The 122,472-nt window shown below is 41.8% G+C and overlaps 3 protein-coding genes across 10 annotated transcripts; 1 reads left to right on the forward strand and 2 right to left on the reverse strand.

Moving 5' to 3' along the window:
* Positions 1–12,855: 12,855 nt before the first annotated feature.
* LCMT1 (leucine carboxyl methyltransferase 1) lies at positions 12,856–37,905 on the reverse strand. Of its 2 annotated transcripts, none has more exons than XM_034783526.1 (11): positions 37,713–37,905; positions 36,007–36,098; positions 35,322–35,443; positions 33,741–33,817; positions 32,199–32,260; positions 22,353–22,455; positions 20,382–20,502; positions 19,235–19,336; positions 18,661–18,752; positions 15,832–15,929; positions 12,856–13,696 (listed from the first exon to the last, which is right to left on the reverse strand). In XM_034783526.1, exons 1-11 carry the CDS (start codon positions 37,808–37,810, stop codon positions 13,674–13,676), a joined length of 990 nt encoding a protein of 329 aa, XP_034639417.1. In that variant the 5' UTR covers positions 37,811–37,905; the 3' UTR covers positions 12,856–13,673. The 2 variants fall into 2 exon arrangements, with proteins under 2 accessions (XP_034639417.1, XP_034639416.1); XM_034783525.1 differs by having other exon boundaries at positions 37,751–37,901.
* Positions 37,906–40,268: 2,363 nt separating this feature from the next.
* Positions 40,269–111,836, forward strand: ARHGAP17 (Rho GTPase activating protein 17). Of its 7 annotated transcripts, none has more exons than XR_004647496.1 (22): positions 40,269–40,470; positions 79,003–79,042; positions 83,127–83,231; positions 84,956–85,032; positions 87,021–87,132; positions 87,352–87,428; positions 88,495–88,606; positions 90,764–90,832; positions 90,992–91,073; positions 93,585–93,712; positions 95,151–95,262; positions 95,857–95,938; positions 96,693–96,773; positions 97,688–97,801; positions 98,223–98,314; positions 98,461–98,617; positions 99,939–100,181; positions 103,359–103,528; positions 103,997–104,614; positions 105,815–105,862; positions 108,329–108,377; positions 110,915–111,053. XR_004647496.1 is itself a non-coding variant. In XM_034784241.1 (21 exons), exons 1-20 carry the CDS (start codon positions 40,418–40,420, stop codon positions 108,334–108,336), a joined length of 2,532 nt encoding a protein of 843 aa, XP_034640132.1. In that variant the 5' UTR covers positions 40,269–40,417; the 3' UTR covers positions 108,337–108,377; positions 110,915–111,053. The 7 variants fall into 7 exon arrangements, 5 of the variants coding, with proteins under 5 accessions (XP_034640132.1, XP_034640129.1, XP_034640130.1 ...); XR_004647497.1 differs by having other exon boundaries at positions 105,839–105,862; XM_034784241.1 differs by lacking the exon at positions 105,815–105,862.
* A 1,385-nt stretch (positions 111,837–113,221) lies between these two features.
* Positions 113,222–121,198, reverse strand: TEX47 (testis expressed 47; the record flags this gene model as incomplete). The annotated part of the gene is given in 6 exon segments (XM_034784252.1): positions 113,222–113,558; positions 114,536–114,695; positions 115,173–115,374; positions 116,875–116,939; positions 118,131–118,234; positions 121,129–121,198. Coding segments are annotated over 6 exon segments (639 nt in total), but the record flags the coding sequence as incomplete, so codon positions are not given.
* Between the last annotated feature and the right edge of the window lie 1,274 nt (positions 121,199–122,472).

Consider the following 122,472-nt stretch of genomic DNA (forward strand, 5'->3'; position numbering starts at 1 on the left):
CAGAGAACTAGATACAGCCCCTGATGGAAGCAGAAATATTGGGGCCTTTCACCCGGGCAGAGGCTCTTGGTGCTACTCTGATGTGCAGGCAAAGAGACAGCTGTCCTGACAGGGGCGTTACCAGGCCACAGCCCTTGCGCCTGAGAGAGGAGCAGGCTCTGAGCAGTGCAGCTGGCGTGGCTACCAGGAAGAGTGCCTCTCCCCTGAGCCAGGGCATTGAACGCCAGCCCAGAAACGTGAGCGCCTCAGCATGTCACCACCTTGAGCAAGAGTAGGTGAGGTTTTATTTTTGTCGTGGGTAATTAAGGAGTCTGGTTTATGGGGATTGTTTCTCTATTAACTAAAGGCAAAGAATCCTGGGGATGTTTTTATGATGTTTTCCCAAGGCTTTGGGAAGGGAAGGAAATTTCCATTTGCCTGTCTCAGCAAGGACGGTCCCAGGCTGCATGCCACAGGGGGGCCAGCACAGCAATGACGGAGGGAATCCAACTTGCCCGCTTTTAAAGAAGAATCTGACTGTCCAGGCCCTCTCTCCACAGACTCCATTCTAAAGACCGGGGATAAAAGTCTTCTCAGCGCTGGGCTATCAAACCCTGATTCAGCCAATTAATCTCCAGGACCTTAGCTCTCCAGCAGTGCCCTGCACAGACCAATTCAAACCAATTCACCTAGAAAAACACCCACTTGGTCTCATCTTATAAACCACCACAATGCAGCGCATATAACCGGGACTAGAACCTCCTGGGGTTCCTGAGCTATCAACTCCTCCCGGATTGTCGTGACTCCCCAGGGACGGCCCTGCTACTCCTTCATTATTGATTAATTAAGCAACCCTAGATAAGCCTTGCCAGCTGCGAGAGCCCTCCTCTTAAAGGAATCCAACCCTGATTTCTTTGTTAGGGTCATTATTGTAAGGGACAGGAGCAGTTAAGGTGCAAAACAAAACAGCGATGCCCTGAGTCAGCTGGCACTTGCATGGGTCGTCCAGGAATAACTCCACTGAATCAATGCAGTTGCACCAACATGGGGCCGGAGCGAGCAAGAGAAGGATCAGACTCTCGGAATTTTTTCCAAGGAAGCAATGGCTTCAGACCACGGAATGGCCACAATTCAAACTGTAGCATTAGCCCAGAGTCCGCGGCTTTTTAAATATTTACCATACTTGTTTGGGGAAGAGTGAGGTTCTTTTAATAAATAATACATGGAGATATGCCTATCTCCTAGAACTGGCAGGGACCCCAAAAAGTCATCAAGTCCAGCCCCCTGCCTTCACTAGCAGGACCAAGTACTGATTTTGCCCCAGATCCCTAAATGGCCCCCTCAAGGATTGAACTGACAACCAAGGGTTTAGCAGGCGAATGCTCAAACCACTGAGCTATCCCTGCTGCAAGAGACCCTCTATCTTCCAACAATGTAGAGGTTAGTTATTGCTAAGCAGAGGCCTGGAAATGAAGCTTCAACAAACAAGACAGGTGCAGGAGAGAGGAGTCTCTTGTAGTGATGGGGAACCACACACCGTTTGCAGCCAGGTCATGTAAGCAGCTTGGCTCCAAATGTTTCTCTGAGCTATCCAGACCCTGATTCCACCACACTGGGCTGAATTGGCCTGAGAACAGGTTCTCTTGTGAAATTTCAGCACTGTTGGTTCTAGTCCCAACCCAGAGATGGATCTACTACGGCCTTGCTGACCCAGAAAAATAAGAAAGCAATCAGTGTATAACGAATCAGTGCCATCATATGGTAGTGTCTAGAGTCCCCAGCTGAGATCAGATCAGAGCAGAGCTCCATTGTGCTAGGGGCTGTACGTATGCATAATGAGAGACAGCTCTTGCTCTGAAGACCTTACCATCCAAATAGACAAGGGGACAGATTTTTAAAGGTATTTAGATGCCTAACTCCCAAAACCTTTAAAAACCTGGCCCTAGATGGATAAAGGAGTGGGAAGGGAAACCAAGGCACAGAATGGGAATTGATTTGCCTGAGAATAGATCAGTGGCAGAACCAGGACTAGAAGCGAGGGCTCCTGATTCCCAGTCCAGCGCTTCTCTCTGAGTTTTGAAAAGGTAGTTCTTATTGTCATCCCCATTTTTAAATTGGGAACACTGAGCCCCAGATACAAATCTGCTCTGAATGGTGACTCAGCAGGCACTCGGGAGTTCCACACCTGTCACTGTTAATTTAAAAGACATGCTCTTCCAAACAGAGGATGCATATGGGACAGCTGCTCCAGGACACCAGCCTTTTAGTGCACATGTGCAAGATTCCAGGAACAGTTCCTAGCAGCAGCACTTCCTACCATGCCCAGCAGTGACAGCAAAGCACTAAGGATCTCTTTCAGAAGTTCCCTTATCTAACGAGGACATAGAGATGGACCCAGATGGCAAAGTACATTCCACCATTAATGTCCATGGAAGTTGCACCTGCTTATTCCAGAGCTGAATTTGGTCCCTTGCATCTAATTCAACAGCCTTCCTCCACTTAGTAACTAATGTGGAATGGATTTGGAAACCTCTGATGTGGGATCTGCACAGACATCAAATAATACTGGTAGGAATTATACAATTATGTGACAAACACATTGAAGACCCCAATGCAACCAGATCCCCAAAGAGCACTTAACATGCCCAAGAAAATCTTATTTCAAACGATAAAACCAATAAAACAGGAAAAGGACTCAAAAAAAGCAAAATCTTTGGAGAGCAACACCCAGGATGGCCTATAACTACCCCGTGGTCATTAACAGACTATAGTGCTTCAGTAAAATGGGTCAGTTATCGGCCACCCGTCTCAACAATAATCTCTCACTGTCTTGCTCCCCTGGTAGAGTATTTTCCCAAGGTCCTACAGGAGATTGCTCTGCATGTTGGTGTCGGCCCCTTTGCTTTTCCGACTGGCCGTGCATCTAGTATGATACAGTTTTGTTTCGTTTTTTAATTTACTTTTTTTTTTTTAAATTCAGTGTGACGTTCAGCATGGCAGCTGCCCTGGCATTTGCTCACCACAATGATGCACTCTGTGGGTGGAGCACAGTCTGTTTCATTAGAGGGGTTATTAGGTCTCCTTTCTCTTGTCATAGAAAAACGAGAGTCTAGCAAGTGCCATAACAGGGGTAGACCATGGGGCCATCTACTCCAGCATTCCATCTTCTGCCACAGCGAACGCACAGGTGATCCAGGCAGTTAGATTTTCCACCTCCTGCTAGACCTGAACAGATGAATGATCCATCTGATCTGCTATCTAGCACCCTGGCAGAACAGACCAATACTCAGTTCAGCCAGATTTCCTTGAACTAATAGTAACCACTGCCTAATGCTGTAGACTAGAGGAAGGCAATGATCTATAAAGGCAATAGATAAACATTACCAAGGTGGCAGGTGCTTCAGATATGCTGTGCATAGATTAAACTGGTTGATATCCATACTTCAGCTACCACTTCAGCACTGTAAACTAAGGGATTTTCTGCTGATTTCTTTATGCCCTGAGGCAGGCAGATTGGGAGCCCCTATAATTCCAATGTAAGGAAGTGTAAATGCCACTGCTATTCTTATTCACAGAACTGTCGCATCTCTTCCCCATTTCCTAAGGCAACAGCTTTGGCAGCCTCGTGAGTGACTCTGCAGCCAGCCAGCGGTTATCAGCCAGAGCACGGTTTCGCTTGCTTGCAAGTTTCCTGCCCTTCTGCTCAGATGCTGAGCAGACTTGCTGCTCTTGTTCCATGCCACCTAGAGCCACACATTGTATTTTCCAAAGGTAAAGAATGCAACAAACTCCTGAACAGCAGAGGGAAGTGAAGCTACCCCACGAGACAAGTGGTCATGTCAAAAGAAGGGACAGTACAGAGCATATGATAAACAACAATGACCGCACTCAGCGACTGGATATCAACGGAAGGGCATTTCGCGCGGGGTCCCGGAAGGATCTGTCTTGGGTCCGGTTCTGTTCAATATCTTCATAAGTGATTTGGACAATGGCATAGAAAGGACACTCGTAAAGCTTCCAGACAATACAAAGCTGGGAGGGGTTGCAAGCGTTTCAGAGAACAAGACTGAAAAAACTGGGTGGTTTAGTCTGGAGTAGAGGAGACTGAGGGGGGACATGATAACAGTCTTCAAGTAGGTAAAACAATGTTATAAAGAGGAGGATAAACTGTTCTCCATATCCACTGAGGACAGGACAGGATGTAATTGGCTTAAATTGCAGCAAGGGAGATTTAGGTTAAACATTAGGCAAAGCTCCCTGTCAGGGTAGTTAAGCAAAAGAACAAATTGCCTAGGGAGGCTGTAGAATCTCCATCATTGGAGATTTTTAAGAGCAGGTTAGATAAACACCTTTCAGGGATGGTCTCTAGATAATACTTAGTCCTGCCTCAGTGCAGGGGTCTGCGCTAGATGACCTATCAAGGTCCCATCCAGTCCCACATTTCTACTTTGCTCTACTTTAGCACCTCTCAGCTGAGGATCTCAAAGGGCTTTACACACGTGGACCAATTAACCCTCCTTGCCCTCCCCAAGCAACGGTTAGGGATTACTTCATCCACCACTGAAATGCAATTGACCCTACGGGGGCTACACCCAGGATAGGAAATGGAGAACAAATTGCAGGGGAATGAATATAGGGAGGCAGAATGCAATTAGCCAAACTGGAATTCAGCCAGAACACTTAACAGCTCCACTCTAATGAGAAGTGCCAGGGGACCGTATAGACTGGAAACAATCAGCACCTTGGCACCTCCAGCAGGGCCCTAACTCGGGCGGCTAGGAGTTGATTCTATGCTCAGACCTGGGCACCGGATCTATACAGACTTCAGGAGAATAACGCCACCCCCTACTCTTTCTGCACCATTTGCATTCCTTAGAGGTGACCAATCCACGTAATAATCAATAGCCTACATATTTGTTCTCTATTTATAATGAGTAGAATAAATCAGTGTACAGTTCCATTAGACCTTTAATGGTATTTGCGGTGTTGGAGACAACAGTTGCAACTCCATCGTTAGTGCAGCTTTGCACTTAAAGCAGGGATCCAACCATGTTGTTCTGTACGAAAAACCCCGTGACTCCTCCCCACACTTGCAGCACTCACGCTTTGAGTACAGAATTCATCTTCTAATCAATTAAGTCATTTGAGTTAAAAATAATTTTAAAAATTGGTCATACTGTCTATAGTGTGCCTTTAGAAGGTAGTTTAATCTAATTTGGGACAATCATTAATATGCATTAATCATGTAATTAATGTATGGTGTCACAACAGGGCAGAGTTAAGGTTGGTTGGGTGCCCTAGTTGTGCATTTCCAGACCTTAACATGTTTAGTTTTCTTTAAAGTTTAACCTTCACTGTGATTTTCCTGGATTTATAGTGATTGTTTTTAAGATAATTACAACCTCCTTATGATGCATTTTATCCTAAATGCCTGATATACACTCACACTCTCAACCTAAACTCCATCTTAACAGTTTTTTCTGGGACTCAAGCTAGGTGTAGAAGCAGTATCATTCCTATCTTTCATTTAGGGAGTCACTCGTACACAAGGAAACTCAAGTAATTCCTTTACTGACACCCCCTTCCCCAGATGAAATCAATCAAAAACCTGGCAGCCACTCTCATTTAGTATAAGCTTATAGAATCGGATGTGTACGAACTGCCACAGCTAGGCAAAGGCATGGGGATAATAACAGAAAAAATCTGTTCACCTCAGCAAGCATTTATTTTTGGCTTGTTTGCGCTTGAGCTGATAATGTGGGTTTGTTAAATAAGTGACAACAGCAACTGTGTATTTTACAAAGGAAACATTAGTATGAAACTGAACGAACAGGAGCCTACCAAAACAATGCGGGTCAGGAGCAATGGAGCAAAGAGTCCCTGCATCCATCCATCAGCAACAGCAGAAGCAGAGGCTGGAATACTTACCCATACGAAGGCTGTACTGCAATCCAACAAGAGACGCCTGTACTAAAGAGATACAAATGGCACCAAATCAGCACTGTGTGTGAATGTTAAACTGCCCTCATCCCCGAAAGTCAGATTTTCCAAAGGCATCTAAAGCTGCAAAGGCACCTAGGGGCATTTTCAAACATGCCTCGCTCGGGGCCAGATGGACCAAAGTGTTTTAACCTGGATTTTTTTTTTAATTGTATGAAATGTTAATGCTATTCCAGGGAAGGGTTTGTGCTTCATGTAGCTTTCTTGGGGGGTTTCCATGTGATGGGATTATTTGGAAGGTAAAATCTTCCATACAATAAAGGTCCATAGAGACGACTGTTCCTTATACACCCACCACCAAAAAACACCAACCCATTTCTTAATTCAGTCAGCATATGTTGCTAGTATAACAGTGAACATGTTTTCTTTAAAGAGCAATAACGATAACAATGCACAGGCAACACATTTGACGTTGCCTTATCTTCATAGACAGTTGTCAAAATTATTTGGTTTTACAGACTAGTAATCCCAATGTTACACATGTTTACTGAGAACTCACAGAAACAGCTGTGCCTACATAGGTTTTATTAGCCTATGAACATTTAAAGATCTTATTTGTCCTTCTTTTACTTTAAGACGCTACCACAATGCTCAAAAAGAGATGGAAATTTCCAGAAGAGTTTCTGTAGAGACTGACCATTTTACTGACAAAAACGTGGCTGGAAGAGGGCCACTGCCCCCAGAGAAATTCTAGATTAGTTTGGTTTCTGTGGAATCCCACAGGAAACCAAGGGAAAGAACCACACTTAGATCTCAGCTCTGGTACGCACAGCTAATCGCCTCCGCTTTCCGAGCAGTGAATGGTGGCACCAGGCCACTCATTTTCATGTGTGCAGCCTCCCAGGAATTATACAACTCTTGGCTCAAAGAAAATGTCTTGATAAAAAGATAACTACAGTGGAGTGTATTTTCAGTTCCTGATAAATAAGGAAAAAGAACATGAAGTACTTGTGGCACCTTAGAGACTCACAAATTTATTTGGGCATAAGCTTGCAGTGGAAAATACAGTAGGAAGATATAAAATATAAAAGATATATCTTCCTACTGTATTTCCCACTGCATGTATCCGATGAAGTGGGTTTTAGCCCACGAAAGCTTATGCCCAAATAAATGTGTTAGTCTCCCAGGTGCCACAAGGACTCCTTGTTCTTTTCGCTGCTACTCTGATAAATATGGGTTTCCCTGTCTCACAGCAGCCCAGAGACTGAGCGTGACGGTAAATAAAAGGTACGAAAAGATGCAAGTACAACATCTAGAGCTACATGAAGCTGCCAGATAAAAACAGCTGGTTAGTCCCCAGAGGAATGAATGGATGATTTACTAGAACCAGAGTCCCCTCGAAAGGTTCTTGAGGGCTGTGGAGACAGACGCATGTGGAGAAGGATGACCACTCTTCCCCACCCTCTCATCCAGCCGTTCCACTACCAGTTCCTTTTGCATACAATTTCAGATATTTAAATGAACCCTAATAGAAACCAATAGAGACAGCCTGGACACCATTACTAGGAAATGCAATTTGCAGCTTGCAGGCTAGACTCCGAGAACCGGCATAAATAAGTGCAGCTTCACGGAAGCCAGGGGAGCTGTGCTGAGTTACAGGCGCCATCAATTTGGCCTGGCTCCCATTCTCTGTCACTAACATTATCCTTTATAGAGTGCCGGGAGTGTGCATAGCACAAATGAAAACAGCCACCAGTGCCCTGAGGAGCTACAGATCAGAGACATGAGCTGACAACAGGCGTGGAGGGATATGAGCAAGGCAGCCGTACCGAGAGGCGGGAGATGCAGCCATCGGCCATAGCTTGCCGCAGCAAGAGAAGGACAGCGCTGCTTCCAACTCGGACTCCACGTTAATTACTTCCTCGCCAACCCCCCTTCACATATCATCTGTGGGCCTGAGTTGTGCAGCAAAGGCCAGTTTGGTTCCAGCGCCCCGACCAAGGAGTGGGCTCTGGAGAGGAGATCAGAGAGGTTTGCCCCACAAGGAGAGGGAAGCAGGTTCAGGCGTATGGGAGTCATGCAGAAGGCAACATGAAGAAATAGTGAGAGACTATTCCCATTGCCTAGACAGACCAAGTTTCCCTAAGAAAAGGTGACAGAAGGGAGAGACCAGACTGCATTAGTCTGCAGACTACCTAGACCCGACTGCATTAGTCTAATGATCCAGTGCGGACGTAACAGCCGGACTTTCTCCCTCATCACATCTTCCTCCCTTCAAACGCCCCTAAAGCTCCAATGTAGTACACGCTCCTTTGATCGTTATTGTAACCCTAGAGCAAATCTGACCTACTTTCAAGCTTCATTGCAGCTGGACCATTTAACTAAAAACTCTAGAGGAATGCTTACACTCAATACAACAATTCTATTCTTTCTACCCCCTGGCTGCTGCATCTTTCCGCTGTTTTTCCACCTTGCTCCAAACAAATGTTTGCAAGCTGGAAGAGGTTAGAACGGGGGTAGCTTTCATAGATTCCACTGGACCATGTAACAAACAACTATCCCCATCCTTCCGGCTAGGGCACTATTTCCCCTTACATTGTATTCTTCAATGCTTTATCCGAGAGAGTTGATTACTCAAGAGATAAGGGAAGAAGAAGAGCTGACAGGAAGAAATTCCCCCTAAATGACCTGCCTTATCTCACCCATCAGCAGAGACAACTGGTAATACTACAGGGAAGACAACATTTCCAGAGGCAGAGGAAGACCCAGATCACCACCAATGAGAAAGTAACAAAGGAGATTGTGTGTATGTAGGAGTGGAGGGGAAAAACACAAGGTGCAATCTCTAGTCTTTCAGCTTTAGTAAACTAGATTCAAAGCAGGCTTGCATCAGAAGCCCTGTAACAGCTTGGTGCTTCATCGTTGAACTGGTCATGGATACCTACGGCACATCCAAGGCTTTAGCCTGGGCACTTAGGTCATGCCCACATTACAATTTTAATAGGCTCAAGGGACACATCAAGCCCCTGCCGTGTTAATAGCGGCTATGTCGTCATCAGCGATCCCTCGAGGTCGAGGGTGATGTCTTTCACAGGTTTTATTTTTCATGGGTCCGTTGGTGGCTGAGGAGTGCAATCCTTAAGCCGCAGGCTCATTGCAGGTGGTGCTGGAAGAGACGGTTGGGCTGTGTGACTCCATTGCTTCATGACTGTTTTTCTTTACTGGCGTTTTTCTGTGACCAGGGCAAGGCGGTTTTCCTCAAAAGTGGACGTTCCCTCCCTAACAAGTCTTGGCCAGTTATCCCTATCCTCGGCTGCTGTCTCCCAGTGTGTGGTGTCGATGCCACATCTCTTGATGTTGATCCTGAGAGTGTCTTTCAAGCGTTTCTTTTGGCCTCACCATTTCCCTTCTCCTTTGGTGAGTTGGGCATACAGCAGTTTTGGTACGCGTATATCAGACATGCGCACACAGTGCCCGCTCCATCTCACCTGGGGCTGGATAATCAGGGCCTCAACATTGAAGATGGCTACTGTGAGGACGCTGACATTAGTGCGACGATCCTCCCACTTTAGGTTGAGGATCTTCCGAAGAAAGTGCTGGTGCTCCAGGTTTTTCAGGTGTTCTCTATAGATCACCCAAGCTGCTATGTAGACAGGGATTCCCATGCTGCTAGACACTTGCATATTTCAGCTAACACCATCCTCCTTCCCCACCCACATTTGACACAGCTTGCCATCTTTTCAAGCCATGAGCAGTACTAGGGCAGAGGGGGCACTCCCGTTCAGCAAGGATTGCTGATGCCATAAATCTTTTCTAGGATATAAACAGGCAGGCTTGTAACCTTCAAGTTATGCTCACAGCTAGTCTATGTAGCCACACGCTCCTGGCACGCTTTCCCCTCTTCCCATCCCAACTCCTACCTTTAGTTTCTTCCAGGGACATTATCTTGATTCAGATTGTAAATCCTTCAGGGAAGTCACCATCTCTCCCTTTGTTTATACAGCCCCTAGCACAACAGCTCGGATCCTGAGTGAGGCCTCTAGGCTCTCCTAAGTGCACTGACAGAGCTGAGCACGGATCCAGGATGGACTAGCAGGAATGCTGCAGGCCCAACAGAGCTACTTTTCTCAGAGCTCATGGGGGGAATCTTGTACAGTGCTCACTGTGTATGTGCTTTAAGATTATTAATCAGACACTTCAATAAGCTGCTGTTCAAACAGCAGATCAGGGCAGAAATGACAAGAATTTAACTATAGCCAGCAGTGATCAATGGCTGTTATTGGATAGCTGTTTGGTGTCCTCGAAAAGGAGTTGGGACGGGCATCTCAAAAGATATTGACACAACATAAGCCATCACTACATTTTGTTCTAACTGGCTCTCCTGCAGGCAGCCCAGAGAGAGCCACCAGGGAATGAACAGATGATAGGGACTGAACTCCTGTTTTATTTCTAAGCGAGAATCCCTCCAAACCAGGGTTCAAGTCCATTGCAGGGAGGAGCATTGTGAAAGCTTGCCCTGACGCTGCCCATGGTGCCCCTGTTCGGTAGCTAGAGGACATCAGGTTCTGGAACGGTTGATACAGCACTTGTCATTGGTGCTACATTTACTTGAAGTGGAAGAATTCAAGATGAAAGACACACTGGCCAACTACTTGATCTTGGAGATATCAGCAGACAGCCCTGTGACGTTGCACTCTATATGATTTTATAAAAATATGCTAATAAGTGAATATAATGTAACTGGGATATGCTTCATGCAAAAGGTCTCTTGTAAGGTATCATTACAAAGCTTATAATCTACTGAGTGTGATCATCCTATTTCTATAAATGAATCACTTGTATCTAAAAGTAGAAATATGAAATACAACTCTGAGGGCCTACTGTAATTATGCAACGTGTGGGCAATTAATGGTGGTTTGGAATCTTGATGACTCCCATCAACCAGGACAATTGACTGTGGATGGCTCTGTTTGCAGGCAAGCCTCCCAGTGAGTCAGGCTGGGAGGAATGAAGGCTCGGGGTCTTACAGTGACATGTGATCATGTCACCTGAACTGGAATCCATCTTTAACCTGCTTTTCCATTGAGGAGGGGGTGGGAACCCAGAGGGACAAAGTATTCCCACCTTATGCAAAGATATATAAAGGGGTGGAACAGAACAAAGAGGGAGAGAGGAGCCATCATGAGGAATCCCCTAGCTACCACCAGAGCTGGAACAAGGGCTGGACCAGGGGTAAGGATTGTGCCCAGACTAGGAAGGCATCCAGTCTGTAAAAGAAACATCTCTCAGGGTGAGATTATACCTGTATTTAGTTGTATTACTATATTAGGTTTAGATTTGCGTGTTTTATTTTATTTTACTTGGTAATTCACTTTGTTCTGCCTGTCACTACTTGGAACCACTTAAATCCTACTTTCTGTAGTTAATAAAATCACTTTTTACTTATTAATTAACCCAGAGTATGTATTAATACCTGGGGAGGCAAACAGCTGTGCATACCTCTCTATCAGTGTTATAGAGGGTGAACAATTTATGAGTTTACCCTGTATAAGCTTTATAGAGAGTAAAACAGATTTATTTGGGTTGACCCCATTGGGTTTGAGTGTTAAAGACAGGAACACTTCTGTAAGCTGCTTTCAGTCAAGCCTGCAGCATTGGGGCAAGTAATTCAGACCCTGAGTCTTTGCTGGAGCAGACAGGCGTGTCTGGCTTAGAAAGACAGGGTGCTGGGGTCCCGAGCTGGCAGGGAAAGTAAAGGCATTCTTGGCACAGCAGGTAGCAGCTCCCAAGGGGTTTCTGTGATCTAACCCATCACAAGCCCATCTGCCACAATCATAAGTGAGCCAAGGTAGGTGAGGTAATATCTTTTATTGGACTGACAGATGAGCTTTGAAGCCACCTAGAGCTCTTCTAGATGTATAATGTACAGAGTGGGTCTAACTTATATATGTTACCCATCTTTGTCAAATTTGGCCCTGTGCTCACGTTAGGATGCACGACATAGTGGAGGTGGGGGAATGTGACCACGGGAAGAATTCAATTCTAAGTAATAGAAGCACAGAGGCTGCAGCCCATTGCTCTTGACTGAACGGCCCCGGTCCCCAGGCAGCAGAAGGGGCCCGTGAGCCAGCAGACAAAAGGGAGGACACTGGATGGCAAAGGACAGAAAGCGTACCAGGCTCTTTGGGGGTAGTCCTCCTGCACAAAAAGAAACTTAGGTGAAGAAGATGGGAAAATGAAGGCTAAATCCTCCCTTTCTAGTCCCCATGCACACGGAGGTCAGCACAAAGGGTCAGGGCTGTTGCAGACACAGCTTGCTCGTGCCTGTTGATAGACAGGCACACTTAAGCCAAAAGCACGTAAAGGGTAGGGGGATAAGCATGCCATGAAGATCAGTATCTAGGGAGCAGACAGAGGCAAGCTCCTCTCGTGTATGCAGGGGGCCCTCCGCCTCGCTTTTTCCTCTCAGGGAAGGGAATGTAAATAATACAGACATTCAGCGAGCAAGGCATTAACGACTTATGGCCTTTATACCTTGCGATTAAAGAAAATAGCTTGACGCAGACAGCAGCAGAGGAAACTGTAGTCGCCAATTACTTCAGCAGCTCTGTACTGGCAGAGTGAAAAGTACAAGCACGGGGACCTATGCAGTGGCTGTTTCCCTGAACCACAATTTTATCTTTCAAGTCACATAATAACTGTAAGATTCTAAAAAGGGATGGGCGGGAGGGGGGGGGGGGAAGGGAACAGTTAATATACCGTGGATAGGGTAACTATTGTGTAGCCAAGTATTATGCATTAGGAAAAAGTTGTGTAGGATATTAAGACAACTGCATCTGTTTGCACCCATTACTAGAGGTAATGCTGAAGTGTCTGGTGAGATGAAAGTCAAAGTGTCTAAATATTGGATATTCCCATTATGAATAAGACATTAGACAGGTTATAATAGACATTTATTACCCTTCTTGAAGGCAAGTTGCAAGACTTAATTTCAGGTAGCTTTTTTTGGAGGGCGGGGGACTAGTGTGAAGACACAGCTGGAGCTCTGCGTCTTCCACTCCATTTCTCACCTTTGCCATCACTGCTGGACTACAAAGCAAGACCTTTCCACTTTCAAAGTCCTGCTGAATACAGCCAGTTTTCCTGAACACAGCTGAGCAAGAGTCAGTGAGAAATTGAGTAAAATGGCAGCCACCTCGCTACAGCCTGAACCTGGAGAAGGCCCAGAGGATACCTTTTCACAAAAATAAATAAACCTGAATGGAAGAAAAACACCCTCCATCATCAGCTGTGAACAACACAACATAACATCCACTACCGCAGCCCACGGCACAGCTTACACATCTTCCCTTCACAAACGCATTTCACATACATCCCGAGAGACACACAGGAGAAGTAAAACGACCAAGGAGACAGTGCTCTCCCCTTTAAACAAAGGGAGTGGATGTTTTAAACAGGAGTTCTTGACATTCAAAAACAGTCTCATACCAAGTCCCTGAAAAAGGGAGAAAAGTCTCATAACGGAACGATTGCTCACAAAGGCAGTAGAGATTTATGAAAACAATTACAAGCCAACAAGAAAGGGTCACAGCATCAGCAACACTGCACTGGTCACTTTCTTTTCACTGGCGCTGTTATGAGGATGAGCAGCCTGGAGTCCTCACATGCACAGTCCCATGGTTTGCGTGAGCTCCCCTCCAGCAGTAGGTGGCAGCTTTGGCTTCTGTGCCCCCGGCTTCTTTGAATTGAACACTTTAAAATGTGATGTTTGAAAGACCTATTTGAAAAGTGAAAGGAGAATATATTTCTATGCCAACCACACTCACTACTATTAGAACAGCTATTGGGAGGAAAGGGATGTTTATAACAAGTGTCTGGGATCTAAGGAGCATAGGGGGCAAGGTAAACGGTCAATATTGCAACCAAAGAGAAATTAAACATCAGTGATTTAAATAATATGTTGAAATGAATTCCCACGTTCTCCAGACACCATAATCTTTTATTCCCTCCAGTACTGCATTTTAAGGGCCATAGAACGTGAAAAGCAAGACACAGCATGGGTGATAGTGGGCAGCAATGGAACAAAGCAGAAAGATTCTAGTCCCTCTCCATATAGCTTCTAGCATAGCTGCCACTCTATTAACAAACAGGAAGAAGCCCAGGAAAAAGGCACAGAACCAATTTATAGGATTAGAAGGATTGATTTGTGAGGAAAAAGTAAAAGAATCCAGTAGCCTCGCTAAGAGAAAGCCACATGGCAAGTCTGCAAATATTTGAAGGGTTTAAACCAATTTGAAGGAAAGTGAGGATTTACCTCGGGTAGAACAAACGTGGAGCTGGGAGGTAAGGACTCAGGGCAAGAACAGGAAAGTACAGGTTCAGGGTAAGAAACAGCCCACTTTCTGACAATGGGAGCGATCAGTCTGCTCCACAAAGGAAAGGGTGGAAGTCTCACTGCTCGAGGCCTTACAATCAGGCAGGACAAAGAACCAGTACATTTATATTAGGATTAGCCAACGGAGATAACAAATAAGTCTGGTCTCTCTGCACTTCTTGGATATGCCGTACCATTCAGTCCCTGCACATACAGCTCCTGCTGATAACAAGAGGCCCTGTGAACGAAGGGCAGCCTATCACTCTAATCAGAGTGAAGCACAGCAGAGAGATAACACTAGCCAATATTACCAGAGAGAGGTGAACTTTTTGTGCTGAGCTCCTCAAGATATAATTCTACATGGTCATCAACTTCTCATCTCCCTATTGTCAATGGGGAACCATGCATCCCTGCTCCTTACACACAAAGGTTGTAGGCTCTGCTTAGCAGACAGCATAGGCCAGCAGCTGTTACGCTGCAGCAAAGGAGAGCTTTAGATCTAGCTTCATCAGTCAGATCAACTATTCCACACCCAGCCTGGCTAGGATATATGAGAAACCCTTTGGAAGAGTTTTCTCCCACTAAGAGTTAATGACGAAGAGCATGAAGGAAGATTACTTTAGAATCTTACTCTTTTGCACCTAATGGACAATTGGGAATAACGGATTCCCTGCCATTTTTTCTTGGGTTACGCAGCTGGAGAAGCTTTTTGGGAATATTCAAACTATCAAGCAGCCTATGAAATTCTGCAGTAGAGTAGTTCTAATTAGAACTAGTCAGAAAACTATTTTCCCATTCTGCAAAAATATGAGCTTTTGACAATGTTTCCCATTCTGCATCAAGACAAACCAGAGACCTTTGGAATTTTTTTTGTAAAAAACTGGAGGACACACACACCCAACCCAGACTAGCCAACAGCCCAGTGGTTAGGATACTCACCTGATTCAGAGCAGGGACATGAACCCAGGTTTCCTACTTTCCAGGCAAGTGCCCTAGTCACTGGGCTATTCAGGGGTGGGTTGGGCTCCCCCTCTCTTTTTGATATATTCCCGCAATAAGTGTTGGTTTCAACATATTGGCATTTTCTGATAAACTATGTCAAAAAGACTAAGCTAATGAAGAGAGAGAGCGCATTTCAGTGCTGTCAAGTCACTATGAAACCAGACTGCTTATTCATTTATACAGCACTCTAAATGCGCAGGACTTTGGAACCCACTTTATTAGCTCTGACACCCATCACAAGCTGGCAATTGCCATAAAGGTCATTTAAGGTCTCTAATTTAAAAACCCGAACCCTGATCTACTTGGATGGATTTCCGGGGGGGGGGGGGGGGCAGGTTGAGTGTCTGTACAAACCCTTGGAGGGTGTGGAGCAAGAGGCACTTGTCTAGTCACCATCAGGTAGGTGCCCACTGCCATACAAGGGTAGAGAAGCTGCCCCCAGGTCCTGCTGCTGGAGACTCCAGTGATAGATCTGATGTATGCAGACAGCCTTGCCAAGCTTTAAACAGACACCCTAAAACTTAAAGAAACATTACCCAGATTACAGCTATCTTTTGTAGCCCAGCAGATGCAGTAATGCTGCATGAGTTGTTCAAGGAGTTCCTTTTCGTCGAGGAATTCGAGTCCCTCTATTCTGCAGGGAAATAGAAATGACGGTTTAAAACTGAATCTTCCTTGTGCATTTTGTAACACGTCTCTTTATTCCCCAGAAGTGAGCAGTTTCAGTAGTAAAAGTTTTCTTTTTGGTATACGAATATGTACAAAAGGGGAAATGCCAGTGCTCCGAGAGCCTTTGCTCAGGACGGAACGTACAGCAGCCAGGGATGCCTGATCTCACTGTTTAAAGGGAAGGTTTCTTAAAGTCCCAAGGAAGTTATGCAATAACTACCAATGTGCATCCCTAAGTGTGATTTTTTTATATACTACGCTTGCCCCCTCCCCTCCCTTCTAACCGCTGGGATTCAGTGTACCAATGCTAAATCATGCATCTTTATAGTACGATACATATTTTTTATTCAACTCTTTTGCTAAAGTACATGTGACATCAGGTTTGTGGCGATGTAATACTATAGACTGATGAAAGGAACCTATATCCTGATGAATGATTCTAGGCTATCATTTCAGACTATACTCCCATCAAAGCCACAATATTTACTCATTGCCATTGTCCAGAAAAAGGGGAAGTTTCATTGCTTTGCAGTAGAGTTTTTCTGAATGCCATCATGGCTCCCAATAACCACCTTTCTGTGTCAGCAAGTGACTGGCCACACTCCCAAATCTTATGGATGAGATGTGTATAATTATTTATATTACCACAGTGCACACACCATGTCAGTAAACACTGTAAAATCATTCAGGATAAAAGATGCTATAGAATAAAAGGCATTATTCTCCTCACTGAAGGTCAGAGAACTGGGGTAGCTTTTTCACGGGCACCTGGGACAGACAAAAGGAACTGAACGGTCAACGTTTTTTACCATGTTAGAAGGTAAGGAAGAAATGTTTTACACTTCAGTAACAGATTGAGAAAACACAACCTGGTCACCCAGACTTGGACCGCATACGATTTACAATCTCATGGTTTGGGAAATCTCCATATGTGAATGTTTATTTTGATCAAAATAATCTAGTTGGCCAGCTCAAACTGCAGCTGACGACCGACGTCTAAATGGCCTGCAACTCTGATTAAACATTGAGCAAGTTACTTAGATAAGTTTTTAAATGTCTCGTTCTTTTTCACATTAAGGACTTAAACGGATCTCTCTGATTGTGGAGATGGCCTCATGCCCAGAAAGCTTATTTCATGAATAATCCATCGGTAGTGAATGGCAATGGCTCACTTTGGGAAGGAAAGTGCAGATGAAAATCTACTTTATAAAAGCAAATGTATAAAATAGATCACTTTGCCACTCGGCAGGGAAATGGCACCGCTGGGTGGGGGCATGGCAGATGTTTAACAGCCAGCAGCAACACTATGTAACAGTTTCTGTCAACCGAAGGATAGATACAACTCTATCAGTTCAAACTGTAGGTAGAATGCAATTGCCCAACTGGAGTTTATCGAGGACGCAAGACACCCGCAGTTTATGCTCCGTGGGTTAGACTCTGCCCTTAGATCTGAGCAAGGCAAAGTGCGTAAGCACCATCAACCCACTGTGACCCAGACACTCCCCTCCACATTGCAAGTCCTCTCCTGCTTCATTACTCATGAGATGCAGCTATGTATTGTTGGCTTATAGCAGCAGTATCCACCCTGCCCTGGCTCAGCTACCTTACCCAGCCAGCAGGGGGAATGGAACAGAGGCTGACCATTCCCCACTCACTTGCTCCAGAGAGGGAGGAAGCAGAAACAAACCCTTGCTTACTCTACAGGTCTGAATCAAAGATCTGGGTCAGGGGAGTTCTGACTCCCTGGTGTGAGCATGTAGAATGAGTCTCAAGCTAGTCCTATGTACTTCTAGCTCATCCATCACTGCAGTGGCTTAGGCCCTTACAAGGAATGCCAAAGGAACTTTAATTCCTGTACTCAGCATTCCTATAGGTCCTACACTTACCATTTAAAGCGCAAAAATTCCCTTTTTTGCACTAAAGCCACAGGAGCGGCTACACTTGTTAATGACTTTTTGCAGTCAAACTCAGAAGTTTCATCGCAAAAAGAAAACCCATCTTCACGAGAGGCATATAGCTCTTACCACTGTTCTTTTTGCACTGCTGTGAAAGTGAAGACACGTTCTACCAGCGTAAACTCCTTTTGGCCTCCAAAGGATATTCCACAGTTCCAAAAGTGACCACTCTGGCCAGCATCTCCGCTACTCTGACGCATAGGACATCCGCCCTTCCCCCTGTAAGCCCCGGGAAGTTTAAAGCTCCCTTTCCCTTTGTTTGTAGATGTGGCGGGGAAAGCAGCCAGACAGCAGGAGGTTTAAAAATAAAAAAAAAAAATATGCCCCAGAAGAAACAAGGAAGTAATGGGGTTCCTGAGACATGAAGCAGGGCAGCACGGGGCACTGAGCAGGGACCCCAAATGCCTTCCGCTCACGCCTCCCTTCCCGCAAGACCTACAGCACTGCTCTCATCAGTGATGGAAGTGCTGGTAGCGTAAACACTCTCCAACGCCTGAGGAATTGAGTGAGCACACAAACCAGTGCTTTACTTTCACTGGTTCCCTATCACCGGTGAAACTTATAGCGCAAAAACTCTAAGTGTAGACATACCCTTAGATAAACCTCGCTTAGCTCAAGAGATACAAGGAGAGCTCAGGAAGGTGGTGCTATGTATTACAGATGCCAAACAAGTGATTGAGATAAGCTATGGTGGAAACATTTAAAGGTGAGTTCTGCCTCCAAGCAAGCAGTTAGCAGTACCTTTTGACATCAGCCTGTGGCAAGTAGCTGTAGACTTTCATCATATCAATGGCATTTGCAGTTTCCCAGCCATTTAACAGTAACCGCTCCCTCTGTAAAACGAAGGGAAAGTGAAGTGCTCAGAGAACTTGAGAAGGAAAGTGAAGGAAAGGCAAGTGCCCAGTCTTTTCCTGAGCATTTGCTAGGAGGGCTATTTGCATTAAGACAGGAGACCTACTCTCTGACATTGCAAGTATCGGATGAAAAAAATCGCTTCTGATGAATGGAAATTAAGATTCCTAATAAGCCTCAAATTGAGGGTAAGATTTTTTGCTTTTCTCAAAAAACAGTCACCTTTTCACTCGCTGGATACAGGAGATGAACGATGTCTATGAAACAGACAGGGGTAATTCCTAATTACGATGATGACCGGGAATAGAAAGTATTTGTATTGGCAGAGGCGGGTTAGGGCACACACAGCGGCTATTCATTGGTCTGGGTCTTATAACTGCCATATCTGGAGAAGATAAAGCTTCCCATTAGATTGATTGTTAAGTATCAACGAGACTCACTGCTCTGTGGGGGCTGGACTCACCTGAGAGTCTAAGGATTTGCAGGCTTCCACTCCAGCCAGGCTGCACTGTCTTCTCTGCAAATTCTCAATCATGATCTGCCCAAATCTATCAGCCATGTTCACCTTGGAAAGGAGGTGACAAAAGGTGTCATTTCTCACTTTGAAAGGGGATTTAGCTACAGTGGAAACTGGTCACTCAGATGAGTCAAAACCCTCCGATTAGCCCCAGAAGTTTCACGGCACATGCAGTGCAAGCTTTTCACGTGTTTTCCTGCCAGCATGCTTCAGCTCTCACTCAGCGTGTCCACGGCCATGTCAAATCCTTGGCCCCTCAATCACGACGGCCATCAAGGGGACCAGTTTAATGTACATGGGGTGGTGGGTTTCCTTCTGTAGGTAACTGAGCATTGACAACTGGACTGGAGGCTTACCAATGCTGTTCACAGATCAATTAAAACTAACAGAGCCATGACTTCTGGTTGCTCCCAACTTGGTTTAGATTCAGATCAATAACTTACAAGGTGGAAGGTTCATTACTACGTCCCAAAAGGCAGCTTTTCACTTTCACACAGAAAGGCTCAGCGAAGGCTGATGCAATGTTTGCTCCATTTTCAATGGTGCCAAAGGAGTGATACTATAAAATGTAATAAGCTTATATAACATCACTCAGTCCCATTTCATTGAATTGTGCCATCTGCAACCCATCATCTTAGTTTCTTTCCAAAAATCGGATAAATCCAGATTTTAAAAAAGTCTCAGTTGTTTTATTTCAGAGAAACTATTTTGGTACAAAATGACACAAATCAGCCATTCACCAGAACATGCATTTGTAGCTATTTGTTACCCAATACCTGAGGTCAGTCCCATAGCCTCCCCTGCATTGGAGGTATTTAAGAATAAGTTAGACCAACACCTGTCAGGGATGGTCTAGGTACACATACTCCTACCTCATGCAGGGGGATAGATGAGACAGACCTTGAGATCCCTTCCAGCCCTACCATTTCTAGAATTCTAACCCAAAAGCCAGCTAAATCCTGAATTTGCAGAGTTCTGATTAGAAAAGTCTACAAAGTTGTAATCTATCATTTTACATGCAAAATTCCCACTGCTCTCAGAGTTTTCTATGCAAATAATGCAGCAGTGAAAAGCTACATCTTTTTCCTTTTACCTGCTCATAGTTTATAACCATAGCCGTCTGAAAAGTGTTCGCTGCCCACTTTAGAAGACTTGCGGACTGCTCAGGGGTCATATAAACCAGCACACACTCTGCTATCAGGAGCGTAGGCAATCTTTAAAAAACAAAGGGGGGGGGGAAGAGAGAGAAAGAAAAGATCAAACTGTTTCTACTATATATCATTCAAGAATGGTGAGCAACAGACAAGTGCTTTCACATGCACATGTGAACCAGTTAGGGACACTCCACATCTCAATGAAACAGATATTCATTGAGGACTGAATCATTTTACCATGCAAAGGCTAGGATTGGGTCTCCAGCCTTTCCAGGTGACACTAGGAATGCAAGGTTACTTGTACAGGAATTGTAAACTTTTCTATTCCAGTGGTTTCCTAATCTTTTCTATACCATGACCCCACATTACAACAGAAAAAGAGGTACAAGGCCCCTTTCCCATCTAGCCATAATGAAAGGGAGGTGTCACGAGCCCGTTCACGACTACTAGGTTCTGTTCTTTACCCTGGCCTGTCCCTTCCCCAGTAGCAAACCAGGTATTGGCAAGAGCTTGTCCCCTCTTCATCCTGCAATTTTGTCTTGATCAGCAAAGGCAATATGGATACTTCACTTTCACTATCACATCTGGAATCTTAATTCTCCTTTGCCATAGGAGGAGCTGGAGGCTGTGTATATTCTGTGGAGATGTGGACTTCAATGGATCTTGAAGTCTGTTTCTGAGGAGCACATGCTCCCTGCTCTACTCCTTTCACGCAGCAAAAGTATCTCTCTGCACGTAATATTTAAGAGGGGAACATTTTAAGGACAGCCACATACAGACGAGTACCAGCAAAAAGGCCTTGATAGTACTAGATCACGATTTGCTAGCTATGATTCAGCTATCGCTTCTCTTTTCCCCTCCATCCACACTGAGAAATGCAAATATCGACATGAGTAATTTTGCCTACAAGTAAGAAGTTTGCTTTTTGATACCGTCATCACTAGAAACAAAAGTAATTTCACAAGGAGTTGTGTAGATAAGCAGGGACAGTGCTTTTAAGATGAACGTGAAAAATCTAAATGAAAGCTTAATACATCCTGACTATCCCACCTGCCTTTTCCCTGCTAGCGATGCTCTGTTTCTCTCTCAGATTTGGAAAGGGCATCTATCACTTTGGAAATGGCATCCATCAAAGCTCTCTGGGCTCGTGCATGGAAACTTAAGTGCATAGTTTATGAGCAACAAAATCCCAGATTCTACCTCCAGGATAGAGTTCTTGACAGATTCTCTCATTCCCCACCTCAGGAAAAAAAATAAAAAAAAGTCTTAGGAAATAGATTGACCTTACAAAGAGGCATAGAAAACAAGCTGCATGAGTAAAAACCCGGAAGAGTAATTCCGTGTATGTTAGAGTCTTTAGTCTATCAAGTACTGTAGTTGGGTTCCAGACTCTCCTGGACAGTGGCCTCTGACAGTTCACCGATATAAGGAGCATATAGTGATTTAGTCACTAATCATTAACCAAACGCAATGAACCCAGCTTCTAAAAGAGGCAATTCAGAATGGCATCAGTTGGGCAATGTGTCAGTGTTCTTATTTTAATCAAGCGATATTTATAATCCCAGGTATTATAAACGAACTACACATACTTACAGAGCTGATCTATGATCTAGTGGATTTTCCTCTAAGAGGTTTGATGTTCTCATGGAGGAAGAGTGTGAATCTTGCAGAAACGGGCTGAAGACGAGGACTATCCTGATTAGGACTTGGAAATATGCAGGCAAGGACTGCAGTAGCAGCCTGCTCAGTGAAGCTACACAGTATCTGCACAATTCCTTCTGCTCAAAGGATTCAGAACAAGGTAACCATGGAAATGGCATAATAAAAACTGGAGGCAGTGACTGTGCTCCCAAAACAGATTTTACTTTCTCCAGTACATTTCCACAAACCTTTGAAACAGATTATCTTACTGTGTATCCATGTTAAATTTCTTCAGTTTTTCCTCCAGCTCTGCTGCGTCTCGAAGATCTGCTGCAAGTATAGCATATCGGCTGGAATCTAGGCTGTGAGCATCTGCAATTTTAAGATTAATGGTTAAGTTCTTGATAAGCAAAAGGGATGTTGCAATTACTGGAGTATTTTTAACAAAGGAAGACACGAGCAACTTGAGATCCAAAGTCTGACCTGTTGTATATTAAAAAGAAATAAACAGAGTCTGAAAAGTCCTCTGTAGTAACGGAATACTGTATATGCAGGGTATTGATATTTACAGATTGCAATGCATTACTATCAGATGTTCTCTTGCTACTATCGCCACTAATGCAGGTAGATGACCCTGATTGTTGCCATTGGTTTAGGGTGCGGAGAAGAGAAGCGAAACAAAAGAGAAGGATAGCACGCTGTCCCTTAAGGAAAAATAAAGCTTTGCCTAAAGGCCTGATTTATTTGTAAGACCTCCTAGCATTTCCCCATACACTCTGATTTATTAATGAATAATTAAATTTTAATTCCATATAAATTAGCAGAGTAACCACCATTATGATGTAATAAGGATTAGCACATTACTGGATAGCAGACAGAGGACAGGAGTTCTGAATGTTTCTGGTTTTAGGTCATAAGAACAGCCACACTGGGTCAGACCAAAAGTCCAACTAGCCCAGTATCCTGTCTTCTGACAGTGGCCAGTGCCAGGTGCCCCAGAGGGAATGAACAGAACAGGTAACCATCAAGTGATCCATCCCCTGTCACCCACTCCCAGCTTCAACCATTTTATCTAGGGATTATGTTAATGACTATGTTAAATTTAGTGTTCAAAGATTAAGTGACTGAAAGGAGAAGGTATTCTGTAAGGGCAGAGATGCTTCATAAAGCTGAGCTCTCAGGAAACAGCTTTTGAACAATACAAAGAGATAAAGCCATGGTAGTCAGAAAGTTAAGATACACATGGATGTTCCTCTATGCTGGCATTAGATAGACAGTATAAGAAAGCCAGTAGTAGCATTATCGTTCGTGACTGGTAGCAAAAGGAATCCCATGTCCAGAGTAGCCAACCGATTTAGATTCTCAGTCTAGTCTCCATATGAAGGACTTCACATTTAAACTGAAAATTTGGTTTGATGAGACTCTTGAAAACTGCCTGAGGGCAAAAGGGCAGAAGTCATATTTTGAAGGACTTCACGCATAAAGTTAGATTGCCCAAGCAACTGGTTTATGCCCTACTTTGAACTCAAGAACTGTGATTATACTGTAAAACCGCTAGGGCGAAATGGCACGTTCATTTCCCCCTCCGAGCACTAGCAGTAAAATAAGTAAACAATGGAAAAACCCCAAGTGAGATTCAAACGGCCTTGCAGCATTCAGTCTATATACATCTGCAATAGCGATCACTAGCTTTGGCATGGTTCCATTTGGAAGCCTGTAACACCACTGCAGACAGACATCATTACTGAATGTTAATGCAAGACCAGGTGTCAAAAGCTAGGTAAAGAGAGTGCAGCCAAGTGAACGAAGAGACAGGAAGAACAGGGTTTTCCATTTCAGAAAAAGTAGTAATTGAGAAGCAATTTATTAAACGCAATAAGTACTTCAGACACTGTAACTGGCATGAACCTGCCTAGCTCTCAAGCGACCAGCGCTCCAAACTGTCACCAGCAAAATAAAACAGCTCTATCTCCAATAGTTTCTGAACAAAGATACAAACACAGAAAGTTCACTCAAAGTTACAGGAGAGAAGATAAAGTTGGGCAGAGTAAATGATTGACCATTTTGAGTCAACTTTTTATGCCCATTTACTCTGTAATAGCAGCTCTATTTCCCTCACCCATTCATTCCTGTTATTATACCAGGCCCACAAAAGTGGTATTCAAGGGCCAGGTGATGCAAGCAGAATTCCAGATGGCCTAGCAAAAACCAGGGAAGGAATACTGAGTTAAACTGTCCTATCCACACAGGATATAGCAAAATACATCATCATCCAATTAGCAACTAAGTTAAATACAACTTCTGTTTCACACTTCAATTGCAATAAAAAATGCAAGGCTTGAGAGGATGTTGTGATGGGCACAGCATCTGGCTTTTAATACTGGCTGTCTAGGTGTCTATAATCTACAAGCAAAGACAACTGAGCTCCCTTAGTTCAAACTATGGCACAAGTGCACGTACATACGGCATGCAAACTGATGCATGTGTCATATCACTAACATGACATTTTCAAGCAATAGCACCTTTAAATATCACAATAATTCTTACATGCACACCCACAAAACTTGTAAGTGGCACTTCTACTTGTTAAGGAATCCTGGAGAAATAAAGTATAAGGGGGTAAGTGAATCTGTTCTGAAAAGCATGAGTAAACAAAAGAGCATTAGGAAAAGTCTCTAAAAAGCAAGCAAAAGTTTTTAAACCGCCATCTCTCTGAAATTCCTTGTAGGATTTTCCCCAAGATCTCTACAAAAATTCTAACTTTGGAAGAGATGTGCCATGTACATTTTAAGAAGAATTAGTCAGGTTTTAGTAAAACTAATAGTGAAGGTATATGATAAAAATCAAGCTTAAACCTTTTTAAATGGACAGATTAACATCCTTCTGTAATTATATACTGGAAACTTACCCAAGGCAAGGTAAGGGGGCTATATTGTTTATATTGCTCTGAGCTCTGAGGCCAAAAGTCAAAGTCAGGCTATAAACAGCTGCGGAAAATATCACAAACTGGCATTGCACTTTGCCACCACATGGCAATGTTATTATATTACTTAACATCCCATTTAGAGAGCTCCAGATTTACAGTTCATACTTGTGAAGCAGAACAAATCTGAACACATTTTAGCATAACACACAGCAACCTGTAGTGCAGCACAAAAAGAAAAAACGAACAGCATCTGGGCACTGCAGTCATGTTGTCTTGACTGGTCTGAGTCCTGGGATTCACGAACAGAAAGTTTAGTCAAGTGAAGTGGATTCCAGCTCTCTTTAATGCAAGGAACTTCCACTGCTTCTGCTTTCACTATCTGCCTTGCTCCTCCAAAGGTCTCACGTCACAATAACCTTCCCCTTGGGAAGAAGAGCTCACAGTTGCCCAGAAGTTTGACAAGCAGGCTCCTTCCACCAGCCAAGGAGTGTGGCTTGAGAGCTTTCTCCCCCGACGCTGGGCTAGAGAGCTGCAACCCTGAATGAATCTCCCCCACGGCACACAGTGGAGAGGTGGGCAAGAACAAAAGGTGACTGAGAAATTGACGGAATAAGGCTTCCTGTTTCAGGCCCTGCTTGTGAATATTTCCAAGTCGGGAAAAGCATGCACTCTTCCCCTCCGAAAGCTGAAATATTTCTTTGGAAGAGGCTTTTATTTTCTGTGGATCACTTTTCAATAGTCCTGCCACATACCGTTATTAGGAAGATTGGGACAGATAACTAAGCACATGGCTCTTTTAGTATCTTACGTTGGCAACCACAACAGATGAAAGAGTTCGCTGTAGGCAACTAGAAGATGAAGCAGTTGGGCTTTAAAGTGAAAAAGTCACCGTCTAAGACTGAGGGGTTTATTTAAGCTTCAGCATTTTCACTGATAGAAATATGCAACTAACTTTGGGCCTTGACCCATCCTGGTCTGTTAGCGGACTACAATAGCTTATGTGCTGTTTCCCCCGTTTTCTCCCACTCCCATTTTCTTTTGCAAGGACATTTATTGATTTGTGCCTCTATGTGTTCAATTTTGAAACAACTGTAACAGTTGTCAGAGTAACAGCCGTGTTAGTCTGTATCCGCAAAAAGAAGAACAGGAGTACTTGCAAAGGCTGAAATTGTGGAAAAGCAACAACACTTGCCACATAACCTCAGCCATGCTGAACACAACGCCATCTACAGCCTCAGAAACAACCCTGACATCATAATCAAAAAGGCTGACAAAGGAGGTGCTGTCGTCATCATGAATAAATTGGAATATGACCAGGAGGCTGCTAGACAGCTCTCTAACACCACATTCTACAGGCCATTATCCTCTGATCCCACTGAGGATTACCTAAAGAAACTACACCATCTGCTAAAAAAACTCCCTGACAAAGCACAGGAACAAATCCGTACAGACACATGCCTAGAACCCCGACCAGGGGTATTCTATTTGCTACCCAAGATCCATAAACCTGGATATCCTGGACGCCCCATCATCTCAGGCATTGGCACCCTAACATCAGGCTTGTCTGGTTATGTAGACTCTGTCCTAAGACCCTACGCTACCAGCACTCCCAGCTATCTTCGAGACACCACTGACTTCCTGAGGAAACTACAATCCATCGGTGATCTTCCAGAAAACACCATCCTGGCCATTATGGACGTAGAAGCCCTCTACACCAATATTCCACACAAAGATGGACTACAAGCTATCAGGAACAGTATCCCTGATAATGTCACAGCTAACCTGGTGGCTGAACTTTGTGATTTTGTCCTCACCCACAACTATTTCACATTTGGGGACAATATATACCTTCAAGTCAGCGGCACTGCTATGGGTACCCGCATGGCCCCACAATATGCCAACATTTTTATGGCTGACTTAGAACAACGCTTCCTTAGCTCTCGTCCCCTAACGCCCCTACTCTACTTGCGCTACATTGATGACATCTTCATCATCTGGACCCATGGAAAAGAAGCCCTTGAGGAATTTCACCATGATTTCAATAATTTCCATCCCACCATCAACCTCAGCCTAGATCAATCCACACAAGCGGTCCATTTCCTGGACACTACTGTGCTAATAAGCGATGGTCACATCAATACCACCCTATACCGGAAACCTACTGACCGCTACACTTACCTACATGCCTCCAGCTTCCATCCAGGACACACCACACGATCCATTGTCTACAGCCAAGCTCTAAGATATAACCGCATTTGCTCCAATCCCTCGGATAGAGACAAGCACCTACAAGATCTCTATCAAGCATTCTTAAAACTACAATACCCACCTGCTGAAGTGAAAAAACAGATTGACAGAGCCAAACGAGTACCCAGAAGTCACCTCCTACAAGACAGGCCCAACAAAGAAAATAACAGAACACCACTAGCTGTCACCTTCAGCCCCCAACTAAAACTTCTCCAGCGCATCAGAGATCTACAACCTATCCTGAAAGATGATCCTTTACTCTCACAGATCTTGGGAGACAGACCTGTCCTCGCTTACAGACAACCCCCCAACCTAAAGCAAATACTCACCAGCAACCACACATCACTGAACAAAACCACTAACCCAGGAACCTATCCTTGTAACAAACCCCGATGCCAACTCTGTCCACATATCTATTCAAGTGACATCATCATAGGACCTAATCACATCAGCCATACCATCAGGGGCTCGTTCACCTGCACATCTACCAATGTGATATATGCCATCATGTGCCAGCAATGCCCCTCTGCCATGTACATTGGCCAAACCGGACAGTCTCTACGCAAAAGAATTAATGGACACAAATCTGACATCAGGAATCAAAATACTCAAAAACCAGTGGGAGAACACTTTAACCTGTCTGGTCATTCAGTGACAGACCTGCGGGTGGCTATATTACAACAGAAAAACTTCAAAAACAGACTCCAAAGAGAGACTGCAGAGCTAGAATTGATATGCAAACTAGACACAATCAACTCCGGTTTGAATAAGGACTGGGAATGGCTGAGCCATTACAAACATTGAATCTATCTCCCCTTGTAAGTACTCTCACACCTATTATCAAACTGTCTGTACTGGCCTAGCTTGATTATCACTTCAAAAGTTTTTTTTTTTTTCTCTTAATTAATTGGCCTCTCAGAGTTGGTAAGACAACTCCCACCTGTTTATGCTCTCTGTATGTGTGTATATATATCTCCTCAATATATGTTCCATTCTATATGCATCCGAAGAAGTGGGCTGTAGTCCACGAAAGCTTATGCTCTAATAAATTTGTTAGTCTCTAAGGTGCCACAAGTACTCCTGTTCTTCTTGTAACAGTTGTGTTTCAGTTCCATGCAATCTGGGTAAGATACACACATTCAACCATAGCAAAGTTTCAGAGTAGTTTGTATTAAATAATTTATATCTTTGAAATGTGTATCCTTCCCCTGAAAGTGGGTTTCTTTTACTCAGTTTCCCCCAGTATGTTTACATATGGGGCGATGGCCGGAGGCTTGAGTTCTGTATAATCATTTAAGAAAAGAAAATAATCAATACTCTAGCCTCTCCGTTTACTGAAGGATGAGAAAATGCAGCACTTTCCAGGACAGCCACAATGAATAGCTTACTCCCATCAGCAATGTGACAAATGAAGAGGAGTACCATCTGAAATACCACAAGGGGAGGGACGGGGAATGAACCATGGAAATCAATACCTACATCACACATTTTTGTGAATTCATGCATCCAGAACACAAACATCTGAGGGGATCAAGAAAGAGCCCCCTGGATAAAGTATAACAAGACTAAGACTTGAAGAATTTGGTCCCAAACATTGGCTACAACTGAAAGAGTGAACAGACTTTAAGAATGAAAAGTAACCAGTTCTCTTGCTGTCATACAATCACAGGACCCTCCCTAATGAAAGATATGCAGATTAGACAGCAAGGATTCAACATCTGAAGACCTCTGCATTTGGTAATGAACAAAACTGGAAATGCATGGGCAAAAAAGCTGCACCCAAGTCTAGACAGGGCACCAGCTAATTAAAGAGCGGGAATCCACACAAGTGGCGCGGTGAGACAGAGCACCGAGAAAGTTCGAGCTAATGCCGACAAAGTGGAAGGTGGAGAACAATCCTCCTAACGTTACTTTAATAACGCCGCCATGTTGATCCTGGACTTCAAGAGAAAACTAACAATGCATTCAAGTGACCAAACATCCAAGTGTCAACACAGTGGCTCCAAAAAGCTGTACAATTCAGCAAGCTATGGAGCTCTTCCCTCAGACATCTATTCTCAGACTGCAACCCCTTCATGGAAGGAAATGACAAGGAAGAAACATGCTGTCCTGGAACCAAGAAAATTCATCTGTTGGCACGTGTCCCAAGAAAGAACTAGAAACATTTAAATGCTTGTGGAATGGAAAGAGGCGACAGGACAAGAGTCAGGTCCGAGGATATTTTTCATCAACTGAAGTAGCAGATGCCAAAGCATACATCATAGGAGTGATTTACGTACAAGGGGCAACAGCATGGAGTTGACCTAAGAGGAAGAAAGTTATCCAGGAGAAATGCTGGATGCCAATACCAGCAAAGTTAAAGTGAAGACCACAATAAGAGTCCAAAATCCCTGGAGAGTATTGTTCCATCAGTCTAACTTCTGTGGTACTGACATCCAGCACTTCTCCTGGATTAGGATCCCTGGGACAGTTTGCATTCCCAGAGGTCAGGCATTTCAGCAAGTGCTAATTTAAACTAGGACTCCATAGGAGAGTTCCTCAATGGCCTAATATTTATATTATGGTAGCCATCAATTATAATCAGGATGTCCAACTTTCTAGGGCTGAACCAACATAGGAGAAAATCCAACATTTAAAAAAAAAAAGTTGAATTTTAATTGCTTTGGAAAAATAACTGAGGAATCAGCACATACAGCAGACACAAACTAACTGCCAATGTCTGGCAATCGCAGAGAAATGATGTTACAGTCACACAGTAATGCTATCTAACAGATCTTGATTACAATATGCTGTTTGTTACTTCATGCGTACAATTAATTTTACTAGTGCATAGCTAAAAACACATTGATACCAAGATAAGAACTACAGATTGATATCATATAACAGATTTTTCTGAGTGACTTCTCATGCAATGTTTCATCGTGTTGCACTCTAATTGGGGTGGATTTCTGACCCAACAAAAAGATTGTCTATATCACAGTAGTCATTTTGGGACTTGGGTTAAAAAGAACCAATAATTTGGATATTTTCATTTCACGACATCAACCATCTCCTAGTGAGAAGAACAAGGGGCAGCTTGTTACCTTCACTGATAAATGGTACTAGGTTTTCACCTCTCAAGAACAGAATTCACAACTGAACAACCTGCCATTCAAATGACATGTAAAATGTTGGCTAGTTAAGGAGATGATAATTTGAGCATATCAACAAACATTACCTATTCCAAATCACTTCATTTCAAGATTATGAACTCAAATTCAGATTAACAGATTATAAAAGCAGAAGGGACCACTGTGATCATCTAGTTTAACACTGGCCATAGGGATTAATTCAAGAAAGTCCTATTTGAACTAGAGCAGATCTTTCAGAAAATACATCCAATCCCGATTTAAAAATTCCCAGCGACGGAGAATCCATCACAACTCTTGATAAATTGTTCCAATGGTTAATTATCCTCAATGGTAAAAAATACGCATTTTATATCCAATCTGAATTTGTCTTGCTTCACCTTCCCACCATTGAATCCTGTTATGCTTTTCTTTGCTAGATTGAAGAGCCCTTTATCTACACCGTAAACTGATAGTTTTAATCAGTCTGTAAGCATCAAATATCCCTTAACCTTCTCTTTGTTATGATAAACCATTTAGACTTAAGGAGCTCATCACTGTCAGGTAGGTTTTCCAAATCTTTTAATTATTCTCCTGGCTCGTCTCTGAACCCGCTCTAATTTATCAACATCCTCTTGATTTAAAGCTCCAGGGATCTCTGGGATACAGCCCACCTTATATCTGCTTTTGGAGCTGGCAGCAGACCTTGGTACTATTAGTACACGCTCTCCTTTTGAGTATTGCACACACTTACTGAGAATAGGTCTCATTAACAAAGTGAACAGGACTATTTTCATCACAAAGCACATCATCTGGTAGCACTGTGTGCAGGACAGCCCCCTTCAGCGAGGCTTCCATGGACCCCTTTCTACTGAAGCAGATTAACTAGCTTTGGGACAAGTCCACAGCTGTCACTACAGTGCAACATTCTCCCACCCAAGGCCTGAGTACGGCTCACCCAGAGCCCTGGCGATCCAAAAGCAAAGGACAGAGTTTTGAACTGTGCAACCTACTGCTATGCAAGGACTCACTAATGAGACAGCCAAGTCAGAGTATTTTTTGATAGACAGGTAATACAGCCCATCGTTTAAAAGCAAGTTATCTATACCACGGTGCAAACAGTTGTTTTGGCACTGGTGCTACTAGCTACAGAAGGGAGTTTTTTTGGTGGGGGTGGGAAGTAGACCCTTTGGAACGGAACTTCCACAGTCAGGCTTTGCACGTAAGCTGCAAAAAACACATGGACGGGCCCTACCATCCGAGAATGGACTATGCAGACTGACTTCGTTGTACAGTTCAGATGGTAGATACAGATAAAGGACTTGTGTAATTAAGGAGACAAAAGAAGAGACGCAGGGATAACAGATTTTTTTATACAAGCTACTGTACGCGTGATTCTTTATACAGGTCTGTCGCACCTTACGGGCAATTAACACGCGCGAATTCAGCTTTACGCTGTCGGCAAAAAAAAAAAAAAAAAAGAGAGAAAAATAACAATTTAAATACTGTACCTGTATCGGGCGATTCTGCCCGCCATTACACTCAATGTAATTCTGACTATACGCAGTAACCCCAGGGTAAGATGAGACAGACCTGTATTCTTCCCTTCCCAAGAATCAGAAGAAAGCATAATCAGTAAATAATTACAATGTAAAGAAAAAAATACTGTGAGAGAATGCCAAGGCCCATTGGAGAGAAGACTTTTTAACATGAATAGCCTCCCTTCTCTCACCCTTCCCTTCACACAATGCTTAAAACATTAAAACCCTGCCCACATACTGAAGTGAAGAGATTAAAAAAGACAGTGCATTACTGATTTACTTAAAATGACTCACCTATTAGAAAAGACTCCCCAGAATGGGATTCCATAATTGGTTTTGACAGGGGAGGTTTTGATCTGTGGGAGAGGGAGGGGAAAAGTGTCAGTAAGCAGTTAACTGGTTTACATGATGTCGTTTTTCATTACACTAAAGCATCTCTGCCCTCTAGTGGTAACAGACACATCTACAGTTAAACTTACCATTAGACGTATTTACTAAAGATTGGTTCTATAATTAAAAGGTGAACAAGAAACTACGAGCTCCACTAAGAAAAGGAATGTACTGAGCTCTGGGCACTCTTAAGCTTTGGAACAAGTCTTTCATGTCACTATACTCTCTAAATTCCCTATGAACTTCAATTTACTAATCATAGTTGCTCTTTCTATATCAAAATCACTCTCCCATGGTAGCCGGCCTCAGCATAGAAGTCTGAGGATTTTCCATCTCCTAAGATTTTAGGGGGGAAAAAATGCAGCGCTCAGCATCCCTAGAGACAACCCTCTTCTGTTCTGCAGTCAGAAGTGAAGCCTGCTTTGCTCCAGAAGTTTCTGTATACCATAGAACCCTCATTAGTTTGTAATAGTGACTGGGTAACCTAAAGTATAATCTGTATATATAACTAAGTCTTGATAGTACAAGATCTCACTACAGTACCTCTTATTTTTAGGACTCCCAAACTGTGCTATCCTTTACAACAGTTGTTTTCAAACTTTTTAGGCTGCATACCACTTTCCAAATAATGTAGTCTACCACATACCCCCATCTGAGATGGAAATCTAATCATATTGTCATAATATACCTAAGTCTTACTAAATAAAATGCATTGCCCACTGTTATAGGATTTTTCTCATGTACCCCATTTTGAAAACCACGGCTTAATAATGAGACAGAACCTGATCTTAGATAATGTACAGTTTAAATAGACTACATACATAGAGAGGTGGGGATAGAGGACTATTTTACATTTTTCAGTTATATTTTTTATCATTTTTATTTATTTTAAAAGGCACACAACTGGAAATCTAATCAGTTTAACAAAGAGTGAATTTCAATTTGTTTCAGGCATCATACCAGCCATGAATCTTCCTATTAATTTCTGTAGGATTTAAAAGTAGAAAAATACCTTGTAGTCACATTTTCCTGTCCCTGCTCTGTTGTTCATGTGGTTCTTTAACAAGGAGACAGTGACACTGACTATACGTGAAACGTTAACTAACTACAAAAAGTAAACTGAAAAAAATAGAATTTTTTTTTCTCCAATCTCTTCCAGGTGTTACTTGTAACTATTGTGAGCCAAAAATATTCAGAGAGATGTGTAGTTTTTAAGCCGATAGTGTCTTCAACTCTTTGCTAATGACGGCCCCTTCATATAGATTTCAATCCTTTCTTACTTACTATATTAAAGCTTTGCTGAGAAGCAAATACATATGGCAGTTAGTACATGTGGTTTGGGATTAGTGAGGTTCTGCTCTTTATTATTATTATTATTATTTTTTTTTAGAAGAAAAGATGTTCAGCTCTGTATAGCTAAACATGAAGCAACACACACACACTTACTTGATGTTATATATTTTTCTTGCTACTATCATTGGAAAATCCACTTCAAAATATTTTTTAGGGAGAAGATTTTCATCCTGAAAAAAAATCAGAGCAAGAGTCCAACCTTTGGAGATATTCACGCTTCACACAGAGAGAATGGGGGACTTGGTTTAGTTTTCCCCTGAACAGTTTTGTTTCATGTTATAGTAGAATTTCCAGTTCTTCATACTTTAATGCTTTGGGGTTTTTTTGTTTTTTTTTTAAATAAATGAACTAAAAATTAAGAAACAATATACCACCCAATAGTAAAGAAACAAATGTTTAAGATATTCAAGTAATCTGGACACACAGTATGGTTTGGCAACCAACATACTGGAAACTGAATTGCAATATACTGTCACGACATAGTATACAACAGCCAGTTGCAGCAAAAGAAAACTTCACCTATGGCGTTCACTCAGTGTCTGCCTCCAAGGAAGGAAAGAGGTACATTGCACAGGGATGTATTAGTCAACTGCTCACAAATATGCACCTGCTATGTGGCCAAACTGCTGCATCTCTCAAAAAATCCATCTAAAGGGTTAGTTTTAGTCCACGTTCTAGAGGACAGTTGTGTGTGCAGTCCACAACTTGCACTCATGCTGGCAATCTCAAAGAGAATCAGAGCTCAATACTCCCATCAGCACGAAGTGGGGAGTCCCACCAGACCCAAGTTTAGGCACAGAACCAGGATAGCATGGGAAAGCTTGCCCTGTCCCACTCCCTATACGGTTGTTCTTCTGGGGATAGATACGTATTGCTAGCTCCAGGGCTGTCAATCTTGCAACCTTCTGAACGCTATATTAACGAAGAGTTGTGTTAACTACCAAGGAGAACATGGACAATTATTCTTAACTGGGTCTCTTTTTCTATATTACACCTGCTGGTCACGAGGAACAGAAGGGGGTGCACAAGGATATAATTAAAGGCACCACTCTTAGTTTTGTTAAACCTTGGTAACAGTATTTCAACATGGTTTTAGCATGAGTGCAGGCAGGATAAAGGCCTCAGTGCTTATTTTTTTTTTTTTTAAATCCAATTTATCTGGATGACTATAACACAATGGTTTACGGTCCTGCTAAATAAACTTAGTTTTTTCAGGCTGTCTTCCAGCAATCCATTTACATTGATAGGACCTGATCCTGCAAAATGCTAAACACCCTTACCTCTTATAAAAACGAGGAAGGACTAGAGTTTGCTTTTATATAGAAACTTACCATAAAATTTGTCATTTAGAATCTTTCAAAGAATAATTCATAGTAGTATTTAGGACACCCAGAGATGGTGCCAAGTATCATGTTGCACTTGCTCTCTCTTGATTCTGGATTTAGACCCTTAAATACGAGCAAGGATGGAAGTTTTATAGATGATACTATAGCTATAAGGAATAGAGAACTAGGATGTTTCCAAACAGCCACTAGAGGTCACCTTTGTGCCAAGCACTCCTACATGACACTGGATTGACTGGTCAATTATTTGTTTCTTATGAGAAAATAGGAGAGTTTCAGATATGTACAAACCCTTCCTTTTGCTCATGTCATGATTCTGAGTGATCATCACCTTTAATCTCCAGAACATGGTATCCAAACCGGCACCAAGATTTATGATTTGACAGTTGCATTCTGTCTCCTTTAAAAACGCCTTAAGTAGCTGACTGACTCCATGGACACGAGCGTAGTATCCTGCAGAAGAAAATGCGTTAAAAAAACCCAGACAACTATAACCATTAGATGCTCCCCTATGGGATATGTATATTCTATGTTTTGGGCTTTTTTTTTAAATTAAGATTACTAACAGAGCTCCACACCTGAGGAACTGGAAATTTCAGTTTAAAAAGAGTTCAAACTGAGTCATCTTTGCAGATTAATTCTGGGAGATGTACAAAATATATAGCTGCTTTTATTATTCTCATGTGGAGAGTATTACTGCCCTGTGCTTTGAGGTCATGGGTCACATCCCTGGTCTTTGGTTGCTTTATGTAGTACACTAGATGTTAAGTGGGACACGCATGAACACACGATTTACAATACTAAAGACGGAATGTGACAGAATATTAGAAAGTAACGTTCCAAGAGCGAGGGTCCAGTGTGCAATCACTACACTGGGGAGATGTACCTATTACATGATTCCCACATACATTCTAGGATATCCAGTATATGGAAGCTCTATCTTTTGTTGTTCAAAAAAACTCCACATGTTCAGAGTATCTTCGCATGTCTTTGTTTAAGTTCACATGCTAACTTGCCTCTATTAATTTCAGGTGCTTTCCTTTCTTTTGCCTGTCTCACAAAATATTGGATGTAAGGATCCTTCCAGTAGCCGATACTTACAGCAAATCTGACAAGGGCATGGGGTGGGGGAGGAAAAAAAAAAAAAAGAAGAGGAGGATTAGCAAATAGAGCCATCAGGATTTACTGATGAAGACTTTACCGAGACAGACAAGCTAAAAAGCTGTCCTGGGACCGTCTTCCAAAGAGATATGCTTGGGTGAGAGACTTAAAATGCCACTGAACACCCAAGACCATTCAAACACATACAGATTACATAAAGTAATTCTTACTAGAAAAAGACAGCTGTTACTATTGTAACGTTTTAAATGTATTTCTCCCCATGCATTTGAAGAACTTCACAGAGAGGAAAAGCAAAGTTCAGGTACCACCTGCAAAATAATTTGAAGAACTTCAGTCCAAAGATTTCTTCCATGAGGCCCAAGAGACAGCTCAGCTACATTGTCTGTGTTAAATTCCAAGGGCTGCACATCACATGGATTATAATTCCACACATCAACCTAATCTCTAATGGGTATGTGGCTTGTATGCACTTATACCAAACTGGAGCCTCCAAGTGCTACCTTAACACTAACAACAATAATACCGCCCCCGAATCTCTTCGCAATTAACTCTCAGAACTAATCATCAGCACGTTGTCTCCACAACACTGACCATAATGACATCAATGAAGGCAAAACTAGAGGTACTGAAACATTAGACTACAGTAAAAGATTTATAAGTCACTTGAAAAGACTGTCCAGAGACACCAAACATTACTAAACTGTGTCAGACTTCCATTGCAAGTATGACGCACATTCTCTTCACCATATGGCTTTATATATAATCTCTACAAAGTCAGGATGTTTTTTCAAGCCCTGCTCTTAAATGTCTGTCCAAAACGTATCAAGGGAATAAGCGTACTAAGTAAAATTAAAAATCAGTGTGCCACCCTGCCTGGACCCTCCATCCAGGGTGCTGTATTTAACTGTAAGTCCTGTCAATCAACTTTCTATGTAATTGTTTAGAACAGTGGTTTTCAACCTGTGAGGGGTCTGCAGACTGCGTCTAAGATTTCCAAAGGGGTACGCACCTTCAGGGGAAGAAGTTTTGTAGGGGTCCACAAATGAAAAAAGAGGTTGAAAACCACTGGTTTATAATGTAATTTACGACATCCCTTTTACTCGGAAAACCAACCAGCGAAAACTAAAAACGTCTTAAGCCTTCTGGACTCACTCCTCCTCTTCATCTTTTCTTTCCTAAATAGATCTTGGTGAATTTCCTTTCCTTCTCTTCCTTTGGCACCTACTCTCTTGCCTCATTTATACATATAGAGGGGAGAGGGGCTGAAGCCCTCCTAAGCCCCCAAGTTACCCGCACCTTTACGCCAGACATCTACTGTGAGTGCAGGCTCCAACAGTGTCTCCTGTAGCCCCCCGTCCCATTGCCGACCATGCAGCGCAGGGACTGAAGGCCTTTAGCAGCTCCCACGGCCCCTGGCCGGCAGATGTCAGGTGCCCCCAAGGCCGGGGCCGCCTCGCTGCATCCCCTGCCCGGCTAGCTCCCCCACGCCTGGGGGGAGGGGTCTCCCCAGCCAGCTTCTCCACCCCCGGGCCCTTCCCCCACCCCAGCGCCCCTCCCCCCGGCTCCGGCCCGGCCCCCGCGACACCCCCCGCCCCGGTACCGTTTACAGATGGACGCGTCCTCGCAGGTGCCCCTCACCGCCTCGTCCGCCTCCTCGGAGCCGGCAAAGCACAGGGTGTCCCGCACGGCGGTCGCCATGGGAGGGGGCCAGCGGGGGGGGGAGGGCCAGACAGGGGCATGGAGCTGGGAACTGCGAAGGGGCTCGCAAACCTCCGCGCAGACTTCCGCCCCTACACGCTAGCCCCCGCCCATTGGGCCTTCCCGCCGCCCATTGGCCGGTGGCTAGCAGCCGCATGACGAAGGGAGCTGCTGTTGGTCAGTGGTACTGCCCACTCAAATTCGATCCAATAAGAACGTGGGAAAGCTAACAAGCGCCGCCCATTAAAGGTCAGCGCGCCGCAGGGGCTTCTGGGAGATGTAGTCCTAGCTGCTCACAAACATTAAATCGCTTCTCGGCTCTCTGAGCTGTGGTGCAAGTGAAGTATTTAATTAATAGCAGGACTGACCGGCCTCATCCTCCAAAAGCCAGCCCACAAGAGAGGAAAAATCAGTTTTCTCTAAGTGCTTACACTTCTGCAAACTTTATGTGATCAGCACTGCCAGTCAGTATTACAGACTAAAGCTTTATGTTGCAGAATCTTTTTTACCTCCCTAGGGCATGGTTCTCCTTACACGATATACAAGTAACTTCAATTGATTACAAGTGACTTTGTGCTGGGAATCTATCTACACTTCACATCAATGGGATTTACTCGGGGGACAGTGCAGTCTCTAAATTTAAAAAAAAATACCTGTCTGTTCACAATTCACTTGGTATTTGGGCTTCAAAGTGGAACAGTGAATAAGGCATTGGAATGGGAATAAGGAGACCTGGTCTACTCCAGTATTGCTCCTGACCTGCAGGAAGAAGAACAGGAGTACTTGTGGCACCTTAGAGACTAACAAATTTATTAGAGCATAAGCTTTCGTGGACTACAGCCCACTTCTTCGGATGCATATATAGTATATGTATAGTATATAGTATATGCATCCGAAGAAGTGGGCTGTAGTCCACGAAAGCTTATGCTCTAATAAATTTGTTAGTCTTTAAGGTGCCACAAGTACTCCTGTTCTTCTTTTTGCGGATACAGACTAACACGGCTGCTACTCTGTGACCTGCAGGGTAACTTGAGCAAGCCACTTCCCACTCTGTTTCCACTTACACCTTTTGTGTTTCTTCTTGTTAGATTGTAAACCCTCGTACTACAGTAAGGAGCACAATGGTGCCCTGGTCTCAGCTGGTGCCTCTAAACACTACTGTAACACAAATAATAAAATATTAATGTCACCTAGGAGAACAATGGTTTTGTGGCTAAAGGACAGGATGGCTTGGAAAGCAAGCAGTCTTCATGGTTTGTGCTTTCAGCTCTACCTGTGTCTTGCACTATGTCCTGATCTGTAAAATTGAGATATTTGCCTGTTTCACAGTAGCTGTTGAATACCTATAATCTTTTGGAGAGCCACAGAGGAATACTACAGCACAAATATATTCTACTAGATTTCTACTTTTGCTGCATAAGGCTGTTTACTTTTCTATTTTTTTAAAATATAGATTCTTAATGAACGATAACACACCAGAGAAACCCAACCGTGCAGAAAGAAGTGATGTTGGTGTTTCAGTACGTAGGCTTCTCTCTAGGTCAGTACTAAAGCTAATGCATTTGTTTGGTTAGAGCAAGTACTGTTAGAGAGTGGTGTAATTTTAGGGTGTAAAATAAGCTGCTAAACACGTGTGGATATTAAAGATTGCACTTCTGGCAAGTCTTGAACCCTAGTGTCCTGGCCAAACTGCACTCCACAGTCATTATATTCTGTCTCACATTTGCTTCCTGCAGAAGCCTGTTCTATAGCATTACTGCACCCTGCTAAAAGCTACTTAGGGTTGCCAACAGTCCCTTGTTACAAGGGGCATCCATTATTTTTCCATCTCTCTACAAGAAAATGGAGAGTTGCTGAGTGCCGCAAAAAGGCGCAAAAAATACCCCTGGCACACGAAGGTGCCTGTTATTATGAATGACGCTATCAGGAAGAGGAGCGAGTCGGGGGGGGCTAAGAAAACAGGCCCTCATTGGTGAAATCCCCAGGGATGCGTAGGCTGGGCCCCCGAAAGGAAACTGGCAGCCAAGCAGGGGCGGCGCAAGGCCCAAAGAGGAGGGAAGCCAGGGGGAGCCGGAGAAGAAGGGGGCACACAGCTGGGGTAAGCGGCTCCCCCTGCTCCGTGGCTGACCCCTTAGGAGCGGAGGGCCGGCCGGACGCCACAGCACCTGGCCCCGCCTGCAGGGCTCGGCGCGATGCCCCAGGCAGGGCTCAGGCTGCCCCGGCTGCTGAGCAGGACACCGCGGCCTCAGGTCCAAGGGGCACAAAATGGCTCCCCGATCCCCGCGTGATGCCAACATCCGGGCCTCAGCGCGCAGCGCCACGGCCCCGCTAGGTGGCCCCCATCCGGGTCTTTTCGCCCCCTCCCTGCCTCAGGGCCCGGATGTTGTCCACAAAGCAGGCGGCTGGGTCACATGACGCGGGCACCCACGTGACTCGCTCCTCGCGGGGAAGGCGGAGCCGGAAGTGGCGCTGGCTTCCGGTGGGGACGGCCGGCTGGGTGTGCGGTGGGAGAGCGGCGCTCGGGGTTCGAGCTGCCGCGGGAAGCAGGGACGAGGCCGGCTCTGGCCGCAGCGTTTCCCGGCAGGCGCAGAGACAGGAGCCGCCGCCATGAAGAAGCAGTTCAACCGCATGCGGCTGCTGGCCAACCAGACCGTGGGCCGGTAAGAGCCCGGCAGCCCCTCACCCTGCCCGGGGGCGGGAGCCTGTCCCGGACCCCCGGGAACCTCCGGCGGCGCTCGCTCCCCTCCCCTCCGAGAGCCCGGGCGGCTGGCGCCCCGTGTGGAGGGGTCTGGCCCCGCCCCCTCCCCTCTGCGGGGGGATCTGGGGGGGTCCGTCATCCTTTGAGCTGCCCGGACCATCGCCCGGGGCACTCGCTCGCCCCGCTGCGGCAGTGGCTCGCCCGCGGCGCCGGAGGAGGCGGGGTTGTCAGGGGCCACGGGCCTGGCCCAAATAAGTTGTTTAATTCAGTTACACCGCGTTACCTGCTCTGCTGCTCCCGGGTCCATCCACTCCCCCCGTCTTTCCGAGCACTGGTGCTTGCCAGCCCTTTGCCAGCTCTCTGCCCGGGGGGGCTCTGCCTGGCTGACCCAGTGACACTTCGTCTCTAGGGCGTTTTGTGAGGTGGACTTGGTTTAGAGAAGCCGTCCTTAGGTGACTGTGTCTCAGTACAGCCTGGGGCACACTGTCCTTAGTAGGTTTCAGAGTCGTAGCCCTGTTAGTCTGTAGCTGCCAAAAGAACCGGAGTCCTTGTGGCACCTGAGAGACTAACACATTTATTTGAGCGTAAGCTTTCGTGGGCTACAACCCACTTCTTTGGTTGCATAGAATGGAATATATATGTGTGTGTGTGTGTGTATATATACACACACACACACAGAGCTCGGAATTTGGTCTGGTAAAATGTATGGGAGGGGACAGGTCCACTGATGAACAAGGCCAAACAGATATTCTCAGCATCTTGAATACACTATGACCTCACTGTTTCCAGCAGTTCTAGTACAGAAACTTATTTTGTGGCTGTTGCACTACTTTAGTAACTGAAGAAACTTAATTTCTTCTGGACACCACGAGAACTTGATCTCCTGTTGTTCCACACGAATATGCTGTTATCCTCCTTTATTGATACTGAAAGTGACTTTGGAAATGCTGCTTCATGAAATTGGGGGTGTGGAAATTCTATTTTTTATGCTACTCTTTATCATATCGTATAGGACTTTATGCTCTTTTCACATATGTTATCACTTCAGTGATTTATGAGATTGACTAACATAAATATAAAACAGAAAGTAGAAAAAATGTGCACTGGGTCCTATGTTTCCTAGATGTGATTGAATGTTGCCATCTCAGCAGTGCTAGGAGTTTAAAGCTAGCTCGTGTAAAATGTTGCTTCTCAGGTATATTTTGGCCAATCAGTATATTGTTTCAGTAGTATAATTTGACATGTATAAACACAGAAAGCAAAAACTTTAATCTATTGGAGGTATATTATACTGATGCAAAAAAAATGTGAGGAATTTTTTTTTACCACCTGGATTGGCTGTACATGTGGCAGTACAGTTCTTTGATTTATAAGTTGAGCTACACAAAGTTCCTACAAAACTATTTGCATTCTACACTTCCTTTTCATATTTTGTTTAATTCTTTCACTTCCTTAATTTTTTGGTAAATTTTGTTTATGCTTACTCTCTTCTTAATTCTATTTGATATTTTTCAAGAAAGCTCAGACTGCACAAATAAGGGTCAGTCTTAATTGGCAGAGAAGTTAGGCCTCTGCAGTAACCAAAGTGTAAGTTTCACCAGACATAAATGCCACTAATCTAGTTTTTTGTTTTGTTTAGGCCAAAGACCTTCCAAAAGAGCTGAGCCAATAAATGTCACATACCTAAGCATAACTTGGTGTCATCTGTATATACTGAAATTGATTTAGTGTTCTTTTAAGATCGATTTGTATCTTTTAGAGTGACTTATTTCTTGTTCGAGTTTTGCTTTTCCTAGCTAAAAGTTGGTCTGGAACAAGGCTCAACTTTTGCCTCACACTTTACGGGGTACTTAGAGCTATGTGCTTTCTCTTCAGGATCCACTTCTACATGAAACAAATAAGAAATGTCAACTAATGATAGCTGGTTCCTTATTTATGATTAATAAATGGAGATATTTCAAACCTCTTCCATTCTCACTTCCCTGCCCCACATCTTCATCTCACTTCTCATCTTAAGATATTAGCTTTTTGAAGTGGGAATCATATCTAGTGTTGGTACAGTTCGTAGAACAATGGGCCTGATCTTACATGGGGCTTCTTGGAGCTATTGTAAATATAGAGCCAACAAATGCCATATACAACTTCTCACTTTAGAAAATATATGTGGAAAGAGTGCATGAAATCTTGTTAACTGTATGTAGCAATTTGTACGGGAGTAGAGGTCTCAACCTTGAAGGTGATCTTTGACTACTGCAGTTGAAAAATGTTTTTATTGCTAGAGTCCGATGGAAGCTGCAGCTATCAGAGTTGTTTCATTACTGGTATTCTCAGGGTGTGGTAACCATATAAGCATGATTATAAGTCACATTCCTCTGCCAGGTAGCCTGTTGTTGTATTAATTGTCTGTGCCTGGAATAGTGGAGTCACTGGCTTCGCTAAAATATAAACAAATGTACAGAATAACTTCTCAGAGGGGAAAAAAGTTGAAAATGACATGAAAATTAACGTCATGAGGTCCAAAGTTAAAGGGAATTATCGAGATATTTCTTAACATTCCGTTCTGTTTACCATAATTCCTTGTACGCTTTAAATGGAAACTTTTCCTTATCAGCTTTTTGCTCACTCATAGTGACTTTTTCTACTGTAGGTTTCTCGTGAGTGCAGGGCTGCAAGCATGGACTCTTTCCAAAGAGAATTAAACCACTGTTTTTTAAATGGCATAAAGAATTAAATGGAAGTGGGGACATTAAGGAAGGAAAAAATACTTCACACTTTGGACAGTGCAACTTGATCATTGGCCATAGTGGTTATACCTTTAGCCAGGGATTATGAGGGCAGACTGAGTTAACTACAGTTCCAGCTTTAGTTTAGATCTGAGCAACAGATGTGCTTTGTTAAACTGTGAATTAAGTTACAATGCTCATATTTAAACTGTTTGGATTTGAATCGATGCCCTTTAAAATGAATGGAGCAATTCACACCTTAAAGCTATTGTTTCAGGCTCCTTGTGAACTCTGGCAGATGTTGCTGCATCAGTTGGCCTGAAAAAATGTGACGCGAAGATATCTCCACAACCATAACATATGAGAGGAGAAAAATTGAGGCTTGACTATGTGCCTCACCCCACTACACCTTAGGAAACACCGTTTTAAAGACTGACTTAAAATGTTAAGATTTTCCTCAAGCCATTGTTTAAAGGGAACAGCTATATGACACCCTAGCAGAAAAGGTGATTGTGTGAAAGGACAACAAAAGGATAGACTACCTCTTGAGCAGATGTTCCCACACTCTTAAAAATAACATCTGGTGGTTGTATGTACAACTTCCCCTTACCCATCTGAGTGTCATCCATTTTTCAGCGGAATCAACTGTTAGAAAAATGTCTACTTTTAGCTGGCTAGTGCTAAAGATGGCCTTTTCTTCAAAGATAGCTAGGGAACCACATAATTGATCTTTCCAGGGTATGAAAGGCCTTTCCTGCAGTCAGTATAGTGGTATGTATTCCTTACCTAAAACTACCATATCTCTTTCTGTTGGAAATGCATGTGTTCTTTTATCTACAACTTTGTCTCCCTGCTGGAGCTCTGATAGTGCTACCAGGCATCCTCTATGCTAGGAAATAGCTTCTGGTGCTGCAGCAGAGTGGTCACTTGAAAAATTAACTAGGTCAAAGTAAAGATAACATAGTGGGAAGTTAAGTTCTGCTTCTTGGGCCAAACATATAGGATGGGTAAAACAAGAGCACAAGAGAAGAAGCAACTTACTGGAGCAATGAAAGTAGCAATAGGGAAAAACTGTATTAGAGTAGAGAAGTGACACCTAGGAAGTATGCCTGTAAATATATTGAAAGAGGGATATGGAATTACAAAAGCCCTGAAGGAGCTGAGAGAAAATAATTGAGGAGGGGAGAGTTAAGTGGAGCAGAATACCAAAATCACTAATTTGCCTGGTTTTAGATGTTCTGCAGTAATTATCCTTCAGACTGGAGGATGGTGTTAGGTTCCCCACTTCATTTTGGTACTCTAACAAGCACTCCTAACTCTTGTGGAATGCTTTATTTTTCAGTATTTTTAATTGATGGCTTGCTGCAAGTAATGCAGCCCTGGAAACGAGTAACTCTGCATGAGATGGACAGAACTTGAAGAGCCATGGTTAGTTTGTAAAACAAAATATCAAGTTACTGTATTTTAAAATAATTGAGGAAAGGGGCAAAGGAGGGGAACTGCTGTAAGGGCTTGGCTACACTTGCGAGTTACAGCGCAATAAAGGAGCCCCAGGCGCACTAGCTCACTCCCCATCCACACTGGCAAGGCACTTAGAGTGCTTGGACTCTGCGGCTAGAGCGCTGCTGGTACTCCACCTTGGCGAGAGGAATAACGTTTGCTGCGCCCCCGCTGGAGCGCCAGTGTGGACGAGGTGTTGCATTACTGCGCTCTGATCAGCTTCCAGAAATGTCCCATAAACCTCCTTTAGTCAAGTGGCCACTCTTCTCATTGTTTTGAATTCACTGTAGGAATGCGGATATGCCATTTGAAAGCTCCGTTTCTGACAGCCGGCTGCTTATCTGCTCTGAGACAAAGCAACCATTAGTGTGGAATGCTGTGTGTGAGAGAGAGAGAGAGAGAGAGAGAGAGAGAGAGAGAGAGAGAGGTGAAGGGGGGTGGGTGTCTGATGCTGTCAGACAGCATGCTGACATGCTCTCAGCCCCCCCAAAACCCACTCTCTTCCCCCCACATACACACAACACACTCCCTGTCACACTCCTCTCCACCCCCCCCATTTAAAAAACACATTGCAGTCACTTGCATGCTGGGATAGCTGCCCATAATGCACCGCTCCCAATGCTGCTGCAAGTGCCACAAAGGTGGCCATGCCTGTGTGCTTGAAGCTGTCAGTGTGGACAGATGGTAGCGCTTTCCCTACTGCGCTCTACGAAGGCCGGTTTAACTCAAAGCGCTCTACATCTGCAAGTAGCCATGCCCTAAGTAAAAAGGTGTTAGTAAAAATTGTGTTAACATGCTGCTCAGGAAAGAGACCTAGAAATTGCCGTACTGGATGGTATCAGTGGTCTCCCCTTTAATTTCATTATCTGATAGTGGACAGTACCAGCTACTTGAGAGGAAGTTGCAAGTAACTCCTTACTCAACAATTATAATAAAATAACCTGCCATTACAGGAAGCAACGCCTTAGCCCTCTTCAGAGGAGAATGTTTAATGCTCTGAAGCAAGTGTTACATCCCTTCCAAAATTTTTAATCTTTATTAGCATTACTCTGGATGTTCTTGTTACCATATCAATCAGTGCCCACCCGGTTTTTGAATCCTACTCAGTTCTTGGCCTTCCTATAGTGGCAATGAGTTTCACGGGCTAACTGTGCATCATTCAAAATTTCCCATGTTTTTAAAACTCGATAGTTTTACTAGAACGTTGACTGTGTAATAGCGTTAGCGTTTCAGTCTCTGACTTGGATTCCATGTTAATAGAAAAATTGAACATCTGTCTGAGCCAGCTGGCTACAGTTTGCCTCCCTGTGCTAATCTTTCTAGTAATAAACTGAGAATGTAGTCGAGTGTCCATGGTCTGGAATGCATTGAGATCTGGCATGCTAAAACACTCTGGAATTTGTGTGTGTTGCTCTGAGGATTTAAATCAGGAATTGTAGATGGGAATACTCCTGGTTAATGCCTAACACCTTGGTTTTACATATACCCACCAATTTTTGGATCTTATTGTAGTTGATTAAAATAATTCTCCAAAGAAACTGACAATTTAATACCACATCTAGACTGACTTATATCTTATTGATTTAATTGCCTTTGTTTACCAGGGCATCGTTGTGTGGCTGTGTTCTCAGTGTTGCTACAGTTAAGGGTGAAATGGCAATACAAGATGTGCAAGAAGTAGTAAAGTTGAAGACTTTATCAAGTTACAATAATCAACTAAAGTTAACGCTTTCTCTTTAATATGAAACCTCAACTCCAGGACCTTGAAGCTGATCCCAAGCAACATTTTGCTTAGGTTGGCATTTTGGCCATCGCTCAGATGGGAATTGGATCTGTGTTTTTCATGTGGCTAGCTGCATACTGTATCTGCAAGTCAGAGCTGACAGTATACCATTATAGAATTTTTCAACTTCTTTTAGAATTAATAATTTACAGAAGTCCTTACCTCCATAGTCTCATTTTTGCCGATTCAGATATTTGCAGGGCTTTTAGATATTTGTATGGCTTGATTTATTTTGTTATACATAATCTCATAAGTTAGGGTATAGCTTTTAATTGGTGGTATCATATATGAAACTGAGATTTTCTGTTATGGAATTTGCATATTAAATTATTGCCCATCTTTCTGTCATCCTGGCATTTACTTTGTTTTGGATACCAGATTGGCCCCAGCCTTTGAGATAAGTGGTTTCTATATTCTGCATGTCCTACGATGACAAATGTATGCTCTTAGTTTCACTTCTATTTAGCTGAATAGACAATCATGATTTAATTTTAAGTAAAACACAGAAAATTCTGTAAACTCCGAATACTCTGCTATATTCGCTCTCAAGAGTTTCAAGAGACAATGGAATAGTGACGAAGATTACTGTTTTTCTTTACCCTTGACTCCTCGTGATCAGACATTGATTCTGCCAGGTAGAACCTGAAGTGAAGTTAGAAGTAACTGTAAGGGTTCTCTTGCTTCAGTGTTAAAATACTAATTATTTTTGTCCAGAACCAATAGACTCTCTGACCAGGATTTGAAGTATGGTAGTGCCTAAATTAAAAATGAGGTTTGGGGTAGTTGTCAGAACTTGGCTTTATACTTGTAATTATCATCTCAACAAATTATATTCTGAAAGTAATGTCAATATGAAGGTTTGTTCAAGTGATACGAATACAAATGTACACTTTACCTACACATACCTGAAAAATGATTTCATAAGGGTGTTTTTTAAGGATGTGCTGTTTAGTTTGAGAAACAGGTTTGCAGTTATTAAGACTATTAGACTTCACGTCTAATGAATGTTACTCATCACTGTGGTTTCTTTCCTGATTCCAGAGAGGGATCTGTATCACTACTGTTCCCAATAATTCTCTGTTTTTAGGATGCATTTACCATCAAATTCAAACTGGGAGGTGTCAGGATCAGACCAGTTTTCCTGGAAAATTATCTTATCAGATGTAAATCTTAAACTTTAGGTTGACAGGTACATGTGTTTCTTGGCATTGGCAGAGATGTTCTCTATTATTAAATAATGGTCTTGGTCTCTTAGAATACAGACTGCAAATCTGAATAACTTGCCTTCCAGATTGCACCACAAACCACCTGCCTTATAGGAGATGGGTAGCTGCATCCCACTTAGTTCTCCTCTTAGTGCGAGCTCTCCTATACAAGTGGAGTGTGTTTCAATATCCTGCACATGTGATATCAGGCTGACTCAACAGAAGTGTTCTAATGTATCTTTTAATAGCTCACACCCAGGATAAAAATGATTATGCTAAAGCAGTAGTAGTTCTCCAAGCCATTTGACAGTCAAGATACAAGGTGGAATCGGGAATATGTTGTCATTTTATTGATCTAAATTGGCATTTAGTGTTGCTCTTAAATATTGCTTGTTACAAAGAACTTGTAAGTAACTCCTGACTAAATCAGTTTTTCATCCATAATGATACACAGTTCTGTTAAGCAGTTAATTTCCAGTACTTCAATATCATGCAGAAACTGGATACTCAGGCTACCACTCACTACTAGCCTGAACACATTTAGGAGTGTCTTTTCAATCTTAATGATTTTTTAACATGCACATCAACACTTACTAATCACCTTAATACTGCTTTTATTTATTCCAAATGATGTACTTTGTTTGAGGAAGGCAGATAAGAGCATTAATCTTCCATTGGTATTTTTACACTGTATTTTGAAAACAAAGACTATGTCTAGACTGGCAATTGAATGACAAAACTTTTGTCTTTCAGAGGTGTTAACGCCACCCCCCCCCCCCCAAAAGACAAAAGTTTTGTCAGGACCAGTGCCAGTGTGAACAGCGTGTTGTCGGCAGGAGCACTCTCCTTCCCACAATACAAATGCCGCTCAATGGGGGTGGAAGTGTTTGTCGGCTTTCCTGCCGCCAAAAAGCGGCTACACTGCCTGACCTTTAGGAGCACAGCTGTAGCGACATAGCTGTGTTGCTAAAAGTTGTGTAGTGTAAACAAACCCTTAGTATCTGTGCATATGTCTTCAGTGAAAGAGCATGCATCTGTGATGGTGGTGGTGCTGGTTCTAGAATGCCTGTTCATGGGCCTGCATTTTGGAAGTCTGGTCCTTCATTCTGTTATATGTAAACCTAGTGGTGTCCTCCTTGGACTGCCCTTTTGCTACTCTGATTTGTATAGTATGAAACTGCAGATTAGGATGCAGGCTCGTTTTGTGTATGGAAAAAATTGTCTTGCAGTTAGTCTACATTGAGCATTCCATTAGCTGATGGCCCAGTGGAGAAATCTGTTTGCACAGGACTTGAAGGTGACCTAGAGGATCCTGGGACCAGTATCACAAACGCGCACAAAAAACCCACTCACTGATAACCAAACTTTCTGGTTGTCTTGAGGAAAGGTCTTTATATTAGAGCTGTATATTTCTGCAAGAAGAATCTGTTCTGGTTTTAGCCCATAAAGTTCACTTAGCTGCTTTTTTAAATCTGGATACTTTCAACCATGTTCAGTCTCAGCCCATATGATAACATAAGAGAGCATTTTCTCAAGCACAGGTATAAATACCAGTATCACAAATACTGGGTTAAAAATGTGTGTATAATATATAACCTTTAACTTGTATATATTCCATGCTGTCTCCAATGGAGCTCAAGTGCTGCTCAGTGAATGAGAATGAAGTTAGACCTCCATTGTGTAAAAGATGGTTTAGGGGAGCTGTCTGAAATCCTAAAGATCTCATTTTCCTTAACAGACACTCTTGAGTCCATTCATATGATTGCCAAACCCTAGATCTATGCAAATTCTGTTTAATGCTAACATGAATCACTAAATTGACAAGTGGCTATTAAGTGACATCAGATGCTCATTGCCTCTAAATCACTCTTCTGCTAGTAGCAAAGGGAATTAATAGAATGTGTTTTCTACATGGCAACGTGGAACACTGTTACTGGTCAATGGCCAAGGAACAGGAAACAGTATTGCCTGAAACTATGATGTATGTTGTATTTAGGCTATGCCTACACTGCGTAGCTTACAGCAGCACAGCCGTGCCGCTAAAGCCTTGCCACTGTAAGGCATGCAGTGTAGCTGCGCTTTGCTCACAGGAGAGAGCTCTCCTGACAACTAAATAAACCACCCACCGAGAGGCGGTAGCTTTGTCGGCGGGACAGCAAAGTGCTGTCCACACTAGCACTTTTCGTCAGAACTTTTGTCAGTCAGGTGGTTGGTTGTTTTTTTTTCACACTCCTGAGCGACAAACTTTTTACCAACGGAAGTGTAGTGTAGACATAGCTTTAGTATGAAACTTTAGTTACCTGTGCTAGTTTTGAAGGATATTAGTCAGCCTCTTAAGATGTATATCTGTATAGGAATTCTGAATCTGCTACTTGTGAAAGCAAACAGAACCGCTCATGAATACCTGATATCAGATTATCCTTCCAGGCTGTCCTCTCAACACCAAACCAGAGTGGAATAAGTTTCTTTGTATCTGCAAAACTACTTATTTCCAGAGGCAAAGGGGTGCTGGTGGTGAGGTAATGTCATTTATTAGATCAACTTCTTTTGCTTAGAAAGACCAGCTTTCAAGCTTACACAGAGCTCTTCAGGTCTGAGCAATGTACTGTGTCACACCTACATACAAGGTGGAACAGAGTGTTTAGCATAAGTAGTTAACACATTTCAAGGGACCTTTCAAGGTGAAGTGGCCAGTTAACACCTCTCCCACTTTGTCCCTCTAATATCCTGGGACCAACACAGCTTCAACAATATTGCATACACTTATTTTCAGGACCATTTGAATGCACTGAAGCAATATAATACATGTCGTGCTATTAAAATGCATTTATAAGCAATAGAAACCCTAAATTATTCATGTTGGGGAAAATGTGTATCCATTATGTGATTTCAGTTTGGATCTACTTCTTGCGGTAAGACCTTCTGCTTATCTAACATACTTCATCTTCTACAGTTTAGCAATTCCTTGCATTAAAGTAACAATGAATAAGATGCTATGGTGAATTTCCTCTGAAAAGGATTAAATTTGGAGACTAAATCAAGTGTGAAATAGACTGACTTTAAGGCCAGAAGGGACCATAATGACAGTCTACTTTGATCTCCTTCACATTGCAGGCCAGAGAACCTTGCCCGCCCACCCCTGTAGACCCATATCTTTGGCTAAGTTACTGAAATTCTCAAATCATGATTTAAAGACTTCAAGTTACAGAGGGAATTTACTCCTGTTTTTAAAGGTAGATATCATTTCAGCCTTAACTGTAGATCTGCTTGGGAGCCTACATAATTCCTCCCAATAGGAACAGCAGAGAGAATTTAAGGCTATGTCTACCCTAGAGAGCTTACAGTGTCAACTTTCAGAGTAGCAGCCGTGTTAGTCTGTATCTGCAAAAAGAACAGGAGTACTTGTGGCACCTTAGAGACTAACAAATTTATTAGAGCATAAGATTTCGTGGACTACAGCCCACTTCTTCGGATGCATAATACTCAAAAACCAGTGGGAGAACACTTTAACCTGTCTGGTCATTCTATGACAGACCTGCGGGTGGCTATTTTACAACAGAAAAACTTCAAAAACAGACTCCAACGAGAGACTGCTGAGCTGGAATTGATATGCAAACTAGACACAGTCAACTCAGGATTGAATAAGGACTGGGAATGGCTGAGCCATTACAAACATTGAATCTATCTCGCCTTGTAAGTATTCTCACACTTCTTATCAAACTGTCTGTACTGGGCTAGCTTGATGATCACTTCAAAAGTGTTTTTTTTCCCTCTTACTTAACTGGCCTCTCAGAGTTGGTAAGACAACTCCCACCTGTTTATGCTCTCTGTATGTGTGTGTATATATATATCTCCTCAATATATGTTTCACTCTATATGCATCTGAAGAAGTGGGCTGTAGTCCACGAAAGCTTATGCTCTAATAAATTTGTTCGTCTCTATAAGGTGCCACAAGTACTCCTGTTCTTTTTACAGTGTCAACATAATTAAATCACCCCCCACGAGTGGCGGTAGCTATGTTTGCAGGGGAAGCCCTCCCGCCAACATAGTGCTATGCACGCTACCACTTATGCTGGCGTAACTGTCGCTTGGAGGGATGAAATATTCAGACCCCGGAGAGAGACAAGTTTTGCCAACATAAGTGGTAGTTTGGACAGCCTAAGACTGTCTGGTAAAGTACCTCTGGCTTGCTCTGTCATTCTGTTAATGACGCTTCTTGGTTAACAGCTCTTCAGGAGAGAAAGCACTATATGCCAAACTCCCTTTTGACAATCTGCGAGATAACATATTGGATTTACTTGAGTTGAGACACTGATAAAAATAGCTTGTGTGAGAATAATAACCTAATATTAATGATAGTAAATCTGAGTGACTATCTCAGCACTGCTTCAGTTTTTTCATCTGCCATTCAAATATGCATTTCTTCTGGAACGTTCCAAAGGATCTGTTTCATCCGTGACTCGCATTTCTTCTGGAACGTTCCAAAGGATCTGCTTCATACGTGACTCTTCTAGTGCTAAAGAGGGTTAGTGTATGTTTAAAGAAGGGGGGGGGGGAGTGTAGGGCTTGGCTACACTTAAAGTACTGGAGCAGTGCTGGGGCACCACTGAGAGAGGGTGGCAGGAAGGAAGCCTTCACCTGGTAGGCCTGAGAGAGGGGCCTGACTAAGAAGGTTGGCAAAGGAAGAGCGTAAAGAAGTGCAATAGGAAGTAGTCCAGGCAAGAGAGCGGTAAGGTTGGTGAGGACCCAGACCTTAACTACTCCTTGTAAGGCCCTTGACTGGAACCCAGAATAGAGGGCAGGCCTAGGTTCCCCTACCCTACACTGCAGAGTCTTGTTGCTTGGGGCAGTGAATGGGAAGGCTGCCTGAGTCACTGCAGGAATGACATAGTGCAGGGGGCATGAGGAATGCCTGACACTGCTTGTGCAGAGAGACTTGGAAAGACTTCCCTTGAAGGGAAAATCAGTGTGACCTGGCCAGAGGGGTGAGTCCTGAAGCAGCTATCCTGCTCTGCTGGGAGGTGGGAGGAGAGCTGCAGTGGTGGAAGGGAAGAAAGGGGACGTGGAACCAGGCAGAGCTAACACCCAGAAGGGGGTGCCATGTAGCAGTGAGTAGAGTGCAACCATTACAAGTATCTACATGCATCCCTCTTTTTATATACCTTCTGTTCATGAAGTTTTGGACTAACGGGTTCATTTTCCTCAACTATGGGTTTGTTTTTTGTTTTTTTTTACAAGAGCAGACCTGGCCTCTGTTCTTATTTTAGTTCCCCCAATAGCTGGCAGAAAATGCCATTCATAAGTTTACATGTCCTCAGTTTTCAGTGTCAAGTCTTTACTATTTCCCTTCATTTGACAATATTTTTTTCTCCAGTAAAAAAAAATTTTCTGCCTCTTGTAGTGGAATGTTTAAAATGTGCTAGTCAAAAAGTGATGGTGATAAATAGTTGTTTTGCAGACTTTCTACAACTGACAATCCATTATTGGGTAGACACTATGCAAGCTATTTAGTTCTCTGGTACAGCAGACAAATGAGCTAAGATCCAGGACTTACGGCTATTAGAAATGTTGGCTGCTCAGGACAGATGTCTTTCAATAACTATTGAACAAAATTATTGTTCTGTTTTTTGTTTACCCACTTTGTAATTTTAAGGTTGCCTTTATGCTTATTCAGCACCCTGAGTGCTTTTGGGAGTGCTTTATAAATTTATTAATAAATATGAACACTTGCAATTTGAGAAACGGGTGCAATTCTTGTATTGCTTTTTAAAAAGATGCTGAAAAGGCTAAATTTTGGCATGAAGGATATAAGCCTTCATTTGTTAATGTTACAAGGACTTCGTATCAGATTGCCTGACTGGCCAAAGCCTTTCAGCCAACAGAGTCATTCTTTAGCTACCACTCTAGTTTTTGAAGATTCTAGGGTAACTTCAATCTATTTTATAAAGCCTGGTCTACACTAGAAGATTAGGTCTTTTTCACTGTTGGTCAGGATGGGAAAAATCCACACCCCTGAGTGGCAGCATTAAGCTGACCTCGGTCCCCTTATAGACCGTGTCAGGTCTACAGAAGAATTCTGCGGTTTCAGAGCTAAAAAATTTTAATACCAGCTCATACTCACAGAATCTTAAAATAGGAATGATTTTAAACTGCTAAAATAGCTATTTAGAGAGAGTTCTAACAAGCTGTTTCTACATAATAGAGTAATGCAGTTCACTTGAGATTGACTAAAGTCAACTGTTGTTGTTAGATACTTGAATTGTTTTTAGGTGTATTACTGATGGAGTGGACAAAAGAATCATACTCTGAACAAGGGAACTTCTGTGGTAATAGGCTATTTGACCATTTAATAAATTAAGCCTGTTTTTATAGTACATGTTTCATAACTTGCCTGTGCGCAGTGACCTGTAATAAAGACTTTGTAGGACACTTTAAAGTTGTATATAACTTCTCGAAACAAGGTTTCGTAATTGGTTAAAATCAGTGACTCTCTGTCTTTCATATTGCAGTAGGATCTAGGTACCCCATTTGGGAATTGGGGCCACATTCTCTTAAGTACTATGTAACTATAGCTATATGGCATGTAACATAATGGAGTCTTGATCTCTGGGGCCTCTAGGACAGGGGTTCTCAAACTGGGAGTCAGGACCCCTCAGGGGGTCGGGAGGTTATTACATGGGGGGGTCACGAGCGGTCAACCTCCACCACAAACTCCGCTTTGCCTCCAGCATTTATAATGGTGTTAAATATACAAAAAAGTATTTTTAATTTATAAGGGAGGGGTCGCACTCAGAGGCTTGCTATCTGAAAGGGGTCACCAGTACAAAAGTTTGAGAACCATTGCTCTAGGAGTTACTCTAGTCTAATACAAATTAATACAGTGAGCCACAGTAGATCCACTATACTGTATTATAATGAAGTTGTCCAAAACTTGTGATGGTTTACTAACTGGTTTCAATAAATCATTCCTCTCTGCATCTGGCTCATTGTCTTAAGGCGTGCTTGATAGCTGGTTGTTTGTTTCATTGCTATAGTTACCAAGTCTTCTCTGGAAACAAGGTCACACTTGACATTTACTAATATTACCATGTTTAAACCACCACTTAGTGCAGACTCAAATAAGACCAGGGAGATTTTCAAATATCTGTTTGTGACACTGTTTTATAGGGTGAAATATTTTCACTAATGACTTGGGTAAAATAGCCATTAAGTATTTGTTTTTAAGACTTAAATTACCGTCTCAAACTTATGAAACATTCCTTTCTCTAAAAAAGCACATCATAGTACATCTTATACTTTACAATCCCACAGGAAATGTAGCCCTTTTTAAATAACCCAGCTGGGTGAGGCCACAACTTCTCCACTTAAGTGAGGTGGAGGCTTTTTTCCTTTGCATGAATTGTTTTCTTATTCAGTTAATTACCTTGCAAAGGGACAAGAACAGTTTGGATTGACTGATTCACTGTGTTGCACAAAGCGCCAGTAGACCCACAAAAATAAAGTCATGCACTGTCACTAATTCCATTTTGGAAGCAGTCAGTGACCTTTACAGAAGGACAGAAAATGTTCTTTTGCTCAGAGGCTGCAAGCTTGTTTCATCCACCAAAAATCAGTTGGCTCAGACTTTTGAGTAAATACGGTGTTCAGATGTATCTAACACTTCTCAGGGGACCAATGACACTTTTTCTAAAATAGAAACTTTTAGATAAAAAGCAAGTCTTTAAAGTTAAATGAGCGTTTGAATGAGTGTCCAATAAACAGAGAAGGGATATTTCATTGCTAAAACCTGCTTCCTGCCTATGTTAATATAGTATTGCTAGCATATGCCACTCAAGATAGCACAGGTATAAACTAGAAACAGTACATGTAGTTTGTAAACCACCTTAACATACTTCTAAAATGTACGAAAAAAAGCCAAACTTGGTTTTAGATGGTACCAGACCACCAACACTTTAAACATGAATGATATGAAGGGCAGTCATTGTTTTCATGATTTGATCAAGGGAAATATTGTAGTTTGTATGTCTGTCTGCAGATGACCTCTTCGGCAAGATATGAGCATGTAAAATTCACACGGCTAATGGTACAGTTCTTATTTTGTAAAATTGACCCATTATATTGGAAAATATAAATCCCTTGGATGGGTGCAGACCACCTCATTACTCTTACATCACTCCATCTACGATATCTGTTGCTCCATTTAAAGTCTGAAACAGCTGTGTTGAAGGAGTATAGCTTCATACCTCTGCTTGGATTATAATCCAAGCAAATATTTTGAAGTTTGATAAATTATGCCTCAAAAGATCCTGTAGTGGTGGAATAATTCTAAGGTTTCTCTCTCCCCCCTCCCCCCAATTTAAATTGTTCTGAAGTAATCATGTTGCTTCAGATGAAGAGAAAACAGTAATATGTAAAACTGACCATGGAAGAAGCTTCTTTAATTTTTGCTTTGAACAGAAATAGGAATGAGGCACTATGTTACTGGGATCACGTTTCAAACTAGCTGGTTTAAGTCTAGCCATAAACTGACCTGGCATACAGAACCAGTGGTCTTAATGCAGTTTCCTTATGTGAAAAGAACACTGTGGAACAGAAGTCTGATGTATTTTTAAATCTAATGCTCTACACTGTAACAGACAACTTCTAAACATGCTAAAATGTCAGAAAAAAAGCTATAGTATGAGGCTAGTTACTCTGAATTAGCCTCTTACTCAGAGCTCCATAATTCATTCTCAGATGCTTAGTTAATTTCCAGCTTCATGCTTGAATAGCAAAAACATCATACTGTGCATGACACATACCAGGATGGTAATAGCATAACTCTGCATGTTATACACATTAACATGGTTTCTGTATATACTGTAGCTAAGTAACATAAAAACAGACTTGAGTGTCCAGTGACGCAAAACACAGTACTCAGATGAGCAGTCTCAAATGAAGGTTTGTTATTGGAGAGGAGAGTCCAGCCCAGTTTGGGACCTGTTTAAGAATTATTAGGAAAACTTCTGTGCCCAATTTTAATTCTTACACAGGTGTTTCTCAGGAAACCGATGTGAGACCTGAATGTGAAAAGACGGAGCTTTTAACTAAACCCTCAATTCCCAATGTCTTTCATTGGCATCAATGATTTCAAGACGAGAAGGGACTGTTGTAGTCTGACCTCCTGTATAACACAGGCCAGAGAACTTCCCCAAAATAATTCCTAGAGCAGATCTTTTAGAAAAACATCCAAGCTTGATTTAAAAATGAGTGATGAAGAATCCACCACAACCCTGAGTAAACTATTCCAATGGTTGATTACTCACTGCTGAAAATGTACACCTTGTTTGCAGTCTGAATTTGTCTAGCTTCAAGCTTTCCAGCCATTTGGATCATATTATACCTTTCTCTGCTAGAGGGAAGAGCCCATTATTAAATATTTGTTCTCCATGTAAATATTTATAGACTGTGATCGAGGATCCCCCTTTAACCATCTCTTTGCTAAGCTAAACAGATTGAGGTCCTGACTCGATCACTGTTGGTTTTTTTCTAACCATTCTCATGGCTCTTCTCTGAACCCTCTCCAATTTATCAACATTCTTTTTGAATTGTGGACACTAGAACTGGACACAGTATTCCAGCAGCAGTCTCACCAGTACCAAATGAAGAGGTATAAAAAGCTCTCTGACTCCTCAAGGTTGCTGTTTATGCACTCCAGGATTGCATTAGTTCTTTTGGCCACAGCATCACACTGGGAGCTCATGTTCAGCTGATTATCCACTATGATTCCCAAATCTTTTTTTCAGAGTCACTGCTTCCCTGGATAGTGTGTCCCAGCCTGTAAGTATGGCCTGCATTCTCTGGTCCTATAATGCCTGAGCCCCCATTTTCCCTGCTGTCATGCCTTGACTGTTGCTGCGTCACTTCTGGTTTTTGCCCATTTTCTCACTCCTGCCTCCTTCTGTCCCTTTTTCCTTGTTTAATTTGTTTTGCTCAATTTTTATTATCCACAGTTCTGCTTCTCCTTACAAACTTCTGCTTTCTTTCTCCATGGCCTTGTCTGCATAGAACTTGCATCTGTTTTTAGCCCTGATGTTGTTCTATATAGGCTTGGTCTACACTAAACCCCCAAATCGAACTAAGGTACGCAACTTCAGCTACGTGAATAACGTAGCTGAAGTCGACGTACCTTAGTTCGAACTTACCGCGGTCCACACCCGGCAGGCAGGCTCCCCCGTTGACTCCGCGTGCTCCTCGCGGCGAGCAGGATTACCGGAGTCGACGGGGAGCACTTCTGAGTTCGATTTATCGCGTCCAGATTAGACGCAATAAATCGAACCCAGAAGTTCGATTGCCTGCCGCCGAACCAGCGCGTAAGTATAGACAAGCCCATAGAGTACTAAACATCTAGATTCAGATATTAAATACTACTGCAGTGCCATTTGGATGCCATTTCAGAATGTCTACCTCTACTATCTAAGATTATAAATGGGCTTATTTGGTATCATGTTTGCAGTGTGTCTCCTTTATAGTAACAAAAACTATTACATCACCTTGAATGTTTGAATCTGTAAACTTCATGCGTGTCTTTTTTTTTTTTTTTTTTTTTTAGGGAGGGACATTTTAAAGTTATGTAAACCATCTATCTCTGGCCAGATGTGCATTTTCTGCTTAAAATATTTGTTTCTCAATTCTTGGAAGATCATGTGACTGAGATGCAAGACTTAAGTCTTGCCAATGCAAAAAAAAGTCTAAATGCTTTTAATTAACTCAACATGCTTTGTGAATTCTACTTATATGGTTGTCCTTTTTTATCACAACCATATGCTCTTAATATTGTGTGCCTGCATCTAAAACTAAGCAATGAGACAGTGGTATTTTAAACATACCTTTTTAATGGCTGTATATACTAAACATGTTACTGTTTTCAACATCTCGTTATATAACCAGATCTAAGATGTTCTTCCCATACGTAGCAGAACGGCAATTGCAGCTACACAGATTATGGAGCTTTAAACTGTACGCTGCCCACCTATTTCTTGGTGACCAGGGCAGGAAAAAATAAACTTAGAAATCTGAGGGGGCCTATTTTCTTTTGTGACAAGACAAGGGAACTCCCAGGTCACCAGGTGATTTAGCAAGGGAATTGGCTCTTTTCTAGAACCAAAAGCTTGCCAGCCTCACATATAGGGAACTTCTGACTCATTCTATTATCTAAGAACATTACTTACTTACTTAATGTCACCGTTGTGTTCAGTTGCACTGCTTAAAAAAATAGATGCTGGACTCCATCTTGACCAGAGTTAAATGTTTGACATTTTTATTCCCCCTCACAGCACTTAGCATCTTCAGTGAACAGAACTTTCTTTTTGCATTCCTAACAGTGAACAATAGGAGTGCACTTCTGATAGTTAGCGGGAGTACTTATTTTGAGGCTCTTACACTCATTTAAAATAAACTTCTAACTTTGGTTGTTGGGGGAGATGTAACGAATACAGAAAAATGGGTCACTAAAGCCCTACTAGCTAAAACATTCCAGATAGTTATTTAATTGCATAATAAGGTACAGTAGAGCTGCAATAAATATACAACTTGACAATGGGCAAGTTTCTAAGTCATTATAATAAACAGAAAATGCAGCAGAAACTTAGAGTTACTAATTGCTTTTGATTTTTTGTTCATATCTGTAATTGAAATCCGATTCAGGCTCAAGGCAAGAAACACAATTTCTCTTTGAAATGTCCCTGTGGTAATTTCCTCTAACAAGGAACTTATTCTACATTTAACCTTATTCTGCATTCACAAACCTGCAATTGTGTGATGTATAAAAGGTTTGCCTTTAACTCCTCATTAAAACAACGAAGTTCGATATTAGTGTTCAGTCTGTATCTGTCTACATTATTGTACAGGATTTGTAATACATGAGGCATGTAAAATCAGCCGCTGTTTAGATGCTTACCCTGCTCCATTGATACCTGAGCACACAATGATGTAAAGGTTATTTTATACTAAACTGAATGCCCACAGTTAAGTATTTAACTTCACAAACCTCATCGCAAAACACGTGTTGATAGCCATTTAAAGTACAGGACCTCATTACAGTAACTTATGCCTTTCAAAGACTCTGAAGTAGAATTTGGCCTGAATTGCAGTTGTTCCTTAATAGCAGTCTCTTGACTCACTTGGGAGAGGGCTTGGATCTATTTCATTTACTAAGGTATTCCAGATCCGCTAATGTGAACAGTCTGCCTTGGGTTTCCCTCTGCCTGTGAGGAAACAATCCACTTTCCTTCCAGGATGATTATTTGTGGAACTTGTTGGGATGCCTTTGATTAGAATAGCTTCATCCTGTCAAAGTTGGGTGGTGGGAATTGTATCTAGCATAGTATGTAATGGTTGTTTAAATCTAAACTGAATAAACAGATTTAACTTAGAACTAGAAAACTGGCCATACCTTTAGGCAGAGTTCACTGGAAGAGATCAATGGAGCAAGAGAAAGAAGATGAGAATGGAAGTTCTTGACTATTTGTTGTGACTACATCAGCAAGCTTTTGTTTCTTCATAAGCTTCTAAAACTGTAGCTCTTGATGAATGAAATATCTTGTCTTAAAAATGGCACCCGTCAGATAATTAAATCAACTTTCCTGAAGTGTTGGGTATTAAACCTGTTCTGGAACAGAAAAGTCTCTGTACCAGAACAAACTCCTTTGACTGAATGCTGCGAACTGCAAGCTCAGTCATCCAAACTGGTTCTTAACCCAGGAAGAGTAGTTTGGGTGAGTTCATGCAGTATCTGTTCCAGAATTAGAGTATTAATGTCTTAAGTTTGAGTTAATGCTTTAATCTGATGACGAATGCAAAACCCTCAATAAAGAGGTGGAGATGGAAATAACTTATTTATAGTTTGTGCAATAAGCTGTCTAAAATTCATTCACAGTAAGAAACTAATTTGTTTAAAATGGGGCAGGCCATTCAAGATGGTGCTGGATTGTCAGAGCCTAAGGACTAGCCCCACCTCTTGGGCTGCATCATTGGCATCTGCCAGTAATGGCTTGCCTACCCCCGGAATAGGAGGGTTGCTGTGGTAAGTATTGAGCACAGGATTGGCACCTTACCACCCACCCACCCAAAAAAAAAAAAAAAAAAAAGATAGATGGAAACTCCTTGCCTGCTCTGTGGAACACCACCATCTTGTATTTGGTTGCTAAATACATGGTGGTGTTTTGTGTACATATAATCATGGGTGGTTTGGTTTTAGTGGTATGGCTGATGCTGTCTGGGCATGGACAAAGAACCAAAGTGTATGGATATTAACTGCTATTGATCTGACTATGAAAACACTGAAAATAAATGGCTGTACTGGGTTTTCAGAATACCCCAATCCCTAATCATTGCTAAAATATTTGGAAAATAGAACCTAATCTATTCTGAATTCGTGCAAGCTTTTTTAAAGGAAAAAGTAGAAAGGAAATGCACTCTGGAAATGTTACCTCCTACTGTGCACACTCTGTTGGTAGTTCGTATTGTGGTGGTGCCACCTCAGAATTAGGGCTTCATTGAGTTTGGCATTGTCTCACAGGCGGACGTGGTCCCTTCCCTGGGGAGCTCACAGCCTAATGTAATCTGGCCCCAAAATTCTCTCCTGAGTTGGAGAATATGATTTGACCAGAAGGGTTAGACTCCTAACATCCCTTGTTGGGCTGTTCCCTGCATACTCTGTGGAAGGAATAGTGCTGCCTCCTATTCGACTTGAAAATTAAACCTGCCAAAATTGAATATTAGAACTTAGCCAAAACCTATTGGAAGCTGAATTTAAATATAACCTTAATGAGGACACCACCTTAGCTTTTTCCACTCGTAAGTATGAAAGAAGAAAACATTTCATTCTACTTCTGAACAGTTCGAGTGCTCTCTTATCAAGAGGTGTGTATAGATAGGCGTGTATGGGAAATCCCATGCTAGAATTGTGTTCTTTGAAAATGGCAAAATAACTGTGAAGCAGCATATGCTTTGAAAAAAGATCGTGTTTGCATGTCCCTAAGACTAGTCAGAGCACAGGCTATAGCTTCTTAAATATGGAGTAATTCTCGGGGGAAGCTACTTTTTGAAAAGAAATTCTGAAGAAGTTAGCTTGTCTAACTTTCCATTGACGTGAAGCACACTGCACGTAGGGAAGTCAGGATGCCAAGTGAAAAGGAATATGGTTGAGAAAAGCATCCTTATAGCTTAGTACCCATGTTTCAGCAATGGGCAAGAAGCATTCAGATGTACCAAAAAAAAAAAAATCTCACTCAATGACTTGGTCTAGGACTTTTTGTGCTATGCTATTCTGCACTTCATGTAAGTTTTAGTCTATGCTATTCTGATTAAGCGGGAGCATAGATTCATGTCTAGATTTCTGATGGAAAAAATATTCCATTCTACCATGACTCAAATAAAATAAAATTTCAAATAACTATTGTGCCAAGAATAACACATGTACCTGGTACATTTGTTTTAGCTGTCTAAATGTGGGGTGTAATTGAACACTTCTCCTCAGATCAGCATTAAATACTAATCTTGTTCATAATGTATCACGTACAAAATCTAGAATGCAGAATAGTCTAAACTGAAGTATGAAGGCTAGGGAAGTATATTACGATAAATCTGTGCATTAGTGTTGTTTGGAGATCTTCCCCTTTGCCATTCCTGCCAGCCTTCTCCAAAGTCATCCGAATCCTGTGCCCTCTCTCCCAGCCAAGGAAGATTGGAATCCACTCTATGTAAAGCAACAGGTGTTGTTCAAAAATTAGCTCTTAAGGATAACTTGCTGGGCTCCCTTTGCCCCTCTCCGGCACTAAGCACACAGCTTATTCCGATTGGGCAGAAGAGCAAGGGACGCTATCTTCTCAAATAAAATAAGCTGAAGTTGAGAAAGGGCATTCTCAGCAATTTCTCACTAAATGCATTTGATGATAATGCTGAATGACCCAAAATGAGAAGTTGGGAAGATCATATAAGCAACAGCATTTGCCATAAGAAACTATTTCCTATTTATCCTCTTAACTACTGACTGTCCATGTGTGCATACTCTACCAGATTTCTAAACTTTATTGTCTTCTACTCTGGGAATTATCTGTAAGTGGGGAGGAGGGGGCATTGAGGTTCCATGTTTGCCTGTCTGCTCAGTCAATATAAAAATGAGACACTGGCGTTCTCTAACTATAAGCCCGGCAGACTCAATGAGGTGTCCTGAAAGCAAAGCTGGTCTCTTGCTGACTCTTGCATCGTGTAGTAGTAATTCTGCTGTCAGAACAGAACTGCATGAGTCAGCTGAGTCTCTGAGCCACACGGACTCCAGTAGAACAGAAGTAAAATAGTAAAAACTACTTCTGACACCAAAGCAGATGAGAGACTACAGAGAGCAGAATAGTTGAGTAAGAAGGTGGATTTGGTTTCTGTGGCGAGAGAAAGTGTTCTGTTCTTTGGGCTTGTGTTCAAAATGCTATGCCAGTAAAATCAAACTCATGCAACAGATCTTGCTGCATCCAGAAAGCTGAATGCTGTCACAGATTGCCAAAAGGAGAAAACAATTCCCCTACATTAAAATGGCTCTGAAGAATGATCATTGTTATATAATTCCAAAGGCAGGGACAAATTGTAGAAAATATTTTTATACTACCCCTAAAGACTTTTTAACACTTTTTTTTTTATAAAAGTCCTATTCCTTAAAAGGATACAAAACTAAAAGCAACAAATGCACTTCATAAAACTTGCTACACCTCTTCTTCCTTTCCCCATTGAATAACTTTATAGCACTTATATACTCCCATTAAAGTCAATAGGCAGATTCCCATGTCAGTGGAACCAGGATTGGGCCCTTAAGGAAAAGCGAAGTTTGCTTGCCTCTTGGACAGCACATGTTTTTGGTATTAGGTCCGCAAGCAAACCACAAGTTCAAAAGCCCTGAACTGTTTGTTTATAGAAGTAGATAAGTACAGAACTTGTGAACACTAACAATATATCTTTCCAGCTCACACTAATAGGAGATGACCCACACTTCCCTTACTGCTTTATCACTTCAGTAATAAAACTTTAAGTTGTGTTGAGACTATCTAGGATAACTTACCAATTTTTAAAAAACAATTGAGAGCTGAACGGATAAAAGGAAAGAAGGAAAAACCAAATAGTATTTTGTCATGTTCCTGATAATCCTGGAGTTTCTGCTCCCCCATATTCTCTCCAGTGGTTAAAAAAGGCCAATGAAAGTTTAACTATATTTTCTTTATGGTAAATAATTTATATTAAAAGTTTGCATAATATGTTTCTATCTTTCTAGAGATAGAAGTTATAGCTATTTCTATTTAATTAACTGCACAGGTAATTGTATCTAAAGTAGCCAACTCTTCCTGAATTTTGGCACTACTTTTTAGACGATATCACATTATTTAGTTTTATTTCCACCAACATCATCCAGAAATCTGAAACTGAGTTGGGGACCATTTGCTATGGTGGTGTTCCACAACATCATGTCTTCCCCCTTTGGGCATTTTTCTCTTATCAGACATGTTAAGACTTTTAAATTAAGACCTGGAACTTCAGACTAGCATATATAGTTCAAGTGACATGAAAGAGCTGAAGTCTAGTCACCAAGATGCTTTGGTTCTAGTAGAATGAGTGGGGGGGAGGGGGAATAAATGTGAAATGTCTTTCTTTGTCAAATTACATTTTATGGAGAATCTCTAGTTAGCTCTAGAAAAACAAGGCTCTTAAGGGAAACTAACTTCTTTAATTCTGAATGTTTTATCTCTGTTTTTGAACAGAGCTGCTAATTTTCCATTTTTCCTGGCAGCAAATCCTGCCTATTGTACTATAGAAATTGAGCAGGATGTACTGGTAACAAAGCCCTATGTAAAGGTGCTCTGAAATGTTAGCATGCCAAAAGCTACCCATCTGGCCTCTCTTGGGTAGCAAACAAATAGGTTTCATGTAGTTAAGGAAAATCAAATGGCAGGAAAAACTAATAACTTTAATAGTCTTGTGTCGTGTTTTCATGGATACCTTTGCCTCTGTTATAATCTTGTCAGAATTTAAGAGCTCAGACTTGTCATTTCACCATAAAGCAAACTACTCCCATAGGCACCATCTATTACACCAACACTTAAGGTTCCATATACAGTCTGAGTAAAGATTCGTTATCGGTTTTACATTTGAACTGAGTTACTTGTTCTCTAGTGAGTGTCAAAGTTTTTTTGTTTTTTAACAGCATTTTTTGTTTTAGGATTGCTGTTGCTTCCTTACTGGCTTTTAAAAGGCATTAAGCTTCTTGTTTTGCAGCTCTTGACCTATTTTTTAGCCCATCCATGATCACAGAATCCTTACTGTGCTGGTTGGACAGGACTTGTGACTTTCTCTGAAGCCAGTGGCCTGTCCAGAATGTTGCCAAACTGAGGCTAAGAGTATGTCTACACTGCAAAAAAAAAAAAAAAAAAAAAAAAAAAACCCGCAACAGTGAGTCTCAGAGCTTTGGTCATCTGACTTGGGGTCACACTACAGGGCTAAAATTGACAGTGTAGACATTCTTGCCCGGGCTCACCCCTTTCCCAGAGTGTCAGAGCAGTGCTCCAGCCAGAGTGGGAATGTCTAAATTGCTATTTTTAGTCCTGTAACATGAGCCTGAGTCACTTGACCCCAGGCTCTGAGACTCCTCCTATGGGTTTTCTAAAGTACGTAAATATACCCTTAATCTCTTTCAGTTCTCCAGGTTTGGCTAATGAGTTTTTCTACATCAAAGATGAAAATGCCTAGCTCCCGAATTCTTCCTCCTGATCTACTGTTTAGAAAGTATAAGTGACCCTGGCCATGGTACATGAAGCAGAACTGCTCACTGAAAGTAGAAGACAAAGGATGGTTTTCAAGTGAAAGTGTAGCTATGAGCTGTTACTTTCCCCACTGCCTACCCAGACAAGAGAGGAGCAGCCCTGCTCCAACTTGGAATGTCTGCATATTATGTCCCAAACTTTATTGGGCTGAAGAGCCCTTCCGGAAAGGAGGAAAGATGAATACAATGGATATGACTACATAACCCACATAACTAAAGGAGCGGTACTGGAACATGCAGTAAATAAATAAATAACTAACCATGGTGGGATGATTAACTTAAAAAGTTTTAAAATAACCATTAAGAAACTCTTGCATTCTGACATGGTTAGTGGACTTGGCACAGAAGCAGGTAATTGCCCTGACTGTGGCCCAAAATATATAATTTCCTAATGTCTCTTCATAATCTGGAATTATATACTCCACCTTAAACATCCAATTTAATTACTGGCTTTAGAAATGACTGTCTAAACATTAACATGATAGTTGAGACTGCATGTCCTACTGTGTGACTCAAAATATTACAATATTGTAGTATTCCGAAGGAGATGATGATTTTGCCATAGTACTTTTGACTGGTTTCAAACAGGTTGGGGAGACTGTTTCCTAGCTTTAACTTTAGAGCAGTGATAGTTAATCTTTATTGCCTTTCAAGATGTTTTGTGTGCCATCATTCCTATATTTACAGGAATTCTGCATCTGTTTGTGATATTCCTGGTGAAACTGGTATATTTCTTATGGATATTCAAAAATACTTGACAAAGAATTATGTTCAGGGTTTTTTTGGCTTTCTAAAACCACCTTTTAAAATTGTGTAATCCTTCATTTTACTTGAGAACACAGGTAATTGAGAATATGGGTAATTGTGGAACCCTTAGTGGTTATTCAGAAAATGGGCACACTTGCACTCCTCCAGAACAGCTATCAATAAATTGTGTCCTTTGTGCTGTATCCTGCACTTTGCCTTCAGTTCCCAGAATCCTCCTTTTCCCACAGGTCCAAATCTTACTCTTTCAGTGGAGTGTTGCCAATTAATCAGCTATTTTATATCTAAACCATGTGAACAGATGAGCAATCAAATGACCATTTCTGTTGTGGAAAGCAATGTAACATTTGAGAAGGACCTTGGTGCATGCAGGGCTTCCACTCTGTAATTACAGTCTACTAATCATTTCTAACAGGCTTCTTACGTAAGCATTATCTTTGTTGTTACAGAATGTCAGGGAATATCCTTAGTTTAAACAGATCTTCTGTTTCCAAGACATATGCCAGTAGGTTCTGTATAGCGGAAGTTCACACAACAGATCCAGTCATAAACCTGGAATGTTTTGGGCCTCCTTGTACATAGGAGGGGCTGGAGAAAGGGCATGCTTTTTCAATTAGTCATAGTTTGGAGAGAGACTTGATTTTACATTCCCAGTATTTAACTGTTTTGTCTACCTTCAATTGAACTCTTAAATTGTAAAACTACCATAGAAAATGTAGTTTAGGAATTTTAGTTTGAGAAACTAGATTAAAGATCACACTATGTGTATAAATAAGCAGGTACTGCAGGAGGAATTTGTTTTTGAAGTTGCAGATTTGGTTTATTACACTGAACACCTTGGTTAAACCCAACTAGTCTGAGTTTTTTTCCTAGTCGGTACATATTTTTCCTAAAGCTTCTGGGAATGCTCTTTGAAAGATTCTTAGTTGCAATTGTTAATCTACTCTAGTAGAACACTGCTTCATTGTCAGATTTATGCTTTGTCATTTCATGGCATGAGTCTGATACAAAGTTAATAGACCCTTTTAACATAAGGGGGATCAGGCCAGAAAAACACTTGTTTACTGATATAGGCCCACAAAAAATTGGTTGAAAAACCCCTTCAGATTCTTTTAAGATGTGGTGGTATCAGTAGGCTATGCATTTATTAATCCATGGTGATTTTATCTGCCACTGTTAACGTCTGTCTTCTGGAACAATACTAGCTTACATCCTTAACGAAGCTTACCTTATTTCTATTATCGTAGCACCTGGGAGATCCAGTCATGGACTCAGACACTGTTGTGCTAGGCGCTGTACAGACACTGAACAAAGACAGTTCCTATCTTTCCAAAGTAGATTTTACTTCCAAAATAATAAAACTTCAAAACTACAAAGTCCTTAATTTTAATATGTAGGACAGGGCCCATTTTATTTTATTTTTTTAGAATTGTGTACACACACCAGAATTACAAATGGAGTTGGGCATGTAATTACATACATGTAGTAACTGCACCTGTTCAATCTGCTTCTGGTTCAGTAAATGTGTGGGTTTTTTTAAATCAGAAACAGTGCATATGGCAGAATATGGCTTTTGTACTAAGTGTGTTTTGTTTTTTAAAAAGGATTTCCCTTAGCTTGTAACAAAACCTAGCTGAAGAAAAATAGTGTTCTCCAGCTCTACCATTAAGGTCTTTCAAGTAGAATGTAATTGAAATCTTTATTATTAATAACCTAAGAGTTGCCCATACGTCAACAGAGCACTGATCAGTCTAGTACAGTATGTCTTGATTCCTATAAAAAACATCATAAAAGCATCTCTGCAAAATCTTAATATGCATTACCTCTTCCCATAATGTTAAAACTGTGCCGGAGCAAGAGACATCAGGACACCCACCTCATCACATGGAGGTGCAACAAATGAAGCAACTTTTGTAACTAACCTCTATATGAAGTATACTTTTAGGTCTTTTCAAAATGCAATAGACAATAATACTTTAAGCCTTACCTTGAGCTGCTAAGTGATGGTTAAAAAAAATTACGATCCTGTGTGCAACTGCAGTCCATGAATATTGTATCAATCCTTGTAAGCCTAGATATTGACAGTTAACAGGTGTTATGTTTAACTAAAACTGAGTGAATTTGGTGAATTACTTTGCTGGTCAGACCAGGATCATGAACAATTGACAAACACTTGGATTTGAGGCCCAAATCGAAACCACCACTACTTGTGCTCTGAACAACCCCAAGCTTTATCAGAGTGTGGTGCCAGTTTGCAGCATTCTAGTTTGGGTCCGGCTTGTAATGTAAAGAGAGGCTTATTTTTAACACTTTGGAGACCTGCTTGTTTCATAAAGCCCACTTCTTCGGATGCATATAGAGTGCATATATGCATATATATGTGCATGTGCATCCGAAGAAGTGGGCTGTAGCCCATGAAAGCTTATGCTCCTAATAAATTGGTTAGTCTCTAAGGTGCCACAAGTCCCCCTGTTCTTTTTGCGGATACAGACTAACACAGCTGCTACTCTGAAACCTGTCATAATATTTACACTTAATATTTTCTACATTCTACAGAGTTGGTTGATTTAAAGTCTAGGCCATCACCATGTGTTAAAGCCAGTGAGTGCTTGGTTTATACTTGATATCTAAAACACGTTTTCACATGTTTGCTAATGTGCTGTCAGATTTTAAAGTCTTGTGTAGACAAGTCCTAGATTATCATGAAGTACATGGCTGCAAAGGATGCTTCCTGGCTAGTTACACAGAAAAAGAGGGAATTTAGTGCTTAAAGGTGGGATAGTTACTTTAGCTGGAAGAGTTCTTAGCTGAAATGTTGCTAACTATAGTCTGTCTTCAGCATGTGCTTAAAATAGCACTGTATATTGTAGACATATGTATTCCCATTAGTTTTAGAGGAAGCGCTTGAAACTGAAAAGCGACAGACACTTGTCTAGACAGCAACAGGATGTCCTTTGTTTTAGTCATTCAAGTGTTTTTGTTGATATTACTATACATCTGTCACTGTGGCATTTAATTATTCATATAAAATACATTGCATCTAATTTGCTCATTGTCTATACGCCTTTCTAAACTGGCATCTTTTGATATAAAAAGCATGCACTCGACACTCTTTGGGAGAGTGGATGCATAGTAGCATAAACTTTTATTTCTAGGTGTTACTTTATTTTCAGGCAAAGTAGTGATATCTCTGTATTAGATAAAAGGATATATCTTTTCTATATACTTAGGGTAAAATCATGTGTATTCATTTGTATATAGGTCCTACAAAACTAGGGCTAAATTCTGCCTATATTTGCCCCTCATTGAACCCTATTTCCAGCCACATACACCCCCCCCCCCTTTTTTGTGTGTGTGTGTGGTACTTCTAAGCTAGTAGCTAACAAGTTGTATTGTTTAGTTTTGCACAAATGTTGGGTGAAAGGGTGTCTTCTCTCATCCAGTGTATCCAGCAACATAGTTGCTTGTTAGTGGTATTCATTGCTGAAAGAGTGTAACCGCATTCCTGTTGCAAACCTGCTCATCTATGAAAATGTGTACATCTACCGCTAAATACATTTCTATAAAATCTCTAACAAGCTGATATAAATCTATGGCTGTATTAGATGTTTGTTCCCTCTTACATGATTCACTGCTGTTAAGAACTGAACATGAATATTTTAAATTAAATCTTCACTAATTCCTGAAGTAGATGGCAAAAAAAATAAGTAATGTACATCCCATGATGCTGGGTTTTGGATGTAAAATCTGGACTGGAACAGACAATCCATAAAATGCCGAGGAAGCATGGTTATGGATGACAGCTCAGCCCTCTGTTCCACTTGCTTGTGACTGTTCACTAATAGGAAGTAGCTCGAAGACTTAGCCTTATAATAAAGATTGTACAGTTGCTTCATGGTTTGACTACGGTGATGAACAGCTGCTGTATTTAGTATATCCCCTTTGGTTTAAGTTAACTCTCCTGTTTTATTTTCCAGTATTCTACTACGCATCAATATTACAAAGCCCAAACTACCCCTCTCAGCGACTCAGTCTGTTCCATGTAAATTCTGTCTCTTGATGGCTGCATCTGATTTGCTCATGCAAGAGGCATCATTCTGTATCTCTGAAATCCAGTGATTGGCTTTCTTTTAAGTCAGTCTTGGCTTAAGAGCTCACTGCTGCTCCCCGTAAAATAAATGTCAAAGTTCTAACTGACTTCAGGGGATGTAGGTTCAGGGCCTTAAATTGTTCATGTTTTGTCTTTTAACAGACTTGTGCTGTGCACAGAGGGACTTGGATGAGATGTGTATATGAAGATTATTTTTAGCCAATTGCTTTGAATCACTGCATGGACTAAAGGTCCCGTCGGCAGCCTTGTAAAAAGCATACTGATTATAATGTGAGAACACTCTTATCAGAGCCTCTGATCAATTGTGTTGGTTTCTAAATATTTTCTCTTAGTGGACAGAACTGCTTAAAGTGAGAGAACAAAGATGATCCAGGGAGATTTGTGAATCTTACCCAGTCCTGTGGAAGTTCTGGGTGATCAGCTAGCCGGCTCATTTTTATGAGAAATGTATATTCAATTAGTTGCCAGATTCACTCCAGAGCAGACACAGGAAGTTATGAGTGCAATGAGAAACTTTTATCCTGATGCACAGAGACCTTAAAACAGTGTAGGCCTGAAGGTAACTTGCAAGGTGCCTATTCTGGATATTCATGCTTTTGACAGCAAAAAGTTAATTTTTTCAAGTTTGTTTATGGCAATGTGAGATTCTGCCTTGCTTATATAACTTCAGAAAGGAGTTTTCCGAGCGACAGTAAACCTTTCCCTTTTAATTCTTATCTCTGTTGATCTAATTAATAGAAAGGTCTCTTAAATTAGCAGTGCACTCTGCTTTGGTATGTCAGAATCCTTTTGACTTTTTTTTTTTAGGTCTGAGTTTCAAATCGTGCATTTCCATAAAAAATCTACAGTAGTCTACATAACATTGTTCCCTCAGTGACACACTGTGGTCCTGTATGCTTTTACTAAGTCTGCTAGCTCAGCAATGTAATTGCTTCAACAAGGAGAATTACACAAAAATGAGGAAGCTGGTTAAATGGAAATTAAAAGGATCAGAAGCGTGAAATGCCTGGAAGCTGCATGTAAACTATTAAAAACACCACAGCAGAGGCTCAAGTTAAATGTATACCCCACATTAAAAAAAAAAAAAGATACAAATGCTCTGAGAAACAGCAGAGTAAAAAAAAGGTGGTTAGAGGCTAAAAGACCACTTCTACAAATTGGAAGTCAAATCCTACTGAGGAAAATAGAACGGAGCATAAACTCTGGCAAGTAAAGTGTAAAAGTGTAATTACGCATACCAAAAAAAAATATTTGAGGAGCAATGGCAAAAGACACACAAACTAACAGCAAATATTTTTTAAAGTACCATTAGAAGCAGGAAGCCTGCCAAAGAATCAGTGGGGCCACTGGACAATTTAGCAGCACTCAAGAAAGACAAGGCCATTGCAGAGATGCTAGAATTCTTTGCACTGGTTTTCACTTCAGAGGATTCCAACACCCAAGCCATTCTTTTTTAGTGACAAATCTGAACTGTCCCAGATTGAGGTGTTAATAAAGGTGGTTTGGGAGAAAATTGATAACATAAACATAAGTCACCAGGAAGGAACTCAGTTGTGCAATTTCATTTTTAACAACTGTGGTATGTAACCTATCTCTTAAATCAGCCTCTGTACTCCAGGTAAGTGGAGGATAGCTAATGAATTGCCAATTAAAAAAAAAAAGGCTTCTGGGGCTATCCTGGCAGTTACAGCCAGTAAGCCTAACTTCACTACCAAGCAAATTGGTTGAAACTATAGTAAAGAACAGAATTATCAACACAGAGATGAACGTGATATGGTGGGGAAGAGTCTACATGGCGTTTGTATAGGAAAATCATGCCTCACTAATCTATTGGAATCTTTGAGGAAGTTATCAAACATGGTCAAGGGTGATCCAGTAGGTGTAGTATACTTGGATTTTCAGAAAGCCTTTGACGAAGTCCAACACCAAAGGCTCTTAATAAAAATAAGCAGTCATGGGATGAGAGGGACGGTCCTCTCACGGATCAGTAACTGTCTAAAAGGTACAAAACCAAAGGTAGGAATAAATTGTCAGCTTTCACAGTGGAGCGATGCCAATAGCAGGATCCCCCAAGGGGCTGTACTGGGACCTGTGCAGTTCAACATATTCTTACATGATCTTGAAAACTGAGTGAAGAGTGAGGTAGGAAAACTTGCAGATTATACAAAATTACTCAAAGTTAAGACCAAAGCTGACTGCAAAGAGTTACAAAGGGTCTTATTAAACTGGGTGACTGGGCAACAAAATGGCAGATGAAATTCAATTATGGTGAGTGCAAAGTAATGCATATTGAAAAACAAAATCTCAACTACACATACAAATGGATGGGTGTCTACATTGTTTCCACTGAAAAAATCTCAATGTGCAGCAGCAATTAAAGCTAACAATGTTAGAAACCGTTAGGAAGGGGATAGATAAGATGGAAAATATTATAAAGCTACTATATAAATCCATGGTACACCCACACCTTGCATACTGCATGCAGTTCTGGTCACCCCGTCTAAATAAAGATATTAGAATTGACAAAAGTACAGAGAAGGGCAGCAAAAATGATTAAGTGTATGGAACAGCTTCCATATGAAGAAGGATTGCAAAGACTGGGACTGTTGATCTTAAGAAAGAGATGACTAAGGGCAGATATGATAGAAGTCTAAAATCATGAATGGTGTGGAGAAAGCAAATAAGGAAGTATTTACTCCTTCACATAATGCAAACAGGTCACCCAATGAAATTAACAGGCAGCAGGCTTAAAACAAACATAAGGAAGTATTTCTTCACGCAATGCAGTCAGCCTGTGGAACTGATTGCCAAGGGATGTTCTGAAGGCCAAAAGTATAACTGGTTTCAAAAGAGAATTACCTAAGTTCATGGAGGGTAGGTCTGTCAGTGCCTATTAGCCAAAATGGTTAGGGATGCAACCCCATTCTCTGGGTGTCCCTGAACCTCTGACAACCAGAAGCTGGGACTAGATGACGGGGGATGGATCACTCAGTAATTGCTCTGTTCTGTTCATTCCCTCTGAAGCATCTGGCACTAGCCACTGTCAGACCTGGGCTAGATGGACTATTTGTCTGACCTAGTAAGGCCACTCTTATGTTCTTTAGTGTTCATGCTTGGAATGCAAGTACAGTCAACACATTTATAAGAACATCTGTTTTAAGAGTACTCCCGTTAAAGGAACACATTTCTTACACTACAGATTTCTCCCTTGTAGTTTCCATTGGGATTTTTCATCTGTGATTATCTGATCCTAGGCTTTTATTACCAGTTTATCATTCACTACTAGGAAGTGATAATTATATCAAGCAGAGCTGTCATGCTTTATTTACAAGGAAAATAATGTTTAGATCTCATTAGTCCAAAGCCCTGAGGTAAGTGTGGAAATGGGATCCTGGGAGGAAGCACAAGCAGGAGAGCGCAAGAGGGGAGGACTCCTGTCTCATGCTGAGAAAGAGAGACGATCATTGAGTTATCTTAAGTGCCTATACACAAATGCAAGAAGCCTGGGAAACAAGCAGGGAGAACTGGAAGTCCTGGCACAGTCAGGGAACTATGATGTGATTGGAATAACAGAGACTTGGTGGGACAACTCACATGACTGGAGTACTGTCATGAATGGATATAAACTGTTCAGGAAGGACAGGCAGGGCAGAAAAGGTGGGGGAGTTGCATTGTATGTAAGAGAGGAGTATGACTGCTCAGAGCTCCGGTATGATACTGCAGAAAAACCTGAGAGTCTCTGGATAAAGTTGAGAAGTGGGAGCAACAAGGGTGATGTTGTGGTTGGAGTCTGCTATAGACCACCAGACCAGGGGGATGAGGTGGACGAGGCTTTCTTCTGGCAACTAGCAGAAATTGCTAGATCACAGGCCCTGGTTCTCATGGGAGACTTTAATCACCCTGATATCTGCTGGGAGAGCAATACAGCGGTGCACAGGCAATCCAGGAAATTTTTGGAAAGTGTAGGGGACAATTTCCTGGTGCAAGTGCTGGAGGAACCAACTAGGGGCAAAGCTTTTCTTGACCTGCTGCTCACAAACAGGGAAGAACTAGTAGGGGAAGCAAAAGTGGATGGGAACCTGGGAGGCAGTGACCATGAGATGGTCGAGTTCAGGATCCTGACACAAGGAAGAAAGGAGAGCAGCAGAATACGGACCCTGGACTTCAGAAAAGCAGACTTTGACTCCCTCAGGGAACAGATGGGCAGGATCCCCTGGGAGAATAACATGAAGGGCAAAGGGGTCCAGGAGAGCTGGCTGTATTTTAAAGAATCCTTATTGAGGTTGCAGGAACAAACCATCCCGATGTGTAGAAAGAATAGTAAATATGGCAGGCGACCAGCTTGGCTAAACAGTGAAATCCTTGCTGATCTTAAATGCAAAAAAGAGGCTTATAAGAAGTGGAAGATTGGACAAATGACCAGGGAGGAGTATAAAAATATTGCTCAGGCATGCAGGAGTGAAATCAGGAAGGCCAAATCACACTTGGAGTTGCAGTTAGCAAGAGATGTTAAGAGTAACAAGAAGGGTTTCTTCAGGTATGTTAGCAAGAAGAAGAAAATCAAGGAAAGTGTGGGCCCCTTACTGAATGAGGGAGGCAACCTAGTGACAGAGGATGTGGAAAAAGCTAATGTACTCAATGATTTTTTTGCCTCTGTCTTCACGCACAAGGTCAGCTCCCAGATTGCTGCACTGGGCAGTACAGCATGGGGAGAAGGTGACCAACCCTCTGTGGAGAAAGAAGTGGTTCAGGACTATTTAGAAAAACTGGACGTGCACAAGTCCATGGGGCCGGATGCGCTGCATCCGAGGGTGCTAAAAGAGTTGACGGCTGAGATTGCAGAGCCATTAGCCATTATTTTTGAAAACTCATGGCGATCGGGGGAGGTCCCAGATGACTGGAAAAAGGCTAATGTAGTGCCCATCTTTAAAAAAGGGAAGAAGGAGGATCCGGGGAACTACAGGCCAGTCAGCCTCACCTCAGTCCCTGGAAAAATCATGGAGCAGGTCCTCAAGGAATCAATTATGAAACATTTAGAGGAGAGGAAAGTGATCAGGAACAGTCAGCATGGATTCACGAAGGGGAAGTCGTGCCTGACTAACCTAATTGCCTTCTATGATGAGATAACTGGCTCTGTGGATGAGGGGAAAGCAGTGGATGTGTTATTTCTTGACTTTAGCAAAGCTTTTGATACGGTCTCCCACAGTATTCTTGCCACCAAGTTAAAGAAGTATGGGCTGGATGAATGGACTGTAAGGTGGATAGAAAGCTGGCTAGATCGTCGGGCTCAACGGGTAGTGATCAATGGCTCCATGTCAAGTTGGCAGCCGGTTTCAAGTGGAGTGCCCCAAGGGTCGGTCCTGGGGCCGGTTTTGTTTAATATCTTTATTAATGATCTGGAGGATGGTGTGGACTGCACTCTCAGCAAGTTTGCAGATGACACTAAACTAGGAGGCGTGGTAGATACACTAGAGGGTAGGGATCGGATACAGAGGGACCTAGACAAATTAGAGGATTGGGCAGAAAAAAACCTGATGAGGTTCAACAAGGACAAGTGCAGAGTCCTGCACTTAGGACGGAAGAATCCCATGCACTGCTACAGACTAGGGACCGAATGGCTAGGTAGCAGTTCTGCTGAAAAGGACCTAGGGGTCACAGTGGACGAGAAGCTGGATATGAGTCAACAGTGTGCTCTTGTTGCCAAGAAGGCTAACGGCATTTTGGGCTGTATAAGTAGGGGCATTGCCAGCAGATCGAGGAACGTGATCGTTCCCCTTTATTCGACATTGGTGAGGCCTCATCTGGAATACTGTGTCCAGTTTTGGGCCCCACACTACAAGAAGGATGTGGAAAAATTGGAAAGAGTCCAGCGGAGGGCAACAAAAATGATTAGGGGTCTGGAGCACATGACTTATGAGGAGAGGCTGAGAGAACTGGGATTGTTTAGTCTCCAGAAGAGAAGAATGAGGGGGGATTTGATAGCAGCCTTCAACTACCTGAAGGGGGGTTCCAAAGAGGATGGAGCTCGGCTGTTCTCAGTGGTGGCAGATGACAGAACAAGGAGCAATGGTCTCAAGTTGCAGTGGGGGAGGTCCAGGTTGGATATCAGGAAAAACTATTTCACTAGGAGGGTGGTGAAACACTGGAATGCGTTACCTAGGGAGGTGGTGGAGTCTCCTTCCTTGGAGGTTTTTAAGGCCCGGCTTGACAAAGCCCTGGCTGGGATGATTTAGCTGGGAATTGGTCCTGCTTTGAGCAGGGGGTTGGACTAGATGACCTCTTGAGGTCCCTTCCAACTCTGATATTCTATGATTCTATGATTATATTTAACTTTGCCAGAATGATCATTTTGCTGTAGCCTTTGCACATTTCATTGCCACTGTAATGTATTTAAGTGTTGGTGTCTGTCTGGTAGTTTTGAGCATTATCATATAATAAATATTTTACAATTAACACTTTATGGATCACTGATAGCCCAAGGCAGGTAACTTGTCATGAAATTGAAATTAAATACCTTTCAAAGTTTGACGCATGTTAACTGATACATTCTCCATGTGATCAAAATCCCTCACAAGAGATTAAAGGAATTATAGGGGAGAGGTAAAGCAATGCATTGGATTACAAACTAGCTTGGACAGACCAGGGGAAGAACAAATACATTTTTAGTACTGCAAAACGTTAATATTGGGGGGGCACCATGGGCCTGTATTGAAACCAGTGTTTAAAAAGGATTAACAGTGGAGTAAAATGTAGGTGACAGACTAGACTGGGTACAACTATAGAAGATGGAGGAACTTCAGAGGGGCCTAACAATGCTAGGTGAAAAGAGCAGCATTATAGAGCAGGTTAGGCAAACACCTGTCAGGCATGGTCTAGATGAGTCCTGACGTGAGTGCAGGGGACTGGACTAGATGATTTCTTGAGGTCCCTTCCAGTCCTGATTCTATAGCAAATGAGATTATTGACAAATATATGGTAACATGCACTAGAAGAGATGATTTGAACTACATGTACACGATGCTGGGATCTAAATTAACTATGACCATTCAGGAAAGAAATCTAGATGTCATTGTGGACAGCTCAATGAAAGTATCTGTTCAATGCGCAGCAGCTGTTAAAAGTTAATGCGTAAGGATTGGTTTAGAAAATAATACTGAACACTTCATAGTGCTGTTATATAAATCTGTGATAAGCCTTCACCTAGAATACCGTTCATTTATAGTACCCTATCTCAAATACAGCAGGAAAAGAAGGGGCCCAGAGAAGGATAGCAAAAATGAAGCATTGAGAGAATAGAAGGGACTGTTCGGGGAGGAGATGGATAACAGGGGAAATGGTAGCTCTACAAAATAACAAGTAGTATAAAGAAAGTAAATTGGGCACTTCATTTACCACATCTCAGAATACAACAACAATAGCCGTGAACAAAACTGAAAAGCAGCCAATTTTAAAATTGACAATTGTTTTTATACGAGTCAGTAGTGGCAACTCACTGCCACAAAATATCATTCAGACTAAGATTTAGTAGGTTTCAAAAAAGGGTAAGACCCATATGGAGAGAAGGGTCAGTTCCGTTAGATAGGGGTTTTATAAAGAGAATTAGACCCTCCTGCTTCAGAGCATTAGCCAACTACTGACATGAGTTCTCTCATGAGCAGGTTATACTGTAATTGTCTACCAGCAGTGTTTTTTGCACCTTCATCTGAATATCTGGTAATGGCCACTGTGGCTTTGTCAAGACTAGAAATTGGAAGTTGTTAGCTTAACATATGTTGTCGCCCTAATGTGGACAAGTCTTTTAATGGGTTGGCTTACACCTGACAAGGCCGGTCAGACAGGGTATTTGACTGAGTGGACCACTGGTTTATCTGGCAATTTCTGTGTTAAATTAGGGAGGAATTAAAAACGGAGTGGCGCATGCTCCGAGCTGGAATCACTAAGACAATAAACATGGAGCTCCATGATGTTTCTGTAATCATTTTTTGGAGCAGAAGTGCTCGTTAAAATTACCCTTGGAACTTAGTTTCACTCTTGCTTGTCTTCTGGCTAAGTACTGAGGGATTCCAGTTTGTTACATGTTTCTTGCATTAGAATTACTCTTGTTTTTAGGCAGGTAATATACAGAAATGATAGCTATGGATGCTTCTAAATGTGAAGAGCATAAACATAATTTTTGGAAACTTGCTGTTATATTTGTCTGAGCTAAGTGATGACAAGCATGACAGAGTGCGTTAGTGGGTTCGGCTTGCAACATTAGGAATGTGCGGCTTTCCTTGTTAATCTCGCTAATTTGTGGTGCTAGACAAGTGGTGATCTGCAATTTTGCACATAGTATGGGACATGCCACATTGACAGTGTGTGCTGTGTATCATAACAGTGTTCATAAGCTTGTCGCAGGATGGTATTTTTTAAAATGGGAGAACTTTTTCATAAGAGATCAATTCTTAGCGCTGAATATTTTTCCTGTTAATGTACTGCAAGTTTTTTTTACCCCTGACTTAAAATCTTTTTAGGTGCAAATTATTCTAATTCAAGGCTTAAATTTCTGCTGGTATTTTCTCCTTTCAGAGCTGAGAAAACTGAAGTCCTCAGTGAAGATCTATTACAGGTACTGTAACTCAGTTAATGTGCTGCCTTTAAATGCTTTATTATCAAGAACTAAGCAAGCTTCTGACTTCATAGACTGCTGTTTGTGGAAACAAATCACAAGATTACAAGGACAGAAGTTAGGGGGCTGCAGCTCCGCTTCCTCAGACTGGCCAGTCTATGATACAGTTTAAGGAGAAGCGAAACTGTCAAGCCCCGTGAGACAAAAGGGGATTTGAAAGTTGAAGTGCACTAAAAAAGCAAGTCCTAGATTAGAAGCAAAGAAATTGTAGCTTTGTATTAAGTAAACTCGTTCACTGTATAAAAACCATTCTTTACAAGAATATAATTGCTTTTCTTGTTGACTTTCTCTGGCTGTTTCTAGCTTGGGAGAACATTACTGTTTGGCAAGGCCTCTTCCTGTCCCCTTGTTCCTCTGTTTCTTCCTGAAGGAGTTAATTTATATGGGTTTCAGAAACTGCAATAAATGCAGAGATCCAAAGATTATTCTGAATAAGTCCATGTTCTGTTTATTTCTTACAGTTTACACAGTAAGTGCTGTCCTAGCTGTCATGCAGATAGCCATTGTGATACTTTGAGTTGTAATAGACATTTTTTTGCAAGTCTCTAATCTTTCTTTTAAAGTTGTACCATCTACTTAAACATAGCATTTGTCCCTGAATTTTTAGATACTATTTTTACAGTGACTACCGATGACAGGTATAATTGACAGATTAATGGAAGCTTTCTTTTCACCTTTATACATTCATTTGCTAGCTCTTAATCAGTTTCTTCTGTATGTGTAGGTCTTTTGCACAGCAATTAGGGGAAGAAACCTTTTTTTTTTTTTTACGAACAATGTGATTGCTTAAACCACAAAGGTTGGCTGGGGAACTTGGGTACAATAATAGCCCCAAACCAATTCAAACTTAGTTACATAACTAGGTTCCAAGTTGACAGTCTTTCTAATATGATTAAATTTCCAAAAGACTTGCATTTGAGGCTGAAATTTTCCATGCTTGGTCTCTGCAAAGAAGCTCCTTTTTTCAAAATTTGAGAATCTCTTCAGCTGTTGAAGTTACAAGAGTGAAATATTAATTTATATTTAAAAAAATTTAAATGTTGATGTTGGAGGTGTATTTATAACTACCTCCGGTAATCTTGAAACAAGCTAAATTGACATAGTCCAGCTTTCTCCTGGACTAGAGGGTTTACTTTATCTTTGGATCAGAAATATCCAACAGTTTTTGGCAACATTTCTGAGAAAATATCTGAAGTAAAGCTTAAAAAAATCTAGCTATATTAAGGACTTTAAAATATGCCATGGGAGAGCTTGCAGGGCTCATCTGTTGTCTTAGTTAGAAGGCAGAATATGAATGTGAAATAAAGACAAACTCTTTGTCACTTGTTGCCAAAAAAATTTGCAAGCAGTTTTCCCAGGCTCAGAAACCAGACTGGTTAGACCCAGATGGAAGAGTTTGCTCATTCTTGGGGAAAACTCTTGTCTGACTAAACTGCCTACACATTTGGTAGTGATCATCTTATAAACAGGCTTTTAACTTTGTTTAACTCATAAGTTTTGGCTTTGGTACATTTTGAAATAGTTGTTTTAATTTGCTGAGTGCAATATTCATCTTCAAATATGCCTTGATTAAATTTAGTGCCTTTCCAAATCAGGCAGGGACTACCCTTCAACAGTATTAGAAATGTTAATATGTGTCTGTAGTGCATACTCTGTACAGTTAGCACAATGATGTCCAACCAATTGTGTATCTTCTTTTCTTGAGGCAAGGTTGGAAGCATCTGTGTTTGAACCTTGAATGAAAAAATGCTACTTTCTAATCTACACTCTAGATATCTAAACAAAGTTACAATCAGTGTTAGCAGCAAAGATGAGTCTTTCAGTAGCTTCATTGACCTGGAGGAGGGTAGGAAGAACTACCATATCTGTTCCCCCTTTATAGGTCTAGGACAGTCAGATCCACTTGTCCAGTTGCTGACACAGTAGTTACTGTAGCGAGCACTGTGACATAGAATTGAGGATTATATTCTTCTGCAGAACAAAATACTGCTTCATGCTTTTTGTTGCCTGCTCTTTTTGTGATAATGGTTTCTAATCATGCTGGAATTCTTAAGCAAAGATGTGATTAACTCAGTCAGTAAGATTTTTAGGTGGTCAATTTATATTGAAGATTTAGTGACCATTAATAAAAATGTGGTAATATTCTTCAGTAGGTACCCATGACTTCTTATAACATTGAGATCTCGGAACCATCCTAAAACATCAAGAAAGCAAGCACTGGTATAATAAGCTTCATCTTAGGAGACACAGCAGAAATGAAGCAGTCAAGCACATATTTCAGCTACATGCTATGAAAACCAACTATTGAAACACGGCCGTCCCGGCCACCCAGTGTCCTTGGTGAGCACGGAGTACTCTGTCTCAGAAGAGTGGAATTGTTTTCGGGAAGAATCGATTTGAATGGCAGTATTCAGCAAATAGAAAGCAATGGTGTACATAATTTCAGTGCAGCATTTTACAATGGCTGTTTACATCTTGGCTTATTAAAGTAAAAAGCCTCCTTTTATCAAGATTACTACATAGCTAAATGTGAGTCTTTCAGGCCAGCAAGCTGGTTTCGAGTTTAAATGGCCATAGATGCCAAGCAAACAGTACATGAAAGCTTTCAGCTACCTTAAAGAGGGGTAACGTGAAAGGAAATCCATTACTGGAAAAAGCTTCATCAGGGCTTTGAGTGTAGGACAGTTCTCAAAATGGAAAAGAAGAGAAATAGCAGCAAGTTCATTCTGCGTTCTTTGTAATTAAGAAAAATTTGAAGCTCAATTTGCCATTTGTGGGGAAGCCCACAGTTGATACGCTTTGTAATTTTACAACCAGTTGCTGTGTGCTTAAGGGTGTGGTACCTAAGCAGAACAATTTTTAATCTTTCCTAGACAGAGGGTAAGCTATATTTTATGATTAGACATGAAAATGTAATGCCCTCCTGAAAAGGTTAATTTTTCAGCACTAGCAGCATTTTTAGGTGCTTAACTGAAGACTTGAATGTGTTCAAGTTATTTCCGCAGATGAAACTTGTTATGCTTTTTTGATGTTTTTTTTAAATAGAAACCATTCTGAAGGGATTCCTTTTAATCTTGGTGAGTCATCAAAATGCAGATAAACTGCATTCCTTTGACAATGTACATAGCGTTTATAGTGCCCTAAGCAGTCCTTCCCCAACACACTCCTATTTTGGGGACTATTCTTGATGATGTCCTTTACTTAGAAGAATCCTTTAACTATTTCCATTACTGGCTTTCAGTGATTCTTGAAGCAAAATAATCTTAAAATATACAAAGACATTTTAATATTTCAACTAGCGAGGACAAGGGTTCAAATGCACGAAACTCAACTTATGTGGAGATCTTGAAAAACATACCAGCATTTTTTCTTCATCACAAAAACCCCTCAATACTTGTCTGTCTTATTATCTCTTCCACCCATCCATGTCTACATCACCTTGTCCTCCATCTACTATTGCATAAAGCTTAGAATTTTCCTTCATGCTTGATAACCAGAGAGCAAACCTGCTAGCCAAAGACCAATGATGAGGGCTGGGGGACCCTGGCCAAAGGCAACACTTAGATGGCAGCCACGTGGTTGTCCTCCATTCCACCCCACACAGCTGTAGGGAAGGGAAAGGACTATTGAATTCTTACCGGGATATTATCCCTAAATAATGCTTGTGAACATGCCTTTCATATCAAACTCCAAATAATAGGTGTCAAAGTGGGAACCCCTTCTGGCTGCTCTATGGGGAAGCAGAATATTGTCTCTTCTTTCCCTTCCATTCCCGAGTCTCTTGGATTCTGCAAGTCACAGCAAAATCAGGGAAAGTTTGTGCCACCATTAATGGAAATCATTTAAGTCCCCTTCAAAATAAATTTGCTGTCAGGCTCTTACTGTTAAACTGAATTTTTTGTAAGCTGTAGAACTTGAGAAACATACAAACATGAACTGAATGTGGCATAGGAGGAAGATGATGTGCTGAGGCCAAGAAAATAACTTCCGGGTTGTGTGGTTTTTTTTTCTTTTCCATGGCTAGATTGAGAGACGTCTGGACACAGTGAGATCTGTTTGCCATATTTCACAGAAGCGGCTAATAGCATGTTTTCAAGGCCAGTATGGCACTGATGCTGATAAAAGACATGTAAGTACTAGAGCACTTCAGATAGTACTCGGATTCTGGCTTGTAAAGGCCTTCTTTGTACTGATCAGCTGACATGTCCTAAGTCAGCTACCAGAACAAAACTCTCCTGATTCATCCCACATGTTGACATTTCCTACTGATTGGAATGCTTTGGTAAAGCCCCACTGTGTGCAGGGTGCTCTAATGTGGTCAGAGCACTTGCTCTGTTCCCTGTGTCTGGGAATGTATTTGACTTAGGATACGTCATTTGTAAAATGCATCCATGTTCCTCTCTTTAGGTGTGCTGAGCCCCTGCTGACTTCATTAGGAGTTTCAGGTGCTCAGCAACTCTGAAAATCAAACTCTCTTAAAAGTACATACAGAATCCTTTTGACTAAAATCAGTCAAAAACCTTTCCCCACAAAATAGACTAAATACTTAAACATAAATAGATGACTATAAACATCATCTGAAGGAAAGTCTCAGGAGAGGCTCTTACACATACAGACACTGAGAATGCCCTCCCACCAGATTTTAAAACCTTGGTCTAGACCTCAGGCAAAAGTTGTGATCTGTATACAGTAGGGCTGTCGATTAATCGCAGTTAACTCACACGATTAACTCAAAAATGTCCAGTGATGTAAACAAAAAGCGGGTGGCATTATCTTCTGCAAATGTAAACAAACTTGCTTGTCTGAGTGATTGACTGAACAAGAAGTAGGACCAAGTGGACTTGCGGACTCTAAAATTTTACATTTTTATTTTTGAATGCAATTTTCTTTGTATATAATTCTACATTTGTAAATTCAACTTTAATGATAAAAAGATTGCATTACAGTACTTGTATTAGGTGAATTGAAAAATATTTCTTTTGATTTTTTTACAGTGCAAATCCTTGTAATCAAAAATAAATATAAAGTGAGCACTGTACCCTTTGTATTGTGTTGTCATTGAAATCAATATATTTGAAAATGTAGAAAACACCCAAAAATATTTAAATAAATGGTATTCTATTGTTTAACAGTGCGATTAATCATGCAATTAATCATGATTAATTTTTTTTTAAATCGCTTGACAGCCCTAGTATACAGACAACAGAATCCCTATTGGGCAGTTTTCTTTGAGGTAATCGTAATTACAATAGAGAAGGTGTAGTTTCAATAGAAAATCTAAAAGTGAGACACTACTCAGTGGTTTGAGCATTGGCCTGCTAAACCCAGGGTTGTGAGTTCAATCCTTGAGGGGACTAGATGACCTCCTGAGGTCCCTTCCAACCCTGATATTCTATGATTCACTACGCCGAGTGTTCCATGTTCAAAAACTTTAACTGTGGGTTTGAAAAACAACCTCTGTTGATCAGGGTCTTCTGAAAGTCAAACTTATTCTGACTAAACAGTTCACACTAACGAGATGTCTACACTAAATGCTTCCTAAATTATGATACATGGTCATTAGCATCTCTAACTGTGGCATATTCAACTTTCTCCTGAGAAGCTTTGAAATTGGCCATTTAGCTTGAGAGTTAATCTCTCAACTATCCTGTCCTACATAAGAGTAGCAAATATCATAGTAGCCTGGAATAATTTTAAATTCATTTCAAAGGCCATTAAGATCTGGAACCTAAATACTTCAGTAGAGATTGTAGGAAAGGGAAGAGCAAATTTTAAAACAGATACTCTTTGCAGTCTTTTTCCAGTGTATCTTAAGGGAGAGAAATTAAATACTAAGTCTCTTCTCTTCTACAGAAAAAGCTTCCTCTAACAGCTTTTGCTCAAAATATGCAAGAAGGATCTGTCCAGCTAAGCGATGACACTCTGTTGGGGTAAGTGTCTGGGGTTTTGTGGAGCTGTGGTTCCTCATTGTATAGTTCTGCATGCAATAACTTCTGTAAAATGAGTCTATTAAAATGCTTGTACCTTTAGTTAATTAAAAGTAACAGCAGCTAATCCAGTTTATAAATGCTGCATTAATTTAGGCAATCTGCAGGACAGTGCTGATAGTATTTAGCCCTAAAGTTGACGTTTTATTACCCTAGACAAATGCACATTTGCAGGTTTTTTCCATAGAATCCTAGAAATGCAGGGCTGGAAGGGATCTCAGGAGTTCATCTAGCCTACCCCCTGTGCTGTGGCAGGGCCAAATAAACCTAGACCATCCCCGACAGGTGTTTTGTTAAACTTGGTTTTAAAAACCTCCGATGGAGATTCCCCATGCTCCTTTGAAGCCTGTTCAAGAGCTTAACCACCTTCCTGGGTTAGAAAGGTTTTTCCTAATATCTAACCTAAGTCTCCATTGCTGCAGATTAAGCCCATTACTACATGTCCTACCTTCAGTGGACATAGAGAACAATTGATCACCATCCTTTTTATAACAGCCTTTAACATATTTGAAGTCTCTTATCCCAGTTGTCTTTTCTCACGACTAAGCATGCTCAGTTTTTAACCTTTCCTCGGAGGTCGGGTGTTATAAACTTTTTAGCATTTTTGTTGCTCTCCTCTGAACTCTCTCCAGTTTGTCCACCTTTCCTAAAGTGTGGTGCCCAGAAGTGGATACAATACTCCAACTGAGGCCTCACCAGTGCAAAGTAGAGTGAGACATTTACCTCCCATGTCGTACGACACTCCTGTTAATATACCCCAGAATAATAGCTTTTTTTTGCAGCTGTCCTCACATGAGGATCACAAATTGAATATGAATCTATAACCCCCAGATCCTTTTCAGCTGTATGACCATCCAGCCAATTATTCTCCATTTTGTAGTTGTGCATTTGATTATTTTCCTTCCTAAGCAAAGAACTTTCCACTTGTTCTTACCGCATTTCATCTTGTTGAATTCAGACCAATTCTCCAATTTGTCAAGGTCATTTTGAATTCTAATCCTGTCCTCCAAAGTGCTTGCAATCCTTTTAAGCTTGGTGTCATCTGCAGATTTTATAAGCATTAAGGAAAATATTGGGCCTGGTACTAGTCAAGACTGACCCCTGTGGGATCCCATTAGATATGCCCTTCCAGTTTGCCAGCGAATCATTGATTGTAGATTTCTGAAACAAATGAAATTCAGTATGCTAACAATGAATTCTAGATTCCCAAGAACCAACATTTTCCTCAAACTTGAAATGCATTCTAATGAGCATGGTGTAGGATTTCCTAAAAGCCTTTGTATTTATTTTTAGGGTTGTCACTAGAACTTAGACAAAAGGTCACAATATTGTTCTTAAAGATGAACCAGGATTACTTCAAAGGCCAAACCATGGTCTGGGTTTTGAACTTCTCAAAAATATTTTATTGCTTAATGTTACAGTATTAAGACTTTTTGATATTAAAGGGATGTTGTACATTGGAAAGAAGGAAATCAAAAACCTCCTACATACAGAACCAGGTCCTCAGGTCCAACCAAACTGTATTTAGTGAAGGGTCTGAAAGAGGTAGAAAGGAGAATTCTGCTTCCCCAGTCTTGGCACCACTTTGTCCCCTAGAATAACAAAGCATCCTAAAGGCTTTTTAAAGTTACAATAGTAATAGATTCCCTAGGGATTGTTTGGATGAACAAGGTGTTCTAACCATTCTCGCTGCCTGCCTGGGCTCACCCTGATGTGCCCCCTGTCAGGGCGAGAAGCAGGTAGCATAGAGCCAGCTACCCCAGTTTTATGTCACCAAAGGAATCTCTAGCATTTTCAGAAGCAAAGTATCCAGAAAGGGAACAAAGGATTTGTCCTATAGGTCTTCATTCTGCATCTTTATTTTTTTTAGCTGTAGTTGTGTAATAACTTGAATAAACTACACAATGCTTTCCTGTCCTTTTTTTTTAAAGGAAGATGCTTGACACTTGTGGCGATGCAGAGAATAAACTGGCAGTAGAACTCTCTCACCATGAGGTACAGATTGAAAAAGAAATTTTAGACCCACTAAACCTACTAACAGAGGTAAGTCACTTCATGCTCCAAGAAACACTTACGGCATTATATTTTCTGAGCAAAATCATAACTGTACATGCTGCAAACTTCACTTCTGTTTAAAAAACAAGTGAATATTTTATTTAATGCAGGATTGTGGTGTTTCTGAAGTTTTACAGACTTCAGTTACACTTAGCTACATGACACAATTCTAAAGTAAATGTAAACATTAGGTGTCTGTGGTTTCAGGCAGAAATCCCCAATATTCAGAAGCAGAGGAAACAGCTTGCAAAGTTGGTTTTGGACTGGGATTCTGCAAGAGCTAGGTAAGAAGTGATTTCAAATACCATACAGTTTGCATAGTACATGCTGATTTCTTAGTAATATCTCCTCCATGCCTAACCTCGCTTTGGTATTTGCTTCTGAAGTGCTGTAATGTGCATGTTAACACTTACAGGGGGAAAACATCAATTAAGTTTAAGAACTTAAATGGTACAAAAAAGAACACCTGGCTTTCTGATTCGAATATGGCTCAAATTTAGATCTCTCATATTGTCAGCCACCAATATAGGTAGGGAAAACTGTTCACATGTAAGTGAATACAAGCGTGCATCTTTAGTCTACTCCCCTTAGCTCAATAATTTAATGAAACCAAGTTCAGCATCTGTCCAAACCGTGTTCTGCTCAGTGTTGGGAAGCGTTCCTGTGGGCAGTGGTGTTTACACTGTTAGATTTATTTGTTCAGGATGCTACTAGAGTTTTTTAAAATCCTTTCAGTGTTGTGTACTTCCCACCGTCTGTTTGTGAACACCAGGTTGAGGGCGAGGCATCGTCATTGTGTTGCCATAGGATTTTAATTCTGTCACCATATTGGAGTGCTTTTATAGCATTGTCAATGGAACCCTCTCATGGGCCACTGCCCAAACTTACGTTTCAGACCTCTCTACATCCTGGCTTACTGAACCTGTCATTATGGATAAATGCCCTCTTTATTAAGGAAGTGTGGCCTGCCGATATTAAGTCATGCTCATTTTTATCTGAGCTGCGTGTGGTGCTTGCTAGGACTGGAAGTCTCTGCAGACTCCACATCCATGTTGGAGAGGAGTGGCTGCAGGATCCATGCTAGGATATAGTGGCACATTAGATTCACTTGGCCACCCTGTGTCTCCTCTAAGACAGTAGGCATGTTTCACACCAGTGGCCCAGAAGCGGGGGGGGGTTAAATTGTACTGGGACCTGGTTTTGAGACTACCTTCTGGAGTAGTGAATAGATGTCTGCTCACCAGAGGCAAGCAGTTAAGCAGAGGGGACCTTAAAGACATTGACTTTGTAAGTAGTATATTAAGCGCTAACTATAATCTCCACTGAATAACTGTAGTTTCTCTTATACAGATATAGCCAAGCCTGCAAGACTTCAGGAACTAATTTTCAAATGCATCCATCAAAAATAGATTCCCTTAAGGAAGAGATGGATGAGGCTGGAAATAAAGTAGAACAATGCAAGGTAAGGCGATCTCTATGAATCCTCTCCTTGGATATATCTGCCACTAAGGGCATGTCCATGGATGACTTTGTATACCTCATTGTGGCACCAGTTGTAATTGCTGCCATCTTCACAAACTTCAATGGGTTAAGTGTTATAAAACAATATGCAGTTAATAAGGGTTATCGGGACTAATAAGCAATGCAGAGACTGGCACAATTGATTGACATTTCTCATTTAGCTGTTTATTTCTGATTCCTGGGATATCTTACTGCTCTCCAGAAGGTCAGACACTGTGTTGTCCATCCCACAAGTAAAAATGTTTCCCCAAACCTTGCACTGTTTTCTCAATGAGGTGAATTGTCTCTCTGGTTCATTCATTTCTTGGTCTCTGAGGCTATAAACAAGGGAGACAACTGTGAACATCTATCCATTAGACCTGGGCTGAGATGTTTTCATCCTCTTATAAACCAAAAAGAGCCACTAGGTCCTAAATAGAAGAATGGATTTCAAGACCATGACCTGGAGATTATGCTCCCAGTTTCCTTATACACAGTCCCTCAGCTGTCCAAACTCCATGCTGGAGATTCTTCACTGGGCTTTATTACTCCCATCTGTGCCTTTCTTTGGTTTTGTTACTCAGTGACACTTCTTGATTACTTTTTAATCTCACTACTGTGGAGTTTGGGCAGGAAAGTATTTGGGAAGTAATGAGTTTTATAATGAAATTTGTAGGTATTTCTACCATGTATTACTATAATATCCAAGCACAAATCATTGTTATATTTACTGGGCAACTTGACTTGTTGTAGTAAATAAAAACAGAAAGTTAAGTAAAATCCAAAAATACTTGGAAGAAAAAACCCAAGGTGCCATTTGAACAGCTATATTTACTTGCTTCAAGGGATGATGATGTCAGTATTGTTACTTAAATGATATATCTTGATAGTAATCCAGTTTAATAGTACAGACCTTTGATTCGCCCTGAGTAGCTGGATTTTTGGAAGGGGGTTCCTAAAAGAGCCTTTTCTCTGTCAGCCCTCCCACAGGTAAAGCACATCACTGGTGATGCTGAACCATTGGGCTGCAGCTGCCAGTACTGTTTATCCCATTAGTCCACTTGATAGCCTGCCACCTGATGAGTGGGCAGGTGGCTAGCTAACTTCCAGATCTCCTTGAGATTCAGCATTTTGGGCTTAGTGGGGGGGAAATTATGTAATATGAATCATAGACATGTAGAACTGGAAGGGATCTTTATAGGCCATCTAGTGCAAACTCCTGCACTGAGGCAGGACTAAGTATTATCTAGACCAGGGGTCCCCAGTACGGTGCCCGTGGGCGCCATGGCGACTGCCGGGGCATCCATGTGCACCCGCCTACTGGCCGCCGGACAAGCAGCCGCCGAGAAGTGGCAACATCAAGAAGTGCTACCGCCGAAATGATGACACTGTTTCACGGCGGCATTTCGGCGGCGACTCCTCTTGATGTTGCCGTTTCGCAGTGGCATTTCGGCGGCTGCTTGTCCGGCGGCCACAGTCCTCGATGGCTAGTCGTCCAGCGCCCGCCCCACGGAAAAGGTTGGGGCCCACTCATCTAGACCATCCCTGACAGATATTTGTCTAACCTGCTCTTAAAAACATCCAATGACAGAGATTCCACAACTTCCCTAGGTAGTTTGTTCCAGTGCTTAACTACCCTTAGATTTAGGAAGTTTTTCCTAATGACTAACCTAAATCTCCCTTGCTGCAATTTAAGCCCCTTACTACTTGTCATGTCCTCAGTGGTTAAAGAGAACAGTTTATCACCATCCTCTTTATAACAACCTTTTATGTACTTGAAGATTTATGTGCCCCCTTCTCCTGCCCCCCAGTCTTCTCTTCTCCAGACTAAACAAATCCAATTTTTTAATCTTTCCTTGTAGGTCATATTTTTAGATCTTTAATCATTTTTGCTGCTCTCTGCTAGACTTTGTCCACATCTTTGCTAAAGCGTGATGCCCAGAACTGGACACACTACTTCAGTAGAGGCCTTATCAGTGCTGAGTTGAGTGGAAGAAATATTTGTATTCTTAATATATAAATTTAATGGGGGCTGCCAAACACATTACACTTGTAAATTTGAGTCTTGCAATGTAAAATGGCTTATAAAATTACAAGGTTTGCTTTTCTTTCCTCCAAGGATCAACTTGCTGCAGATATGTATAACTTTGTGTCCAAAGAAGGGGAATATGCCAGATACTTTGTCATGGTGAGTGTCCTCTTGTTTGCTTATATTCAGTTACGGTTTTGTTATATGCAAAAAACCTTCACATTTCATTTCATGTGTTAAACCTTCTAGTGTTTGTATGTGTTCATCAGAAGCTAACAATATTTTTGTTTTTTTTTAAAATGTGGGTTCTGTTCTCAGTTATTAGACGCACAAGCAGATTACCATAGAAAAGCATTAGCAGTCTTAGAAAAGGCCCTCCCTGAAATTCAAGCCCATCAAGGTAAAGTAACTTGTGCTCTGGCTGATGCTTCTCCTTGCCTGTGCCACCTCTGCACTATATTCTCCTTCTTTATCTTGATTCTTTTGCATGCAGACCCTTTTTAATGAGGACATTATAATCTTTTTTAACAACGTTACATTCCCCAACATACTTCCGTCTTTTGCTGCTGTGCTCTCTGGAGCTGCTCCAGTCCTATATTAACACACTAATATAACATTAAGGGTCTGTCTGAAACCTGAGAGAGAAAGGGAAGACTTTTTGATGTTTTTAGCTTGCACTGGGGTGTTTCCTCTCTTACCTGGACATAGTGTTTTCATTAAACCCTTCCTGGCACCTGTATGCCAAAGAGAACTCCTTCAAGAGAGAGAAGCTAGGATACTAATTTCTCTACTAGTATTGTGGGATTCAAACCCCTCCCTAAGTGTTTTTCCCTGCCTTTGCAGCATGGGGCAGGGGCACTTGCTGATTTGAACTAAAGTAAATAGTGAATTCTCTGTAACTGTCTTTAAATCAAGTTTTGAGGACTCAGTAACTCATCCAGAGGTTGCGGGCCTACTACAGGAGGGGGTGGATGAGGTTTTCTGGCCTGCAATGTGCAAGAGGTTAGACTAGATGATCATGATGGTCCCTTCTGGCTGTAAGTCTGAGTCTAAACTGTGTGGGGGATGGTTTTTTTTCCTGAACCCCCCCTTTCTCTGTGCATATTATATTGCAACTACATCCTGGCCCCGAATTCTGTGGCTAATTCTAAGTGTCCAAGACTGCAGAGCTAGCCTACATCAACTATTCAGGGTACATCTAAATGAGGCAGCTACATCTGTTCTATCAGGCTATGCATTAGTCAACTTGAGCTTAGGATTACCTTTACATTGTCCTAAATATCACCCTTACCGGCATGGTGCCCACTATTGTCATTGAAGTCCCTAATGCCAAAGGGTTTAGCTTCAGCAAAGTCTGAGACACCCCTATATTGTGATCGATATCAAATGTGCTGAGACTTTGGCAGAGCATATCAAGCTATGGACCAAGAGGAAATTCTTAAATTCTCTAAAGCAGGGAAATTTTGAGATCTGATTTTGCTGGAAGTGAGACACACAATATCTGCATTTGATAGACCTAATGGAAGACGCTATTTAACAGGCTAGTGCAACCTAATAAGTATCTTTCTGTAGTGCCCTGATGGAATGCTGTGGACAATTGAGGTCTATTCCCGATTTAAGGGAACTAGGTCTGACTGCACTGGCATGCTTCCTTGCGTATTCATTAACCAATTTGTTCAACACTTGAAAGACGAAGTACTGCCTAAGTGCGAAGTATTCTATAGCCGTCTGTATCGCTTCAAAAGCATGCGGGGAGGCAGAATGGTCCAGTGGCTGCAGCCTTGGGTTCTTTTCCCACCTCTGCTCTAAGTTATCGTGACTTTGAGTGACTCTTAAGCCCTCTGCACCTCAGTCTTGCCACTGTTTGTAAAAATTGGGATCATTATGGCTTGCTTGCCTTTTGTAAAGCACTTTGCCATTGGTGGATATGAAAGGCTAAATAAATGCCAGGTGGTGGTGGTACAGCTTTTTATATTGCATATACGCGGTATGGAAACCTTAGAAGAAGCCACAATGCATCTGCACTAGAATCTATCAGACCTGGTATATTCGGCTCTTTCGGTTTTTCTTTCTGAAAGAAATAGTGCATGATCTAGACTGACAGGCTGTCAATGCTTTATATGCATTTTTTCAAAGACAACAGCAGAGAAGTGTGGCTAAAAAGAGAAATAATGTGTTATAGGGTGCAAGGCAAGTTGGTCTCTTATGGGGAAAACATTTTGTGTCAAACTTAAAACCAAGTCTTGCAGCCGTGAGGAAAATTTTAAAGTGAGCTTGAATGCTTTTTTGGAAAAGGGAGGGTAGGATTGATATTAGAACAGTGACCCCCCCCCCCTTTAATATGGTGATTCTAATGGAGACATGGGGCTGCTAATTATAAGTTTCTAAATAACTGACTTTTTAACACAGTAGTAGGCTTTGTGTTTGGCTTAGCTGTTAACACACAATGTCAGCTGCAGGTAAAACCACACTACAAACAGCTTGGACCAAGCAATTTGAACTTATTCTCAGCAAAATTCTTTATCTACAAGAGGATTGCAAATCTACACTTGGGGGTCTCAGAGAATCAGAATGAACTTCTTAATAAATTTAAAACCACATGAATGTTCCAACTAAAGCGTGGTGGGGACATAATGTCTTCCACGTATACAAAGGAATAAATATGTGCTATACTATCCGAGAGATGGATCATTATTTACTGTCTTTTATTTACCGTCTTGGTAACACCTGCAAGCTCATCATTTTTCTCTTCACTCGTAAATTTAAGGGGCTTTACAAATCAAGGCTCAAACTTTCAGTATTTTTTTTTTAAATTCCTATTACCATACTGGAGACTCTTCTCTAAACTTCTCTGGGGCATGATTCAGTTTTATTGGATATCTTGCTCAGTGTTTTTCTACTCTTTAACTAGACAAATGGACAGAAAAGCCAGCCTTTGGAACGCCATTGGAAGAGCATCTCAAACGCAGTGGTCGTGAAATTGCACTCCCAATTGAAGCCTGTGTCATGATGCTCTTGGAAACAGGAATGAAAGAGGAGGTAGGAACTTCTACTTAATGCGCAGTGGTCTTTTACTCCTGTAAGGCTCAACTCAAAGGAAAAAAATGGACACAGTAGAGCCTAGTAAAACTGTTGGGTGCGGAAATAGCAGCTATAGCTATCAGTGTGCGTGCTAAGGTGTATAATTGCATATGGCACTTTGCCCACTGGTATGAGATAGGCCTTCCAAGATTACGTTTTTCAGTTCCATCCAAGATTCAGATGCAACTTAACCTAAATGTAGAAAAGCAGAGAGACCGGAAAGAGCATGGTTATCCCTTAGTTCTTCTTCGCGTGATGGTCCCTCTTTGTATTTCTGTCGTGGGTGCGCATGCGCTGGAGCTGGAAGGTTTCATAGCAGTGTCCGTTGACCCGCACATGCACCGTGCATCTCCTTGTGCTCCCAGCCAAGTTTATAATAGGTCATGTATGCTGCCAAGGCAGACAGAACCCTTCACTCCCTTGTTGTCCACAGTGCCGTAGCTGCCTACCTCCAGAGGTCCCGTGTCTTTCGGGCATCGCCCAAAAGTCTGCAATTGCTAGTTGTAGCAATTGCAGACCAATCCAGAGGCAAAGCACTCTCCTGCCAGCGGATCTCAAAATGTGCTATAATTGTATCCGGTGGTTGTACGTCAGAGCGCGTAGCACATCCAGATGCACCCAGAGATCCGTTTTGAGATCCGCTGGCAGGAGAGTGCTTTGCCTTTGGATTGACCTCGAAGAACCTCCAGTTACAGATAAGTAACCTCTTCAAGTGGTGGTCCCTATATGTATTCCAATCGTGGTGAGTAGCCAGCAGTAATCAATCAGTGTGGAGGTGGGTGCAAGGATGCAGAAGAAAATGCAGTCTAATACAGCACGGCCCACAGCCACTGCCTGGGTGGTAGGCCAGTAGGAGGTGAAGGCGTGAATGGATTGCCATGTTGCTGTTTGACTGATGTCCTGCCAGGATGTTCTTGAAGAGGTTACTTATCTGTAACTGGAGGTTCTTCGAGATGTGAGATCCCTATTGGTATTCCAATACTGGCCCTCCATCCCCTCTGCTGCAGACTGGCATTCTTAGCGGTAAGGGGGTCACTGGAGAGCTGTCAACCCGCTCAGCTGGGAGCATGAGGAGGTGCACATGTGCGTCAATGGACGCTGCTACGGAAACCTTCCAGCACATGGCACGCTGACACACCTGTGATTGGAATACCAATAGGGACCCCACAGCTAGAAGAGCCTCCAGTTACAGGTACATAATCTCCTCTTTTCAGTGCAACAAGAGCTGACTCAGTCATGGTACAGTTTAAAAAAAAAAAAAAAAAGTGTAAAACTTGTAACTGCTGTGAAAATGGAGTCTGGGTCATAATACTGCAAGTGTGATAGTATTGCAAGTCTGAAAGATGAGACCAGCTATCGGTCAAGTGAATTTGACACTTTAATTCTCATAATGTAGGGCTTATTCAGAATTGCTGCTGGAGCCTCCAAGTTAAAGAAGCTGAAAGCTGCATTGGACTGTTCTACTTCCCAGCTAGATGAATTTTATTCAGACCCCCATGCTGTTGCAGGTATTTTGAGTATTCTGAATCAGAGCCTGTATAAACTACTTAATTTTATTTCATGTTTAACCTGGCAGACATATTACAGTATTTTAAGATATTAGATATGATCTGTAAATGAAAATGAAATGAACCTTCCACTCTAACTGCATAGCCTTAGAGATCAAGCGTAGGGTGCGCGTGCCGTGAAAGTTATGCATGTGGATTTTTGTAAGGCCAGAACAGTGTTCAAAATTCAGGTGGCGATGTTCATACGAGTGTCATCTTTCTCATGACAGGTCTATTAAAATGATCGAGAGACTAGGGCATGTACAGTTGTAACTGTAGCTCTTACCTGGTAGCACCATCTTGAAGCTTTATAGAGTGTACTCTTGTCAGCTAGATTCGTAAATGATCCCTGTAGTGTCCAGTGGTAGGCCCCAGTCTGTGACGTGCTGTACAAATCTATTGAGGGAAAAGTCTGAAGTGTTCAGTCTGAGGCCTGATCCTGCGCTGACTTCAGTGGGGCTTCAGAGATGCAAGGATTGAAGCCAAGATCGTTTCAAACAAAATCTAAAACAAGTCTGTATGAGCTACTGGCTAAGAATGTCCCTCTACTTGCAGGTGCCCTGAAGTCTTATTTACGAGAGTTGCCTGAACCTTTAATGACCTACAGTCTGTATGAAGAATGGACGCAAGCCGCAAAGTAAGAGCTCTTAAAATCTAGATATGCCAAGAAATGTGTGCGCTGAATTGTGTTACTAAGGCCTGGTCTACACTGGGGGGAGTGTCAATGTAAGATACGCAACTTCAGCTACGGGAATGGCATAGCTGAAGTCGATGTATCTTATTTCGACTTGCCTCCCGTCCTCACAGTGCGAGATCGACGGCCGCGGCTCCCCCGTCGACTCCGCTACCGCCGCTCGCCCTGGTGGAGTTCTAGAGTCGATGGGAGCGCGTTTGGGGATCGATATATCACGTCTAGACGAGACGCGATAGATCGATCCCCGATAGATCGATCGCTACTTGCCAATCCGGCGGGTAGTCTGGACGTACCCTAAGTGAGGAAAAATGAACTTATGGAAAAGGTCACAGGTTTACACCTTTGTGCTTTCAACTCCAGCTAGTAAATATTTGTGTGCTGAATTAATCTTCAAACTTTTGTGCATTAGTGTCCTGAGTTGGTTTTAAAAGCATTAAAATATACTTAAGTAAAACAGCTTACATTACATTTGAGTATTAAACTACTTCAGACTCTTGGTTACACACTGTGAGATATGTGCAAAGGGCATTGCCTGTTACAAGCAGAGTTAATGAAGGGATTCAGAGCAGTTATTAAATGGGTGAATGCAGAGGCAAGAGGATAATTATACACAGGTGGAAGCCTATAGACTCTGCTTTTCCTTTGCTGGTAGCCGAAGGAATTCTGTTCGCTGATCTAAAATTTCTCTTCCCCACAGCATACAGGACCAGGACAAAAAGCTGCAAGAATTATGGAAAATTTGTAAAAGATTGCCAAAGCCTAACCTAGCTAATTTCAGGTACATTAAGAACAATTACTACAATTTTTAGCACTACAGCTTCAATGCTAAAAAGTCTAACCTGTTTCAAGGCTAGGATGAATAATGATACGCATTTTGATCTGGTCTGTACAATTAGCATTGTAAAGGGACATCTTGTTTTATCAAGTGCCTTAGTGTCACTGTTGATGGTTCCATTCAGTTTTATTAATTCCTTGAAGTGTGGTCCTGTAGAATTGTTCCCTACTCTCTAACGCCCTGGACTGATCATAGAACAGTAGTGTAACTTCTGTAGCTTCACTCCAGTGGTGCCTTACATAAACCAACACTCACTATGTAAGGTTTCTCAACTTCACATAGTATTCCTTTTCCTTGAGAACTTCCCAAGCTCAGACACTGCACCTGGCTTCTTCCTAAGCAGCTAACCCTCTTGCTGATTTCACCCTCAGAGTGAAACACAGGGAAAACAAGTTCTCTGAGTAGTCTTAAGTGCATGACAGGAAAATGTTTACTGTAATATGGTGTTTTGTCTTTATTTAATGTGCTTTCCTAGTGCATGATCATTCTAACCTCAATACTCTAGTTTTTGCTGTAAATATATTAAAGTTTTTGAAGGCATGCTAGTTCTTCCATGCTTAAGATGGAAGGTAGTTTCCAACTATTAGTCACTTTCTCAGTAAACTCAATTTTCATTGATTAATGGGAAGAAAATTAGTAGCAAAGTACTAAGCATGAAATTTTAGTCCCATTTTTACCAGTCACCCTTAGGAGTTTCTGGAAGCTTGATTTTGAAATGTTTAATCTCTGTGTGATTCCAGTTAGCCGCATCCCCTCCAATGCAACAGCAACTATTAGCAGTCGTGTGCTAGCAGAGCATTGTATGTAGTGAACGGTTGCCACCATAACTGTTTAATGACTTGATTCATTCTTTGTAGGTATCTAATCAAATTCCTAGCAACACTTGCACAGAACAGTGACATTAACAAAATGACACCCAGCAACATTGCAATAGTGTTAGGCCCCAACTTGCTATGGGCAAAGACTGAAGGGTAAGTTGGTTCTATTACTAATTGTATCTTCAGTAAAGAATAGGAATACAGCTATAAGTGCTTACCCGAGATCTGAAAAGGTCTTAAACAAGTTGTTGAGAAATGAATTGTAAAGGGTGGGACTTCAGGAGCATGTCTGCTCTCTTCCTCCAGCAAACATTATGAATTGCACACAGACTAGTGGCATAAAGGCTGTGTAGTTTTCAGAATTTTTCCGTTCCATGCACTTTGTGGAAGTCTAGAATATTCTGGAAAAAGCCTGTGCTTGATTATTATTATTTTTTTAATGTGGCAGTAATTGTGTAGTGGCACTCGTTTAATTCACAACTTTTGGCATGCAAAATGAAGAAAACAACAGTATTTTTAGCTTCGAAAGAGGTGTCTGTATCTAAGATCACGATCTTCTGAATTTTGTCCACAGATCTCTTGCTGAAATGGCAGCAGCAACTTCTGTCCATGTGGTAGCAATTATAGAGCCAATAATTCAGCATGCAGACTGGTTCTTCCCTGAAGGTAAAGACTTGCAGCGATGGGAGGAATTCTGTCAATACTAGTTCCATGGTATTTCCTACACTGTTAAATAATTAGGAATATAAAATGTTGATGCACTGCTTCTGTCTACATACATGTCTTACAAGGCTTTATCTGTCTTCATCCAGATGTGGATTTTAATGTATCTGGAGCATTTGTTGCTTTACCTGCCACTAATTCCAATCACTCCTCACAACTTGGGAGTGAGTCTGAGTCGGGGACACTGGAGAGGAAGAGGCCTGTCAGCATGGCTGTAATGGAAGGCGATTTGCTGAAGAAGGAAGGGTATGTTTAGCTCCTGTCATTTTTTAGAGCCATTAGCACACACTGAGAACTCCCAACCGCTGAGGAGGTTGTAATTTAACATGTTTCGTATTCATCTTAAAATAAAATTTAAAAATTGTGGTCAGAAGGGGAATTCTATGGAAATACTCCTAGATAACCCGTGCGTGATTTATTTCCCCTCATATTATTGCAGCCTGAGGAAGGGTCAAAGGTAACGTACTAGCATTTACTTCGTTATGTTCTCTGCATGATAAAAGCCAAGCAGATAATTACTGCTACTGTTTACAATATTCCCAACTCCTAGATTTTAGGTCTCAAAATCCATTAAAAATAAAAGTACATTTGAAAGTATTGCTTTAACTTTTGAATGTTCCAAGGCTTCTGTTTAAAACCACAGGCTGAAGTGGTGTTATCTGGTGCCTTCATGATAAAAGACTTCTGATTTGATGATGGTACAGTATCCCATGGCAGATGTGCTGTATTTACCCGCATACAATAACATGTAGTGCATTTGTTATCAGTTTTTCATATCAGTATTTAAGGGATGTGCTGTTCTAACTCCTTATGCAAATGTTAAATTGTTACCTTGGTTTTAACTATGGTTAGACGCATGCAAATTATTTTATTTATCGCAAATGTATACTAGATTTCCCTACTGCTGTCATGTGGTGAACAGTATTGATGGAGGGGAAAAAGAGAATCAATTCAAGGTTCATTCTTTCTTGTTTTAGTGGATTTTAACCATGTCAAAAAAATATTTCTAGAACATGCCATGTTAGCTTTTTAAAATGGCATATGTTGGAATGACCGAGTTTATCCATAGTTAAATAAGGTAGTAGTTTCCTTTCTTTTTTCATGCTTTTAACCATGCAAATGTATATAAGCCTTTCTTTAGTAAATAAATGTTTATCTTGAAGTCTCTATGGAGACTTGAAGATACCGTTTTAAAAAGTTTGTGAAACACCTAATGCACAAAGTCTGAAGATACCCTGGTGTCTAAGGATATTTGTATATATTTACCAGTGTGGTAAAATTACTCAGCACTCAGATCTCACTTGCATCAATGTGTGTCTTCAATTTGTAATTGAATAGCCCATCCCACTGATGTTTAGTTTACCCTTCTGTGTGAATAAGTCAAGTTGTGTTGCATGTCTTAACAACAGTGGTGTTATATGGAGAAAGGTGAAGCTTTCCTTGTTGCTTTTTTTGCATGCTAAGCAACATGGGTTGCTGTCTGAGTTGTAACATGCAATATTGCTCTTTGGCTTTATTTATCTGGAGTTGGCCTGCATGGTGTGTGTTCACTCTCTCTTCTCTCTAGCTTTGGTGTCAAGGTTGTGGACTTCCAAGTGACTCCTCGGAGAGGTGGCACTATAACTAGAAAGCACACATCCCCAGCTTTCCAGCCACCACTTCCACCTCCTGAGGCTGGCATGCTGGCTCAGCCTGTAGCAGACCAGCACTCACAGGGTTCTGTGGCTGAAACCAGCCCAGTAAGTGCAACTTTTGCTCCCTTTGCTGGCACAGCAGAACATTTACAAAGTCAAGGAAATGAGGATGTCAGGTAAGAAGTCTGGCTTCTGTTGGCAGTGGCTTAACAGGCTGCTTCAGCAACAAACTGGTCTCTGTCAGTATAAATTAATCAACAGGGTATTACCATCCAACTTGAATATACATTCCCTTTTTGTAACGTGCTTTGAGATGTATGATAAAAAGCACCATACAAGAGATGATTATGCATCTTTCTCTTTTTAATTTGAAGTTAATTACTATAAAATCTGTCTTACAACATGAGAATTTTCAAGAAGTCTCCATCAGTATACTCAGCTGCCCTCTGTTGATTGATCTCTTCAACTCATAATCCTGGAAGTATCTGCAAAACTCAGGCTCAGTTTATTGCTGAAAGCACTAAGAAACTCAGTGGCAATACTAGAAGCCTGTAAGTCTTGTCTTGGTCATTTCTGTTAAGTGATCTAGATTCATGTCTTGTTTGCTTTTCATTAGCAAGTGTGTTAGCTAGCAAGGAACAGACCTAATCTTAACCCTTAAACAGCAAGTCAGAAGTCAATTTATCACTCTTTGGCATCAGCTTCTCTAGCACAATGGTATATTAGATTTTCACCACTTGACTGCTATTGAAATTCTATGCAATCATTTACTTTTTTGCTAGTCACTATATATTTTGATCCGGAGACTAATTACAATAGATTTGCCCATTCCTTTTCACCCTCTAGGGTTAATGTAACACTTTGCTTTTGGTATTCTCCTGGTTCCTCCAAGTGAGAGCTGGTAAACCATTCCAAAGTGAAGTTTGGAGAAGGTTAGTCTTTTAGGCAACCTCCCACAAAGTAAAACAGGCCATAGGTGCCATTGCTGGATTGGTTCAGATCAGTAACTTTGTTGCACTTTACTTCAGTTTTGTTCCCCAAGTGACATTCTTGCAGATCTGATCATAATGGATTAACTCTCCTAAATTAACAATGCCCAAGAGCTCTAACTCTGAAAACATGAATTACACCCAAGCTATTAGCAATCAAGGACAGTACTAATGGATTCAGAAGTACAGCTGTATAAAAGAGGTGGTTCTCTGCCTTTAAGAGAATGTACTGATAGTTTTTCTTACCTAAATTTATCTACACAAAAGCTTTCTTGTTTTGTGAGTGTTAATGAATTCTTCAGTGGCGTTGGATCTTGTAAAAGCCAATACCCTCTCCAAATTCAAGATTACAATCTAACAATACCAACTGGGGAGAGGAATGTACAACATGCAGGCAAAATGATCAGGCATAGAGTTTAAATTTTTTTTTTTTTTTTTTTATTGTGAGGCAAGTATAGGGTGTGGGAATTGCAGGAGAAGTAAAACTGCCTATGTGTGGGAAGGAAGGACATGGATTAGAGGGAAATGCATTCCCCACAACCTGCACTCCACACAAACGATTCAACTCCTTGGTTCTCTTCCTGTCCTGTTGTCCTTATGCCCTGGTGGCTTCTCTCTTACTCCGGCCCTGCTCAATGCCTAGATCTTTATACAGATCCCCACCCCTCTGTACTTTCTCCATTTGTAGGTCCCCACTAGCCTCCTGTCTTCCTCTGAAGTACCTCAGTGGTGGTCTGTCTGGTAGAAGCAGATCCCATGGCAGTTTCTCTGCCGCTGCTCGTGGGTCATGCATGATTTAAGAAGGAAGCTACTCCTTTTATGAAGCAGCCTCAACAGTGCCGCCCTAGTGGCAGCTTCAGCATGGATTTTCCAGTCCTGCCTACAGCTGCACTCAGAGCCAAGAGCATCACAGTGCTTCTCCGCTCTCTGCAGGGCCCAGTTTGATATGCTGCAGTATCTAGGTCAGAGGTTCTGTAGTGTGTCAGTGGCTCAATCAGAAGCTACTGTCACGTTCTCCAGAATCTCAGCTCTCCTTTAAAATAGTCTGTAGCTGTTACATTGCAAGGGAAATGTCCAATGTGAATAAAGCGTAACCAATGCAAAGATGTCTGAGTCTGTTGCCCCAGCAATAGCCCTGGGGTTTGGCCTATCTCAGCTCAGTGAGGTGTTAGATCAGATCGCCAGTGTTGATATCACTGAGCACGTCCGGACTGCGCACAAGGTGGTAGTGGTGGAGGGGAGTTCTACCAAGATGGGTATCTCAATGTCAGTCTTGCACTATAGTTACTACCCTGACAAACTACATGGAAGTTAAAAGCTAAACTCCAGGGGGGTGGTATCGGGTAGCTACACTGTGGTAAAATATTGCTGCTGTCTTGTCTCAAGACATTTCCCCCCAGTCAAGGAGCTACACCAAGAAGGCAAGGCAGAGGAGCTCAGAACTGCCTGCACACTGAATATCTACATGATCTAATGTGAGCAGTGTCTCATTCTGGTGACTCACATGGCCTTGTGTGGGCAGAGCTTAACAGAGCATCCCCACTTTTATTCCCCAGTCTCACCTCTGAGTATATCAAACTAGCTGCTATTTGAGATGTCCTGCAATGCTGGGGCAACGGAGGTTATTCTGTTGTTAAAGCCACAAACACATGGTGACTTAAAGTGGGGGTAGACTATTTTTGAGAGTAATCCAAGTGTTTTCCATGAACATTCAAGTTGGGAGTCTGATGAACCAGTCTTAAATGTATTGACTCCTCTTCAACACAGAGCGAATACAGTCGGTGTTAGAACAGTAATTAATGTAAATATGTATTCCGGCGATCATGCAAGGCTGGCTATAGATTTATTTGTACTCCAGATCATTGTTTTGGTGAGACTATATCAAACGTAGTCAGCAGGGCACGCTTAAGACTAAGACTTGGTCTAAGCTAGAAAATTAGGCTGGTTTAATTACATCGTGTGTGAAAAATCCACACCTGTGAGTGGCATTTTAAAGCTGACCTAAGTCCCTGTGTAGACAGCGCTCTCTCCTCTTGGAGGTGGATTTACACCGTCCCTCCCATCAGCATAGGTAGTGTCTGCGCTGAAGTGCTGCCGCTGTGCCGCTCTACTGTTTCAAGTGTAGACAAGCTCGAAGTGGACAGCTGACCATGGCAGCTCTCGAGATGCACAGTCTCGTTACTTCACTTGTAACTCAGAATCCCTTCAGATACCATTTTAGTACAGGAATCTGTTTCCCATGACTCGGACACCTGTATCTGGAATTTACCTGTTTCTGGTGTAAGCCCGTGAGTTTGATGCAGTACATCTGGGGGAAGAGGTATTTCAAAAGCAACTTCTGATTCAGGTGTTTTAAATTTTCAGTACCTCAAAGCCCAGGGACACTGCAGCTTCAACTACTCCTCCGCCCGTGAGAAATGGTGGGCACTTAAGCACTATGCAGAACCAGCCACAGTCATCCAGTAGCTCTAACCAGCTTTGTGTTAGTCAACCCCAGAATGCTGCTGGTCCCAGCCCCCACGCAGTGAGGCGAGGTATGTTGGGTTCTTGTTTGCTAGACTCATTTCTTAAACAATTGTTGTGGTTAAAATATTGACCTCTCTCAGCTGGGTGCTTGCCCAAGTAGCTGTTTTCTGGGATCGCTGTCAGTTATTGCACTCCTGGTTTATTTGGATGGACCAATTCTCCACTCAAGCCAATAGTGCAACAATGTGTTTTACCAAAACCTACTTAAACTTGAGTGTGCTACCATGGACAAGTCTGAAGAATACTGCGATGCTGCCAACAGTGTACAGTGGTATCACTCAGGCAGTAGTTCGCTGATCATTCATCTTTGTCTTCATTTCTTGGTAACCAATATGAAACTACAGCAGTGGTAGGCCTGGATAATTTCAACTGGAAAGCGTCTGGGCATTTTAAATGATGTTACTCATTCCCTTATTTTAAGGTTTTATTTCAGCTGTACATAGTAACTAATATATTCTTGTCAATGTCTCTCAAAGCTGTTAAAAAGCCTGCACCTGCACCTCCCAAACCTCCACCTGGGCAGCCAGGAAACCATGGTTCTGTCGCAGCAGCTCAACTACCTTCTGTCTCTCCAAAACCACCCACAAGAAGTCCTTCTCCTCCTGGTCAACCTACAAACCCTGGGGCAGTCCAGACTTCCACCTCTTCCCAGGCTTCTGCACCTCGGAGGTACTCCAGCAGCCTCTCCCCAATTCAAGCTCCGAACCACCCACCTCCACAGCCCCCAACACAGGCTACTCCTCCACTGCACCCTAAACTAAATAATCAAGTATCTTCTCCGCCTGCTGTACCTAGTGGCGAATATGGACCTGAACAGCCATCTTGTACTCCTCCTCAGACTCCAACGCCACCTGATACGCCTCCTTTAGGAAAACACAATGCTAGCTCAGCACTATTTCCGCTGCAGTCGTCTACCCAAGAAACTTCGCAGTCTCATTCTCCTCCTCAGACTGGTACATTACCGAGACCAAAGCCAGTACCAAAACCCCGGAACCGACCGAATGTTCCCCCACCACCTCATCCTCCTGCTTCTCATTCATCTGGAGACAGTGTTCTTACAAATCCCACTCAAACTGCTTCCAAAATAATAACTGGTAAGTGAATTCTTCTTTGTATGCTGTAGCATACATAGAATATATTTTGGGGCTGGGGAATGTCTACTGCTGTAAACATCAAGTTAAAATATACTGATGAACCTTCTGTGGTGAAATATGAAAAGCAAGCTCAGTTATGTTATTAACTTACTGGGTTTATTTTGTTAAAATGCTTGACCTGCATATTCTGGTATACAAAGTCTCTGCAGAGAACGGTCCAGCATTTTCCATGGAGAGAACTTTTTGTTCTTATAAGAATGAATGTGATTTACTTTCTAAATATGTTTTCCAGCCTTGACAGCAGAGCATTGTTATAGGACTCAACTTTAAATGGCTTTCCCAAGCTCTTCACATCATGGCAGCCATCATTACGTAGGCACCAGTTGCAGAAATGGCAAATATTTTGAAGTGAGAGGAGGCCTAGCCAAGGAGAACACATTAAGCACATATTCTAAGCCAAGATTTCTGAAGTGGCTAATGCCTTTGTGAGCCCTGACACAATGTTAATGGACCTGACTTTTCAGAGGGTGAAAATCAGGCCCCCATTAAGATGTTCCAAATTCGGCACCCAAAATCACTAATTGTGTTTGAACACCATGGCCTGGTATAAATATGCATCTCTGTATTGCAGCATAACATTCCATGCCACTCCAAGTATGTCCACACTGCAGTCAGAGATGCAAGTAACAGCAGCAGTGAAGCTGCAGCAGCATGGGCTACACAAGCCCGTTTGGGGACCAGGGAATCTATTCAAACGTCTGGTCTGTGTTGCTGTGGCTTCACTGCTATTGTTCAGGCTAGTTAGATCACACGTAACTTTGGGAATGTCTAGACATGCTGCAGTCACCCCTCTGATTGCCGTGTAGACAGACCCTCCTGGGGCACAAGGTGGTTATTTGCAGGCTCCCACAGGAACAGTGAGTCTGCATTTTAGAGATGATAGGTGGTAATAATGACTTTAAATCTTGACGAAAAATGTAACCATCAGTCACAAAAACCAGCAAAAACATTTTGAAATGTCTTCCTGCTAAGTCGGACTTTTTTAGACACTTTAAAAAGGAAAGGTGATGAACATAAAAGACTAATGCTTTTAAATCTGCTTATTTGTTAATGGTTAAAATCCTTTCCAATGACACTTCAGCTGTCTAGAATAAAGACTAATTTTGTTTGGAATGCAAACTATATTCTGTTACCTAATAGCTCTACCCCGTGATGCCTTCACAGGTGGGGAAGGTTACTGCGAATAAGGTTTGTACTGATCAAAACCCTGCAATATAGCTACAAATGCTCCTGCGCAGCTGTTTTATCTGTAGCTTTATTTTGTTCATGCGCTTTAAAATGTGTGCTTTTGTCAAATTAGCACTATCTCATTATTACACATGCCATCCAGTTCCTAACAGACATTAGGACCCATGTTACATTTGGATATTCACTTGCAAGCTTTTTTGAAAAGAATCCTCAAAGTGTACCTCGTAAAACCAGGCAAATAATTAACCCTTAAAAATGTAGCGCAGCTGTTACCAGAACTCCCACTCCTGGAGTCTAAAGTGACATATAGTGCCCCTTTTAAATGTCTGTTCCCCTCCTTGGTTAACTTTTGCCAAACTGAAGAGTTGGGAGTTAGCACAGGCAAACTTTGCCACTCCTCTTTTGTTTCTAATGCAGCTTTTACCCCAGGATTTGGATTATTTGGATTTTAACTGCTTGGAACTTACTCATCTCAAGCGCACAGTGTTCATGAACTAAACCCCAATGCAGAAAAGCTACCGGCAGCATCTCTTTGCATTCTGGCATGTTTGTACTTGCATTCTATAAGCTCTCTAGCCTCCTTAATGGTGCAACAGGTCTCTAGTCAACTACAAGCTGTCCAAAGAATAGGTTGTTTAGAAACCTGACAGTTGCCTGATGTAATGGCTTACAGGTGCTATCTGTTTTGAGGCAACAATTTATGGTGGGCTGAATAAACTGAGGCCACATATCTTCCTACTGTATTTTCCACTCCATGCATCTGATGAAGTGGGTTTTAGCCCACGAAAGCTTATGCCCAAATACATTTTAGTCTCTAAGGTGCCACAAGTACTCCTCGTTCTTTATACCTGAGTTGATTGCCCCAGGACGTGGGTATTACAGGATTTATAGACAATGCACTTACAATTAATATTGTACTGAGAAGCTTAATTGTAATTGCAATTTCTAAATGAAACTACCACTAAACTGGCTGTCAAACTGCTGAAAAGTGAACAGCTTTAAATAGGGCTTTAATCTTTTGTCCTCTGTGAAGAGCGGGATGGAAGGTCAGCTACATTAATCTCTCCAGAATAACAGCAAAATTCTGTTTCCAAATTGAGCTGGGAAAATAGTGCTGAGGCTGGGATTCTTGCAGCATGCTTGCCAGTGAGTTCTTCTGGGGATAAGAGCCACCCTGACGTGTTGGGCAGGGAGGAAGGGCCGAGCTTCCTTTCCCAAATGTTGGTTTCTGCAATTTGACTTACCTCATTTTGTTTGGGCTTCGGTGTATTTTTCCATATACATGGAGTTTCCTGCTTCATCTGAGGTAGGGGCTTTGTTGCTGGCAAACAGCTAAAAACTGAGTTTTATTAGTCAGGTCAATCCCGTAGGGTTATTTAACAATAGCCATGTCATTAGGCAAATCCCTCCTCTTTGGATAATAGCCATTCAGAATACAGGAATTTACTTATCGGTTGTAACATTGCCTCATTTGAATAATCATTTAATCACAACAGAGTACAGCAATCTGCGCAGCTGAGAGTTGTGGCTGTATCAGTCACCATACAACACTCCTGCAAGTCTGTGCTGGGAAATTCTATTTGTTTAGTAAAAGAAGCCACTTAAAGCAGAACTAAAGTGTTTGATTTGATCCATATATTTCCTTAATGTATCCAGGGGCTGATTCTGCCAACTGTATCTCAAATGATGCCATTTGTACAGTGTCAGACTGGAAAAGTTTAAGGCCACAAGTACTAAAGTAATTTAATCTTTAGTGAGCAAGCTTTAGCAAACCAGCCAGATAGTGGCTGATGTAAGCAAGAGTACAAGAACTTTACTGGCATTATTACATGACTAGGGAAAAGCAGGAGTGTTTATATTATTGGCTTCTATATTACATCTAACAATACATTCAAGAAATCTCCTGGAAGTTAGGGAATTTGGAGAAAAGGCTGAATCTCAATGCTCAGGTTTACCCCTTGCAAGTCACACTAGGATAGGATCATCCACTGTTTGGAGACTAAAGAGACAATCATACAGACTATGGTGGAAGATAAAATTTCATCCTTAACCTAACACCCAACATCATACTACTTAAAAGTTACGGAGCAGTTACTCTTATTACAGGTGCACCTTAAAAGCACTTATTTTAAAGACCACTGGGCTGCTGTAACTTTCATGAATAGGCTCCGTTGTTAAATATTTTTAACTGATCCATGTGTCTATAGGCTGTCTTTTAACTTTATGCTTAACAATAAATAGCATACTAGGGAAAACCAGACTCTCACAAGCTGAAACTATGGAACTCTGAATTAAAACTAGCAATAAATGTCTGACATTTGAACTGTAACCCCTGAAAAGCCTCAGGGTGTTTGTTATACCAACTCCTTAGTCATGCTTTAGATTTGAGTAACTCTTCAAATCTTGTTAATGGTTGTAAAGTAATTAGCTCTAAATGCTAATTGAAAATTTTATTAAACAATCTAGATGTTTGACCTGCATTATTCAATGTGAACTGAAATTGGAAAGTTTAATGGTAAGGAAAAGGCATTTGATTGGCCAAAGATATTGCTAGTTCATGACTGAATGTGCACTAATGCCCACTACTAACCTGTCACCATAACGCCGCTTGCTTACATTCCGATTAATATAGCATGCAAAAAGAATGGCTCTTCTATTTTATGCTTGCCCTAAATTTAACAAATACTAAATGCATTCAAGGCTAGAATGTAGTTCGTTTTGCATCACTAATGTCTCATATCTTATTTTACTTTTTTATTTAATGGGAATCGTAACATAAATGGGTTTTATCTCTATTCTGTGTTGTATTTGAAGAAGCTGTGCCTTTTTACTATTGTTTTTCTGTTGTAGCGCAAAAAAAAAAAAAATCTTACCCATTATCCTCCTGTTAATGGTCACCCTCCCTTTTCTAGTCCATCCTTCACAATGAAGTAGTGATGAGGAGCGCTCCTGTCCCATGCCTTCCCCTGGAGGTTACGACACAGTCTAACATGATTCTGCAAAAAAAACTCTTGGAATACTAAACCACTAGTGCAAATTCAATAGTACTAAATTTGTAGAAAGTGTAAGATGCTAAGTGTGTAAATGCTTCCAAGGCCCCTGCCACTGAAAAAAAACTTTGTTCATCCCTGCAGTCTGAATTTTAAAAGGTATAAAATACTAAGATGGATTTGGAATGTCTTTAATTGTAACTTGCAGTGTTGTAAACGTATTGGTTCCAGGATATGAGAGACAAGATGGATTAGGTAATATCTTTCATTGAACCAACTTTTGTTGGTGAAAGATGCTTTCAAGCTACACAGAGCTCTTCTTCAGGTGTGGGAAAGAAGACCTGTGTGTAGCTCAAAAGCTTCTCTCTCTCCAACAGAAGTTGGTCCAATAAAAGATATTACATCATCCACCTTGTCTCTTTACTGGCATTTGAGTCTAGTATGTAATGCTTGTGGTGATGGCAGTATAAGAAAGTGTATGAGTTACTAAGTCTTCAAAGTTCCTTTTAAAAAAAAAGTTCTTAAAATTGTAATCTTTATTTCAGTATTAAACAAAAATTAGTTTTGCTCTACCCTGGAAACAAGAAGAAATCTAACTTTTTTTTTAGTGGTGGTTCACCAAAATAGATCTTTGTTTACCATGCAGCTTGTTCTAAAATCTGGAAGGTTTTTATTGTACCTTTATTATCCTTATTTCTAACAGTTTAGGAGCTTTGGAATGAAGGATTAAAAAGGTACAATTTCACTTACCACTGAAATTCAGCCACTTTATGGATGGTATATGTTTTGGGTTTTTTCTCACAACACCCTAGTACAAAAATTAGAGAAGGAAATGCATAACTTACTGGTTGAATCTACATAGTGAATTTAAGTAAGATGAAAGTTATGTAAATTGGAATCCTATTACAGAAAGGGCCATGGGATCTTATGATTTCATGTGGTAAGGACCTGATTAAGCGTTCTGCAAAAAGCTATCCGCATAGGGCCTTTGCGGTATTGATTCAGGGACTCCACCACCTACAACGACAGCAACATCACTGCAGTAACTTGGATTTTCCAGGCTGTTTTTTCCTACCGCCCTTGAGCAAAGATTTACATAAATTTGATTTGTTGCTAAAGTAGGGAAGGAGCAGGAATTCTCCTCCTAAATTCTAATTCCACCTCTGCCACTGACAATCCCTGGGCCCAGATCTTCCATTTATGCATTTGTAAAACAAATAATACTTACCCATTGTTTCTGTTTGAGGTTTAGTGTTTGTATCTTTGAGCTCTTCAAGGGGGTTTAAAATTGCCTCTCCGAGCCAGAGGAATAAATAACTGATCTGTCTCTCGAGAAGCTGAAGTGTATGTGGCATATTATGAACACTTGGTTACTTTCCGAAACTCGGAGGTGAAAGCTTTCATTCAAATGGTTAGCTCTTCTTCCTGGCTTTCTGCCCTGTTCCCAACACCACCAGAACTGCAAGATTGAGATCCCCCCCTGTCACTTTCTAGATGCTTGGGCCAGAACAAAACTCTCCCGTCATTGATCAAACACAAACTACAAGATGTTCCCTACCCGGCCAGGGGAAAGAAGCTGAACCCAACCCTTTCTTGGGACCATTTATGTTGATTTTAAATAGTTTCTTCTTCTACCTGTCATAGACACCTCCCCTGGATATCATACATGTTTGTTACTTAACAAGTAAGGGGGAGATATTTGACTAATACTCTTTATAGATGCAAAATTTATTCTGGTTTCCTCCAGGAGTGGGTGTCTACAGCAGAAGCTGGGAATCTTACATGGCAGTGTAATTTGACACTGAAATGTTCTGTTCTTTTTTTAGCTTGTTTCTGTCAGGCAGGTGACAATGATGGGGATGGCTGGGAGGAGCTACCCAAACCTCATTCCATTTTTCTGAAGTGGCTTGTGTGTGCATATGCAGGCCCTGAACTTGCAAAGCCTCTGTTAAACTGTTGTCCTATCTGGATCTGTTCCTTTCCCTTTGTTTATAAGGAAATATGCCTGAGATCTAATGAGTGTCCAGACACTACACTTTACATTTTTCTCCTTTTTTTGTAGACTCCAATTCCAATGTTCAAGAACCACTTAGGCGCCTCTCTTCAGAGCTTCCTACAGAGTCTGCAAGCAAGGAATTGCACAACCATCTAATGCTTAATGTTGACAATGATACAGAAAGCACTGCTCTGTAAAAGAAACCAAATACTCCAAAACTTTTAAAAAAACCTTTCTGTCCACATGGAAAAGTAGCAAATCAAGACCTAACAGTGAAAAGCTTTTTTGAAGATATGGCGGAACTGTCTGAAGGCTCTACTTACATGTAAGGCAATTTAACCATACAGAAGAAGTTTAATGATCTGTGTCTTGACAGTGGTTTCAAAAATCCTGGATGGGAAGAGTTGATTACTGTGGAAATTTATATAGGAAGCTTAATTGCTGCTAATACACGTGCGTTAGCAGAACCCCCAAAAGAATAAAAAGTAGTGCATCAGTTACTATTTAAAGTGCATGTATGGAAATAACCCAGTTAATGTCACTGTTACTTTTGTTCCTAGTTCTTAGACATTATATTCAAAAGGAGATGCCTTGCAAGAGACTTTCCCTCACTGACTTGCTGCAGACTTTTGTTAAAGTATGAACCAAAAAATGCCAGAGTGCTGGTGGTGACTGCTGGTTATCAGTCACCTGTCAAAACTGTGGATGTATTTCAGTGCCTTGAAGGACTGTCATATGGTAGAAAGAAACTTACTGTATCTTTAACCATTTTATTGCTACTTTAAGTACTGACCATTATCTGTATGTCATAGTTATGTGTATTAACCATACCTGCTTTTTATGTGAAATTCATAACCGTTTCAAGGTGAAACGGTGGAAATGTTTATGCTTTCATTTAAATTGGTTGAATTTTGAAAGAATTTTGAACATCTGTTTGGATTCATCAGTTGAGTGAGCATTTATAAAATTAAAGGATTCTCTCTCGTCATTTGAAGGCCTATTTATTCCAGTATCCAAGTATAACTAACTTCTCATTGCATCTTTGTGATCCATTGAAAACACACCAGGACTTCAATGCTGAGCTTTAACTGCTACTCTTTAAAGTGGCTACATCTGAGGCCTGGTGCCTATTAATTACTCAGCCAGGGAAAGTATGGCTGAGAGCTCAACTGGTGTATCTTTCATATTCTATGCAAGAGACAGAATCAAAGGACTGGAAGGGACCTCAAGGGGTCATCCAGTCCCCTGCACTCATGGCAGGACTAAGTATTATCTAGACCAGGGGTCGGCAACCTACAGCATACGTGCTGATTTTGAGTGGCATGCAGCTCCCTGCCCACTGCTCTCCCCTGTGGGGGCAAGAGCCAGAAGTTTTGGTCCTGGGGCAGCCAAGCTTCCCCCCTCCCCTGCTTCTTCCCCCTCCTCCTCTGTCCCTGTGCCAATCAGCTGATGGCCCTAGCAAGGGGGAGGGGGAAGAGCAACAACATGCACACAGCTCTGTAGAGGAGGCAGAGAGGGGTGGGAAAGGGGGTGGAACAGGGCATATCCCTTCCAGCCCCCTGCATGAGCTGATCAGGGCAGGGGGCTGGGAGCACCCCCACGAGCTGAGCACCCCACCCTTCTGCCCTGCACCCCCACACCCCATCCCTCTGCCCTGACCCTTGAACCCCCCCCCACAGCCTTCTGCTCTACACCCCCAGCCCTCTGCCCTGATCCCTGAACCCCCCCACACCCACACCCCTGCCCTGACCCCTGAAACACCCCCCTCCCCTCCAGGTCTGGGGTCCCGGCCATAGGCCCTGCCCAGCCCACTGCCGGCCTAGGTCAACAGAACCCCAGGCTGGCAGCGAGCTGAGCAGGCTGGTGGCATAAGATCAGCATTTTAATTTAATTTTAAATGATGCTTCTTAAACATTTTGAAAACCTTGTTTACTTTACATACAATACTTTAGTTATATAATATAGACTTATAGAAAGAGACCTTCTAAAAACGTTAAAATTTATTACTGGCACGCGAAACCTTAAATTAGAGTGAATAAATGAAGACTCGGCACACTACTTCTGAAAGGTTGCCTACCCTGATCTAAACCATCCCTGACAGGTGTTTGTTCAACCTGCTCTTAAAAATCTCCAGTGATGGAGATTCCACAACTTCCCTTAGCAAGTTATTCCAGTGCTTAAACTTCCTAACTGTCAGGGTGGTTTGTCTTTTTCCAATCTTCTGAGGTTGTTTTCTAGTCCTTTAATCACACTTGTATGATAGTCATAATTGGTATTCTTTTGTATTCAAGCTCGTGTGCTACTCATATCTATTTGACCCTGCCTCTGAATTTTATGGTTTAACTCATGCACAGGGATAGTCACATTCCATAGTTTCACACTGTCCTTGAAAGTCTATTTATTCACATTTTATATGGCAGATAACATATGACTTACATTGAAGCCCTCTTCCTGACCCTCTCCTACTGCAAGAAGCTCCTCCTTCATACTTCCACTGGTCTCCAGGAAGAATGTCAGGTTAAAAGTGTATTGTCTCTAAAAGATAAGTATGTCCAGCATTCATGGTAACTTGGTCACTTTGTTACCCTTCAAGGCCCCCTTGAATTCTGTGTGTTTTGTGAATGACGAAAACATGACATAGTGCTAAGGAGGACGTACTTTAGTCGGGTGTATCAGGGATACAAGTGACAAGGGGTAGGCCACACAGTTTCTGTGAGGAAGAAAAGATGAAAGCCTTAATCATTGAAATGGAATTGAGCCAATATTCATACAAGCTGCTGAAAGTGATTTCTTTAACCCCTACATCCTGCAACTCTCCAACTAGCCCATATTAGTCAATATCAGATTAGCCCTTAGGGTTAATTGGGGGAACATGCTACCTCTTATAGGCCTTGCAGGTTACACTTCAGTCCTGCAACCCTCTGGTACTGTAGGGGGATAGAAATGATGCATTTCTGAATGGCTTTGTCTGCCAGATTGAAAACAACCTTATATAGGTTCAGGAGTAAGGCTTCCCCATCTACTTAGCCTGACTGGTCCCCACATAGAGCAGAAAAGGCCTTGAGCTCCCTTTCAGGAAAGCAGCTTGCATTCCTAGCAACCTTTACTGTCTAGATTGTACCTCTGCCCCTCCCAAGCAGCATGGTGACAACTGCAGAGACTTGCATGAACAAAATGGGCAACAGTTCCTGTGAAAGTACCTTTACTTCTGATTTTTCCTCTAAGACAGTTTTGCCCTCTTTTCTCTTCTCTCCCCCCCCCCCATATGCACAGTTGGAGGGTCGCATTAAATGCCTGCCCCTAGAAGTGGAGGAGAGGGTGTTACCAGTAAGACTAAGCATCAGGCCAAGATTCTAATCATATGTGCCTCAGGCACACAATCACATGCTGCAACTGGAATGAAAAGCTCATTACTGTACTTGTGAAAGGACAATATTAAATATTTTCAGATGAGGTGGTGACTTCATCGAATAACTTTAAAAGGCAACCATGACTCATACCCCTATGTATTTAGAAGTGTTCTTAACAGGGAAGGAATCTCTTGTTAATAGGTACACTCACGGTGAAAGTCTAGGGATGCTAACAATTATGTGAGCCAGAAGTTTGGTTCCAGAGAGAGTATAAAACGCTAACCCTGCCCCCTAACAATTCATCCCAACCAATTGCTTTGTAAAACTGCAGAAGTACCTGAAGCCATGGCAGGCTGTAAAGGATTGTTATACATTTTCAGAAATGCTTCTGGACTCATAAATTCTTTTGCCTTGAACAAGTAGTTAATTGTTTCTGCTGGGATTAGAAGTTCTGGAACAAGGGTGTGTAGATTGTCACCCAGTCCCTTACTGCTCACCTGTATGTGAAATAAAATAGTATTCAGTGCAGTTAGACTTTTGTTACCCATGACATTCCTATCCCCCAACTAAGGGAATGTCCCAAAAGAAGCGCATCTGATTTTATCTTCCCTATTTACAAGTGTTATACTTGCTCTGTTTAGAACAATGACGCAGACTGTGCTGGGTAACCAGAATTTAGAGGGTAATGAAATTTGGACCCTTTTCAGCTTGTTAATGCAGTAATGATGGACTGCAAAGGTGTAACCAGTGGCTTCACTAAACAAGCCAGTGTAGTTTGGAAGATAGAGGTTTGAAATAAAAGATGAGTGTGTTCTTCATTCCCCTCACTACACCATTCTAGAGTCAAAGTAGAAAGGCCAGTAGCAAGATGAGAATAAACTAGCACTTATTTGCATTTGTAAACTCGTACAGTTTTGAAAAAAGGTTAATTTAGAATAGTAACTTAAACATTTATATTTTAATGTAAGTTTCACCTTGAAAGTCTTTGAAAGGTATGTTCCCAGTTTGAGGAGGAGCGTAAGACATTCAGTGACCACCTCTTCTGCAGACTGTGACTGTGTCACATCTTCTAGGTAGGTCACAGGCAGTGTCACCATTGTGACATACCACTGCAGGAAGAGCCTGGTTGGGATGTTGTGGGACACCACTAAAATCTTAATTTCCTGTAACAAAGCACTGAGTGAAGAAAGTTAGCTGTAGTCTGAATTCCATCATTCTTCTGTACAGATGAAAGGTTTCTGACCAGACATGGTGTATTTCATAAACTGGCAATGTTTGAGTGCTTGCATCATATGGACCCTTGCTATTTTTATTTTTTTTTTTATTTAAACTTCCTGCCTATATTAGTGATCACCTAGCTCCATTATGGATCTAACTATTGATATGGTGGTCTTATCCGCCCACATCTTATAATTACTCTTCAAGATAAGAATCTTATCTTGTGGGGTGTGGTTTTGATTGGTAGAAGTTTATGCACCTGAGGAGTCTGACTACACCAGCAGCCAATTACAAAATGAAAGCAAAGGCCTGAGATGTTTTCAGCATGTTCGTACCGTCTCCTGTTCTGCATCTTGTGCTGGGGTGTACTCTCCACACTACCACTGCAAGAGCTGAATTAGGCCAGGTGGGCTCAATCAGCTAATTAAGCTGTGAATTGGGGATATTTAGCCATGTGGAGGGAGCTAATTAGAAGGACACTCAATAGTGAGGGAACAGGCAGGGCTTCTATAAAGCCAGGAGGACAGCAACTGTATGGGGAGCAGCAGAGAGGAAGCCTGCAGCCCTGCTCCCTAAGGTAAAGGAGAAGATGCATGGTGGGTGATGGCAGTAAAGTTGATGTAGACACACACCTTTATTGCTTGTTGAGGGTCATAGACTTGAACCCAGAGCAGCATGAGGTATTGAATGGCAAGACTGTGGGAGTGACCCAGTCAGGGCAGTGGGTGTGAGGACTGCATGACCCTGTTGGTGGCAAAAGACTTTGAAAGACCCCCACCCACTTCCCTGAAGAGGGAAAAACAGTGATCTGGGCGGAGGTCTGAGTCACAAAGCAGCCATGCTGCGACTTTGAGTGGGAGGAGAGCTGCAACAAGGAAAGAGAAGAAAGGGGGTGCTGAAGTAGGCAGAGCTAATTGCCAGCAGGAGGTGCTACCCAGTAGCTAGTAGGGCACACAATGACATACCTATATCTAAAAACATGTTTTGTTCAAAGCAGAATCTGGAAACTGTACAGCCAAATTAAATGCTAGGCATGGGCTCTCAGAGGGCAGGAGAACTGCTAAAGAACTAAAGTCCAAGGCAAATCAGAGCAATTTCAATGGAGGGGTTTGCCAACTTTCTTGGTACTCATTGCCACCTATCCAGTTTTGTATGGGATACTGAAGAGGAGGAAAAGAGCCATTCCTCCTGGCAAAAGAAAGAATCATATGGCACCTGAAGAACAAGGAAGGATAAATACAGATGATAAATATAAATGAGGAAAATATTTTTCACACTCCAATTAAAATGTAACCCAACCCCTGGTTTCTAGGTGTTCAGCAGGGGGAAATGCTAAGCTATTTCTCTATACTAATTATACTAAATGTTAGTTTTAACCCTAACACATTCATTGTCATTCCTGCATTAAAATTTACTTCCACCTGAGCTGGTTTCTTTGAGCTCTTCTGAAACGCTTACCTGGAGCCTTGCTTTTGGAGAGAAGCTAGATCTTGGAGGATATGATATAATGTGCCACTGGAGGACTGCAAAGGAAAAAGTGAGGTTGTTACAAAGGTTCAGTTTAAAAAAATAAATAAATAACTGATCAGATGCTGTTGGTGTATGATGAGCTGGATCCTAGATGCTGAGGTGGGAGCACTGGAAAGTTCAAGTGCTCAGCCAGAGGTGGGGTGGGGGGCACTATTCCCTCTGGTACGGATGGACTCTACAGCGAATGTTGTCCTGCCTTCTTCACTCAGAATTGCAAATTGGGGGCACTATTTGAATAGATTGGAACAACATGGACAGTCCTAGAGACAATTGATTCTCTGTTACTAACCCCACCCGTAGGGCTGTCGATTCATCGCAGTTACCTCATGCGATTAATTGAAGTTTTAATCGCACTGTTAAAACAACAGAATACCAATTGAAATTTATTAAATATTTTTGGATGTTTTCAATTACAACACAGAACAAAGTGTACAGTGCTCACTTTATATTATTTTATTACAAATATCTGCACGGTAAAAAAATATTTTTCAGTTCATCTCATACAAGTACTGTAATGCAATATCTATCATGAAAGTTGAACTTACAAATGTAGAATTATGTACCAAAAAAACCTGCATTCAAAAATAAAAATGTAAAACTTTAGAGCCTACAACAGTGCCATGCAAATGTCTGTTCTCACTTTCAGGTGACATTGTAAACAAGAAGCAGGCAGCATTATCTCCCGTAAATGTAAACAAACTTGTCTTAGCGATTGACTGAATAAGAAGTAGAACTGAGTGGACTTGTAGGCTCTAAAGTTTTACAGTTTTATTTTTTGAATGCAGTTCTGTAACAAAAAAAAAATCTACATTTGTAAGCTGCACTTTCACGATAGAGAGATTGCATTACAGTACTTGTATGAGATGAATTGAAAATATGATTATCATTTTTACAGTGCAAATATTTGTAATAAAAAATAAATAAATGGCATTCTATTGTTTCAGTACAATTAATCACAATTAATTATTTTAATTGCTTGACAGCCCTAATTTTAAGGTTCTAGTCCTTTTCTTTAAAGCCTTAAATGAACTACACCCTTAGAGCCTGCTTTGCACTACATCAGCCAGGGTCGACAGGGATGGTTGGGCAGCTAGAACCCGGGGTGTTTGCACAAGAATCCAGCTTTCGCTGTGGGAGGCCCAAACTTACAGAATTTATCACTCAAGGAGCTTTACTTAACCTACCTCTAGTATATGAAGAATGGAGCTGGGATAGAGGAGAAGTAGACCTGAGACTGGTTCTCCTAGGTGGTATTTTAATATGTTCTGAAACAGTCTTTCATGGTAACCTTATTTAAAAAACACAGGATTGGCCGTCATATGGGAATACAGTGCACAACTTCAGAAAACTAGCATTTCACCTCACCCTATGCCATACTCACTACTGTCACAGGCCATCACTAACTAGGTGAATGAACTGACTCCTTAAATCTAAGAAACATTAAAAATAGTCATTGGCTTGGGAGTCTATTCTCTTCCTTTACGCACATGACCCAATTATGCAGGGAAGAAACAAGACTCCTAGATTTTTTTAAATTGGCTTTGCTCAAGTATCATATTCAGTAAAATTGGGGCCAGCTAATCAGATTGATTAGTGGCTAATATAATTAATATAAGATTTCAGCAATAGGCTTAATCTTAACATGATGCACCCAAAACTGTTGTACTTGGTGTATTAGCTGAGGCATGTAGCAAAGAGTGCCCAGAATTTCCCCTAACAATTGTTGCATTGAATGCTTAGCTCTGTCTTTGTTGTTGTGGTTGTTTTTTTAACTGTGCAGCACCCAAAAGCCATACGGGTTGGGAATGCTTTAGAAATAAATCTGTGGGAGTGTTACAAATGCACATGGATAAGAATCCTTGCCTCTGGCTTTTGGAGCTAAATGTGTAGCTGTTTGATAATGGCACCAATAACTACTGCATCCTCTATATAAATCCATGGGACGCCCACACCTTGAATACTGAGTGCAGATGTGGTCGCCCCATCTCAAAAAAGATATATTGGAATTGGAAAAGGTTCAGAAAAGGGCAACAAAAATTATTAGGGGGATGGAACGGCTTCTGTATGAGGAGAGATTAATAAGACTGGGACTTTTCAGCTTGGAAAAGAGGCGACTAAGGGGGGATATGATAGAGGTATATAAAATCATGAGTGGTATAGAGAAAGTAAATAAGAGTGTTATTTACTCCTCCTCATAATACAAGAACAAGGGGCCACCAAATGAAATTAATAGGTAGCAGGTTTAAAACAAACACAAGGAAGTATTTTTTCACGCAATGCACAGTCAACCTCTGGAACTCCTTGCCAGAGGGTGTTGTGAAGGCCTGTACTATAACGGGGTTCAAAAGGGAGCTAGATAGATTCATGGAGGATGGGTCCATCAATGGCTATTAGCCAGGATGGGCAGGGATGGTGTCCCTGGCCTCTATTTGCCAGAAGCTGGGATTGGGTGACAGGGCATGGATCACTTGATGATTACCTGTTTGTTCATTCCCTTTGGGGCACCTACCATTGGCCACTGTCAGAGGACAGGATACTGGGCTTGATGGACCTTTGGTCTGACCCAGTCTGGCCCTTCTTATGCTCATTCATCAAGGTATTCAATATACACTAATCATTTGGTTTAACAGAAACAGTCATAATTGAATGTAGGTCACAGAATCAGTCTCCTACTTTGAAAATAAAGATCTCCCCCTTCCCTTCAGGGTTGCTTATTGCCCGCATTTGCTCCTGTATTTAGTACTAAGCAAGGACTCTTGACAAGTGATAACTTTTTATTGCATTAGTATCTAACCAGATGGTAGGTTCATCTGTACTTCCACACTGTAAACAGACTACTGATTTATTGCCAGTCCATTATCTGTAGGTTGTGTACCCTTTGTATTAAACATTTGCTATAACTGCGTAGTGGCTACAGCTTAGGACGGATGCTTAACAGAATAAATGGAAAGAGGAGGAAAAAATAAAATGCCAGGTATGGAATTAGACCTGCTCAATAGGGTGATCAGGCTGACATCTAGGGGCTGTCCCTGACCATAGCAGCATAAATCTTCAACTGTTACACCAATGTGAATGCATCACAGTAACTGCTACTTTCCATATTTTATTTGAGTTCATGCCAAGTCTGATCTCCTTGAGGACAAAGCCAGCTCCCTCTGGTGTGTAACTGAAAAATCACCACTTACTGTAAAGGTAGAGAAGAAATGATTTAATGAATCACCGAAACCAGTCCCATGGTGTGATAGCAGAAAAAACGTCAACTACTTTCACACACTTCTTCTCCAGTTTGGGTTATGAAGTAATCTGCGTGTTGAGGTTGGTTTTTTTAACTGTTTGTATTTATCGCTTGTCATACCAAACAAAAAGGGAATGTTGAAAGGCTGCTGTCTTTTTTTAACATATACTGCAGTCATCCCTGCTCCCTCTGCATACACGTTGCATTGGATTTAAATCCAAGTGGTGCTGCTTAATTCACAATACTTAGTTCCTTTGTCCTCAAAATAAAGTGAGGCCACGGTGCTCATCTTTTCCTTGTTGGGGATGAAGCTGTGAAAACAATGGATTCAGGTCCTCTTCAGGCATGACACGGGTGTGTGGCTGACAATAACAGACATGGCACTGAGAGTTTGTGGACTTAGGAAGAAAGGGCTGTGAAGGTGGGAAACAGGTAACTGCACTTTAAAAGTATGTCTTTTATCTGATATCACAGGTTTGCTCTAGGTGTTAGGGGACAGGTATGAAGAAGAATTTATCATTTATAATACTGGCATAAATGAGAAATGTATTTGTACAGCAAGCGTTGTTCTCTAATTACTTCATCAGTGAATAAACCTGGTCGTGGTGGTCATATAACTGATTTCTTTCAGCATCAGCAACATATCTAGACTTACCTTAAAGGCAGTTTAGCTTTATTATAGGATCCAAAGAGACTGGTGTATTCTCCCCTGCCAGGTCTGAAGTGGTGGTTATGTAAGTATACATTTGTTTGTCATTAAAGCTGTATTGGGAACTCTATCCTCACTTTTTAAATGAGCTATACAGAATCCAAGAGAGCTGCTGTTTCTGCTGGGTAGGCCTGAAATTTCTCTGCTACTCCTCACCTACAGAGTCTGCATCCCCAAGGCAAGTATCTTACAAGTTAAAATAGTCAAAAGGCAGATTGATGAAAAGATATTATTGTACCTGTAATGTCTCGCCTGTCTGCTCTCTCTGATAGCTTGGCAACAAAAAATAACCTGTGCAGCAGGAACTTCTAGCCAGGAAAGAAAACCAGACGTGTTTACATAAAAGCTGTTGTTCCCTGGCACTGATCGCTTTTAACTGTGTACTATGAGACATTCCCATGGAGCACTCAAGTATTTGAGCATTTCGTAAACACTGATGGAGTTAGCCTAACAACTACATTGCAAAGAAGGGAAAGAAGTAACATGTCCATGGTCACACAGCAAAGGTGGGAACAGAAAGGAATCCAGACTCTTTAGGGGCTGATTCGCCACCATCTTGGAACTTATTTGTATTACCATCCTACCTAGGAGCCCTCATGCAGTCATTTATCCCTGTGCAAGATGGGTGCAATCCACTGCTAGTCTGGCCTGGTGGCATTGTACACTGTCTTGCATAGGGGTAAATGACTGCACAAGGTCATAACATGGAGAGAATCAGGCTCTTTCTCCCCTTTGGCTAAATGATTCAGTTTCATAAAGCTGTGTCTGGGGGAGCAAAATGGCATTGCAAAGAAAGAGACCTAGCAATAGCTGGTGCATGAATTTATGAATCTAGCATCTCTCTGCAAAACTTACTGGTCCCCACTCGGAGACCCCAAGTGGTGACTCCAGCCCCCACTAAGGCTCACAGGCACCACGGGGAGTGACTTAGAAATGAGCTGGGCCTTGTTTCTGTACCATGCAGCAGGGAGTCAGGGGCCTGGCTGGGCATGGTGCCAGCCAACAGGCTCCAGCGAGGAGGGTGTGGGACAGAGCAGAGACCCATGGCTTGAGGATGTAAGGTGGTCTATGGGCCCCACGTGTGGGTGCGGGGGGACAAGCCTGAGTCCAGGGATGGAGCTCGAGAGGGGTGCAGGGACGGGCCACTGCCTCTGGGGCGACAGCTGGCCGGCTTCCTCTGACAAAAACAGCAGTAGCTGGAGAACAGCCCCCCCTCCTCCCCTGCCACCTGTACCACTACCCGGCCTTCCCCCCAGCCTCCTCCAGCCCTGCATCTCTCTTCCCCTCCTCCCCCCCATTGCCCAATCTACTCCAGCTCCCCGCCTCTCTCCCCGTCCTCCACGCACCCACCTCTCTCCCGCTCCTCCACCCCCCCCATTGCCCAACACCCCACCACCACATTCCCCAATCTACTCCAGCCCCCCACCTCTCTCCCCCTCCCCCCAGCCTCCTCTAACTGCCCACCTCTCTTCCCCTCCCCCAGCCCCCACCTCTCCCCCTCCCCCCAGCCTCCTCCAACTGCCCACCTCTCTCCCCCTCCCCATCCCACCCCCGCATTCCCCAATCTACTCCAGCCTCCCCC

The sequence above is a fragment of the Trachemys scripta genome, chromosome 10 (assembly GCF_013100865.1).
Source record: "Trachemys scripta elegans isolate TJP31775 chromosome 10, CAS_Tse_1.0, whole genome shotgun sequence".
NCBI classification, from domain to species: Eukaryota; Metazoa; Chordata; order Testudines; family Emydidae; genus Trachemys; species Trachemys scripta.

What these genes read in the sequence shown, in the direction of transcription:
- LCMT1 (XM_034783525.1), bottom strand. Translation starts at nt 37,851, where the DNA reads ATGCCCCTGTCTGGCCCTCCCCCCCCCGCTGGCCCCCTCCCATGGCGA. An exon ending in AGCACCTGAAATTAATAGAG is followed by an intron (nt 35,444 to 36,006) that starts GCAAGTTAGCAT and finishes TTTCTTCTGCAG; the next exon opens with GATACTACGCTCGTGTCCAT. An exon ending in AAAAGATAGCTGTAATCTGG is followed by an intron (nt 13,697 to 15,831) that starts GTAATGTTTCTT and finishes CTTTTCAAATAG; the next exon opens with GTCTTTCAAACATCACATTT.
- ARHGAP17 (XM_034784237.1), top strand. Translation starts at nt 40,418, where the DNA reads ATGAAGAAGCAGTTCAACCGCATGCGGCTGCTGGCCAACCAGACCGTG. An exon ending in AAACAGGAATGAAAGAGGAG is followed by an intron (nt 93,713 to 95,150) that starts GTAGGAACTTCT and finishes CTCATAATGTAG; the next exon opens with GGCTTATTCAGAATTGCTGC. An exon ending in AGACCCCCATGCTGTTGCAG is followed by an intron (nt 95,263 to 95,856) that starts GTATTTTGAGTA and finishes CTCTACTTGCAG; the next exon opens with GTGCCCTGAAGTCTTATTTA.